This window comes from Coloeus monedula (genome assembly GCF_965178545.1).
Source record: "Coloeus monedula genome assembly, chromosome: 8".
NCBI classification, from domain to species: Eukaryota; Metazoa; Chordata; class Aves; order Passeriformes; family Corvidae; genus Coloeus; species Coloeus monedula.
Window position 1 is genome coordinate 4,645,359 of NC_138788.1, and position 118,922 is coordinate 4,764,280.

General features: G+C 38.9%; 6 protein-coding genes across 16 annotated transcripts; 5 read left to right on the forward strand and 1 right to left on the reverse strand.

Annotated features, from left to right (window-relative positions):
• Positions 1–3,339: 3,339 nt before the first annotated feature.
• On the forward strand, positions 3,340–19,871 carry SLC25A16 (solute carrier family 25 member 16). Of its 2 annotated transcripts, XM_082286169.1 has the most exons (9): positions 3,340–3,445; positions 4,286–4,378; positions 6,533–6,666; positions 8,334–8,397; positions 13,928–14,049; positions 14,578–14,644; positions 15,367–15,529; positions 16,424–16,492; positions 18,060–19,871. In XM_082286169.1, exons 1-9 carry the CDS (start codon positions 3,352–3,354, stop codon positions 18,214–18,216), a joined length of 963 nt encoding a protein of 320 aa, XP_082142295.1. In that variant the 5' UTR covers positions 3,340–3,351; the 3' UTR covers positions 18,217–19,871. The 2 variants fall into 2 exon arrangements, with proteins under 2 accessions (XP_082142295.1, XP_082142296.1); XM_082286170.1 differs by lacking the exons at positions 3,340–3,445; positions 4,286–4,378 and adding an exon at positions 7,906–7,942 and having other exon boundaries at positions 6,578–6,666.
• Positions 19,872–21,409: 1,538 nt separating this feature from the next.
• Positions 21,410–28,938, forward strand: DNA2 (DNA replication helicase/nuclease 2; the record flags this gene model as incomplete). The annotated part of the gene is made up of 7 exons (XM_082285813.1): positions 21,410–21,480; positions 22,037–22,228; positions 23,266–23,449; positions 24,804–24,949; positions 26,432–26,557; positions 27,374–27,593; positions 28,744–28,938. 7 exons carry the CDS (start codon positions 21,410–21,412, stop codon positions 28,891–28,893), a joined length of 1,089 nt encoding a protein of 362 aa, XP_082141939.1. The 3' UTR covers positions 28,894–28,938.
• Positions 28,939–40,860: 11,922 nt separating this feature from the next.
• RUFY2 (RUN and FYVE domain containing 2) lies at positions 40,861–69,190 on the forward strand. 2 transcript variants are annotated; one of them, XM_082286158.1, is made up of 18 exons: positions 40,861–40,973; positions 47,205–47,378; positions 47,868–47,985; positions 49,242–49,343; positions 50,409–50,532; positions 52,126–52,187; positions 52,749–52,814; positions 54,567–54,636; positions 55,838–55,939; positions 56,389–56,505; positions 57,080–57,247; positions 58,418–58,515; positions 62,362–62,481; positions 64,230–64,359; positions 64,936–65,030; positions 66,330–66,378; positions 67,281–67,358; positions 68,189–69,190. In XM_082286158.1, exons 2-18 carry the CDS (start codon positions 47,249–47,251, stop codon positions 68,330–68,332), a joined length of 1,773 nt encoding a protein of 590 aa, XP_082142284.1. In that variant the 5' UTR covers positions 40,861–40,973; positions 47,205–47,248; the 3' UTR covers positions 68,333–69,190. The 2 variants fall into 2 exon arrangements, with proteins under 2 accessions (XP_082142284.1, XP_082142285.1); XM_082286159.1 differs by lacking the exon at positions 40,861–40,973 and having other exon boundaries at positions 47,338–47,447.
• Positions 69,191–72,462: 3,272 nt separating this feature from the next.
• On the reverse strand, positions 72,463–78,538 carry HNRNPH3 (heterogeneous nuclear ribonucleoprotein H3). Of its 6 annotated transcripts, none has more exons than XM_082286165.1 (10): positions 78,358–78,538; positions 77,243–77,379; positions 76,571–76,709; positions 75,838–76,025; positions 75,345–75,431; positions 74,905–75,020; positions 73,524–73,659; positions 73,233–73,313; positions 73,062–73,148; positions 72,463–72,763 (listed from the first exon to the last, which is right to left on the reverse strand). In XM_082286165.1, exons 2-10 carry the CDS (start codon positions 77,358–77,360, stop codon positions 72,687–72,689), a joined length of 1,029 nt encoding a protein of 342 aa, XP_082142291.1. In that variant the 5' UTR covers positions 77,361–77,379; positions 78,358–78,538; the 3' UTR covers positions 72,463–72,686. The 6 variants fall into 6 exon arrangements, with proteins under 6 accessions (XP_082142291.1, XP_082142292.1, XP_082142289.1 ...); XM_082286166.1 differs by having other exon boundaries at positions 75,883–76,025; positions 78,340–78,538; XM_082286163.1 differs by having other exon boundaries at positions 78,340–78,538.
• Positions 78,539–78,996: 458 nt separating this feature from the next.
• Positions 78,997–105,330, forward strand: PBLD (phenazine biosynthesis like protein domain containing). Of its 4 annotated transcripts, XR_014226611.1 has the most exons (10): positions 78,997–79,359; positions 81,626–81,725; positions 84,097–84,195; positions 84,732–84,841; positions 84,986–85,015; positions 85,550–85,638; positions 86,744–86,916; positions 87,781–87,843; positions 103,401–103,509; positions 105,278–105,330. XR_014226611.1 is itself a non-coding variant. In XM_082286171.1 (9 exons), the coding sequence occupies exons 1-9, from the start codon at positions 79,276–79,278 to the stop codon at positions 92,790–92,792; spliced, it is 861 nt and encodes a 286-aa protein (XP_082142297.1). In that variant the 5' UTR covers positions 78,997–79,275; the 3' UTR covers positions 92,793–93,432. The 4 variants fall into 4 exon arrangements, 3 of the variants coding, with proteins under 3 accessions (XP_082142297.1, XP_082142298.1, XP_082142299.1); XM_082286171.1 differs by lacking the exons at positions 103,401–103,509; positions 105,278–105,330 and adding an exon at positions 92,680–93,432; XM_082286173.1 differs by lacking the exons at positions 103,401–103,509; positions 105,278–105,330 and adding an exon at positions 92,680–93,432 and having other exon boundaries at positions 79,011–79,038.
• Positions 105,331–109,125: 3,795 nt separating this feature from the next.
• ATOH7 (atonal bHLH transcription factor 7) lies at positions 109,126–111,197 on the forward strand. The gene has a single exon (XM_082286174.1). The coding sequence runs from the start codon at positions 109,360–109,362 to the stop codon at positions 109,813–109,815; it is 456 nt and encodes a 151-aa protein (XP_082142300.1). The 5' UTR covers positions 109,126–109,359; the 3' UTR covers positions 109,816–111,197.
• Positions 111,198–118,922: the final 7,725 nt, after the last annotated feature.

Sequence of the window (118,922 nt, forward strand, 5' to 3'; positions counted from 1 at the left end):
ACAACATGAGTTTAATGCAGAAACTCTTGAATTCTGTTTGTGGTTTTGACAATGACTTCCTCATTTAGTCTTTCTTGGCCCTGGTTCTGTAGATAGTATCTACCTGCCTGATTGGCACTGAAAACAGGTTAACATCTGTAAGCATGCTGAACAGAGACACTTTAAGCCTTAACGCCGTTTTATGTGATTAAGGCCAGAAGAGACTACGATTTCATTTTCTGATACCCATTATACAGGCCCATTTCATTTACTCTAAATAATTCCTCACAGATGTTCCTGACCTGCAGTCTCACCTGGGGCCTCCACCCACACACCTGATTCATGGGCCCAGGAACTCCATTTAAGCTCAGGCCTGGCCAGTCCGTTGTTCTCTGTCTAAGCTAAGGTGTAGGTGTGCTTACTTTGGGTGTGGCTTCTGGTCTTGTGTGTTGCCTGGACTTGGTTTCTAGATGAACCTTAGGCTTGTCTCTAGCCTTGTTTTGAGCCTTATTTTCTCTTCCTTTCTTGCCTTTCTAGATGCCCCATAGACCTGCTTTGTGCCCTCCCTGTGACTGAGGCTGGAGCCTGTTCCCAGGGTCCTACTGCAGGGCTGTGCCCTGTCAGTGAAGATACTTCCTGTCCTGTGGTCATACCTGGCTCCTTACTTACCTCAGGAAGAAACACTTCTGCCTACTTGCTGACAGAGATAAAGCGAGCTTAAGATAGCACAGTGCCGAGGAACTGAGGTTTGCTAGAGTATTTATAATCTGCAAGCTGTGATTTTTGTGGCAGAAGAGGAATGAGTCTCATGTGTGGAAAGTTACGTACTTCTGATGTCCTCAGATATGGTTTCAGGTAAATGAACAGGCAACTAGACAGATGTTACTTCAGATCACTAATTAGTAAAGACCAGAAGCAAGTCTAAAGACTTAAAAAGCTTATGGTCCAGAGAGATATGATACCTGAGGGTAATTTGTACAACTATCCCAAAATAGGGCTTGGTGTACACCAGCATTTTAAGAACACTGAAAATAATTTTTTTAGTAGCTACTACTAGAAGGAGAGCTTACCTGACTTGAGTCTTGAAAATCTATTTTAATTGATACATATTTAAAATATGTTTACAAAACCAAGCATCTTTAACAACAACAAAAAATCAGAAATAAATGGTAGCAATTGCTAAAACTACCTACCTGCTTCATTTTTTTTTCTTCAAATTTGTAGCTCTGTTCTTGAGTACTGTAATTTTAATGTCTTCCCCTGCTAACTGTTGATTTACTGTGGGAGGATGACATAGTGTCACACATGAGTATAACCCAAATGACATTCAAATTGCTGATGACTTTTAAGAATGGGTCATAAAAGAGATGTCACCAGAGAAACCCTGTAAAAGGTGTAAACACTTCAAGATAAAAAGATGAAGTAACAGCTAGGAGAATGTTACAATTTGAAGGTGCAAATGAACTACTACAGAGGCTAATGAAGAAAACAGAACCTGAGAGCACTTTATACCAGCAAGTATTTAAAAAACCCCAACAAAGCCATTCACGTAAAGCTTGTTGCTGAATTCCTTTGTGTGTTAGTATATCTATACAAGATGTTCTGTTTAGTTTTGTAATGCAAGCTTTTTACTGCTTTCCTAAACAGTATGCATGCATGGGGCACACCTCCCTAAATTATGAGGGTTGACAAAGCATCTACTTGAAATATCCTGTCTGTAGCTAAGAGAAGTAACAGCCCATCTACGTGATTATTGATTTTTCTAGTCTGTGGTGAAACTCTAGAAACTTGATGACTTTCAGCTGTTAGTGCAGTTGCCGTGCTTTTCTGTGTGAAATCAGTAAATTAGATTCCTACAGCTGGAGCTGTTAACACAGTATGGTTGCTGTGGTGGGAGGAGGCTTTTCCTGAGCAGAAACCCAAAAGAATACAAACTGGGTGGAGAAAATGGCATCAGCAGTGATTACAAAACCTGCTTCAGTTAATCACACAACAGTTGCCTTTCCATTAGACTTAAAAATCAGAATAACTTCAACAAAAAATATTAATTTTTCAGGTTTATTACAAAAGGTAAAAAGGCTTGAGAGTTTTCCCCTATAAAGAACTTATTTCATGTTTTCTAGAAGAAATCTATTTTTTTTTAAGTTATTGGAAAAAAAGAATATTGCAACAGCCATTTCCCAAATATATAAATGATGCAATGATCAAACAGAGCAAAATGAAGTTTTCTTGATTCTGAAGCATGCTTAATTTTAAGGAATATAATCTATTAAAGGGAAAAAATAGTAACTTCTCTTGAAGGCAATCTGACACAAGCAAGAAGCAAAAATATTCTGGTGATTTGCTTGGAAAGTGATTCCTTTGATTTGTGCAAGCATAGAGATCTGTTTAACTGGGGTTTTTCATGTTAGAAGACTTACTTTTTTAAAAGGCATATTGGTATATGAAATACTTGAAACCCAGATCAAGATGTACGGGGCAAAAAGTATATGAGGAATAGGTGAGTAACTGCAGAAAACTATGAGTAAAGCTGACAGCATGAGCTTTCTCACTAGACGGAATCAGGTATGCTCTCCCTCCTTGCTCCATGCACCAGCATTCAAGAAGGTGTTTTGTTTTTTTTCAAGAGCTGAAAACAGAAGTTCAAATACCTCCTGGAAAGCCCTATACAGTGTAGGCAACAGAGGTATCACAGAAAACCTAAAAAATTGTCCAAAATGTTGACAGCTGCAGAATGATACTGTGTTTGAGCTTTCTAAATCTAAACCCGCTGATTTTTCTCTATTTTTTTTTTTCAATATCGGTTTCCCTTTTTGATGCATTTTGAAACTTGCATACAAATAATCATACTGAGTGTTTTTTCTGGGTATGAAACTATAATTGTAGACAGAAGAAATATTAATGTTCCAGCACGAAGTTTAAGTAGCTATTTAAACGGTTAAAAAGAAATCGATATATTTTATTGTATAACCTAATTAGAGCTCTTCAGGTTTTGGTTATGTGCACCCATAGGTCTAAATACATGTTCGCGAAGTGAGTGGATGACTGTTTTTAAGGAGCAGCAAGCGATCCCCGGGGGTCCTAATAAACCGGTTCCACGCCTCATCGTGCTCCGGAGCAGGTAAGGGGTGAGAAGCGGCCCCTGCAGCGACTCCGGAGGGGTTAACCCGGGCCTTTCCCGCGGACAGGGCGCGGAGGGGCGGCCCGACCGCTGACGCGATCCGCAGGCGCCGCGGCGTGGCCCGCCAGCCCGGCCGCGGCTCAGCGGGGCCGCCCCGAGCTCCGCCCCTGCGGCGCGGCGGGGGCACCGCGCTGCCCCGTGCGCCGCCCGCTCGCCGCCTGAGGGAGCCGCCGCCGGCACGGCCCTGCCCCATGGCTTCTCCGGCGGCGGCGGGGCCCGGCGCCGCGCTGCCTCCGGCCGCGGCGCACCGAGACTTCTACTGGCTGCGCTCCTTCATCGCCGGAGGTGGGTGCCTCGGGCGGGGGGCGGCGGACTTTCGTGTCGCTGCCCCCGGTAAAACTACTGCCGAGTCTCGTCACCCGGGGAAGCAGGGAGCTCGCTTTTCTTTTTTCCCCTAATAGACTAACGCGGGTGACGCGGTGCACGCCAGTGACTCGCACGTGTGTCAGAACCAGCGAGGAGCCCCGGTCAGCTGCCAGTTAAATGTTCCCAGAGCCCAAACCCTCGTTGGGTACTCGGGAAGGGTGGGTTATCCCTGTCGTCAGACTGTTGCGGCTGCTGTTGAGGAAATGAAGGTGGTGTGTGCGAGGCAGCCTGGCAAACAGAACGCCGCATCAGTAACCTCTTAGAGAAAAAGCCTAATTATTCTTCCTATATTCTTCCCAGTTGTCTCAGCTCTCTGATTTGCTGGGGGTAGGAGAAGGTTGTATTTATTTAAAGCTTTTACATCATGCCGCACTCTCTGTTGGATCTCGCTCTCCGAAGTAGCGCAGGGTACACGGGCAGACACGTAGCCCACCTCCTTGGGGAGATCAGCAAGGGCTGTTTTCACGCAAAAGGGAAGGAGGAAACACGGTGGAAAACTCTTGAGTAACTTTCAGGAAAGTTCCTTTTGCACTGACCTCTGCAGCTGAGACAGACAGTGGCTTGGGTAAACAGGAAAAGTAGCTTAAATGTTTCATTAATGCTTCAAGGGCTTTGTAGCATCTAATAGAAACTGTTTACTTGTCATTGGGGCTTTTTCCAGTTCCTGACTGAGTTAACTACATTAGAAAAGTCCCTTATTTAGCTGCTGACCTAAAGAACTTTTGTATTCTGTCACTTTTCTGTTTCTGTCTTGGAAAGGTGTTGCAGGATGTTGTGCCAAAACAACTACTGCACCACTGGATCGAGTAAAGATTTTGCTGCAAGCTCATAACCACCATTACAAACATCTAGGTAAGATGGCTGCTATGTGTCTAATTTTTGGTTTTAAATGCAACGTGTGTGGTTTGGGTACATTGATTTACACGGTGATGAGGCTGATAAAAAAGGTGCTCATCAGACAGAAGGTTGAATCTGTCTGGTCAGGCTCTGTGCCATGTTTTGTTACTGTTTGAAAAGAAAAACAAAGCCCTGTGTAGCTTGTGGTATCAGTTGATGTATTAGAGACTGAGATGTCAGAGTAATCCTCAATAAGGCATGTAAGAGCTAGGCTTGATCTTCCCCTTACAGAAGCCAGCAGGAGATCGGTAATCACAGCTTCAAAGCTTGGATCATTTCAGTAAAAACTGTACTGCAGTGGGTGCCAGTTCCCAGGCGGCGTGGGGATCCCTGATTTTCCGAGAGTGCCATGGCTGGTGGGAATTGGAGAGAGCAGCAGGTTTATGCCTGGTGTAAGGTGCAGATGATCTGTATTCGGCATCTGTGTTGCATCATGGTGAGAGCAAACTCACGTGTCCAGAGCTGTTCTCTGCGGGCTGTAACAGTGCCCTCTTGTGCGGAGTCTTTGAGCCATTTCTGCCAGATGTTACTGAAATATGTCATAACTTTTGCTCCAAAATTTAAGGCTTGTAATTGTCACGGAAAAAAAATAAAGACTTGCCTAATTTCGCATGTAACTAAACTTGTTTTTAACTTAGACACTAAAGATAATGTTTTTTAAAAGCTGAAAAAAAAACCCCATTAAATCATAAAATTCAGTGGCTGTATATTCACTGTGGCAAAAAGGGAAACACAAGCAATGTGTTCTAGTAATACAAACCCAAGTATACACTGAAGTTTGCAGCCTAAGAATTGAAGGGTGAAATAATTGGTTTGACTGAGATTTTAAATCCTCATTTTCAATTTGCTTTGTACTGTGCCATAGTTGGCTAGTAAAATCTTATGTTCTTCCCTATTTTGGGAGTCAGATATGATGCTGATTATTTGAAATGTGTCTGACTTGAATGTGTGTCCATGTTACATGTAGGCAAAAAAGGAGAATTATGTGGATGAGGTACCTGTAAGTGCAGAGACACGATGGGTCAGTTCATCAAAGTCTTCACTATCTGTTTTTATACCTTTGCATTGTGGAGTTTGTGCCACGTGGATCTCAGAGCATATGTTCTAGGAAATAGGAACAGTAACTCATCATTGCAGGATAGAAATTCTAGTCTTGGCATAAGTAAGTTCAGATGCATGTAATAAGCATGACATCTTAAAAATAAATTCACTGTAAAATATTTAATAATATATTCACATACAATGATATATTAACAAGGTGCACTAATCTATTCATATTCTTAGAACCCCAGAAACTAATAATTACTTGTTTGGTTTAAACTTCAAATGAAAGTTTGTTAGCTACTCTTTTTTTCCTGCCTGAAAGCAAGATAAATGTGTCTTTTTCATGTTCCACTCTTAGTTATTTAGTAGTTGCATGTGAATGAAAACTGACTGTCACAGTTAATTCTTTTATAAAATCAAAGTAGAAAGTGAATTTGACAGCAACTGTGCATAACTAATGTTTATGGTAAAACTATAGGTTTTGCCAAACTTTGTGTGATCTTGCATTATTTCCCACCTATTAAAAGGGAGCAGGATTGCTTCTTGTTGCAACAACTCTGAGACAAAGAGTGCGAGACATTTAAGTTGTAAGTAATGAGAGTCTTCAACATATTTACTTGATTTCCTCAGTGATGGCATTTAATCTGCAATATAGCATGTAGCAATATCAGTTTGTTTTGCCATAGTTTTAGACTTTAAAGTATTTACATATTTATTTATTTAGAATTGACTGAATTGCAGGACAGCCAGTTCCCTCCCTTGTGTTACTGCCATTAGCTGCTGTGGGTGGATAGTGGCATCTGCAGTAAGGTTGCTCACAGTCTGGGCAAATCCTGGGGCCTGAGTGCAGAGGTTCACTGGGTCTGGGAGATGAGAAAGGTGATAAAACTTAACCTTAAGCCTCTCCCTTCCAGCAGTGTTTGGGCAGTGAAAATGGATTTTCCATAGTTACATGAGTAACATAATGCAGCCTTAGCTTTATATGCTTACTTTCTTTACAGTAGCATTTCTTTGGTTTTTTTTCCTTTCCCACAGTTTTAAATACCTCTTTTTGTATTGCTGCAGGAGTATTTTCTACGTTGTGTGCTGTCCCCAAAAAGGAAGGCTACCTTGGGCTGTATAAAGGAAATGGGGCAATGATGATTAGAATCTTCCCGTATGGCGCTATTCAGTTTATGGCATTTGACCAATATAAAAAGGTAGCTGAATTTATTGTTTTCCTTTTCTTTTTTTTTTTCTGCCTGCAATAAATACAGACTTATTGAGTGATTGAAACTAACACTGAAATTTCTGGGTCTTATTAATTAGCTGTACTTCTTTTCTAGCTGTTGCTTAATTTTTTCAGAACCTACTCATTAAAAATATCAGGGCAACAGGGAAGTTTTTGCAATGTTGCTTAAGGAAAAAGAAATTCACATTGATTTCTAAATGTTTGTATTGTTGAGAATAATACCCTTTCTTTCAATGAAAACAAAAGGTAATTTAAAGTCTGCTGCTATTTGTATTGCTATGAGGTAGCCCTTTGTGAATAATGTAGGAAAAAATGTAACATGAAACATCTTTATTGTATTTATGTTGGAATTCCTAGTACTTGATGGATAGAATGAGTTAAACTTGAAAGTCTGTCTGGATATGACTGTTATATTTGACCCGACAAATTATTATGTCAGGCTGTAGATAAAAACGACCTTGAAGATAAAAATGCTCATTTCAGGGTTCTGCAAGATTTGTGGATTCCTTTCTGTTCTCCTGTATTTACCCTTTCATAATAAATCCTTGCAACATCTCATGGAGGTCAGTTGTTAGCATGAACATGTTTTTAAGCATTGCTGTTTGTGGTAAAAAATACCATTTTGCTACTAGAGAGGAGAAATTTCATGTTTGAAAGGTCAGATTTAGTACCCAGCCAAGTAAATGGTACAATATTTACTTAAGACAATGCGATTGAAATTGTCATTCCTTTCCCTAAGAGTAAATTTCAGGAGACTGATGCAAAGAAGTTACTGTAATGGGTTTTGTAGGTTCTCTTTTTTGTGCTGTAATCATGAATGCTGTTGATCTGTGCATGTTTTATGTGGTGTGGAATAAAAGACTGCATACCATGCTTTATAATTGAAATGATTTATGAATCCGCAATTTCAAGACACCAGTTAGCATTATAGCACTTTTCTTTATGTATTAATTGACCAGAAATCGTCACAGTATTTTGCGTGGGTATGTAAAAGAAAAAAAAATTCTTAAAGGAGGAAGGTATTAAATGATGTTTATAGCAGAAAGTGAAAGTCTCAGTTATTTGATAAAAGCCTGGAAACTAATTTCTGACTTCCTTCCAGGCCGTAATTAACTCAGCAAGTTCTTGCTTTGAAATGTTTGTCCTTTCTCTCTTCCTTTTTATTTCTTCTTTTTTTATTTATTTTTTCTTTTTTATTTTAATCCAGTTAAAATCTTTATGGGAGTGTTTCACATGATGTGCATGTAAGAAAAATTGATTCTTCTTACTTTTCAACTTTGTTCAGTGTCCTTTGCTCTCTACATATTCAGTTTGCCTTGTTTAACACACATTAAATGGTAACTAAATAAACAATTAATCTGGTTTCTGAAGTGAGCAGTACAAATACTTTCAACTTACTGTTTTGCTTTGTTAGTAGAATTTTAGTACTTCCATGTTTTTAATAAGAAGTTGGAAACAGCAGCAGTGTTAAAAAATTCTTCTAACAGTAATTAAATGTTCTGGATTGAATTTGTAGCATTATAAATTTCTTGGAAACTGCTGCAGAGTTTGCACTAATGTGCTAATAAACTTCGTGCTGTGTATTTCCCTGTATTTTCTGATATCTGACTACTGTAAATGTTCCATATTGTATAGGTAATAAAGAAACAACTTGGAATTTCTGGGCATGTGCATCGATTAATGGCTGGATCCATGGCAGGTATAGTTTTGTACTTGGATTTTCAGACATGTCTTTTTCTGAGAAGTTAATATTTATTTAGAGGATGATTTGATGTAGTGTTGGGTTGAACTCCTGCAAATTTGTATTAAGCAAATATACTAGTAAATGGTTAATTTAACATGGTTGCCTAATTGAAACCTGTTTGTCTAAGAGTATTCTCTAAAATATATTTGTGTGAGCAGTGAATTCTGTGCTATGTTGTGAAGCACAGGTTTTTTTATAGCCTTTTATTATGACATTTAAAAAGCAAAAAAACCGGTGTAATCAATATGAAGTATAAAGCTGCAGGTTCTGGTAGAATTGGCTCATTAGCCACTCTGCCGTTGCTTCTAGGTTGAATATAAGCCTACAGAAACAGAGAGAACTGCAGCTTCTTAAATTAGTAGTTTCTTTGGATTTGCCAGAAGTGTCTGTACTTTTTCGTGTCCAGCACAGGATTGTCATGATGCTCTTTAGGTCATATTTGTGAATGTTAAAATCTCTCACTTATTAATTAGTGATATAGCAGCAGAAAAGCCCATCAGTAAACTGCCAGTGTATAGTATGATTATATACTTGTTTTCCTCTTACTAGTCATTGAGTCAAAAGTAGCTAAGAAAAAACACGGGAAGGTAAGTAATAGTGGATTGAGTTTTAATTGAAGTGATTCTTCGTGTGCTTTTAATTTGTAAAATAGGCTTAGTACTGTCTAGTCCTTAAATAGTTATGGGTGTTCATACTTAGCTTCTTTTGGAAAAAGAAATCTGGGATTTTTTAATACTACCTTTAGATAAACTAGGAAGATCTCATTAAAATATTCTGGCTTTGTGTGGCACCAGAGGAAAAAGAAAGAGAATGAAATTAAACAATGAGAAGAGTCCTAAAAATTAAGAAAACCTATTTGGTAAGATATGTTCCAGAACTTGGCTGGCTTTCTATCTGGAAGAAGTTAAAAAAAAAACCCCATAGATAGTTTTCTTGGGGTTTTTTTTCTTCCTTTTTTTTCCTTTCCCCTGGCTTTAACTGTGCAATTCACTCCTCCCCCCCAAGATTATTATTATTATTAGCTTTTCCAGGAGCTTTGTCAGAGACTGGGAACCTGACCTGGGAGGCGCTGTGAAAACACTGAATAATCAGCTTAACTCTGTCAGTGTTGGATGTGGTGGAATTCTTTGTGTAAATAAATTAATAGCATCTGGCATTGTTGTAAGCACCTTACTGGTTAAATCTGGTTTGTGTGGTTAGAGTAACAAAAATAAATTAATATACAGTGCTATCTGGCAACTACAATCAAATGAACTGCTTTGTGGTGTGTTTAAGTACAATATACTCAATAGTTTCGTTTTTAGACCCTCAGAACAGGAACTGAGCTTGACTTGGGGGTGAAATGAACATAGCGGTCAAGTGTATATATATAGGGTCACATGTGAGTGTCTTACTCTTTGTTTACTAGGTGGCATTAACTGCTTCTTGGGATATTCTTTAGATAATAAGAGGCAGAGGGTTTATCTTAAGTATATCGAGAAGATATGGGGGGGAGGAGGCACTAAGAAGAGCAGTGTTTGAAATCTGGTACGGAAGTTTTCTAGGTTTGCAAACAAAAAAGACTTGAAAGCAGTTGGTAATATTGCTTTTCCTCCTATGCTGGCTCCAATAAAGGATATTTTTCTGTTTCTTCCACACTTAAACACTAAAGGAGATGATGTGCTGCACACACCCCAGTGTTGGTGCAGAGGGGTCTTCACAGTTTCATGGGAAACAGTATTAAGAAGTTGAGAATAGATAACCTGTATTTCTTTTAACGTTTTTTCCCCCTCTACACCATCTAGCCACGCAGCTGTCTGCTTTCACTTCTCTGTACCCACTGTACTTAAATCTTGCTTATGTTAGTGTTTCCAACACGACTAGTGGTCAACAGACCACTTCAAAGTGGTGGGAAACATGTAAGTATCTTCTGTAAGTGATAAATAGGATCCAAAGCATATCCACAGGGGAAAACAAGGCAGTGAGGATGGGGGTAGTGGAGGGAGGGAAAAGAAAAACCTATTGTAATGCATATATTTAAGGAGACCAAGTTAAAGTTACTGTGGAAACTCTTAACTCTGAATTTCCTGAGTCTTGTGTGATTCAAATTTCAGCTGTGACACCTCATTAACAGAAAAATAGTGTATAGCTTCTTTTAAGGAAAGACAGAGCTGGGCAGAAGAGAAATCATAGAGGTTAGTGGGGTTTAGGAAAGAAAATTATCAAATAACAACAAAAATGAACAACTAACATTAAATGAAACATCACAGGATGATTTTACAAATTAATTTTTAAAAAGTTTTCTAATAGAAAATCCAAATTAAAATGTGTATTTTAATGCGCAGAAATGCATATTTCCTCTCCTGCACTTGATTAACTTCAAAATAACAAAGCCAAAAAAGACTAGATGTTATCTAGAATAAACTCAAGTTACATTAAACTACTACAGAAAGTATGTTTTTGCTTTTAGCTTTTTACTTTTACTAAAAGTGATTGAAAATAGTACTGATTTAGCACTGTCTAGGAGGATATTGGCTGTCTCCATTTTAAATAGTATGTAATTAACAGTTACCTTCTTCAGTCAGCATTTAAAAAGAATCTGGTCTAGTTCTTCAGATGCACTCTGGAGGGAAACATAGAAATACTAGGACTGGTAGGTTAGGCATTCTTAAACCTGTCTGGTAAATATTTTTTGTCATCAGCAGTTTCTCTGTATGTAGTTTCTGAACCTTTGTTTTGTTCAGAAGATGCTACTTGAATAAATTTATCTTTATATTAGCTGAGGAACAAATCTTCTGCAGTTCAAGGCTGTGTCTTGTGCTTATCGCTCTTTGAGCTGTATTCCTCTGAATTTCCTGGCAGTGCTTAGTTTGATCTCTGGAGCTACTGATAAGTACAAAGAGCATGATAGAGAGATCACAAGAACTTGCATACCAGCTGTATGCAATGTAAATGTATTTCACTTGGGTTTTTTTCTTGCTCGAGATAGTTTTTTATTTTTATTTCCAAAGAAAGAAAATTACTAAGAATGGAGGGATAGTAGGGAGACAGATAAATCCCTGTAGAGCTAATCTCAATTGTTAACTCCCAAAGCCTGGGAAGCAAATCAAGGACAGTCTAATCTTCTGCACTGTCACTAAGTCTTTAGTCTGTGTAACCCAGTATCGTGTCCCCAAGAGTGGTCAGAGGTGCTTGAGGACAATATGGGAAGTCTTTCCCTGTCTTCTGACTCAGCATTGGCAGTGAAAAAGTCTGCTGGTTTTGAGGAAGCGTCTCTTTGAAGAGCCGCTTCCCTGTTACGATTATTTCAGATCAGACAGTGGGAACTGCTGTATGTATCTCTTAACTGTTGATATACTTTCAAATCTGTCCTGTTTAACCTACCACAGGAGAGATTTTTGGCTTGGCTATCACTAATGGGAACAGACTTTGCTTTTTCAAGACTGGAACTGAGCCTTAAGATGCTGTGCTCTGACTTCTCGTAATATTGTATTTAGGGAGCAGAGGTGAGATGAGTAATTTTGTAGACTTCACCACAATGGCTTTGTGTCCCACAGCTGACTGCCATTCCTCTTGGAAAGGATAGTGTCTCTCTTGAGCCCCAAAGGAAATCTTGATCCCTTGTATATACATTCCTTATATGAGCAGTAACATGCCTCTCCCAGTTGCTACAAGACAGCATATATTGTGGCTGATGTCCCAAATCCCATTTTTTTTTCAGAATTCATGGCTAGAAGATTTTAAGAAAAAGTAAAAAAAAAAAGTTTCTAATTAAATCCTTACTACATACGGTTTCTATCAGTTTCTTTTTTTTGTGCTGTTTTCAGACTGTGTTCACTAAATAGTGCATTGACCAAGCTCTTTGTTGATCTATTTGCTATCCTTTGTTCAGAGGAAGTTCTTGGGTACATATCAGTGCATGAGTGGAAAGAGAAGTGGGGGTAAAGTCCGTTTTCTGAAGTGGGATAACTTTCTTGTGCATTCTTAAGCTCTGTAAAAGTGCTTCCTCCCCGGCCCCCCCTTAATTTTTTTTAAACTGCTTGAATTAATCTATTTTATGGTATTTCTGGACATGTCAGGGAATCCATTAGGAAAAGGCTTTATACTGAGGGATTGCATTTCATGTAGGTCAGTGGAAACAGTCTTGAAGTTGCTTTAGCGTTTTACAGCTTCCAACTTCTGAATCCTGTGGGTGAGACAACATCAGAAATAAACCGCAGATGTCTGCTTTTTGTTCAGAGGATTGTCAAAAATCTCCAAAAGAGGTGTTTTTGTCTTCTAAAATGAATTACTGGTGGGATACTCTAGAAACCCACAAACTTGGCTTTCAATTGACAGTTGACCACTGTCAGATTTTTGGATAGTTCACTTAGAGTGTTGGTTTTTTTTTTTTTCTCCTCACCATTTAATCCAGAATAAAAAGTGTGCTTATCTTCTGTTGGACCAAATTTTAAAAAGTTACATTTAGATAAATCAGAGCTGTTGCTAGAAAACAGGGCCAATTACAAACATTTTTACGTTCTTTTTTTCCTTTCCCCAGATTTTTTTTTTGTTTGGGGTTGTTTTTTGTTTTGTTTTTTTTTTTTTTTTTAGGGGACTGTGTGGTGTATCATCAGCAAATGCTGTTGTTAGTCAACAGTTTTGACTATTCCCTCCAAAGAATTTGTCAGCCATTCAGTGGTTTATTTCAAAACCTAGCAGTTGGAAAGAATTTGTTTTTCAGGTAACTGTTAGAATTGTTGTTTTCTGTACTGGAGATGTGTTTCCAAAATTGCAAGTTGGTCAGCATTTTAAGCCATTTTGAAGCAACTCATAACTGATGAGTCCTAAGATTTGAAATTTTTTTCCATTTTTTTTGCATCATAAGTCCAGAAAGCTTTTCTGCTCAGTTTTAAAGTAGAAGTGCTGATGTGACAGGAACTATGAAAATGCAGAAATGCAACACAGTTAAGTATTCCTCATCAGTATGAACCTGGCTCTATTTTAAATGTAATTAGAGAATATTTAGTGTGTCACTAGAATAGGTTTAGTATTTTCAGATGCAGTAGATACATGTATCTGTAATCACACCAAATTCTGACAGAACCTTTTTGAAATAAAACATGTAAATTTGGTGGTTTGAATTTTTTTTTAATAGGGTAGGATTCGGTTTCATGGTTGCAATCCAGTAAAGCTGATGTACTTGACTAGCCTGATTCTTAGGAGCTATGAATTTCAATAAGATTGCTCAGGTGAATATAGTCAGGCCCATAAATCTTGGAAAATCTAGGCCTAGGTGTGCTGCTTCAGTGAACACCATGTACAAACAAATCCTTTGTGTGTTGCTGGAGTTAGTGTTCCTGTTTGCTGATTGTAAGTGACTTTAAGCGTTTCTTTAACAAAATACTTTGTATATGCTATTGTATTCACTATCACAAAAGGAAATTCTACTTTTCAAAATAATCCTAGAATCAGATAAGGTGTAGGTGAGTTTTGTTTGCTTGTTTTGTTTTTGTTTTTAATAAAGGTATTACAGCAGTGATTTGTACTTACCCTCTTGATATGGTTAGAGTTCGCCTGGCGTTCCAAGTAAAAGGGGAACACAAGTACATGGGAATTATCCATGCATTCAAGATGATTTACACAAAGGTATTTTTTCTTTTAATCTTCGATTTTGTCAAAGCAAAGTATGCTCTTTGAATAATATTGCACTGCATTGAACATAATGGCTTAGTGCAAAATAACATGACCTCGTTGCGTGCACTTTGAATTTTTAATGTAAGAAGTTATTTGGATGGTGCTTTTTGACTTGGGCTGCTAAGCTGTAGCTAAGGCTCATGTAAGTGGGAGGTCAGAAACAGTGGAGAAGTTGCTTTTCAAGAGAAGTGGTAATGTTACCAAAAAGATTTGTGGAGGAGGGCTATGTATAATGCATAAATGTTTCCAGTTATGATGTTGGATGTAGATTTTTCTCCTTCATTTTCACTTATTTGTCTCCTCTGGAGCCAGGCAGTTGTCCCTTCAATTCTTCAGGCACAAGAACCAGAACATGACATTAGCTCCTTGGTGGTAGATGGTGCTAGTCAGATTGCTGTCATGGGACTCTGTATGAACAGTTGTGTAACTTCAGACACTTGTATTTCTTGCCACAAATGCTGCTGTATTTTTCTTTCAAAGGAAGGTGGTTTTAGTGGGTTCTACAGAGGGCTGATGCCGACTGTGGTGGGAATGGCGCCCTATGCCGGTAAGTTAAAAACAGAACATGGCAATCCTTCAGCATTTATGTGCACTACGAAGTTTGTTTAATGTATTTGCACACCTAGTTAATTAGCTTCTGTTCAAATCATCTTCAGTGGTGCTCCTTAAAAAGTGTCTTCAATAATCAAAGCCTAGCTTTTCTGAAATTTGGAGTTGAGAGTGAGAAAGGTAAACTAGTGGTTGTCTTTGCTTCCCAGTTTTCCCACAAGAAAGTATGGAGGCTGTTTCTCTCAAACAGGCAGATTCATGGGAGCAGGCACGCTGTAAATGAAGCCTCAGAGCCTCCGTATTGGCTCCATCTCCTGGTGATTTCCCGTAAATACTCCCGCATGTAAAGCAGCGGTGAGGTGGAGCACAGGAGCAGAACAGCCCAGCTAAACTACACTCGTTTTCAAAAGCTGAGAGATGTCCCTCAGTTAGAAAGATCTTGGGAGCAAGGAAAGATTCCTGACAGCGATCCAGTAACTAAAAACTCGCAGTCTAGCTTATTTAAAACAGTCTTGTAGCGTTGTGTATAAACACAAATTCGTTTGGACGGAAGTTACAGTAGAAGTTCAAAATATTGTTTATTTTTTTCTGCTTAAGAAAAATCTTCTAAAAGAACTGGAGAATAGTTTCATTTTGTAAATGCAGCTTTTTGTTTATGATGATATATCAACAAATAATTTGCTTATCAATGAAAGTACATAAAATTAAATTTCCTTTTAGGTTTTTCATTTTTTACCTTTGGTACCTTAAAGAGCATTGGACTTGCTCAAGCACCTAACTTGCTTGGACGGCCTTCATTAGATAACCCCGATGTCTTAGTTTTGAAAACACATGTAAATCTGCTGTGTGGTGGCATAGCCGGAGCAATAGCTCAGACGATATCGTAAGTTTGGGTATGGGGTTGGTTTTCCTCTCTACAGCTGTTCATTCTGAAGAAACTTTTATCTGATACAATTTTATGTAAGTGTAGTTATTAGTAAGGTTTTTAAATTAGTTCATCAAATACTGAAATTCAGGTATTTCCTATTGTTTCTTTTACTAAGTATCTATTTAATCTTTAGGGTCCTTTAAGAGATATCCAATGAGTTGTTTAAACAAATTCAGGCAAATCTCCTAAAATCCACTGGAATTTTTTTAGTAGCAATCTTATTTCTTAGCTTGTTTGGAAAGCTAAGAAATTTTGACCCTGAACATAATTTGCGGTATTTTACTATTCCAATTTACTTTCAAATCTATGTAACATGTGAAGCCACAGGATTAAAAAAAAAAAAAAAGGACAAGTCTTAGATATTGTATTTGCCATTTTTATTACTTTGCTTGCTTTTTCCTTTCTCATTCTGTCCTTGCTCTATTTTATTTTGTCCATAAAATAAGTTAATTTAATGGACTTACACGGTATGGATTTTTCACTAAATCACTGCATTGCAAATATAACTGTCTATTAATCCTTAAACTGTTAATTTTATTTTCAATGGAGGGGTCTTCTCCCTTCAGCATTTTACAGATTGTTCTATACTCTCATCTGATCTTCATGTGTCTTCCTTACTAGTGCCAAATGGAATATATTAAGAGCTCTGGTTTGCTGGTTTTGGTTGTGTAAGGAGATTCTCCCTTTTTGGAGAACTTCCAGCTGCGTTAAGAATCTAAGCTGGATTCCTGACTCACTGAAAAGGGATCTTGAAGGTTGCACATGGACTTCTTTGTATTCTTGTTTAAACAATGTTCAGACAGTCATCACACATCTGGTTGAACTGCTGTTTAAATATCTTCTCTGTAGATATCCCCTGGATGTAACTCGTAGGCGAATGCAGTTAGGAGCAGTACTCCCAGACTCTGAAAAGTGCCTGTAAGTATTTCCTTTTCATCCATAGTAACTGTGTTCTTGGATGTCTGAGCAAAGTTCAGCTCTTAATTTTAAATCTTAAAAATAAGAAAACACGCCGCTCCCCCCCCCCCCCCCCCGAACTACTATGTTGTTATTTCTTCATTCTTTTAATAAGGAAGTTTCCACGCAGACAAAAACTGCCATTATCAATTTGGTATTAAAAAAATACCTGAAATTACAATGGCACCCTTGTTAATAATCCTGTGTTTGTATTAGTAAAATGGTTTTTTTTTGTATTTTAGTGCAACTTGTGCTACCTTTAATATCAGCGAAATCTCTTAAGAGACCAAATGCTTCTACTCAAATGAAATTGTTTCAAAGTGTATTTTAATGGTGCAGAATCTGTTCCATAAATTGATTTTGCATAATACAAGTTTATTTGAGCTTTTTTGCACTGACAGTAATCTTCTACACCCCACACATTGTTGAGGTTCCTCCAGTAGAAGTGGAAGCACCGTAGTAACTTAAACCATAATAGTATTAAATCAGCTCTCATCTTGAAAAACTTCCTGAATTTCAAATTGTCTCAATCAAATTCATTTCTGGGACAGTTTTCTCTTGGTTAGTTTCAATCTTGTGGAGTTGTGTATGTCTGAATCCAGTGCAATGAAGTGTGAACCACCTGCATGGAAAGTTGGGTCCTACCAAGAGTAGTCTGAGTGACCAAACACAAACAACCTTGGTTGTTTCACAAGCAACCTCGATGTTGCTTAAATGTGAAGGTTCTGTTTGGTTTTCTTTAGCAGCCTTTTTTTTTTTTTTTTACTTGGCTATTTTCTACTCCTGATAAGTTAAAAATAAAAATGTGTTCATTGTTCTCAGGGTTTTATTTTTTGCATTTGTGAGGACTACTTTTACAGAAACAAGGCTTCCCAATTTAACAATTTTATTGTGGTTGTGTAGAGAGCTGTGCCTTGAAGGAGATAGACATATATATCTTTAGAGGATGGGAGGAAAAAGCAAGTAGGAAGTCTTGAAGCTTTGGAACATACGGAAGATGTTCTCCAAGGGCACTGTCTTTGAGAGCATGGGAGTACCAAGCACCTTAAGTGCTTTCCATTTATGTCTGTTTGCTTAGTTTCAATACAAGTATCTGAGGAAAATTCTCTTTGCATATACAGTGCAATTTCTGCTTTTAATAAGGTCAAATATTATATACTTCAGTTATTATTTGTAAAGAGAGTTGATGCTTCTCAGATCCTTCCTGCCAGTTAGGCGAGAGAATGAATGTCTGGAGCCATTCTGGTGTAAAATATCTTAATATGTCTTGTAGGGCAGGTGTTTTCAGATTGACAGTTGTTTAGCTGGGACTGCACCATCTTCTTCCGATTCCCAGCCCTTGGGCCTAAATTTCTTGTGGAAACTCAGGTTGTCTTTTTAGTCATATATGGCTTTGCTATGTGGAATGCCATGGGTTTTTCTCCATGGATCTCTTAAAATCGAAGTAAAAAGTGTCTTGTATTTAAAGAAAATTATTTTGATATTGAATGTGTGTATCCACTAATGATTAGAGTTCTTATTTTTCCAGTACAATGGTGCAGACACTGAAATACGTGTATCAACAACATGGAATACGGAGAGGACTATACCGTGGCTTATCCTTAAATTACATTCGTTGTATTCCTTCCCAGGCTGTGGCTTTTACCACATATGAACTTATGAAACAATTCTTGCACCTCAACTGATTCTTTCTTTTAGAAGACCTTTCTGTAAAACTACACTATCAATCCTCAAATTATATTGATGAGTAAATTACTTGAAGTTTAAAAAAAAACTTTCTGTTACTGTGGACCTGCTGTTGTCTGACATCTTTATTTGCCAAAATGTGGTTAATTTCCTGGAGTCAAAACCGGGTGACACATCAAGATAACATTAGCTAGCTCTAAACACTTTTTATGCACTTGATCTTCTTGGCTTCATTAGATGAATTTTAGGAATGACAGTTTTGGACATGACACCCATGTTTTATACGGTTCCTAAGCCGTTAGTTATTTAGGTTTATCACCATTCCAGGAGTTAAATGCTGCTGATTATGCTGCTTTTTAAGCTAGTAATTAGGTAGCTCTTGCTCTTTAAAAATTAAATGGAATAAACTGATTTGAACATAAGGCAATGATTTTGGTATTCAGATCCTTGGCAGGTCTGTAGAAGCTAAGCTTGCAGACCACACTTTAAGCAGCCTTTCATTCTTTCTCTGTACAAGTTTTCTGTATGCAAGAACAATGCATAAGTCTTCACATTGGTACACAGGAAAGTCTCCTCAGCCATTTAAGTTAGAACCAGCAAGATGGATTTAGCAGTATTAGAAATCTTGGAATTTTGAAACCAGTTTCTTGACATGCATTCTACTCTAAGAAATGCTGTATTACACAAATAAAAGCAAGGGGGAATTTTACGGGTATGAGTGCTAGAAAAGATGTCCTTGTGGCAGGTAGTAGGGGTCTAATCTTAGAAAGCTTTTCTGTGGAGCTGAATCTTCTTGATTTATTCTTGGTTTATTCAAGGCTGAGTATGTTACATACTTTCCAGTACTAGCTGGTGTAAACAGGTTTTTCTCTACCTTAAACCATGGTGACAAAGAAGACTGCATGCTGCTGCATTTACTTGTTCAGGCGTATGGGCCATATCCAACCTCATGCGGAAAAGAAAATTAAGATTGTATTGGAGTCTGTAGGTGTGTGTATGTACTGTTTCTGAAGTATGGTATGCAATAGACTATTGCATGTTTGCCTCCTCCTACAATTCCTTTTCTGGAAGGAATTATTTTATACATGATTTGCATTGGTACTCTTGATTTTTACTCATGTGATTCAGGAAACTGTAAAGCATTTACTTCATGTAAGTTATTTATTTATTGTAAATATTTTAGCAGTGTCTTCTGAGAATTGGCAATGGTTATGCTAAGTGCTGGATGGTAAGAATGATCCGCTTAATTTTGACAAATTTAACAAACTGGATTTTCAGCTATATATTCAGTATCAACTTCTGTGGCTCAATTTTTCCCCCCAGTTTCATAAAATTATGTATTTCTTTGAAATTTACAGTGTAGCTATGGACAGAGAATGAGATGTATCTGGATATATTTTATTAAAATTTTTGAGATAATGTCTGTGTGATTGGTATATGTTGCAACCAGAAGGAATACGTTTCTGGAATTATCTGTATGTTTGCCGTTATAGGTAAATATGCACAACATTGTTATTCTTACTTAAGAGACAAGAAATATGCTTTTTCATCTGATCTTTAGTTTCACATAAAGGAAAGCTAACCAATATCACAGTGAATTTTTACATTTTAAAGCTCTTGCTGTAGTGATAAATCCACTGTATTAGGAAAACTAAAGTGCCTTTCTTTTCTTTGTGTTGTTTTGCTGTGTGGGCAAAAAAAGCATCTTCTCAGATGCCAGTTTTTTCATGTGGATACTGTTAGGGATGATTAAGAGTTTTACATTTTAATTCTACTGCAAGGGATATATTTGAGGAGTGTCATGATAAGTTAAACAGTTGTTATGCAGAATAAAGTAGAACCCAGCATGTTCATGTTTGAGAGGAAAAGAACTAAAAAGTATCTCCTAAATACTTGAGGTATTGAATGTGAAAAACATTCCTACTTGATGGAACTGTGCTGTATTTTCAGAATTAGTTTTTCTAAATAAAATTTAACACTGCATGAAAGTGTTTTAACATTAATTCCTGAATCTACACAGTTAAACTTGGAAAATGCTGATGTATCTTAAAATTGTAAACATTTTCACAACCACTGATGTCAGAAAAAAAGAGATGTAGTCTGAACACTTCTGTCCAGGTTTTGGCACTAGGACTCTCCCTAGAGATTCCCCAGACTGGTTGAATTTTAGATAACTTCAAAAAGATATTTAAAGCATATTTTGTACTTCATAAACATATTCTGTAGAGATTTTTCTGTGTGTGGGAGATGTATAGGCAACATGGAAGAGACTACATAACACAGGTTTAGCAAGTGCTCAAAGAATTTACGTAATCTCTTAACACCGCATTGTGACTGCATTTAATAGTATCAACATGTAACTGTTAAATGATAATTAAGCTTCTCTTAGAGAACAATGTTGCAATGGAAAGCAACATTAATGTAGTTTACTATCCCAAATAAAACGGAAGTGGCTTAATAATGTCCTCATCTTTTAAAATTCATCAATTTGAACTTGATCCTTCTGGTGGAATGTCTAACGATGGGCCAAAACTATCCTCTTTGCAGCAGAGTGAGACCTTCAGTATCATCTCAGAAAGCCAGGGACAACACATCTTTTATGAGGGGAAAGGTTTGACTCTCGGGCTCGGATTGGCCCATAAGCATATTGGGAGCAGGAGGGGCGTCTAATATTACCTCATACCACCGAACCAGTAGCAGAAGTGGGGTCGGGGGAGGGACGGGACTTGAAAAAGTGGAAATAACCCTGGGGCACGGCTGAGAGCGAGGTGATCGTCCCTCACCGTCCCTCACGGCGCGGGCCCCGCCCCTCCCCGAGAGGTGGCGCGAGGAGCCGCGCGCCGCTTCGCGCCTTCAGCCCGCGCGCGCGGGAGCCGCCCTCCCGCCGCCTGCCATTGGCCGTGGTGGGCGGGGCTTAGGCAGGGCTGGCGGAGCCCGCGGCAGCGCGGCGGGGGCGGCGTGAGGTGCGGGGGTCGGGGAGCCGCGCTCAGCGGGCTGCGCGGGGGCCGAGCGGCTGAGGCGGGACGGGCCGAGCCGAGCCGAGCGCCGCACGGGACCTGCCCATGGCCGAGAGGTAGCGACCGAGGCGGGGAAGCACAGCTGGGCGGAGACGGCCGGGAGCGCGGGGGGTTTGAATTTTAAAACCGCCGCCGGCTCCGGGCGCGGGAAGGCGGGATGGGGTTCTGAGGGCTGATGGGGCGGAACCGGTCTTCCTCAGGCATGGGCGAGAGGTGGGAAGCGCTCGGGACCGCCGGGGATAACCGGTGAGGGGAACCCGCCGCTGCCCAGGGTGTTTGCGCTGGGCACGGCGGCCTGCGGGGCCCCGGCGTGGGCTCTGCCCCCGCCCGCCCTGGAGCTCCTCCTGGCATTGCTCGGTGACAGGAGAGCGGCAGATTTGGCCGCTCTATCTCATATTTTGGCCATTGGAAAACTGAAATTTGAATATCAGTTTTCTAATCAAGTTCAGGTAATAGGTAAAAATTTACTGCTCCGTGTTCGAGGCATTTGTGTGACTGTGGGAGTTCATGCGTGCAGGGAGATACAAGCTTTCTCACAAGCACAGGGTTTTCAGTACAGTTGTAATTAATTTACAAGTGCTTGTGGAAATGTGGACACAAAAATGAAGCGCTAACTGTAATAAATAGTAAGTTACTTAATATTTATAGAGATTTCCTACACTCTACCTATACAGAAATAAAAAACCCCAAAAAATGTATTTATAAAAACTGAAGAGGAGTAAAATTTGGTTTATATTTGAAGTTTTCTCTCTTTTTGTATGTAGGTTGGCTGTTTTCAATAATGTTCTGTCTTTGTAATTAGCTGCTACTTCAGTTTTCAGAAGAAAGTGGCTGACTCACCTGATACAATCCTCAAGAATGGGCTGAACAACAGATATCGTGTGCTGGAAGTCAGCATAATACAGAGAAATGGAAGTGACCCTGAGAAACACTTGACAATTACAGCATCTCCCTCCCTGGAAGATACAGAACTGTGCATTCTTAGGAATGGCTGGTAATCCATACAGACACATAGATGTTTGAAAAGAGAATTAACTACTGGATTATTAAATCAATTTTCTTGGTGTTGTCTTTGAGTTGAGTTTTACTCCCTTAAAAGGGATACAGGATCCTGAAACAATCGTTGTTTAATGTAATACTATCAGTGTGCTAGCATAATGGACATTCCGCTTGAGAGAAGTGATGTCAGGTAACATGTTGAGTGCATATTACTGCCTTGCAGGTTTAATTTGTCTTTGTTCTAACTAAAAGCAAGACATTAAAGTCTAAGTAGGCTGTTTTGTTTAACTGTTTTGCACTACTTAGAAGTGTTCTTCCAAATTATATAACCTCATTGTGCGTACAAATATTCAAAGTCATGTCTGTAAAATGGGAGGGTTTTAGGCAGCCTGTTAAATCACCATAGTTTGAGCTCTACTGCAAAGTTTTTTTCAAGCAAGGATAGGATTCTAAATCAGTCATTTGTGCATTACATAGTATGTAACAGAAGAAAACACTGGAAATTATTTTGAAATACAAGGGGGTATGTGTGCTATTTAGCACTGCTTTTCATTTTTTGTCCAAGATTGAAAGGTGGGAGAAAAGTATGAGAGTCTATTTCTTGAAGGAAAAGATCTTGAACCTTGAAATTTCTGAATCAATACCAATATTTTTAGATTTTGCTGAGTTTCTGAAATAAGTAGAATTGTTAAGTAAGAAGGTAGATCTCACATAATGCAAAAATAGTATGCCAATGTGAAACATGACAACGCTGAAATGGCTGAACACATGAATCTGGAATGACTTGAAGCCAACAGGAATTCCCTACTTACAGGTTGTCCTGATGCATGTACTTAAAAATATCAAAGTTTTGTCAGTAAAAATGCCTTTATTCACTTTCAGGATTTCTCTAGGTGGAGAAATTCTCTCTTAAAAATACCCAACCCAAATCCTCCTGTTTCAAGGAATGTTGAATCTGCTCTGTTAATGTGTTATTTCTTACACATTGTGTCTGTCACTTGCAAATAATTGGTTCAATGTATTCCCTTGCAGGGAGTCTGTCCCGGTTGTTCCAGGGGACATTGTTCATTTAGAAGGGGAGTGCAGCTCTGGCACCTGGGTCATAAATGCCCAGTGTGGATACCTGGTTCTGTACCCAGACCTGCTGCTTTCTGGCACTACGATCTCAAACAGTATTCGTTGTATGAGAAGGGCAGTGCTGAGTGAACGCTTTAGGGTAAGTGTTAACTCCAGACTGTCAGTGAGTTACTATTCCATTGAGAGTGGTGGGTTAGCTCAGTATTAAATCTGACTGTGAGGCTGTATTGCAAAATGTCATTATTAGCAATTCATAATGTTTGCAACACAGAATAATTTGGGATGGAAACTGTCTCTGGCTGAGCTTCTCTGTTTTTTTGAGTTGCACCTGAAATAATGCAGTATTCTTAATACAGCTACCGGGCTAAAGAACTGGTCCTTCTGCTTGGAATTCTGATAATTTTTTTGGTAATCTCTTGCCACATTTTGTGTGGTATGAATCCTTTGTGAGGAATGTGCCTCTTGCCATCCATATGAGAACATAATCACACTTGGCCAAGTTAAGAGCTTCTGAAAAATTTAGTGAATTCAGTTAATAATTGGTGTGGGCTAACTCTGGAATCTGAATCCAGCTGCTGGATGTTGGAATGAGGAGAAGTTTCTTGTGGTAGTATACTTGCTGATATATGAGAAATATGCTGATAAATAGAGAAGCAATAGCTGCCAGTTTCAGCTGATGAAAACTTCCAGACATGATAGGAATATAAATCCAAATGAGTAAGGAAATTTTAAAGGAGTGGTAAACAGCCTGGCTGGGAACCTGTGACTGAAACAAGAAAATTAAGTACAGGACATTAAGACTGTGGAATGGTCTGAATGGTCTTCAACCCTATATTAGAGGAGTAAGGGGAGTAAAGTAAGTGTTTGGGACAATTGTTTGGGTCCTGACTGGGAAAACACCCTCCACCTGTTGTGAGTGCAATCCACAAGTGACTGGCTGTAAGAGACCAATACCACAGTGTTTAGGTTTCCAGTTGTTTCGTGGTGACTCATGTAAAGGTCGTTTACTACCACTTTCAGTTCTTGTGAGTCTACAGAGCCCAGCCCTGCTGATGGGTTTCTGAGCCATTTTGATGATACATGGAATGATTTTCTTGTGAGCTGGTAACAAACAGGAAACAGCTTCACCAAGGAAATGTGTTTGATTGTAAAGGTAAGTATTGGCATTAGGAAATGTCCACAGGCAAAACTTTCTCAAAATCCATTTTAATCTGAGCCTTTGTTTCTCACCTGCCAATCACATAGGGATTGTATCCTAGCATTGTCAGGGTTGGGATAAATGTGAGAGATAAAGCAATAGGATAGACCCATTTCAATTTGGCTGCTTTCACAGTCAGGTTTGACTAGATAGTCATTAGTGAGGTGAAAGCTGTCGTGATCTTGCAATTAAATAAGTGTAATGCATAATATGCAGCAAATAAAATCCAGAAATTTTATAGAGAACTTGACATGAAATGGGCACAAATCTTCATGTATAACAACATCTGTTGCAGGGCTCCGAGTCTGGTTCCCGTCAAATGCTCATTGGTACAATTCTTCATGACATTTTCCAGCAATCAGTAACAAATAACTTGACACAAGAAAAGGTACAAGAACTAGCAAATAAAATCGTTTATGGACAAAAGTATCTCAAAGAAATGTAAGTAGCATTACAGCTGTCTTTTATGTTTGGAAGACAGGGCAGGAACACTTTGAACTAGCAGATTAAGCTGTACTTCAAAAAATGTAGCACTGGTATCAGGAGAGTATTCTGCTAAATGACTTTTCTTAATGGAAATTGGGGATCTTTTAGTAAGATAATTCCCCATTTGACAATGTAAATTTATTTGCCTTCCCTGCTGAGCTACTTCTATAGATCTGAACTAGTCTTTTGGAGTACCTGAGTGTGCCGGGGGGTTTTTTACTTTCAGGCCAAGCAGGTTGCAGTGTTTGCGTCTGTAACATTAGATTTCCAGGCATCTCCCAAAGTCGATTTGAATGGGACAAATAGTTAATTATGATCCTCAGCAATGGACTAGAACCTTGTGACTGACCAAGCATTGAATGTCTGATAATTTCATATCTTTATCGGGTTATTTTAAAGCTCAGTTGTTAGAAGACCTTTAACTTATTTTCTCAGCAAAGCTGATAGAAATGCTAGCCAAATAAATAGTCTTAATATTTCCATCAGAAAATGGTAAGATGAATGGCTGTCAGTTTTAACATTTTGCTGCAGACTTGATTAAAATACAGTTCTACTCATGTAAATTAAAAAACATTTTATCTAGACTGTTATAAATTGTATGTTGGGCAGTGTCAATATCTGTTGGCCTCAGACAACTCAAAAGTTAAAGTTGCAGTGATAAGACTTATTACTCTTAGTTCTGTTTTGAAGGTAATATTTTGAATTGTGACTGCTAAGATTACTTAAAGGTCTTTATGTCACTCTGGGCCTCCAAGAAACGGTTAATTTGCAATCCTTTTTGCATATGTAGGCTACTGTTTGCTGGGATTCAAAAATAAGTTGCATAAGTCTGCTGTCTGTGGTCGTTTGCACTCGTATGTACCTTCTTGTGCAAAATCCCACTTGTATTTCTCTGTTGCTGTAGAATAATGACATCATTTCCAGTAAATGCGAGCCCTGAATTGTCTAATGCCACGTGATGAGATTCTATGTCATGTTCTGTCAAAATGTATGTGAGGAGCAAGGAGCAGATGAGGATATTCAGACAAAAAGCAAATGGTCTTTTAAGTTGGTTTTTTTTTTCAACATTGCATAAATTGTATGAATAGCCATTTTTAAATGCATGAGTCTGGTGCTCCTTTCCTGCAGTCAAACTTTTAGTTTTGTTTCATCTCATCTGCCATGCTGATGTTCTCACTGTGCTGTACCTGTTGTTTCAAAAGTTACATCAGAAATGGATATTCTGGTATAGTATATCTCTTGTAATAGATGTTCAGTTAATAGTTTTATGAATCGAGTTGAACCTCTATGAAGCTGTCATTGTCTACTGTTTATAGATATTTATAAAAACTTGACAGTTACTTTCATTGATCTTGTTGCTACTTGAGGCAAATCTCTTTTGTACCAGCAGCAAATTTAATATTCTGTTTCCTTAATGTGCCTGGCTTTGTTTTTTAGGTATCACTTAAATCTGAAACAAGCAGAAATAATGCAAGAAGTGGAAGAATATTTGCCATCGTTTTTTAAATGGGCAGAAGACTTCATGCACAATCCAGCAAACCAAAATAAAATGCAACTAAAACTGTAAGAAGCCAGAATTAAAAGTTTAAACCATTCTATGTTGTATATCTTATTCAGTTCACTTTTAATTTTTAGAACTTCTTACATCTGTTCAGTGATTTGGAGCTAACTCATGGCCTCACTGACCATAGAGCTGAGCTTGTGCTGCATGTGTAGCTGCCGTTGTGAGTACTGGGCAAGACATGAAGCCCGGGGGTGAACTGACAAATCTTAAAATCCTTGTGAACAGTGTGGTACAGACTAGAGCTTTTAGTGAGTAGAAAAGCAAGGATATTTGAGCTGTTGACTAAACTAGGAGTTACTGTAGTTATGAGCAAGACCACAAATCAGAATGTGAAGCTATTAATCAAATGGAATTTTTGACTAATATAAGAATTTTTCAGTGAAATGGTGATTTTACTCAACTGCTGCTGAGCTCTTCTTGTCTATGGCTTCTTGCTGTTAATTGTAATAACCACAGGGTGTTAAAGTTAAAATGAAATGGCAGGTCTGAGTAAAACCTGTATGCTACTGTCAAGTGTATATCATTAGAGTGTGGTTATTGAGAAAAGACCAAAAACTATTAAAAACAGTTTGAAGTCTTATTTTAACTTTGATATTTGGGTGAATAGGAAAACTACAGTTAGTTTATGATGTGATGCTTCCTCTGTTAATGGGAAGATAGTTTGAGTGAGAGTCGATGCATTTTATTTGTAAAGCTAGTGCCTAAAAGGGCACTTACAGTGCAGAAACATTACATATTTAATTGCAACACACTTTAATGTTTAAATATTAAGAATTAAGGGAAATTATTAACTTCTGGCTTAATTTTCTTCCTAGGTCGAATGGTGGAAAACCAGAAGATGTATCTTCTAAGATAGAGATTGTCGATATCTTGGACATTGAAGAGAATATCTGGTCTCCCAGATTTGGGTTGAAGGGAAAGATTGATGTTACAGCTAGGGTGAAAATCCATTGCCAGTCTGGAGTACAGTCTCGGATAATGCCTTTAGAGCTCAAGTCTGGCAAGGAATCAAACTCCATAGAGCACAGAAGTCAGGTACAAACACCAAATGTCTAATTTCAGTGGCTGTGTATACTTCCCTGTTTGATGGCCTATTTTGTCTTATGTATATGAAACACTTTGTATGTGTTATAATCTAAATTCACGGATAGGTCATCCTGGCATGCCCAAAGGGGCTGGTATAAAATGAAAGTGAAGGGAGTAGTAAAAAGTATCTACATTTACCACTTTCAAACACACTTATGGGTTTTATCCTGAAATATCTGTTCTTTAGTCTCTTCTTACTACATTCAAATATTAGGTTTAGGCAGACTGTTTCAGGAATTGGTGTTGAACAGATTTTCTGATAGCTGGCCTGGTTTAGAGAGGTAGTAGCCTTGTTATAAGGTTTTAAAGATGCCTTTTAATTTAAATCCTTGGTCAAGTTCTTACTACTTGTAGCTTCTAGAAGACTTGTGATAGTAATGGCTGTTTAGCCAAATAAATTGTGGAAGAACTAAATACAGTTTAGAATGTATTTTGGTTTTAGTACTGTGCTGGTTTTGCCTGGGACAGTGATAGTTTTCTTCACGGTAGATAAGCATGGGCTGTGTTTTGGATTTGTGCTGAACACAGGTTGATAACACAGAGATGTTGCTGTTATTGCTGAGCAGGGTTTACACAGAGCCAAGGCCTTTTCTGCTCCCTGTAGGGCCACGCTGGGGAGGAGACTGGGGGTGATGGGAAGCTGGGAGGGGACACAGCTGGGACAGAGGACCCCACTGATCAAAGGGGCATTCCAGACCATGTAGCTGATCATCATGCTCAGTATATCCAGTGGGGGAAAGGAGGAGGAAGGGGGGTGGGGGGGCACGCCAAGGTTTGGAGTGATGGAGTTTTGTCTTCCCAAGTCACCATTCCACGTGATGGGGCCCTGCTCTCCTGGGGGTGGTCGAACACCTGCCTGCCCATGGGAAGCACTGAATTAATTCCTTGTTTTGCTTTGCTTGCAAGTGTGGCTGTTCTTTTCCCTACTAAATTGTCTTTATCTCAACCCTCAATGAGTTTTCCAGCTTTTACCTTTCCAATTCTCTCTCCCTGGTGCGAACAGTGGGGAAGTGAGTGGGCAGCTGTGTGGGGCTTGGTTGCTGCTTGGGGTTAAAACACAACAACTATACTGGAATAAGTTTATATATAATTTTTGCAGGTTATTCTGTACACATTGTTGAATTTAGAGCGGAGAGTAGATCCTGAAGCTGGGTTTCTTCTTTATCTAAAAACTGGTACAATGTATCCTGTTTCTGGAGCTCGCATGGACCGTAGAGGTAAAGTTGTTCCCCTTCCCTGGAAACCATAATTCTCTTAACTATTACTAAAATCTTTCTTTTTAACTATAAAGTTTACTCTTATGAAAATAGCTGTACTTGGGCATCCATGACTTGTTATAATGTTACTAAGCTTATGTTAAAAATTCAGTTGTTTTATTAATACGGCACAAGGACTTTGCTATGTGAATAATCACTTCTTAGCTGACTGTCTTGGTTTGGAAGACAGGTGTCTGCTAAGGAAGGCAGGAGCCTCCCTTGAAATGAAAAATGCAACCCCCTTCCCTCCAAATTATTATAATTTTGAAATTAAGGGGCTTTCAGGCAAAAATATGAGGAATATGAATATATATATATGTATGGATAAACAGGCAAACAGTAATATCTATGGCAGTAACAGCAAACAATCACAAACCCAGTGCCAGCCTTCTCGGCTGTCGGGCCCTTTCCCCTTGGGTGCAGTTCCGCTCGCAGCCGGCAGGGGCGCTGGCGGCTCCCGGTGAGCAGGGCAGGTGCGATGGTTCCCCCGCGGCTGCAGGGGGCGCTCCGGAGCGAGCTCGGGAAACACGCGGCACCGGTGGCCTGGGGTCCCAGGGAGGGATGGAACAAAGGCTTCATGAACCCCTGGGCAGCCAATCCCGCTGTACGGCTGGACCCTCAGGAACAGCAGGCTGGAACAGCAGGGACGAGCACAAATCCCGGGTGGCAGATGCGATGTATCCAAACTGCGAAGCTGCAGTGGGAACCCCCGGAAGTCCAGGCAGGCAGGGCAAGCATGGATACAACGTAGAGAAGGCTTGAAGCAGCGGCGGGGGCAGGGCGGCCACAGCTCGGCTCCCAGCGGCGCAGGGAAGGCGGGCTTGGGATCCTGGGGTTTCTCTGGCAGAAGGAAAAGCAGCCGAAGAAAGCAGCCTCCCTCTCTGTCCAAACGTTGGGACCGACTGTCCACACACCCAGGTGAAACAGAAGAGTAACCAGATGCACCCCACTCCAATGGGTAGGTCTTTTGTTTCTCTGAAGTATCCAGCAATTTGTCCCCCTAGCAACACATATGGGGAAAATTCCTTTAACAGAAAAAAAAAGACGAGGAGAACTCCTAAAACCCCAACACTGACTAAAAAGTTGATAGCTAATTACTTTTGAGGTAGAAATTCTTGCAAACAGAAACATCAGCTTAGTTTATTCTTTTCTTGACAGAATTAATGAAGTTAAGAAATCATGTGGCCTTCTACTTAACGCACAGTACCTATAAATCTTCTGTGGGAAGGCAGAATTCACAGCTTGCTCCTTTGCCTCCTGTGATCGATGACAGTCAAGCATGTAAATATTGTTCCCAAATGCACAACTGCTTTCTATACAGCAGGTAAAAAAAAAAAGTCTGACTAATGTTTTTAAATGAGCTTGAATAATTGTGTCTTTTGATACAATAATTTAATTTTTGTGGTTGACAGCTTTGTATTTATTGAGGACTCTAGCACCCCAAAAGAATCTTCTACAGATCCCTCTACAACTTTTATAATTCAGCTCCTGATCTCACAGAGACTTAATATGTTTGCTCAGGTACACTTTCTGCAAGATAAAATCTGAGATAAATCTCAACAAAATATTTGATGACAATAACAGATCTGTTAAAAAAGCTGTATTCTTGCAAAAGATTGACAAAAGGCAATCTTTTGGGCCTGAATTCTGGCTGGACAACTGCTTTTTCAGGTTGACTCTGCAGAAGATTGTTTCCCTGTGGGGTATTACACAAGTACTGACACATTGATACTACTCTGCTGAAGTCTTCTTGCATCTACTGTTAAAAATAACTCATAAACAAATATTTGATAAAATTTCACATTAAGTTATTGAATTGTTTTAAGATCTGTTACAAGTTTTAGTCTCTATGCTGCACAAAAAACAACCAAAATTGTATATGGAAATGATCAAATGAGGTATGTTAGAACAGGAGAGCCTCTGGGGTGATCTTGTGTAAACAGAATGCCTGATTGTTTTTAAAATTCTAGGGGCAAAACTGTACATTGAGGGAGCTTTGTGGGCATACATGACATGACTGTGAAATCCTACTTCTAATACTCAGTTGTTACAGCAACAGGATTATAGCTGGGTAGCTATTTACTTCTGAATAAGCTTTTCTCTCTCTGGTCATGTTTTGTATACATGATTTGGTATAATGTCTATTGATATAAAGTTTTTAAATAAATTGACTTGAAGTTTGCCTGTGTATTAGTTATTAAATCCCCATTGCTTAGCTAAGTATCAAAATAATATTTGTATGTTACAATAAAAGGGGTAAAAGATCAACTCTGTAAATGTACATGTTACTGTCTTTGAAATGCCTTTATCTGGTGTTTGATTAACTTATCGCCCTTCAAAATCATAGAGATGATGTAAAGTTATTAATATAAGATTATGCAATTATTAATTAATTAATTTTATAAATTAATTAATTATAAATTAATATGTTATAATTATTAAGATGAAATACCAACAACTTAATTATTTATAATAATATAAATATAATTAATTATACTAATATACATAATTAGTTAATTAAATTTATTTTTGTTAATAAATTAATTAATAATTATCAGAAGATTATTATCCTTCTGAACAAAGGAAGGATACAGATTCAACTTCATTTAAGTAATGATGAATTAATCTACCTGGTATGTTACAGTAGATATTTAGATTGTTGTTTTGTACATATGGGCTTGCAGGAGAAAAAGGATACAGGTTGAGCCTTTCCTGTGGTTGGTTCTATTCCTAGAGCTGTAGAGCAGAAGACGGCCAGTGTGGCCTTTCCTCCTGCTATGGTACCTGTCATTGACAGAGAGACCCAGCACCTGAAACCCTCCCACTTAGAGTATTTCAGCCTCTGGTATCTCATGTTAACCTTGGAGCTGCAAAGTGGAGAGCATAGAAAGGGATATAAAAATATATGGATGATATCTTCTTTGGAAAGGTAAGGTGTAATTTCTAAACTCGTGCCAATGATGCTTCCTTCCTTCCTTTTGGTTTTTTTTTTGTATTTTGGTTTTGGTGGTTGGTTGTGGGTGGTGTAGTTTTTGAACTTCTGGGTTTTTTTAATTAATAGTTCTCTTTCAGGGAAGATCTTAATATTAAAATATTTCTTTTTTTGATATCTATCTTAATAGAGAGAAGGCTGGAGATTGTGTTGGAAACATGATCAGAGTTGATGAAGTCTGTGAAATTTCCGAGGGACAGTATCTACATTTTTTCCAGCGTAGAAATGGTGCCATATCTGGAACAAACCTGTTGGTTGGTGATAGAGTGGTTGTGAGTGGAGAGGAAAAGGGTTTACTTGGTTTGGCTACTGGCTATGTTAGAGAAGTCAGTGGAACAAAAGTCTCCTGTTTGTTGGGCAGGTAATAAGATAAAAAGAAAACTATCTGTTTGTAAACACTCTTGTACTGGCTTGAGGAAGGGTACTGCTAGGTGTCCAAAAAGCTGTGACATATCCTGACTCTTCCTACTGACTTTGGGGTACCCTCCAGAAATTCTCTTGTCTTGATTGAAAATGTCACTACTTGGTCAATATATGCCTGTCTATTTAACTAGGTTGTTTGAATAAAAGCACATTTAAACTGTATTTGCTTATGTCTCTAACATGAAACTATATGGACACAGTGATTACTGTGTTAACAGTAACTTTCATTATTCAGTCTATATTGTCTTTAAATTTGGCTTATGTTTTATTATCCCTCATTGGGATCATGCTTTATTTAGATCAGTTAATAGTGTATTTCTATTAGCTATTGCTTCACTCTGGGATCTCTGGAAGATGTAATTTAACATGTAGTAATAAGTCTTTAATCAACATATTGCTGGTAAACTGAATTATTTTATCCATGTTATTATCATCCTTCAGGAATTTGTCAAACCTCCCCAAGAACACCGTATTTAGGTTGGATCACGATGAAGGAGATGTTGGTACAGGAGTCCCTTTTGAAAATCTTTCTAAATTGATGAAAGATTCCCCAGTCAGGTACGAAAAATCAAATTAATTTCATGGTTTCAATATTTTCAGATAAAGTTTCTCAACCAGTTACTCTTATTGTAACTCTGTTTTGTTTTATTTTTATCCACAGTGAAAGGCTCCGCAACTTGATAATTGACTTCCAGAAACCACGTTTTATTCAGCACTTGAGCTCTGTCCTTCCTCCTGAAGCAAAAGAAACTGTTGCAAATATTTTAAAGGGTACAAAGTGACTTTCCCCCAAATGCTCTGCTTAGTATTATATCTCTATAGCCAAAGTACTTATCATGATAAATATAAGAAGTTTTTCCTACTTTGGGGTCCAGTGATAATTTTCAGCTTAAAAATTAAAACCAAGTTCTTACCTTGCATGTCTTCTAACTAGTTGAAGACTAATTTAATCACAGGAAGACTTGATCAGATACTTGTTTACAACTTTTTTTTACTTTTGTTTGTTGCTGCAGCTTGCAGTTGCAAACAGAGTGCCATGTAATTACCTCTGTAACCTTTACAAAAGGAATGAACAGAGGCAGCTCTTGGGATAGAGGAAGCTGACCTTGAGGGAGAGGAAGGAGATGGGCTTTAGTGTAAGCATTCACTTGTATAATCGCTCTTGCTGACTTGGGAGCTCTGTGGTGTGTGATGCTTTGTGCTTTATTTAAAAACAAAACTTATTTAGGTATGAGACAGTATCTTGTATTTGGTGGAAATATTTCCTTGTTCTCTGACAGAGTTGCCTGTCAAAACATAAATTTAACTGAATTCTCTTAGAGCAAACTGAACTTTTTTATAACAACTCAGTTTGAAGTCTTATTTTGCTTGAGTTTGCCTAGTCCAAGCCGGTGAAACGTGCTACTTGTTTGCATCAGACTGGGGCGAACAAGCTCTGCTGTAGTGTTTGTTCTAAACAAGATGCTGCTGTATGTGCAACTCATCACCCCTTGCTGTGAGCTGTGTGTTTGAATGTGAAAGTGGTATGATCAAACACAAGTGCCCAGGCACAATATATGGAGGTGATCAATTAAGATATTAGAAAAAAAAGTCATAAAAGATCTAAAATTAAAAATGTCTTCAGTAACTTATTTCTAGGACTGTAGTGCAGACCCTTTACTACTTATCTTGTGTATTATGTTTAATGTCGTACCTTCATTAGAACCTACAGACTTTGCTCAGTTCTTGTCTTTATTAAGGACTTTAGTGAAGGAGGAAATTATAGTTTTGTTCTAGCTTTAGTAATTATTACAATTATGATGAAGTGTAGTAATTTAATTTTGCTTTTTCTTTTAAAAGGTCTAAATAAGCCTCAGAAACAGGCAATGAAACAAGTGCTACTTTCAAAAGACTACACACTTATTGTGGGTATGCCTGGAACAGGAAAAACCACTACGATATGTGCTCTAGTAAGATCATGTACCTTGGTGCTTAATTTTTTTGGTGAGATTTAGAAGATAGCATTAAACCAACTGTGTAGTGTAGTGTCATGACTTAATCTAACAGTATCTGCATAACTTCAAAGAAGAAAACACATTTCTTTTTCTTAACCTATATTTGATGGAACTAAAACTAGATTTTTGTGGAGTAGGGTTGTCTGTTGCTTGTGTAGGAGTATATGTGGGAGGGAGGAGATTGAAGTGTGATATTTAATCACTTCTGTGATGCTTTAGTGCTAAAATTCTTTGGCTCCAAATACGAGCAAGTCCTCAAATCTGGAGTTATAGCTCAAAAGAGGGACTTTTTGAGAAGTCAGTAACTTGTCCATTGTAAATTTTATCAACCTGTGGGGCTGAATCTATGTGCAGTCTGCTACCATCTCCTCTGGTTGGTGGTTCTCTTTTCCCCAGGAATGTCCTGTAGGAGCATGCTGGATTTATACTGTGGGCTGAGTGAGATTTTCTTAGAACAGCAGTGTTATCCTGCTTCCAGTTGTCATCAGGCTGGAGAGCAGGCAGCTGGTGCTGTCTTCAACCCATTCCACTGAATCTGTACCGGCTAAATTGCCATGGAGAACAGTGTTGTGGGAATGGGCTGCATGGCTTGTTCTTGCAGTGGGGATCTTAAGAGAGCAGTTCCTTGTGAGTGTACATCCAGATATTGGCTCTCACTGTTTGCAGCAGTGTTGTGAGCCTGCTGTTCATGGGAACCTCCAAGACTACTGACAATGGCCAGCTGACACATCTGGCCGACTGACACAGATCATGTGTCAGACATGCTTATTATTGGCTCCCTCTGAAACCCCTCGTGTTTTTCACCTTGTTAAACCTGGGATTGTTGATTCTTTTAGATGAACTAACAACTTCTCCTTTTCTTTCCCTTTGCCACTCATTAGGTGAGAATTCTTTCTGCTTGTGGCTTCAGTGTCCTTCTGACCAGTTTTACACACACAGCTGTAGACAACGTCCTTCTGAAACTGGCCAAATTCAAAGTTGGCTTCTTGCGCTTAGGGCGAGCTCAGAAGGTTCATCCAGATATTCAGAAATATACAGAAGAAGAAATTTGCAGGTCCAAATCAGTTAAGTCTGTAACAGATTTGGAAGAGGTCTATAATAGTCAGGTGAGAGAAATGTTTTTTGCTAGCTCTACAAATTATTAAAGATAATGACATTAGTATTTTTTTGGATGCTGCAGAGAAGGAACCCATCCCAAGGGTGTGTACTGCTGTAAGAAATCTGAGCTGAAAGAGATACTCAACCTCTGCATTGTTTCAATTTCTTTATCGCCAGTAATGACCTACATTAAGTCTGAAAGTTGGGAAGCTTTGTTTATGTCCACACAAAGTAACTCACCATTGTAAGCAATAAGCCCCAAAGACTCCAGTGCTTTTATCTGAGATCTTGTGAATGGGCTGCTGCAGCCTCCTTTAACATTATTCACATATCGCTGCTGTTTTTCCCTTCTCCCTCCCACTTGTGCTCATTGTGCCATCAGTACAATCAGCAGATGGGGAAGAGGAAGTGGAATGCTGTGGAGCGACCGGGCCAAACCCTTATTTTTGATTGAAAGATTAGTGCTGTCTGTGTGAATGTTAATGCAAACCATAATGGGAGCTGGGTCATATGAGTCAGTGGCAGCTTTAAATTAAATTTGCTGAAAGAATAAAGCTTGATGGTAGTTGGACTAAATGCCAGCTTCACAAAAGGTGCCATTTACTTTTTATTGATAAACATTGCAGGGGAATGACTGAAGTCATAAAGGGAATGACTTAGCATTTCTTATTTTAGTCGTTTTGGATTGCAGTGGAAGTGATGGCAAGAACTGTGCTGCTGTTGTTGTTTTATCCTCTGTTCAGTATTGAAAAAAAAAAATCCCCAAACCTCCTGATTTTTCACAGTAGTCATTTCAGCACACTCCGTGAATTGTACATGAATAGAACCTGGCATCACTCTGAACACATGACAGGAACAAGTTATTTGCTACAGTCTGCTCTAAAGCTGGTTTTGTTTGTCACTTGCAATTGGTGCAAGAATATGTCAGGCCAATATACATATAAGTTATGCTGGTCTGATTTCGAGGACTAATAATTTGATTTCTTTGATTTTACAGTTTAGTTTAATGGGAAATATTTTTTCTTTTAACATGGAGAACATAGTGCTAGAGGATATAAAGTGTACCTTATCCTTAAAGCATGTCTCAATTTTCAGCCCGTGGTAGCAACGTCTTGCATGGGAGTAAATCACCCCATCTTTGTTCAGAAGCAATTTGACTTCTGTATTGTTGATGAAGCTTCCCAAATAAGCCAGCTCATCTGCCTGGGCCCACTGTTGTGCTCCAAAAGGTTTGTGCTGGTGGGGGATCATCAGCAGCTGCCTCCACTTGTGCTGAATGCAGAAGCAAGGTAAGATAAAATGCTTCTGGACAATTATTAATAACAAATTCTGGGAAGGCTCTTGCACTGTTCTGATTGACACATTCTGATTTTTGTTTTTGTGTTGTAACAGAGATCTTGGCATGAGTGAAAGCTTATTTAAAAGGCTGGAACAAAACCAAAATGCTGTTGTCCAATTAACTGTGCAATACAGAATGAATAGGTACTTACAACTTTTATTTATTAAATTGTGTTCTTAATGTGGGATTGAAATAGCAAGATTTTTATGCCTTTTTTTTTGTTTTTTATATCTTTAGTAAGATTATGTCATTGAGTAACATGCTGGTATATGAAGGCAAACTGGAATGTGGCTCAGAGAAGGTATCAAATGCCACTGTTAACTTGCCCAACCTAAAGAAATTGAAACTGGACCTTGGGGATGCTTCAAAGACATGGCTGAAGGAAGTCCTTGATCCAGACACCCCTGTGTGTTTTCTGAACACGGAGAAGGTAAAGTTCCTTATGCTCTGTCAACATTGTATTTTGAGGCAAGTTCTCAATACAATCAACATATAAAACTTCATTCAGCTTAGGTAGGGTACAACAGGGAACTTCAGAAAGCGGTTTTTCTAGGACTGGGTAAAGTGTGCAGCACAAAAAAGTTGGTATTGTTGGCATAGCTGAGCAGGGGTGGTACAACTGCTGCTGGAAACATCGCATCTGAGAACAGCTGAAAACCTGAATCTAGATAATACTTCAGAAAATATGGAATGGACTGTAAACTTTGTTTTTCCTGTACAGTGTATCTCAAAGTGTGTAGCCATACTGGATGTCCTTGCAACCAGGGAATGGCCTTATTTCCAGCACCTGAGGGTCAGCCGTGTCAAAGCTGTGTGCCAGTGGCAGGAATAACTGCAATTCTCCATGGAATTTTGCAGACATTCTATGCACTGAAGTGTAAGGGAGGAATAAATTTGTTTAGGTGTGTCCTTTCATGGAGACTCAAAATTTTGCTGCGAAAGTAAAATTCTAGTGTGGATAAAACTTTTGCAAAGAAACTGACTTGCAGGAAAAATGAGGAAGAGTTCAAACCCGTGTGGAAAAAGATTAGTAAATTAGTACCTGTTTGTGGTCTCTAGTACTTGTCACTGTAATTGGTGATTGGATTATGATTTGAGTCTTTCTTCCTCCTTAATAGGTTTTATGTTGATTCCTATTAATACTGTGTTTTGCCAATAATTACATCAACTAATGATCTTTTATGCTGACCCTGGTTAGAATTCACCAGTCTTTCTATGCTCTCCATGACATTGTACAGGATTCATGTTTTTTATAACTGTTCTGATAGAATCTCTTCAATGACCTAAAGAGAAGCAGTATTTACTTTGATGACTTAGAGAAATTTCTAAAAATGTCTAAACTAAACAGAGACATTTTCCAGGAATGCCTTGACAGATGCAGTCCCTTTCCCAGGAAAGCATACAGGTGGTCCCAGGGAAGAGGCTTGTTAATAGGAACCTGGCTGGAACACTGTTCATCTAGTAATCATAGCAGAATTGCTAATGAGAAAACTAGAGTTTCTGTTCCATTTTTTTTCCCCTGGAAAGCCCATCTCGAGTGTAAGACATCTGTCCTCTTCCTAGAGCTAGGAGGAAAGTTTTTATTTCCAGAATAGTCTAGATTTGTTGAGACGTGAGGTTATGATGTCATTTCTCCTTTTGGACTTCCTGCTAGAACTCCATGTATTGTGGTAGTCATGGAGGGGGAAATGGAAAAAAACCCACTAAACATGACAACAAACAAAACCAACATTTATTTTCTTTGACTTCATAGTGGGTTTTTTTCCCCTGTATTTTTTAGTGTTTAACCAAGGAAAGCTTATGAAGAAATAGACTTGGGGGGAGGGATACAAACAGAGAGAAAGAAGAGGAAAAAACACCATGACGCCACCAGGGAGCTTACATTTATTATGCTGGCTTTTTAGAAAAAGAAAAAAATGCCTCTATTGTTTTCTGCTTAACAATGCAACATGTTTGTGACAGCAATCGGAAATCTATTTGTTTCTTTTCTGCCAACCCCTGTGTCAGTCTGCACTTCTCTAACAGCTTGGGGCTGACTGTTGAAAAATGACATCCTTGATTTAGGGCAAGTCTCTTGAGAAATTCTAGGCCTAAGTTGTTTTTGTTGGGGGTTCTGCCGGTGTCCTATGGGAACAGGAGAAATATAAATGTAAGCATGTGTTACCATAAGCATGGCAGAGGTTTTAGTATTTCTTTCCTAAAATGATTTTTGTGTAGCTTTTAGCTACACTAATGCCAGTGTGGTTAGAAATTAACTGTGCAGTAAAACAGTGCTCTTCTGCTTGAAGAGAACTTGAGCACATGGACTTTGGAGGCTTCCCCCTCCATCGGGGACACCTTCATTTTTATTGGTGTTACTTCAACTTCAGAGAAGGCAAGAACCAAGCAAGGAGAAAAAATTACAAAACTGTGACACCACAATGACTAAGAGTTTACATCCTGAGCATGTTGGCTTCATTCATACAGGATGTAGGGAAAGGGAGGTAATAGTTAAGAAATGGTAAATTCAGTGAATACTTTATTTAAAGGTTGGGAGTTCAATTTAATACTACCATTTTGGATAGTTCTTGCTGTAATTTTAAAACATTAAAAAAAATATCCTTTATGCTATGGAATGAGGAAAATTTATTGTAAATGTTGTTGTATGGAAAGCATTAAAGCAAAAGTCCCATGTAAAATATAATTTGGTCTCTTACCTTATCAACTGGAAAATGTCAATTTTTGGGTTTTTTGATATATGATGTATAATGTGTGAACTGTAAAGTCAGAGGATTAAGCTCTGGCAGTTTCTTAAGGTGACTATCCAGTGCTAGAAACTCATTTTGGGGATTGTTCCAATTTGTTTTGCAAATGCAGTATTCTGAAGTTAATTCACAATACAGGCTCTTCTGTTTAGTAAAATTTAGCATTTAACTTAATTTTGTAAATTAATACCATTAGTATAAATCCACATATGACTCAGTGAGTTAGGGACAGAATATAGTACCCCATTACAGACAGCAAAAGTCATTATTTTCTCTTTTTGTCTTTAAAGGTCCCAGCACCAGAACATGCAGAAAAAGGTGGCATAAGTAATGTGACAGAAGCTAAAATAGTGCTTTTCCTCACATCCTTGTTTATTAAGGTATATTTTGCTTTATTACATGGTTTGGAGGGAGAGCTTTATAACTAATTTTTACATTGCTTTAGTAATGGTGACGGTATGTATTGGGTAGTTATTTCGGGGATAATCTTAAGGATAAATTGAAGATTGGCTACGTGTCAGTGTAGTGAGGAGCCCGAGTTGCATTCCCTTCCCTGTCCCTTGCCTGGTTGGATTTGAGATGCAAAAAACAAAAGCTGGATGCCAAATTCAAGAGATGAAGACTTTCTTGGGAGGGAGGGGAGAGGATTTGCCTTTGTTCCTTTTTTTCATCCAGTCAGCTTCAGGAGTAGCACAGACTAGGAGCTCTGAGTAAACCTTGCAGTTTAAAGATGAAGGACAAGTGAGGATTTCAAAGATATCTTGTCTTTGTGCTAAGTTAAGACAAAGCTTGGGAGCTTGCAGTAACCAATGTTTCCTGTCTTCTTTAGTTCATGCTTAGTCACACCTACAGTTCCATTGGTGTAGATACAATATCTGGCAGCACTGTTTAAAAAAAAATTAAATTAAAAAAATCCTTGATGGTCTTCTGATGGTACTGAGTCTCCCAAGCCAACTGCAGTGACAAATTTTTTCTCCTGTTTCTTCTTCATTCAGGCTGGCTGTAAGCCCTCAGACATTGGCATTATATCCCCATACAGACATCAGCTAAAAACAATCACTGATTTGATGGCAAAATGGGAGGAGAACAGAGTGGAAGTCAACACGGTCGACAAATACCAAGGAAGAGACAAAAGTATAATAATTGTGTCTTTTGTTAGGAACAGTATTGATGAAAATGTAAGTTGGTCATATTAACTTCGTTTCAGTCAATTTTAGCAGTTTAGATGCATTTCGAAAATGAGTGGTTTATGTCTATTAAATAGGAAAAATAAAAGCAAGTGACATTTATTTAACAGCTTGGCACCCTCCTGAAGGACTGGCGCCGCCTGAATGTTGCTATCACAAGAGCCAAGCACAAACTGGTCATGGTGGGTTGTGTTCCATCCCTGTGCTGCTATCCTCCCTTGGAGAAGCTCCTCTGCCATTTGCAGTCCCAGGCAATGATATCCTTTTCCTCCACGCTGGTTTGGGAAAGGGGAAAGGTAAGACTGACTTACTGAGATTTGAGGTAAGGATGGGAAGGTCTTTGATTATTTAGTGATGGGCAACACAGCACAAAATGTGCTGATTAAATTTGCCAGATGTATACTTGAGATCAAGCTAGTGGATGGATTTAGAACCTTTTCTGTAGATAGAAAAATGCTGCTAGCAAGGATTTTCTTGCTATTTTCTAAGTCCGTGAGAGACTTTTCACTCTCACAGAAGAGGTAGCAGGGAATGTAAACAACCAAACACCTGCAGCCTTGAAAAGTCTTGTTTATGGTATAGTAGAAAAATATTTTGACGATGGATGTTTTAGGATTTTAGCCAATCACCCCCAAGGGCTGGCTGATCCTTTGTCCAATTAGACTATGAAGAAAAAAGTCTATAAAAGAGTTTTAAAAATAATTAAATAAATCAATCTTGCTGCACAATTCCTGCCTGCTGGATCTTCTCTCCTCCTTCTCCCTATGGCTGCGGGACACGGTGATATACCCTAGGGCCTAGGCCTGCAGTAATACTTCTCTGTCTTTGAAAGCAGAAAATGTCAGTGCTGACTTGCAGGTCAACTTTGACATAATTTTTTGATTTTGAAGACTGAATTTTTAATTTTTAATGCTTTTGCATTTTTTTCCCATGATCATTCTAGTTTCTTGGCATCTTAACGTCAGTGTGATTGCTTTCTTCCACTTAACACATGTTTCATGAATAATCTTGGTGGAAAGGAAAATAGTGTCACTTTCAGATGACTTGGTAATTGTTTCTTTCTCTCTGACATTGTCCTGAGTAAGCTTTAACTATTGCTGTTTCCATCTCCTATTTAAACAGCAAGAGCCTTGTTAGCTGCTTTTTTTGCAAACACCAATGCATATTCAAACAGGTTTTGTGAAAGCAAAATGTTGTTAAAATTCTTCCTTAACTTGCCACATCTTGAATCTTCCAGCCGGAGCTCATGAAAGTATCCACAAGTGTAACATCTTATGAGTGTGAAGATGGAAAGTTTTACAGGCCTTTGTACCTTTTCTTCTGCTGTTCTTTAATGGAAATAACTGATTATTGGGGTATCAGTGCTGATGGGCACTGTTCAGTCTGGAGGCAGCCAAAACAGGAAACATTCAATTATTTTGGAAGTTTCCTTTCAGTAAAATAACAAACATTTATTGAAAAAGCTGATGGTTACAGTGCTACTAAAGCTCCCACCTTACTTGTGACAAACCAGAAATTTGAAGCACTCTGTTCTTTCCACTACTGGATAATTGCTATATTCTCTTTTACCTTGATGAACTGTTATCTGCATAAGTGAGTGGGGAAACACTTGAAGAGGAAGGGAGTGTAAACCATTGTTGTATTGAGTCACAGTTTTCTGGGCTCGGTTTGATTTTAAAAACTTGAAAATGTAGTTTACATACAATTATTCCATCTGTTAGAATTCCTAATTAAGGTGCTGTGTTGTGCTGTTTGGAAAAAAAATAGGAAAAAGTTCCTCTTCTTCAAAGCCTCACATTGTCCTTTGAAGTCTACTGTTTTTAAAAATGCTGAAGTCTTTTATATTTATATACATAATGTAATTAATCTCTCATGTGAAGATCCCTTGATGACATTTCTAATCTCTTGATTTTGCATACATCAGGGAGATATGTGATGCTGATTCACTTAGTTCCCTATTATTAACTAATGTGTTAAGCAGATCAATCTGAAGTGAAATGCTTCATAGTAGAACTCTGTTTTCAGTTTATCTGATCTGTAGTCTTTAAAACAAAAATTTCCCTGAAAACAAAACTAGAGGTGCATCTTGCTGACTAAGACGTTTACATGCTCAGGTTCTGTTTTTTTAAAGATGATGGCATATAAACAACGGAAAACACCTTTAACCTGAGAGATCTGTTCTAATTTCTTTAAGCTACCTCATATTCTAGACTGAAGAGACTGAGGAGTTTCTTTCCAAGGTTGCTGGTGGAAACATCAATTTTTTTGATTCTTCAGAATCATTAGCATTTATTTTCTCTTGGATCAATATCAAGTAGCTGTGTGCATATAGTTGCAGACAAATTTGTTAAATGTGAGCATTTTCACTTTTTAAAACTACTCCCTAACTTTTTGTAATGTTTGAAATAATAAAAGTTTGCTGTTGGTTTTGTTACAGTTGTTTATACTTTGCTAATACTTCGCTTTATAAAGGCAAATATTTTGAACAGTACAACAATAATTTGAATAGTTGACAGGATATCCTCCTTTTTCAGGTGAATATACATGCTTCATCAACTGTGTCTGTGCTCTGGCTCTTTCAAAAGACGAAAAAAATAGGGTAAAATATACTCTCTATTATAGCAGTGACATCAGAATACTTTTTTAGAAGAGATTTTTTGTCCCTGTATTTAGGATCTATGTGTAGAAAACTCTTAAGATTTGGCTAATCTGTTTTCTTACACCAAGTAATGCTTATCCAGGAAATGGTGTGCATGCTAATAAAAGCTTAAGAAATAAATTAGAGGTATTGCCATCCCATCATGAAGTTGCATGAGAAACAAACACAAGAACATTTCCTTATCTACTTCTAAAATGCATCCTTGCTTCTAGTCATGTGGTAAAAATTAGATTGAGCAGCAGTCTACAGATGAAACCATGTTTTGCTCTGGTAGTCTCAAACAAAATTTGAGATGTGATTCTCCAAAACACTTCATGTTTTAATGAATACATAGCAAGTGAGTATCTTCTAGCAGTAAAGGACCACTTTTTCTGTGTGCTGCCTTTAAAGCAGCTTCCTCATGCAGAAGCAGCCATAGATGCTGCTGGAAAACCTGCAGATGCATGCCTAATATGTTATATGCTGCTGGGATTCTCAAAAATGAAAAAAAAAAGGAAGCTGTTTTATGCCTGACTAGTAAAATCAGGGCATGACTATTACAACCGTTGAATGTTTAAATGTATAGATTCCTTTTTCCTTTTAAGAGGTGGGAATGGTGGCTATAAGAAGTGTCCCTGTCACTATGTCCCTGTCACTATGGGCAACATCCCTGTGTTGCCCTTGTCCTTTGGTCCTCCCTTGCAGACCCAGGCAGTGATATCCTTTCTGCTGTTTTGTGTGCAGTCTCTGAAGCTGGGCAAGGTGAAGAACACCTTTTTATTTTACAGGTTGATGGTTAACCTTGCCCAAAAAGGGGAGAGGAAAGAATAATTATTAAGCAGACCGTATTGTAGTGCTCAGGGTGCAGTAAGCATCAACTGAGATCCCATCTGGATGTGACAAATATGCTTGGTGATAAACACCATAGCGTATTTTGGTTCTTTTCTAGTCAGGTTCACATTTTAGGGCTTTTTAAAATTAAACCCCAAAAACTTACTTTTTTTTTTTAATACTGGTTTTGATTCCCAGCACGTTACCTTTGAAGGTACTGAACTCACAGATTTTTCTAGAACATTACTATTTATCCTGATACATGTTATCCAGTGCTAGAGAATTATTATTTGGAATAAATGCTAGGGATATAAGCTTTATGTCACAAGAGAACGGTAGAGAAGCCTCAAGTTTGTGCTGCTTGATTGTGCTTAGCTCATGTCCGAGCCTTCCTGTGCCGAAGGCTGCCCTGGCGCTCTTGCCCATCCCTGCGGCCGATGCCGCCCTCCCGGCGGGCAGCTGGGGCCGGGCGCGGTGCGGCAGTGCCCGAGGCGGAGGGGCTATCGCGATAGGGCCGGGGGCGGGTCCTCCCGCCGCCGGGGGCGCCGCGCCGCGCGGGCGGAGGGGCGGGAGGAGCCGCGGGCCCGCACGGAGCGGCTGCGGCGGCGGCTCCTCCTCTCCAGCCATGGGTGAGCGGGGCTGCGGCGCCGGGAGCGGGGCCGGGATGGGCTGGGGGGTCTCCGGGGAACGCGGGGCTGAGGCTCGGGCCGAGGGGCGCGGGCACGGGGCGGTGTCGGGGCCCCGCGGTGCGTGCGGTGCCTCGGTGTGCGGGCACCGCGCCGGGAGGGCTGCGGCCGGCGGGGAGAGGCTCCCGCTGCGCTCCCGCTGCCGCAGGGACAGCGCCTTCAGCCCGCGGTCGGAGCGGCTGCGCGCCGGGGCTCGGCTGCTCATCCAGCCGGGGAGGAATGTCGCCTCCTAGGCCGAGCCCCTCGTCAGACCCGGTGGTGCTGGCGACAGCAGTGCCACCTGCAAATAGCCCTTTCGGGGGCTGCTGCTTCGGGGAGAAGAGCTCTGCAGAGCTTGTTTTGCTGTCTGTGCAGTACCCCGTAGAGTACTCGAGCAGCAGCTACGATTTAGGATTTCACACACGATGTTAAATTCTAAATCTTGATTTTAAATTTAAAAAAATTTGTTTATCATTTATTTTTTAAGAAGCAGGTGAAAAAAACCATGCAGGTACGCTGCACTTAAAAACAGACCTAAAATGCATTTCACCTCAGGAAGAACAGACAAGAGGGCTGATAATTAAAAGGATAGCAGACATAGAAGTCTGTCTGAGGAGGATCAGCTCCAGAAGTCAAAATGAGGTCACCTGACAAAGGAATTTGTATGATGCCTTTAGGGAAATAGACAGGATATGTAGCAAGGGAGAGCTACCCACCTGAAGTCTGCATTGAGCAAGGCGTTTCCTACACTAACACTTGTATTTAATACTGTCAGTAGCAAAGCTAATAAAAAAGCAGGATGTGTACTTTGCCAGCACAAAGGCTCCTGTTGTTGCAAGCCTCCTCCTGTCCCAGCCAGGGATGCTGTGCTGGTGGCTGCTCCTGGTGGGGTTGATCAGTCCCCAGCAGCTGAGCAGGAAGGAAGAGACAAACCAGTGGGCTGTGGCTGCTGAGTACAGTTTTGCCAGAGCCCTGTCTCTAATTATCTCTGAGTGTTTTCTAATGTCTTGTGAGGTTTTCTGTTGAAGTACTGGGGAACTATAAAAGTAGTTTTTAAGGCTGTCTCAGGTACATAATCTCAGTCTTTTTTTTTTTTTTTTTCCTAGAAAGCAGAGATAGGTTATGTTGTATGATAGTAGGGTAGTTGGGTATTTGGCAGGCAACTAGGGAAACGGAATACTAGAAAGTAATGTCCAGGGTTTCTAGTATCTAATCCCTAAATGCCTAAACTGTGCAGGAAATGACACAAGTAGTTTCATTGCTGTTGAGCTGAGAAAATATCCATTTGTTATGATGATTTGGGCTCTTTGTGCTTTCTGATGTGCAAACAGATAAGGCCCTATACCTGTACTCAGATTTGCAGAGGAACAGGCTCACGTTTTTTCCTCAGATGCTTATATTTTGACATCTGTGTCTCAATGTCTCAAAAAAAAAAGTGGGTTTTTTTTACTTCATTTGTTGGATTTAATTAAACAGTAAATCATCAACTCTTTTGTTTCTTTCCAGGTTACTTTGATCATAGTGAATAAACAGAGGCTTGTTTTGTCTCTGAGAAAATAGTCTGGCCTGAACGCTTGACTTGTTTCATTATAAATGAAAATAAGCTTAAGAATTTCCTGAGCACTCTGTTTTCAGTAGCAGGAGTTCTGAGAAGAGGAACCTTGTCCATTCTGTCAGACTAAGATGATTGTAAAAAGCTGTGGGCTTTTTACTGACTAGATTTAATCCCCAATTGTATTTTTGCAGTGTACACTTGGTAAAGTTTATCAAAAATTTCAAGTTAAAGCAAAACCTTTAATTTTTAAGATTTTCCATGTAGAAAATACTTTGTGGCTAGATGAGAAACTGAATTTTCAGTAGGTAATATTTTCTAGAAAATGCTCCTGGTTTAGTCGCAGAGACTCTGTACAGCCTGAGAAGGAAGGCATGTGTTCGTGTCACTGTGAAATTAAAGCTACAGTGGAAAGTGATAATATATAAAAAGTGTGATGTCTGCTTCTGTAGGTAGGCTGTAATACACCAAATAAATACATAAATTAATAGGAAGGCTGCTTTGATACCATGGGAGGGGCACTGGTTGCAGCCATGCATCAGTTTGGAGTGCAGCAGAGGTGCTGTGTTAAATTGCAGTGACTTGGCTGCTTCTGAGACCTGGTGAGACAACATGGTACCTAAGAACTCTCGGGACTTCATTCACCTATTAAAACACTAGGAATGTGTTTTCCGTGGGATGCTTTTCTATGACATGGTGGTTTATAGCACCTACTGAATTGTTCTGTTGAGTTTATTAGGTTAAGGTAAGTTTTTCTTTGAACAAGGCAGCTATGAAGCACTTTATTTCTTTGTGTCACTCTAACACTTGAACCGTAACATTTTTTTCTCTGTTGTCTTAGCTGTAAAGGACCCTACAGCTGTAGAAAGAGCAAATTTATTGAACATGGCTAAATTGAGTATCAAAGGACTCATTGAATCAGCCTTGAGCTTTGGGCGCACTCTGGATTCTGACTACCCACCTTTGCAGCAGTTCTTTGTTGTCATGGAGCACTGCCTGAAGCATGGCCTGAAAGGTGTGGAAATTGGTCTAGCTGCATATTTCTCATCCCAAACATGCCATTTTTCTTCCTTTCTTTCTTGAAGTAGGTAAAAAAATATGTAGTGTTGCATAAAGAATTGAAAAATATGCAAATTGTCACCTTTTATAATGAATAGTGTAATTATTAATTCTTCACATATATTTCCACATTTACCAACTTGGTTTTTTGTACACCATTTGTTGTAAGCGGTCCAGGGATTACCACAGCTGCATGTGTGTATTTAGCGTATATTTTTAGCTAAACGTCCTTTCTATATTAATTTTATTTCAGCACATCGATTTTATATTCACAGCAAAGTAATTTAGAAGTTGGCTTTGGATACTGGTGAGCTGACCAGTGTCTCAGTTAGGAATTATCTGGAAGTCTGGACTCAGCAGTTAACCTTTTCACACACCAGCTAGTTTGAAGGAAGCTACTCCAGTAATTTCAATTAATTCAGTTACTTGATTTTTCTTTTTGTAGTAAGAAAATCCTTTCTAAGTTACAATAAAACCATCTGGGGTCCTCTGGAACTTGTGGAGAAATTATATCCAGAAGCTGAGGAAATAGCAGCAAGTGTCAGAGATTTGCCTGGCCTTAAGTAAGTAGTATTGGTAAAATGCAGCAGGAAAATAAAGGACCTGACTGAGAATCTGCAGCTGTCTCATGATTTTATTTGGCATTAATCAAGCCTTTGAACAGCTACCACATGATGTTGGGGGAGAGCACAGGTGAATGGAAGGTGTATAACAGCAATGCAAAAAGGAGCAGGTTGTGTATCACTCACTCCTGCAATCTAGAACTGCAGCAAACATTAATGAGTGCAGGTAGCAAAGGCTCTATAAAACCAAAAGGTGACATACCAAAGAGGAAAGAATTAGGCAGCTTTTCAGATTCTTCCCTGCAGTGTCCTACTCAGAAGTAAATTTATTCTCCTCCCATTCCACTGCACTCTGCTTTTGTATTTATCTTTATAATTGACCATACATGAAATTCCAAAAGGGCTTGGTTATGCTGTGATTGGTATATGGCAGCATAAGGATTCTAATTTATAGGTTTAGACCTTATCTAAAGCACATAGGCATGTAAATTTTTTTATTATTATTATTATTATTATTATTATTATTATTATTATTATTATTATTATTTACTCTTGTGGCAGGCCAGAGGAAATAATAACCTTTGCCAAGGTTACTCTCTTCTTATCTTAATACAACTTGTGAAGGTTTTTTTTTTTTCGTTTATGTGCTTACCACTTGTAAGTATGCAAGCACTAGAAGAGGAAGTTGTAAAGGTCTAGGTGTACTTTGCTGGATATAAGTGTTTGCCAGTTACATCTGTTTTCATGGTTTTTTGCATTGTCTTCCTAAGATAGCCCTGAATTTGTACACTAGTAAAGGTAGGATTCAGAAAGTGTTGGGTAGAGCCAGAGAGTAGGATTGGGAAGGGAAGCTGCCATGGTGGCTTGTGATGGGCATTCAATTCATTTTCTTGCACTTCCCCTGAACTCTTTATAAACAAATTGCAGAAAGGAGTCCCAACAGTTGCAAATATTTTACTTCAGCAGAAAACAGGACTTTCAAGATTATCAGGTTCTTGTGCATTCTATACTCCTGTTTTTTCCAGGGTCTGCTCCCAAGCTCAGCTGAGTAGTTTAAAATTTTTCTGTTGTCCCAAAGCTTGGAGTCAAAGCCTAAACATTATGGCTTTTCAGATGGTGATGCTCAACTAATAGTTTAAAATACCCCTTCAGAAACACCAATTGCTCCACCAGTAGACTAATAAGGTGTTAAAGACCGTGATTTAATCAATATGTTATTAATTTGGGACTGTTTGTCTTCATACCCTTTGTTTCAGGACACCGCTGGGCCGTGCCCGGGCCTGGTTACGGTTAGCACTGATGCAGAAGAAAATGGCCGATTATCTTCGCTGTTTAATCATTCAGAGAGATCTCCTCAGGTAAACAATTAATTAGATTTTGTTTGCAATTTGTTTTTAGAGGTTTAGTCTCCTAAAAAATAATCCTGTGTTCCCCCACCGTGCAGAACTAGCGCTGAAAACCTCTGGAGAGGAGGTGAATTCATCCCTACATCCCTACTATGCGTGTGGTTTCCACTGAGCTGCCATTGCACAGAGGGCTCTTGCTTTGAACTTTGCTTTCACAGTTCTAACACTGGCATTGTTCGCTTCTAGTATAACTTTTCCTGTCTGATGGAGTAATTAAAGCACAAACAGCGAAGGATACTTCTCATCTTAATTTCAATTTTATAAGCTATACGTATTTTTAAGATTTACTTTGTATGCCTAGATAATGCTGGTTTGTCAGGATGTCACTGGTGTTCAGCAGCTATGGGCTTTTCCATTGGAAACACAGTTTGTTACATAAAATCTAAAATTTTATTTAAAATGTGCAAGGAGGAGAAAGTCCTGATATTCTTTTGTTTAGTGAAGTATTTATATTTTATAAACCTTTTTAGCATTTCAGCCATTTATGCTTCTCTTTAATCCATGTAATCTCTTCCTTGGCTCCTTGAATTTCAAGCATGTATTCATTAAATTCCAGACATTGTTTCACACAAGGTAATTTTTTACCATTCTTCTTTTGCGCTGCTTGCTTCTTAACAACTTAAGAGTTGTCTGACTCAGTGTGGCCAAACATCCGTTTGTTGCAGTATCTCTTCAAAACTGGCTAATAGCAGGTGTAGGGTAGAGCCTTTTCTGGGGTTTTTGGGTTTTCCTTTTAAAGGCAAAGTAAATCTTATTACCCCCACCCCCCAACAATGTCTCAGCCATCTGGAGCCAAAGGCAGTATCCTTGTTTTTAATAGTCTCTGAGACAAACCATGCACTTTGAATTTTTAAATATTTATGAGGTGAAAGTATGGGCAGGCACAGTTCATCTTTAAGGATGTTGTAGTAAGGCTAGAATAAGAGAAATTTAGATGTGTATGTCACTTATTATTAATTTACTGGATGTATATATAATGAATAAATCAGTAAGATGCAATTTTCTGCTTTAACACAGTGAGTTTTATGAGTATCACGCACTAATGATGGAGGAAGAAGGAGCAGTTATTGTTGGGCTGTTAGTTGGGCTAAATGTGATCGATGCCAACCTGTGTGTGAAGGGAGAAGATCTGGATTCACAAGTAAGTCCATCCAGGTAAAGCAATGTATGTGCAATCTGTGAGATTTTCCTGTGCAGTGAATTTTGTTACTTTGGAGTTGTGACTTGTTAGAAATCTTCATAGAGACTGTTCAGGGTGTGATGATCCAGCTGCTGGATCTGTGGGGCTGTTGCCTTACCCCCTTATCACCAGCTGGGTCAGACGTTTAGATTGAGATAATGGTCAGAGTGCAAGGGTGAAGTTTTGTGCTTTGTCCTCAAATGGGAGCTGTTGTAGCAATGCAGAGCTCTTTCCATCTCACTTGTGTGACCCATCTTTTTCCTCTGTGGGACAAGGATAGTTCCATGATCAGTTTACCCTGCTTGGTTCATTTATTGTTGTTCTGGGACATCACAGGGATGATACAAGGACCTGAAACAAACACTCACTTATGACCTCATAAGAGGGTGACTACTTTGATTCTGCAAAGCAAGACTTGGAATTCTTCCTGCTTTACAACGGGCTTTGACTTTTAACCTTAATCTTTTCCAAGAAAATATTAACAGATTCTGTTTAAAGGCAGATACACCTGTATTTGTAAATAAATGTGGACTGTGTTCAGCCCTGATTTTTTTTTTCAGCTTCTTTGTGGAAAAAAATCATAATAGTTTAAGTGGTTATTACTATATTCAGTATGTATTTGATGAAAAAACAGTTCCTCTGGGAAAGAAAAATCACAGCTAATTGGGTGTGTGTGCTTTTGAATCATGTGGTTAACTTGTCCTCAGTTGTTTGTTCTAGTTACTGTCTAGTATTGGTTTCAGGCACTGATCTTGTGTAAAAGAAAATATAACATCAACAGGCCTGTAATTACAGAAAACTTATCAACTTGCTCTTCCATGTTGAGAATTAAATGTGTATTATGGATCACAAAATCTGTTGCTAGCTATGCCTCTGTTATCCAGGTCATTTGGTGGCCTTGCTGCATGAGAGATAAAACTCGATTTGAGAAGGTAGTAGTGGCTGTGCAGATGAGATTCTGAATGCAATTTGTCCAAATCTGACATTTGTAAAATATCCAGAATTATTCTGCTTGTGAAGAGTAGTATGAAGAAGGCACATTCTCAGAGAAGCCAGAAGCAGCAGGTTTTATTGAGCAGAAAGGGAAACTTCTGGAGCTTGATGGAAGTCATAGCCAGGAGTGTAGTTTTGGCATGTTAAAAAAATACTGCTCAGTCGTGAAATGTGTTTGTGCAGCCATAGTGAATTGATTTAAGGTAACTTTTAGAGATAGAACATTTCACCTTATTTAATAGTGATGGTATTTTGCTTTAATAGGAAAAATATATTTTAAAAAAGTTTTTGGAGGAGAGATTTTTAGAAAAGACATGGAAAGAACAAACAGGATCCTGACAGGAGAGCATTGTATAAACCAAGTAAACACTAAACTTAGTAAAATCTTGTTTAAAGTGTTATAGTTCAGGTTTTTCAGCTTCTGGCTGAAAGTGGACGAATCTTAAAAATGCTGTAACTGAGGTTTTATCAATTACATAAGTACAAGGCTGTAAATACCAACAGCCAAATAACCATACAGTTATTTGTATGATATGAAGCTGTACCTTTGCTTTCCACTAGGTTGGGGTGATTGATTTCTCTGTGTATTTGAAGAGTGATGATGACATTGGGGGTAAAGAAAGGTATGTCCTCACAAAATACCTCCTAATTTTGCATGTTAACAATTTCTTGGCTGGGGCCTGTTCTTTTAGAAATAAGTCTCGTTCCCTTAAGATGAAATCTTCTGATCCTGAGAAAAATGCCCCAGTGTGTTGTTCTGTGTTACTAGTCAGCTGGAAGAATATTTGCAGTCTGAAGGAAACCTCAGCAGCATCACTACTGCCCCCAAGTAGTGGAGGCTCGCCAGGTGGCAGTGAAAAGGAACCTACAGGCATTTAAGCCCTCAGCTTGGGGTTTGGTAGGTGTTTAAAAGAGCCAGAGTTATGGCAGAGTAAATAAACATCCTTATCCTTCTCAGACTGTGTAGGTTATGTTTCATGTAGAGAAATCATTTGCAGTTAAAGCATTGGATTTTTTTGTGTCTCACTGATATATTGCCTTCATGAGTGTGAGATGAAGTTGCTTCCTTTCTTTTTAAGAACACGATTAAGATGGACATTTGCATATGGTAAATATGTGTATTTTCAGTCCATAGTTTAGCACAGCATGTTGTTAAAGTTAATTTTATTTTGTACTTGCTTTAGAAATGTACAGATTGCTGCAATATTGGACCAAAAGAATTATGTTGAGGAACTAAACAGGCAACTGAAGTAAGTATTACTTTGAAGTATGGGTGTCAGGGCAGGCTTACGGGTAAATGCCTTTTGTACCACAGCTTTGTGAGAGAACTTCAGAGAAAGAGCTGCAAATTCTTCATGTTTAGGCTGAAGATTTAGTGAAGTAGGAAAAGACACTCTTCTGGAGACACTCAGGAAGTGTCAGTTTTCATGCTTTTGGACAGTCAAAACCTTTATTCTTCAAAGAAACACAAAACCAGCAGGCCAGAGTGGTGAACGTCCTCATGATTCATAACTTCATGGGAAGGAAAAGCTTGGTCTGGATTCTAACTGTGTTCTATTTAACAGTTTGTCAGAAGTAGTTTTGAGTGTTCTGGTGAATCTGTATATTTTTATTTCTTTGCCTTTCAGAATATTTTAGTTTTTTGCTTTAATGCCTAGGACTGAAATTGAATAAGCTCGTTGCTTGCTAGAAGCTACTTGTATGTGGTAGGTTGTGGTTCCTGTTGAAACAATTTTCAGGAAAGCAGCATTTTCCCCTTACTTTGCTGGATGTAACAAACCTAGTCCACCACTGTGTTTGTTACTGTGAATATAGAAGAACAGTGATTTAAATTCTATGAGGAGTATTGTACAAAACAAAACAGTCTGAGGAGCTAAAAAGCTAAAAAACCCCAACAAACCAAAACCAAACAACAAAGCCACAAAGAACTTCTGTAGAATCTGTAGCACAGGTGATCTGGATCCTTTTTGAAATGTAATCATCTTTTAAAGTTTTTAATGCTGGTAATCTGGACTGTTGGTTGCTATAAGGCTCCTGTTGGAGTAAGGATATTCTGCTCTGAAATGTTGTCACTGAGCAGAAACCTTAACAGCACAGAAAATCTGAGCAAAATGAAAGAAAATGAGGAGAAAGGAACTACCACAAGTAAGAACAGTGGTTATTTGTTTGATGCCATTATCCAGGTGAGCCTCTGTGTGTTCTCGTATGCTGGTTTATGCATAGAATTTCCTGCCAGATCAGTGATTCAGCAACTCTCCTCTGTTTTACTTCAGTTCCGCTGTTCCTTTTTAGACATCCTAAAATGCATTAATCTTCTCTTCCCTGATGTTCTTAATGAACTGGCAACTTCCGAGGACACCACAGAGAAATATGTGAAAAAGTAAATGGTGTTACAGAATAGGTTTTCTGTTTCCCTGTGTGTGAAGTGCAGCCAAAAAAAAGGTGCTTCCTGTAGAAGTAGGCAATCAGGTTATGGAAAAGGCCTGGATGTAATTTGATACTGTAAAAAACAACAGAGTAATAAAAGGCAATAAAGTTCTGATGAGACTCCTAAATAAAGTCAAGAAGCATCAAGAAAGAGCCTGAGGACAAATCTCAAAAAAATGTGGAGAAACAAATGATTTTGTAAAAGGAATGCGTTTTGGAGGAAGAGAATCTGGAGAATGGTTTTGTTATATTGGCGAAAGAACACTGGGATTGTCTTTTAAGGGAACTTGTTTTTCTTTTGGATGCAATATAGTTGTGAGGATAAAGGAAGGGGAGAGCACATGGGAAGTTTTAGCCAACCAGGAGTTTGAGTTAGAGGGATGACATTGAGAGTTGGAAAGAAGTACATAAATGTTCAACAAAGGAGAGTAATTTTCTTAGGAAAACCTCCAATAATGGGAACAGACCTCTTAGCTCTTAACCATTAATCACTGTACCTTGCATTAAAGCTTTTGAGCTTGGTTGAATGGGTTTTGATGTAATCTTGAACACCATTGTTTCTTTTTCTCTTTCAGTAGCACAGTTAGCAGTCTACATGCAAGAGTTGACTCACTGGAGAAGTCAAACACTAAACTGATTGAAGAGGTACTATTTTATTTTAGTAATGTATAGCATATTATTTTCTCTCAAAGACTGTTTTTCTAAATATACTTGCATTATTTTAATCTATGGAAGTTCTGGATAATATGTTCAGATACCTTTATTTTGGCCTAACGAAGAGGGGCAGCCACTGCAGGGCTTTGAAGTCAGCTTGCCAGGTAGCCTCTAGCATCAGTAAATTAATTCTGTAGAATGTTACAGTTTCCAACTTCGGAAAAAATGAGAAGAGAATCCTTTCTTAATGCCAGATGTCAGTCTGATTTGTGCAGATGACTAGTCCAGAATGGATGACACCAGTTGCTACAAAGAGACAAAAGTAGTTCACCAAGCAATTTCTGTTCCAGTTCTCAGCTGTAGCCAAAGGATTGTTTCTTGCTTGTTTACTGTGTGCTTATATACAGGTTTTAGATTTGTCTAGTTCTGGGTTTGTGTTTATAGCCTATATTTCTGGTTACCTTTAATGCTTGACTGGTTTCCAATATTTTTAGCTTTATAAGACAGAGCACCTTTTTAAGGTAATGAAGTGGAAAATTGAAAACTCTAAATTCAGCTGCTGAAGGGATAGCTAGCTCACTCTGTGAATAACGTACCCAGATAGAGTGAAAACATTTTTTCTGAGTGTTAATTCTCAGAGTGTTCTGGTTCCTTTACAAGCCTTCAGCCCAGTTGTCCACCTGTTTTGATTCTTTGGCTTATAATTCTGACATTAAAGTGTATATACTGTAGGGCCCAGTTATAAAGTGTCATCTTTTGTAAATATGTTCGTTTTTCATGTGGAGGAGGCTTTCTTATGTAAGCTGCTCCGTATGATATATTAAGATGCCAAAAAAAGGAAATAAACCAGGATGAACTTGAAGCCAAGTGGAAAGAAAAAGTTGAGGATGAGGAATGAGAGTTGAGGGTCTTTAAGTCATAATGTATCTTTAAGTCATAATGAAGCAATGAAACGAAAGCATGTTCTTCACCAGACATGAAACAGTGAAGTATCCTGAACATGCTGCTGCTGTGTAATGAAAATGACTCATTACTAAAACCAGGAGCTTTATGTTTTCTTTAAAAACAACTAATCCTCTGTTTGGCAGACAGGGAGAATAGAGCAGAGTGTGTCTTGGTCTTGCATTCATCAGAATATTTTTTTCTTTATTTCTACTCAAAAAAGTGAGCTTTTTTGTTTGTTTCTTTTCAGTTAGCAATAGCCAAAAACAATATAATTAAACTTCAGGAAGAAAACCATCAATTAAGGAGTGAAAATACTCTGATTTTAATGAAGACGCAGCATCATCTAGAGGTATGTTAGTTTTACCACTTCTAATATTTTAACATAATGTGGTTAATTTTTGTTCTAAATTTGTACATCTTGTCTTGAAGTAAGCTTAACATGTCCAAATCTGAAATAACTTTCATGAGGGAAAGGACCTATTAAATCTGTGGAGTTTTATAAATGGCATAAGTAAATTAAAATTCTAGGACACTAGATTGTTTTATTATCTTATGTATATTTTGCATATTCAAGTGACACTGAAGGAGGACAGTACTGCAGTATAGATGTTAATATTACTCAATTCTCATTTCAATTCTCAAACCAATGGCCACAGAGCAGAAACAGCTCTATGTTTATCCCATGCTTGGAGAATGTGTTTGTAGGCTTTTCTTTATCTTCCTCACAAGTGTTATAATTTATGCCATTAAACTGCAGAACTTGCAATGAAGAAAGATAGAACCTCTGTATCTTTGTAGGCAACTAAAGTGGATGTTGAAGCAGAGCTTCAGACATACAAACACTCGAGGCAGGGCTTGGATGAGATGTACAATGAAGCACGCAGGCAGCTCCGGGAGGAGGCACAGCTGCGACAGGTGAGGGTTCCCTGGCACTGCGCCTCTGCAGCAGACTGCGCTGCAGAACGCTCAGTGTAGGAATATTTCTACTTTTGTTGAGTTTAGATGCTGCCTTTAATTTACTTCAATAGCCTTTTCTCTAACTGCCTATAATAAAAAGGGAATTTTTACAGAGCATCAATATTTCTATAATAATATTGCTGAAGAACAGTAAAAACCCCACATTTTTCTTTGATAAATTTTTAGGTGAGTTTTTAGCAATACTGTATGCTCTCTATCTATGCTAAATCTTTCTTGTGAAAATACAAATACTTTAGTTCTATTTTTGTAATTAATATATAGGCAACTCTGTGCAACATTGGCAGGGTAATTTATTGAAATATGAGTTGTCTTCTCCCAAAGTTAAAAAGCCCCATTGGTCAGTTAGTGTATGAGTGTAACATGTATGGGTAATTTGCAAAGCTAAAGAGGGGCAGAATTTCTGAAGTGGTAAAATAGGTGGTGCTGCAGCTCTGTTGGAGTTTCAAAACAGAAATAAAATGTTACATAATTATTTAAATACTTTGTGTTGCATTGTGCTTGTGTTTTATAGGATATGGAGAATGAGCTAGTGGTTCAAGTTAGTATGAAACACGAGATAGAGCTTGCCATGAAGTTGCTGGAGAAAGATATCCATGAGAAGCAGGACACCCTCATCGGCCTGCGGCAGCAGCTTGATGAAGTTAAAGCAATTAATGTGGAAATGTACCAAAAGCTGCAGGTAAAGGGACAATCTGCTGTTAAACTGCTGAAAGGATCAAAGGGAGAGAAATGCTTTATTACCATTCTGTTCAGTTGAATGCTGCTGGTCCCTGGTTTGGTTTCCTTGCGCTTCTTAGGTCAGCTTGACATTTTGGAACATTACCCATGCAAACATAACTTCACAAAAAGAAGTTCTTAAGGCAGTCACTTTCTGGGTTTAGGCAAGAAAAAAGTGTGAGGATAAGATCATGGCCTAATAATATCCTATGTGAAACAGAGAGAGTAACAGTGTACTGGAGCAATGACTTTTCTTTGGCCTGCGTTGTATTAAAAAGCCAGAAGAATGTAGGCACATAGTGGAGAGTTGAAGAGAAGCCCTGACCTTCCAAAGTAAGGGAAGGAAGACAAGATTATGTTAAATGGAAAAAGCTAATTACACTTTTGGGTTTATTTTTAATTCTGTTAACAAATTAAAAAAATCTCTAACAATGAAATCCCTTTTTTGGGAGAATATGGATCTCAGAGACCCCAAATGCAGTTAACAAATGACCAAATACCAATGAGTTATTTATGCTGAACATGAATTTGATGTATGGAATAAATTATGAAAACCAGCACAAGAAACCAGACAGATCTGTGGCAGAATGAGGGGAAAAAATTAGGACGCTGCGGAGAGACAATTGAGGTGATGGACAAGGGATTCTACTTTTGCATCTGCAAGTGTGAGGAAACTGGACCGGAGGTAGAGAAATAGAAATAGAGCTGGAGAAAAAAATACGAAGAGAATATTCTCCAGTGTTAGGATCTGTGGGGGTTTGATTTGTCGGAGAACCTTGGTGATTTTCTGGACTGAGCATCTTAGCTCTTTATTGGTAAGGTTCTGAAGGGCTACTTGGTCACTGAATTTAAGTTGATTTCCAAACTGATTAACTAAGGAAGGAAACCAAAGGGGAACATTTTTACTTATTGAATATTAAATAGCATCTACGCTTGTAAAGTATAAAACTACAAATTTTCTAGGCATAAGATTTTACATACTGTCCTCAAGGGTTTTTAGAAGGCAATCTTTAAAAAGAATCAAAACCTGAAGCCATTTCAACATTTTCCCCTTCAGATACCGAAGAAAAAGCCCCCATGAGATAGTGGTGTAATTATACCAATTTCAGTTTTAACCTCTTTTATAACACAGGTTTCTGAAGATGCTATGAAAGAAAAGAATGAAATAATTAGTCGGTTAGAGGATAAGACCAATCAAATTAATGCAACTATGAAACAACTAGAACAAAGGTACAGCCCCATCTTTGTTTCTCTTCATTCATTACTCCAACCCCTTACATCCTACTGCATTCCTACAGCCATTGAAATGTAATTTTCAACTAGAACATTTACACCAGACTTTTCTGAAGCTTCTAATTAGTGCTTTGCTGTTGGATTTTTTTTTTCTGTTTGACAAACACACTCACTTTAAATACAAACTTAATCTTTCAGTTTTCTTCCTCTACCATCTTTCTTCTGGTCCTAGGTTTTTATGCTGATATCAGAAGCTGTTCTTTCAGTTGTTTCAAAATTCTGATTCATTATTGCCTACTTTTTTTTCCCCACCTGAATGAAATGCAATAGAAACTGAAGCATTAATCTTGCTTATACTTAAGCATATGCTTAATATAAACATTAATGCCTTCAAGGATCACTGGTTGTTTGCTGAAGCTGTTGTAATTGTTGTCCATTGCTTTGGAAGTGCCATTATTTTCAATGACTTAATGAGTTTTCATGCTGAAAGGTTGAAAAGTGAAAGACTAAAATTCCAAAATTCAAATTTACATTATGGTTAGACTGCATGTACTACATAATATTAAAATGTGATTCATATGTTTTAATTTAGTGGCCTTATATGCAACATTAACCTTTTTAATTGTAAAATATAACATATCCATAAGCCCTGTCATGTCGGTGTTTGACATGTCTTTTTTTTCATTTAAATCTGATTATGAAAAACATGCTTATGTATTAAAAAAATTAGTGACATGAATATTCTTTTATTGACATCCTTTTTTCCTCTTTTTTCTTTTTCTTTTTATTCTTTTATCCCAATTTTTGTTTTTACTGTTTTGCTGCCTTCATCTGTCTTTGATTTTTGTCCACTGCATTCATGAAGTGACAAAGATCTGTTAACTCAAACTAGGACTATTGCAATGTCATTCGTCAAATGTGCCAGCAATGAGGCTCAGCACCAGTATAAACTTGTCAAGGATATATCATTCTGAAAGCTCCTCCAGATCTCTTGTGTTGAAATTATTGCTGATAAAATAGGACTTCAGAATTTTCCAATTAAAACTTTAAAGTGGTATTAGAAATCCTGCACTGTAACTGATCGTAGCTGGGTTCTGTTTTGTTTTCTGAAAGAACATCATCTCCGATCTCACTTTACCCCTCCTAAAAAAAACAAAAAAGAGAGAAAAAAAAGTAAATTACTACACTATTATTAAGCAAATGTAAGCTAGTTTTCTAATGCTATTGAATCACTTCTTTGTCAAATTTTATTTTAAGAGGTTAGATATCTTTACTTTGACTGTACATTTTTATGACGCTTGTTTCTAATTAGTGATTTTTCTGATTCTTTGGTACTAGAGATTTAAAAAGTAGCCCTTCTGGCTAATACTTCCCTTCTCCCCTGCTTATTCTTTTCACTTTTAGGCTGTATTTATCCCAAAAGCACGCTCTCTGTTGGGTTTTGTGGTTGTAACTAGCACTGTTTCTTAAACAGAGTGACAGGAGTTTGAGGGAAGGAGTTGAGCTCTATCAGAATGATGGATGTAAGAAAAGAGGGTGGTGTCAGCATCTATGTTCTGTGTGTACAGTGAAGGAATGATAGGCTTTGGGCATCAAGCAGTTAAAGCACAGTTCCATCTCCCTGATGTCATGTGGGGTAAAATATTCTCATAGAGTGAAAATGTGTTTGGAGCCTGATTTGTGTGGGACTCCAGACAGAGACAGAGCGCTCCAGCAAAGTCCGTAGCTGTGACTCCTGCCTAGCACAGCTGCCCTGGTGTAGGTGTAGTAGTGAGTAGGATTTACAATTAGGGCCCAGATCCTGAACCTGCCTAACCTGTTTGTCAGCTGAGGATCTTGCCTGGCTGTGTGTACACTGAGATCAGCACCTGTGGTTGTGCCCAAACCCTTTTCCCTCCCTCCACGCATCATTAGGCAGCCTTTACAACTCATATTTCTGCTATGAGCTGCTGCTTGCCTGCACTGCAGAAAGAAGAGTTTAGGCTGCTGACTGCCCTTAATACGCTTCCTGATGTTTGCTCGGAGTTTGTAGTGGAAGTTGACTGGGAAAATAATCTGTGTTTTGCAGCAGAAGGGGATGTGTTTGAAAAAGTGGGGACAGGATGCAATAACACAGAAAGGATTTCTACTGCATGGTTATGTACTAGCTTATTCCTTGGTTTGGAGGCAGAAAAAGCCTTTAACATGAGCTGGCTACTGAAAAATAAAAATAAGTATCTTCCATCTGCAAAGAAAACCCAAATCAGAAACACTGAATAAGAACAACAGGTAGACCATAGCAGAAAGGGGAGCCTTACCCATCTCACTGTCATTATGCAAACAAGTATCTGCCCCAGTATCATCTGAATGGCAAATCCAGCTGCAAACTGGGGCCAGCTCAGCATCTGCCTGAATTTCAGCAGAGCAGCCAGCCCTGGCTCTGGGCTAGGGGATGGTGCTGCAGCTTCTGGGTAGCAAGCTCCCTTTCTGCCTTGCTTGTGGAAACAACTGTGCAGTTGATTTTGTGATTTAGGAAAGTGTTTAACGTGCTTTTGGTGTTGATGTCTTCTGTAGTTTCATTCAGCTTCTGCACAGGGGAGGGACCTGCTTTTCCCAATACTGTCCTTCCCACGTTTTGGCCCTCTGTGCACTACCATTGCAAATGTGACTGAGAGCATTCTTAAAACCCCTGGGATAGTTAAGTGAGATAGCGCACCCTTTATAAGGTAGTTTCACTCCAGCCTTTTTCACTTGTTTACTGGCAGCTTTTGGAAACTCCCTCTGGTGCAACTTCATGAGCAGAAGCACAAATGCAAACATGTTGCTGACACATCTTTTTTTTAGCTGACACTGCAAGTTGGGATTTGTTCTGTTTGGTGAGTGGCTGGGAAGGGAGAAACCAACCATCTCACTGATTTCTCCCACCACTTACCTGAGAGGCCCTTAGAACAGTTTTGCAGAACATGGTGCATCAGATGGGGACATTCAGTGGTATTTTACAGGTGCTTGTGTTCTCCAGACAGGTGCAACCATGATACAGCACAAGTCCCCTTTCAGTACATTTACTTTTGTTACATTACATACACCTTTTTTTGGTTTGAAGAGGTAACCAGAGAGGAGCCACAGTGAACTAATGCATTCCAAGGGAAGTGTCAGCTGAACAAACCTGGAATTCAGAAATAAAAGATTAAATCAAAAAACAATCCCTCATTTCTTGATTAATCATTTTTATTTGTCTATAATATGGAGCTATTTTAACCAGTGTAAGAATGCATTATTTTTAATACAGACTATTTAAATTAATTATGATGTAGTTGAGGTAGTTCTATAAATGTAGTGGGACCTGTCAGGTTGTATTTTGTTGTGTTAGGCTAGTTAAGTTTTTTGCTGTCTGATTGCAGTGCTCTGTATGCAACCTTATGCCTCAATTGTTTTGAGCTGCTTTTGCACAACACATGCTCTGCCCTGTCTTAATGGGTGATTAGTGCAAGCCAAGTACAGGATTTACTTGGGGGAAAAAAAAGCTTCAAAAATAACATATGAACATATGCTAAAGGAAAAAGAAAAGCATCAAGTTAAATGCTTCAATTCTAAAATATGTATCATGCTTTGGCACCTGTTATTCATGAGCATAAAATAAAACAGTGATTACTTACAGTGATTACTCTCTTACTATATGCAAACCCAGGAGCTAGTTCCCTAGGCATTGTATGGACTTCTCGTTTGAGTTTGTGAGTTTCCCCCAAACTTTGTTTTTATTTAGAAATGTTTCTATTTCCCCATTTTTCTTTTATTTGTCTTCTTCACCCTCTACACCCTAGTTCTAGCTTCAGTTTTACCCAAAGTTGATTTGAATTACACCAGATTGCAGCAAGCAGAGAAGGCTCAAATGGAGGCTGAGGCTGAGGATGAGAAACTTAAACAGGAGTATGTGAATAAATCTGAAAGCCTGCAGAACGAATTCTCCCAGAAGGAGAAACAGCTGTGAGTATTTCTTTCCTGTTTGGAAAAATGCACGGCAGTAAACATTCTACATTGCAATATGTCCTCTGTCCTAATACAGGCTGGTTGTTGTTAAATGGTTTTGAACAGAATGTAAATACTAAAGGTCTTTATGTTAGGTACTGGCAAGGCAGATGGAAATATGTCATTCCAAGAAAGCCAAGCTGGCTTTGGATGCCTCTAAAATGACATACAGCTTGAAAGGAAGGGGAAGAACAGCATTATTTCTTGGCTAAAAGTGCCAGCTTAATTCAGTAGGAAATTATCCTAAGTGAGGGAAATATGTAGTGGAGTAGTAGTAAAACACGCTTTAACAAAGCCCACAAGTAACTTAAAATGGCATAACAGTGGTTTGGTTTATCCAGCTTAAGAATAAGGTAGAAGGGGTTTAACGACCTCTGCACAGGAAATAAAAAGTGAAAATCCACTGGAGTCATAAAAGTTAAAAACTAATGTAATTGCCAACCCTCTAGTCTTTCTCCCGTTACATCCTTCAGTACTAATTTAAATCAATATGTAATGTTAAAAGCTCCCTGTAAGGACAGGTGTTTTCCGTCTTTGGGAAGATAAAGTATCAGTTATTTAAGTAAATCTCTGGCACAAAGATTGGGGCTTAAAAATTAGTGATTTCCAATCCAGCTATTAGCACTCCCCTGCCTCTGAGAACTCTGAATGTTAATACACTTGTTCAACTGTCATGACAAATGTTCACTTTACTACCACAGTCACCTCTGCAGATTTGGGCAAAAGAACAGTTCAGACCCCAGCCTTAGAATTCTGCAGTTCTGAAACCTCCAGGTCATGTTCACTTCTTTTCCAGCCAGATGCTGTGGTAGTGTCCCAAAATGTAAGTCTTTCCTTTAAAAGTGGGTTTGGTTTTAAAAGAGGAAAATTAATGTGGATGTAGGTTTCCCATCAAAAGACCTTGCATGAATACTCTGAGATTTTTTTTTCCTCTTCTACTGTTTTGGCACAGTTTAGATCTAGAAGGTTGAGCAGTGTGCTTCCACTCTTTGCATTCTCCATAACATTCTAAACACCAACTCTTCTGTGAAACCAATACTAAAATTCCAGCTAGAACGGGTCTTCCATCAGAGTAGTCCTAATTCCTTTAACTGAAGTTCAGTTAAGTTGATAGAATCTGTATGCCTCTTTATGCTGAACCTCACCTGTGTAGAAAGCTCAATAAAAATATTAATTTAAAGTCCTTCCCCTTTATTTTCAGTTCTGTTCAAAATGCTGTAAACCTTAGTCTAAAATAGAAGATTCACATCCAAGGGTGTAAAATTAAATAACTTTTATGGTATCAGAGATATCTGCAATCATTGCCTGCATCACCAATGACACTGTGGTTGGTTTGGTTTATTTTAGAAACAAGCTGTATAAAGTTAAGGGGCTTTGCCTTATGCATGTTTTAAAAATACTTCAGAATTTTGTGATTAGTTGTCTCTTATTCATTTCAAAGGTCAGCTCTTCAAAATTATGCCATGTTCTTGGTCCTTTAAATAAACTTACTTTGAAAAGCATTTGTGAGTGACAGTGCTTTGTTTATTACACTGGTATCTAAAATATCATTATATTGACACATTATTTCTGTTTTAGAAAACATGTAAGTTAATAGTTTATTATGATAATAGTCTATTGCACGCAGAAATAAACTTGGTCTTGTTTTTAAAAATGATACTGTTGTGCACAGTGATTTTTGTTCTGTTTTGTTTTCTCTGTTCTAGGCTTCAGCTGGAAACAGATTTGAAGATAGAGAAAGAGTGGCGGCAAACCCTAGAGGATGATCTTCAAAAGGAAAAGGAAACTGTATCTCATCTGAGAACAGAGACCCAAGAAATAGTTAATCTTAAGAAAGTAAATTCTGGAGCAAATTTTTACTAGTAATTTAGAAATTGACTGCAAAGTTAATTATGGACTTAGACATGGTATTTTAAAAAAATTCTGCAAATATATAAGAAAAATTACATTAATGTATTCTCACAAATAGAATAAGGAAAAAAGTGGGCTTTTTACTCCCCATTTAGTCCTCAGAGGAGAACTCAGTACTTTGGATAAGGAAAAATGAAATAGTTGTTTTCCCTTCTCATTTGTGTTGAAGGCTCTGCCTTCTCAGTGTAGGCCAGAAAGTGCTTCAGCTTTTCTCTGACTCCATACCCATGGCTCTCTAGTGGTCTTGGGCTCTCCAGTCAGTTGGGTTTATTTTCTTCCTCGAGTAGGCTACAGAAGCAGAAATGCTTCTTTATCTCTTGGAGTCTAAGAGAGTTTAATCCTGAGCAGTTGCTGTTCAGGTTGGATTTGGAACCTTAATAGTGTGAGGGACCTGGCTTTCTCAGCAAGAGCAGCTTCAGTAGGAGCAGCTTTCTAGGCAGTAGGGCAAACACAATTTGAGAATAATTTGGTTTAATTTTATTTTGTTTGTTTTGTTTTAAGGAATTCCTTAAACTTCAGGAAAAGAACAAGCAACTGAAAAGCATATGTGAAGACCAAGAAGCTGCTCTCCAAGAACTGGCATCCAAGCTGAGCGAGTAATTTCATTATTCATGATCATTTATACATATTATTTTTGTCATGTAAACTTGAATTAAGAAAAATAGTGGGACAGTGGTCATGCATATTAGACAGTATATGACAATATTATTATCAGAAGTCAGTATGTCTAGTTAGGTCAGGCCTGTTAATTTTTATTTTTGGCTGGTGGGGTACCTGTAAGTTCCTGGGTAATGACAGTGCTGTGAACAGAAAATCCTGGTTTGAAGGGCATTAGGCTTTGTTCTGCAGTGAGAACAGTTGCCTGGTTTGCCATTTGTGGCAATCCCAGAAGAGCTTCGAGGAGAAGGTAACAGCTCTGGCTCCAGCAGGGCAGTGCTGATCTTCTTGAGCCCCAGCCAGACACCAAGCCCCACACAGCTGCCCACTCACTTCCCCACTGTTTGCACCAGGGAGAGAGAATTGGAAAGGTAAAAGCTGGAAAACTCATTGAGGGTTGAGATAAAGACAATTTAGTAGGGAAAAGAACAGCCACACTTGCAAGCAAAGCAAAACAAGGAATTAATTCAGTGCTTCCCATGGGCAGGCAGGTGTTCGACCACCCCCAGGAGAGCAGGGCCCCATCACGTGGAATGGTGACTTGGGAAGACAAAACTCCATCACTCCAAACCTTGGCGTGCCCCCCCACCCCCCTTCCTCCTCCTTTCCCCCACTGGATATACTGAGCATGATGATCAGCTACATGGTCTGGAATGCCCCTTTGATCAGTGGGGTCCTCTGTCCCAGCTGTGTCCCCTCCCAGCTTCCCATCACCCCCAGTCTCCTCCCCAGCGTGGCCCTACAGGGAGCAGAAAAGGCCTTGGCTCTGTGTAAACCCTGCTCAGCAATAACAGCAACATCTCTGTGTTATCAACCTGTGTTCAGCACAAATCCAAAACACAGACCCTGCAGCCCCTGGGAAGGAAATGAACTCTATCCCAGGCAGAACCAGCATAGTCTGTAGAGGATGGAAGGGGTCACCTGGCCAGCCCCACTCTCCTTATTTTTACATGGTATTGAGGTTTCATTTAATCATCTCTGTCTTCTCAGTAGTTCTCCTGTGATTTATGTGGCCTTTGATGCCCTATAGAATAACTTTGTGTGTGTCTCCCATGACTCAGTTCTCAGTGGGTTGGCACTGGATGGCTGTGGGGAGGCTGCTTCCTCCGTGATGACATCATGTGGTCTTCTTCAGAGGACTTGGCTTAAAATTTTTTAAGTTCTCAAACCAGATTTTTAAGTTGTTAGAGCATAACTGACCATGTAGAAGTTTGAAACAGCATTATCTTATTCTTTAGATCAAAGCTGAAAATAGAAGATATAAAAGAAGCGAACAAGGCATTGCAGGTCAGTAGCATTTTGAGAAAATAAACTTTTTTTTAACTGTTCTTTTTGAAATCTTTCATAAGATTGAGAAGACTTCTCTCCAAGAGCGACTACTCCAGAGAGGCTCATTGTATGATTTCTCCAGTGGGAGAGAACCACAGACTCCATGTAACCCCCTGGAAAAAGCCCTTGTTTGATGCACAGCTATGCATTTTGGCACTTTTCTTGCCATGGCACACACCCTTCTCTAATTTACAGAGTGTATCTGGGACAGAATGTGTAGCCAGCTGAGCTTAAACAGATAGTACTCCTCTGTGATCAGTAAATATTTGATCATCCTAGGAAATAAGTAAACTTGTAGCACCAAAGCTGTTAAAATGTGATGTGTAATGTTGACAGGTTTGGGACTTTCTAAAGACAGCAGGGAGCACTTGAGAGCAGAGATTTTTGTCTGCACGTTTGATAATCTGGTGTCACCTGGTACATTACTGCAGTCTGAGTAAAAGTGTCTGAAATGGTTGAGCAGATTCCTGGGTTTATTAAATGGTTTAAACAGAAGGAAATTGACAGTTCTTGATACTGTCCTGGTTGGTTTTGGTTCCCTGCATCCTGAGGACTGTTCCCATGTGATGAGCAGGGACATAGGCTTCACTCTGAGGCTTGGATGCCTTACTGTTCTTCCAGCTCAGCCATTTCCCAGCTTTACTATGTTCTCTTTGCACCTATGCTCTGTCTTGGCCCCTAAGGTTTTGCAGTGTTTTGGAGCAGTCCTGTGCTGCTTTAGAGTGTCTTTGTGACATTACACTGGTCCCAGGGCACTGAGCATTCAAACAGTGAATGTTCTGCTCTTGGTTTGTCTTGTCCCCTGGAGCTCAAAGTTTGACTTCATCAGATACATAAAATTATGATAATTTTTTCTCCAGGGCCAGGTTTGGTTGAAGGACAAAGAGGCCACTCATTGCAAGCTATGTGAAAAGGAATTTTCACTTTCCAAAAGGAAGGTAAAACTTAAAACAAAATTTCTCCCAACTTGTTCACAAGTATTATGTAATTATTAATTATCTTAGAGGTGTGGCATGAAATGTCAGTGATCAGGTGAATGTAGATTTATTTTTCAGTTGTTTTTCTAGTTCTTTGATAACATACAATGAAGCTGGGCCCTAATTTCAAAAGAAACAGTGTCTTGGTGAAGTTCCACAAAGCAGCTTAGTTAAAAATTATTTAACTACTTTGTGGAATTGTTATCTTAAACTCTTATCAGCTCTGGCACTGTTAGAATTTGACATGTGTAGAAGTCTTTTTATGGCATTTTTTATACAATAGAGTAAGAAAATATGAGTTTATTGTCATTTTAAAGTAAAATGTGACAATAATTTCCATGCTTTATTAATGTGTGCAGGAAGTTTTCTTTACCTTTCTATGTTAAATCTCAATTACCTACCTGACAGAAGCATCCACCATTTTGAATATCATTGTTCATGCTGTATTTTTATGTAGCAGAATATATTCTTAATCCAGGTCTTGAATAAAAACTTCAAAGCATATATATATATATATATTAAAAAAAAAAAAATATATATATATATATAAGGTGGTCCTAGACAGACCATGTATCTGTCTGTGGTGCAATCCTAGACAAACATCTGTGTAGGATTGCATCATAGTTTGGGATGTAGATGAGTTATCTTTTGCAAACCAACTCCATTCTCCAACCCAAGAAGTGAAAGGAACTACGTTTTGGATTGCTTTGTGTGTATTGGTTGTTGGTATCCAATTACCAGGTACATTTCTGTTGTAAATTTTAATTTTTAATCTTCTGCCCATTATTTAGCATCACTGTAGGAACTGTGGGGAGATCTTCTGCAATGCCTGTTCTGACAATGAACTGCCTCTGCCCTCTTCACCAAAGCCTGTCCGAGTCTGTGATTCCTGCCATGCAATACTTATACAGAGGTGTTCTTCTAACGTGCCATAAGATATTTATAAATTCTGGTATTTAGCTCATCCTGTAAACACCCACTAAAGAGTGTACAGCAGTATTTCCAGACTTTCAGGTAAGCAGTGTAGAGTTGCAATTTTGAGGTACTGTGGATGAGTTACTGCTCTGCTTCCTCTTGAAACAAATGCAGAAAATGGGACCCAAATGTAGAAAATGCACATATAAAAAGAAAAAAAATCCAGATGCCAAATGGCTCAGCAGCTCTTCTGTGAGAAAGCAGGGCAGTTTATATGGGAGACTCAGTGTCAATGTGTATTGGATGAGTATTTTAGTTGTTAAGATGATCTGGAGAAAGGTGATACTCTTACAGGCTAATGTGCCACAAGTTCAACCTAATCCTGCCACAGAGTGTGCCTGTAATAGGCTGTTGTGAAGCAAAACCATGCAGTAGCTGGTTTTCAATTGTACTGGAAAAAAGTATGGCAATTAATGCAGTGGTCTGAGAAATTATTGCCAAATACCGTGTATTAGTTTACTTCATCTTCATTACCAGGATTTGATACATCCAAGAGTATTGCACTGGCAGCTCTATTCTGTGCAGTCACAGGTGTAAGGGGAGCTTTTGTCAGGCAGGGAACAAACAGTGCCTCAGGGCACTTGCTGAAGGAAGGTGTGTTTTGCTGAATGATTTTTTCACATGAACTATTAATTTGATATATCTGTGTTTCCATTAAAAGGGAGCTGTTCATCACAGACCTCGTCTGACATTGTCTGTAACCTTGAACAAGTCTCTGCATTATTTTCATGCAAGTCATGCTCTCAAGCTTGTCCGTGTAGTCACTGCATAGCTCTAGAAACCACCTAGAAAGACTGGGATTAAATACTGGGGACCACATCCTTTTTGTGTTGGACAGGAAGGTTCTTCCTTATTTTGTCACTGTCTTTCAGAGTTGGTTCCTAAACTTCATGTTTTTGCAGAGCACTTTAGAGCTCTTGACACTTACGGTAACTTTTGCTGGAACAGAAAATCCTTATTCTTTCCATAGGCAAATAGAAATAATATCCTTTGATAAACTGCCGTCACTTCCACCTCACTGCACTGCACCCTCTTCCCTTTAGCCACTCCTAGGATGGGCTCCAGCCCTCTCCAGAATTATCAGCCCCGTAGTTCCTTCAGCCATGGGCTTGGAGTAGCATTGCTGACAGCAGAAGGGAGGCTTGCAAACAGGTCTTTTAGTTGTCCTTGCACTTTGTTTAGCTTGGCTTTGTCTCTGAGGATAGGAATTTAGTGAATATCCTAAAAGCTAACATAGCTATTCTTTTCAGCTCCTCAGTGTAGTTGCTTATGTAGCTTTTGTAAAGAAAAATGTTTTTAAAATGACGTGATGTAACCTTTTGTAAAATATCACACAAATACTTGTAAATCTGTAAATAACTTTTGGAAAAAAATAAATTTAAGTAATCTGCAACTTAACTAAGAGAATAATGTTACTTTATTTAAATTTGTAATTCAGAGTATTTTATTTTATTATGACTTGTTCAAGTTGCTTAGAAAGCTTTTGCCTATGCTGGGAAATGGGGTACTCTGCTAAAGACACAATCAGGTGCTGCTCACATGCTTCCTGAGTGTTTTCAGGTGGGCTGTATGTGGGGCATGGAGGCAGTAGGGTTTGGTGTAGGACAGAGATGGTAGGATAAAGCTAATCTGTACTGCTTTAATAAGTAACTTGTCAAAAGGTATGCAACTAAACAGAAATAATTTAAAATAGGCAATCTTTTAAAATAAGAATATCGTCCATTTCCATAATGTGCAATAAATTAATTTCTGTTGCTTAACTGCCATCTTTTCCTCCCCTCTGTGCTGCCCTATTTGCATGGGAAAAGTGTATAATTATTCAGATTGCTGTTACTGACTGCAGGTAAGACTTCTGGCTTGAACAAAATGAATGCTGGATGTTCCATGTGGTTTCATTTCCCTTGACATCAAACTACATACCTGGCCTGCTTTTAAGGTTTTTGGACACCACTGCGATTAATGCTGTATCTTTGTCTTTCTGTAAAACCTTGCTCTTGATTCCAAATCCTTCTCACAGTGCACAGGACGAACTGTGGGGGTACCCATGAGAGCCTGGAACTGTTCAGACAGGATCAGACCAGCATTTTATTCCTCTTGGGAAATGTAGCGACTTCTGCTTCCCTGCTCTGGGGGCGTTAGCAAGCACCCGGAGACAACCCGATGTTCCTCCTGCTGCTCCCCGCGCAGGGCTCGAGGGTCTGAGCCCCCGCCCCACACAGCGGGCTCACGGACCGTGTTTGCTGCGCCTGCCCGGGAGTGAAGGGATGGCCCGGCCCTTCCTGGCAGCCCTCACGTGGCCGCTGCACAGGCGCTTCCTGGCAGGAGCGGAGCGCTGCAGCTCCCAGCGCTGCCAGAGCCGAGGCTGTAATTAATACACGGCCATGAAGCTACCCCGGCCTCACGGACTGGGCAACCTCTGCTCACGGCTCTCAGAAACGATTCCTCTGCCCTTTAAATGCTGCTTCAGGGAGCTGAAAAGCTCGAGGCCGAACGCTGCTCTCGTTAAGGGTGAAGGGACAGGGCGGGCAGGCAGGACTCACTGTCCTGCACAGTGCAATTGCGTTGGCTGGGACTGAAGAGCAGTGGTCTCTTTGCAGATTGCCTGGTTGTACAAAAGAGCTCAAAAGCACAACCCCAGCCTGCTCTCCAAAGGCGTCAGGGCTGCTTCTCCCAAGATGGAACCCCAGGTGTTCCCGAGCGAGGAGGCGCTGCAGAGCTGGCAGGATTTTCTCTCTGCTATACCCACGGTAAAAACCAGCTTCCTTCAAGTGCACCTTTCCTCCACCTTCCTGTGAGGTATTTTTTCCTGCAATTGAATTAACTCTGGTCTTACCACTGCCACTTGGGCAACACCTCAGCTTCCCTGGCAACAGACCAACAAACCCCTAGGTCTGAAGAGCGATAATGGTTCAAATGATTAAGAACTCTTTTTCCCTCCCCTTCCTAGCCAGCACTGCTCCAGTGCTTGGAAAGCTTCCTAGGCCAGTTACCCTTTTCAGCTCTTCCAGTCCCTTTGACACCCATTCTCTAGTGAAATAAATTCCATTCTCCTCTCTCCCACAAGAAGACATTTATTACAGATATAACACAGTACTAGCAAAACAGGTGACAGACTTGCAATACCCAAGATCACATTTGACATTTTAAGGGAGGCATTGAGGACAAAGCAGTTAATTGGGGAGATCACACTGGCTCAGAAGAATAAATACCTTTTTCCACTACACATCAGGTATGTTAAGTGTCTTCAAACAGTAAGTTTCTTACATATCTTACATGTCACAAATGCACAAGAAGTTTTATCAATGTGTTTGGGTTGTGTGCTACTGAGCGAGTATTGGGCCTATAGATGCTTTAGAGATCTTGGCTTCTAATGAGCTCCTATGTAGAATGGCTTGGCAAACTTTGAACAAATACAGACAAATCATCTCCGTGCAGTGAAAAAAAAAGCTGAACCGTGTTTAAATACAATAAATTCAAGAAAGAAAAGAAGTAACTTGCTTCCAAATCCCCCACGTTTCCTAAAAGCATGTATGTGAAAAAAAATACTAAGTAAAAAGCTTAAAATTAACTAGTATTTGACCTATGTCATGTTAGCTAAAAGCTGTGCTAGTGTTTCAGTTTGATTTGCAGGTTACATGTGTGAAATGCAGGCTCTAAACACTACAGCAATGTGTGGGAAGAAACGTGGCTGCTTGGTTGGTGGTGTGGAGGCAGAAAACGGGTGCTGCTCATTTACACAGGTGTGCATTTGCTGGGGGGTGCTGACAGCAGGAGGAAGAAGCCAGAACAACGCCTTTGCGCCTCCACAGCTTTATGCCGTGGTGCAATTATTACATACAACTTATCAAAAGGGTTTAGGAAAGTCATTACCAAATAAACTAACCTATTCATCTACCTTTCTCCCCTTAAACAAGTAAATGTTTAAATTTGTTCACTAGACCAAGATTACACAGAACTGAATCAGTGTTCATAGGAGTTACAGTACAACCACCTTTATGGAACCATAGTACAACATTTTAAACCGACTGTAGTCTTGAATATGTAATACATCCTTAGGAGTAACTAGTATAAAAAGTATCAACATCAGTGGTTTGAATATAAAAATTTATTTAAAGTCAGAGTATGCAACAAATAAAACCTACAGAAAACAGATTTTCCCATCACAATCTGTTGCTTACCAAATAATATTGTGAAAACACATTCCTTCAGTCATTATAAAGTTCTTAAAATACAAAAGAAATTAAGTTTTGTAAGAAAGTCTAGTAGACCAGAGACTGTTTCTTCCAAGGTGTTTTGCAGAAGCAAAGCTATCCTTCAATACATCCCACGCCATCCTCCTCCACCCATACTGCCTTGCCCATAGTATCCTCCACTATTTCCACTGCCACGACCTGCAAACAATTGACACAAGGTCACGCATACATACCTTAAAAAAAGAAAAAATGGGATGGGTAATACAGAACAATTGACCGAAGAGGACAACTTACACTAACAATACTCCAGCACTACCGCTCTTAACCAGCATTTGCTGCAGTAGTACAGCGTGTAAAGTCCCCAAAGATTTAGTTACAAAAAACCACTGCTCCTCCTTTTCTCCCAGCCCAAAGCCCACCACCCTTGCCCCCTGTCTGTCAGACAACAGATATTTACAGTTTCCACTCAAACATTTAAAAGAGAACTTGTACTTACTATATCCGCCCAAGCCATCAGGAGTTCCATATCCGCCGCTGTAATTGCTACCCATTCCCATTCTACCAACAGAGCCATAACCTTGATCTGCAAAGCCAGGAGGGCACCATTACAAGCTTGGAACTCAATAGACTTGGCAAAAAATCAGCTAAGTGTGCAACTGATGCATACCCATTCCATCTCTGCCATAGCCTCCCATTCCAGAGCCACCTCCAGCAGTGGAATTCAGGAATAGTTCAATATATCGATGCTCTGTAAGAAGCAAAAAAAGCCTCACTTTGTATTTTATTTCCCAGACCAGAAGCAGAGATACAAAGCAACTCCCCTCCCCCCTACAGGTAGCAGACAGAAGGCCACAAACAAGCAAGTCTGCAATGTGGTAAATGGGGAAAACCTTAGGGTGGATCTGCTGCTCAAAGCCCTGCTAGAGGCTGGCCAAATGGCAGGGAACACGACACTCACGCATGTGATTTTTATCCTTGGACATCGCAGCTACTGCATCCTCATGTGTTACAAATTCCACATCTGCCTCTCCCGTAGCTCTTCCATCTGCTCCAATATCAATGTGAACTCTTATAGGGTTCAATGGTGAGAAAAACTAAGGAAAAAACAAAAACCAAATTGCTTTAATGTAGAATTCAAGGCCGGGTACTTTGTATCCGTTCCCCTGGTTAGTGGTGCATTGCATCAATTCAATGTCATCCTGCCACATAAATTTAACCACTAATTTCTCAAGTATTACTTAGTGATTGTGGACATTCAACATCAGGTCAACCTACGTTTACAATCCATTATTACTACACAGCTTGGAGCGCTGCAGCTACAGAGCCTGAGGAGCTTTCTCTGAAAGCAAAGATACAAACAACTCCTACCCACACACACTGCTCTAAACAACACAGTCAAATGCGACATCATCCTGGACAGGAATATAATCAGTTGGTTTTAATTTCGCTTGGCTTCTTCAGATTTCTCAATGCAAGGATGCATTCATGGAATTCAAGAAAAGCTGCCTGTCAATCAGACTGCTCTTCCTCACTGCTCCAGATCAAAGCCTGACTTTTAGCCCTTGTAATAGTCTTTCCCCTAAATGAAACAATCAAACTGACACAAGAAAATACACCTCCATTTAAGTAAACCAACCCACCCACAAAAGAAAACAAACACAAGCTTAAGAATGGAGTTCTGCACATATAATATATACGTGGAACTGGCAATATAGCCTCTCTCCAAGGACATGCTATGTTAAACCAGGCCTCGTCTCCCAAAAAAACTTCTTCCCCTACAAACAACGCATCTGCACTGACACAAGAACACATTCGCAAAACCCTGCGGATGTGCTTTTATCTATCACCCTGATCTCTTACGAGTAAGGGGAGGGGTACAGTCCTCTCCAAGCCAACACAGCTTTCTACAGCCTTCCCACCCTGTCCCTCCTGAAATAAAGTCTCAGGTCAACAAACAAATATGCAAAACTAAGCAATCTAAGTTTCACATCTTCTGTCATTTTCACAAAATCAGATAAGCTTAAACAAATTCTGAAGGCCTTAAAATGAGGATACTGATTGCAGCAACTGTTGTCTCTGCAATACACCTTTTATGGAAACGAAAAGAGCAAAGAGTGCAAGGATTAACGTTAAATATAGCTTTGCTGACTTCTCTGGTAATCCCACCTCGGACAGTAGCTTTATAAAAGCTCATTCACTTTGTGCAACTCACGTGAAGGGCCATGGCTTTAGTCAGCAAATGTAGCAGTGACTTGAGAACTCTCCCCGAGTTTGGACTAGGACAGATAGGGACATGCACACTGCTGGCATGAGGAAGCCCTTTTCCCCGTGGTACTTACGTTAGCAATATCGTTTTCCGTGGCTCGGAAAGGCAGCCCTCTCATGTGAACAAAATGACCGCCACCATGGAACCCCGACCCTGCATCTCCAGCTCCATAGCCATGTCCTCCCATGCCTATTGGAAAACCCAAACCAAAAAAACCCACACACCTCTAAGATCATGAAAAGCCAAAAGTCATCACTACTCTTTTTCTGAAAGCACTGAATTATACCACTGAATGCACGGTGTTTACACTTCCCACGTATCAACCCAAACCTTAACCAGAAGCCCTCCTAAGCAATCTATTTACCTTTTCTTACGATTCCCCAATCCCCTCCCCTTTTTAAACAACCTTCTTTACAAAACAGAATGAAGCTATTATTTCTGTCTTGGAAATACTGTGTCTTGCAACTCAAGTAACAGGAAAACCTTTTTAGACAAACTATTAATTTCTTTTACCTCTCCCATCCCTCATTCTGTCGTCATAGCCGTCGTTTCCATAGCCATAGTTATTATAGCCACCATAATCATCAAAGCCACCATATCCTGTGCAATGGAGAGAAGGAAAGGAACGATTACATTACTGCTCAGAATTCACAGAGAAATGCACACACAACACTCAATTTTGCAGTCTTTGGGCACCCAGCACTTTGAAACAGCCTCTGCAGACTGTCAAACCTGGATTTCTGAACACGGTGCAAAAATACATTTTTTATATAACAGAGACTAAAACATGCAAATGGAGAGATCAGATTCTGCTGAAAATAGCTCCCTTATTATTTACGTTCATCTTAAATACTAAGCCACATGTTTTGATATATACATACAAGTTTTTTCAGATAAATACATCAAACCTAATGGGCATTACAGCTACTGCCATTTCTTATTTCTTGACAAGTATGTCAGAAACATGAAACTGCCAACAGAACCTGTGTTCATTAGATGAACATACCACCGTCATATCCACCACCTCCTCGACGCATTCTGTCATACATACTTCCACGCCCAGCTCCATAATAACCCCCTCTTCCTCCTAATGGTCTATCATATGGTCCAGGTCGCTGTTGTCCCATCATTCTTCTTGGCATGTCAGAGAATCCTCTGATTTCGCTCTTACTACTTTTGAAGATTTCAATATATCTAATAAAAGAGGATTTTCAAGGTACCAGTAAGAACACAGGCAGAAGCAGTCTGAATTTTACAAAAGGCCATACTACGTTTTCTAGAACTAAATGTACAAGCCAATAGTAGTGACTAGAGATACCATACAACTTAAGTTTCTCCTCAAAACTGTAAGAATCTTAAGTGTATTAAAAAAAACCCACTTTACAGTGGCAGAAATTACTATGTGAAAATTCTAGCTGTACAAATTAAGCTTAAAACATGTCTTTCCAGTATGAGAAACATACTGTTGAAAAACAATGTCTGGCTATAGCAGCATTTATCACAAATTACCCTACATAAGAACGATTGAAACAATTTTCTGAGTTTAGCAAACTACCCAGTGCAATACTGTCTCCCCCACCCCCCAAATCTACTGTATTTCCCAAGTTAACTTAGGATCAGTTACAAAAATTCTTAAAAACAGCCAATTCCCCAATGGTCCCCAACCCCCCAAAAGCATTACTGACCCACAACCCCCAAAAAATAAAGATTTAACACCATCCCAAACTCTCCATCCCCACCTGTGCCCTATTCTTTCCTTGTGTTTCCCCAGAGCATTTTCTGCTATCTCCTTTGAAGCAAACTGCACGAAGGCCTCCCCTGTGCTTCTCCCCTGGTAGTCCAGCGTCAATGTTATCCCATTTGGCACGATTTCCAACCCTTTAACCCAAGGACAAATAACCCCGTCAAGGGGAACAGTGTTAAAGGCTGAAACATTCCCATCTGTAGCAAATACTTAAAGCATATCTAAACAACAACAACGAAAAAGAAAACCACCTTGTTTCCCCCATCACCCAACAATTTAAGCCCATGATCTTTCATTAAACATTTATGGATTTAGCCATACTTCTTTTCTGTTTAGACTATGCAAAAATACAACCACCTAAGTTACACGAAGAAAATATAGCTACCAATCAAGCAATTTAACTGATCCAAATGCTAACATTCAGGTTACCCCAATATGCACAGTATGTTTCCCACCTCGACTAGATTAGATATATTCTGTGTTCTACTACATCTGTGGTTATCTGTGGTTCATTTACAGAACATAATTCTTACTTAAGACAAACTAATTTAGCGCAATCCCTCCCCATCCACCCCATTAACAGGTATTAAACATGTACAAAACATTACATAAAAGATACAAGAAAACTCTAAAGAAACCCACTACACTCCGACTATACTGGAGGTACCTTGGAAAAACTGAACAATCTCTTCTTTGCTGCAACCAAATGGCAGGCCTCGGAGTCGTACCACTGTTCCGTCATTGGTTGTATCATTGGGCCCATTGTGTTTTCCACTCCAGTCCATCTTTTATTTAATTTAAATCCTAAAAAACCCCAACGAAATAGAAATTAAAAAAACCCACTGAGATTCCACCCATGCTTAAGTTCCTCCCTTAAAAAGAAACCTGGTGGGTTTTGTTTATTTGGATAACTAGCATAATGGATCATGAGCTTTATTTCTGTTCCCGATTTCAAACTTTGCGTCTAAACATATCCCAATGGTATCTAAAGCACCCACCACGGGGATTTAAGCCCTGCCACTGGGGAGCACCGCGTGGACGGCGGGCAGCACGTGGGCAGGCACGGCACGTAAAGCTCGGCATTTACTAAGAGTACATTTCACATCCGCTCCGTAAAGCTTTCTGGGTTTTTTTTGTTTTTTTTTTTCTTGGAGCGTAACAGTTGAGAAAGGGGCTGGAACCACAAGGCCTTCCTTTGTCTGCCCTCAGCCGGGGGCGGCGGGGGAGTGTGCGTGAGACGAGGGCGTGTTAAGGGGGGGGCACCGCCACCGTCCCACAAAGGGAGCCGCCATCGCCGCCTCGTCAGGCACGGAGCCATCGCGATCCCGCCTCCCACCGTCCTCCCGACACCGCAGCCCTGACCCCTCGCCTGCTCCCCGCCGCCATTTACCGCGCCTCCCCGGGGCGCCCGCCCCCCGCCTGCCCCGATACCACCGCGCCCCCCGTCGCGTCCCGCTGCCCACCTCTTGCCTCGGAGGTGCTGCGCCGCCCAGCCCGTGCACCCTCACCGCCCCAAGACCCCCGCCCACGGCTTTCCTGGGGCCGCCGCCGCCGCCGTCCTCGGCTCCGCCGCTCAAAATGGCGGCCGCGATCGGGAACGAGGCTCCGCACCGCCTCCCCCCTCCCCCGCCCGCGGGCGCGCGCCGGGCCCGACCCGGCGCCGAGCGGGCCCAGAGCTCCCCCCGTCACCACCCCGCGCCCGCGGAACCCTCCCCGGGCGGGCCCCCCCGCCGTTCGCTCGGCCCGCTCGCCCTCTCCGCTCACCGCGAGCCTCTCGCGCACCCCTGGCCTTGCCCCGGCACCCGCTCGCGCTGGGCAGGACGCGCCTCTTCGCTCACTCCCGGCCGTCCGGCGGGCCCCACACCTGCGCAGCGCCCACGGGCAGCGGAGCGTCCGGGCCGCGCGACTATCGCGATACTGGCAGCGCGCGCCGCTTCACACCCGCCTAGGCAGCTCCCGCGCACGCGCGATTCACGGGGGGAAAGCGGGGGGATGGTGAAAGGGAGCGACGGCGCATGCGGGGTAGGGGAGGGGGCGTTCCCGCCCTTTCCTTTCACCGCCTCCTCTGCCGAGGGGCCGCCCGAGCGCGTGCGCGCTCTTCCCTCGGTCACGCGGCCGGCGCCGCTCGTTTTGGCGCCAAGCGGGAGCGCGCGCGGCCCAAGGTGGGGGTGTGGCGCGCGCGTGCCCCGCCATCGCCTCCGGCCGCCATCGCCTCAGGCCCGCGGTGGCGGTGGTCGGTCGTGCTCTGGAGCTTGTGTCCTGCTCAGCGTGTCCCTCTCCCTCGGCGCAGCTTTGGGAGGGAGTGAGAATGAGGAAGGTTGCCCGCTGTGGGCGTACGCAATGGCTGCCCACGTCTCCTCAGCAAACGTGCCGAGCCGGGCGGGACCCCGCCTCCTTCAGTGCGGGGCAGACTGGGCCGGGCGCTGTGGTGAAGGGGCGCGTTGAAAAGTTCGGTGGCTAGTGGTGAGGGCGGCTAAAATGTTTGTTTTAATTAAAAAAAAAAAAAAAAATCAGTGCAGAGCGCCGGGGGCCTAGGAAGGAGTCTCAATCCGTGTCGGCACTAGGAAGTGACGGGATGGGCCGCTGACTCCTCCTGCCCTCGGGGAAACATTAACTTGGAGTTCTGCTGTTCATTGGGGTAAAGCAGGTTAGAGAGTACCTTGCAGAACATAGCCTGCGGCTAGACAGGTGCACAGGACAATGCAAATCCCAATTTTTACGGTTGATGCATTTACAAACCGGCCATTTTCTGGAAATCCTGCGGCAGTTTGTCTGCTTGAAAATGTAAGTTTAAAAAGCCTCAACTGTTTTCTGAGGTACTGCAATGACATTTGCTATTCTGTACTTGGACTGAGTGCTCAGCATTGCATTAGTCTTTGCTTTCTTTACTCGGGAATTCTGCTTTCAAGACTTGTTTGCTGTGGCTCCAGAATCCAGAGAAATTAGCATAGGGGTGCTCTTCTTTTTTTTCATAAAAACGATATCATACAAGACAACATTTGAATTTTTTATGGGCTTTTAAAAATATTTTATTAAGGAATAGGCTGGATTTCTTTTGAAGTAAGTAAAAAAGTGGCTTAATTTCTTCAAGAATGATTCAAAATAAAGATTCTGAAGAATTAAGAAGGATTCAGAGTGAAATCTGAAAAGTAATGCTGTAAAACAGAAGGATTAAACTGTGAGGTTTGGTTTTGGTGTGGGTTTTCTCCCTTTTTTTTCTTTCATTTTTCCTCTTTCTCTGGAAAGAAAAAACAGATACTGACCTGGGTATGAGTCTTTTACCATTAGTGTGTTGGGTTCAGCTTTAGCCAAATTTAAACAACCAGTTTATATTGCTTCAGTGTTGTGTGGTAGTTTTCTTGCAGTTGACAGTAGTTATCCTCCTCATCTGGGTGTTGTGAACAGTTGATACTAACTGGTTCTGATTTCTACCAAAAATAATTATTAAGATGGATTAGAAATTTATAAAAGCCTTGTATTGTTTGTATTGTAACTCCTGATAAGAATTGTAAATATGAAAATATATGTAAAGTAGCCAATGGCAATGGCTTGTAATGATAATATGAATCCTTTCTAGATGTTCCTAAGTCTGTCTAAATCTCATTGCCTACTTACCAGGTCAGCTAAAGGTGTGACTGGGAATGTCTCTCTTTGGTGGTATTTTTGGCCCCATAAAATCTACATACTCTCAAAATGATCTCTGCTTTAAAATTATGAGTTTCTAATTGCATTTTTTATATTAATTTTACTTTATTCCGTTAAGATATCTTGAGGCCTACTTACTTGCATGATGACTTTGGAATGCAGACATTTAAAAGTTTTTTCTACAATTCCTGGAAGTAGAGGCTTTAGTGTCACAGCTAAAGCTGAGATCCTAATTCAGCGTTTTATTCTAAGCTTCAAGAAAGTGTGATGCAGCCGTGCAAAACAACTGTTCTCTGCTCCCTCCAGAGTCTCAGCAGGTGCTTTACAGAAAAAATCGGGAGAAATGCAAGAATGGCAAAACCAGCCCTTTCTGTGTTTCAGAGGTGCCACAGGATGGCAGTGTTTCAATAAAGTTTCGTGTTATTAAAAAGAGTTATTTTTAACAACATTTTTACTGGTCTTTGTTCTGGTTTAGGACCTTTACAGTAACTGACAGAACTCTTACTGGGATAAAGGGAATGTAACTGTACTGTAAAATGTTAGAATGTTGTTTAACCGCATAGAATTCAGTCTGCAAGTGCAGCTGTAGTGTACTGATCAGTTACTGGTTTGTATCTGTAGTATGGGATTATTGACTGAAAAGGATTAGTTATTAAGGGAAGTAAATAAAGTTAAAAGGGAAAATTTTTATCTCTTAGAGAGAGACCGGGTCCCTTTAGTACTTTGTTTCACTTGAGTTTCAGTATTTTAAAGATCAGATTCTCAAACCTGGCCAGTCAGCATAACTGTGGGGAAAGAGCAGTGGAACATGGGCCAAGGAGAATGTTACACAATCCCTGGGGCTTGGGTGTCTTGGGATCAGTGTTCACTGGCTTAAATCACAGGCACTTAGTGAGCTTCAGCAGTTTTTAAATTTTTTTTCTAGTTTATCTGTTCTCAGCTCCTACGGAGGGAGCATATTGTTCCTGTTTTTTGAAGAGTCGTGTCGTGGGCACAGCAGTAAGGGCTGAGCAGCCGGCTTGGCCTTTGCCAGCACTACAGGCCTCTTGCTGGCAAGGATTTTTCAGAGTTGTAAAAAGAAAGTTGTAGTTCTTTTTAGGTTATGTAATAACAACTTCTCTGTGTGACTTTAACAACAACCAAAAGAGATTTGTGTTCCTGGAAAGACTGAGTTTAGTTTTTAGGTGATTTTGTTTTTTACATAGTCTAAGAATTTGTAAACTAATAGGGCAGATATTAGAAATTGCTGTGTACCACAATTATTATCCCATTTTTATGCTGAAAGTTTTTTTTACTCTCAGAAAGTATTTTGAATTAAAACTGAATCTATGTTTTATTATAATAGAAAATTAAATGACTGCATTTTTTAGCCTGCTCTTGATTGGATTTGTTATTAAATCCCTAGGACTTGGATGAAGATTTGCACCAAAAAATTGCAACAGAAATGAACCTTTCAGAAACAGCTTTCATCAGAAAACTGAAACCTGAAGATGACTTTACCAAAAGTTAGTGGTTCTGTTTACTCTCCAAAGTATCTAACAAAGGAATAGGAGGACAGTGTGGGTACATTTATAAGGAATGGTGCTAATTTTTAAGACAGCAAACCGAAGTCTTGAAGTTGCGATGTATCTTAAGATTATAATAAGGCTATTGCAGGTGGATTCTTGAAAGTATTTGTGCTCAAATTTATTTTACAATATAAACATTCATAATTCAGACCATTTGTTTTAGTGCCTTTTATTAAATAAGCAAGTTGTCTATAGACAGTCTCCTAAAAATGCTGTGCAGACATCTTTCAATTAGTATTTCCCTTATTACTAATAATAACCTGAAATAATTCCTTATACAATCAGAAGAATAGAGATGGAGCATGCTCATTCCATATGCACAGGACTGCAAAGTGAGTAGAATCTGGCTTGGCTGTTCAGAGAATCATTGCTGGGGTATCTATAATGTTATTTGAGTTTGTCTTGAAGTCTCATAAGATGTCTGTGCAGCCAATACTGGAAAATGCAGATTTCCAACAAAGCTGGGATTTCTGAAGTGGTCCAAATCTTACACTTTAGGCTGCTCCTTTGATTGGTTTAAATGGAGGGAGTTTTGGTGTTTGTTGGTAGGGCATGTGGATATGTTGGGAGAGGAACTGGAGAGACTCTGGGCAAGACAGAAAACATCAGACAGATTCAGAATTTGTTCAGACTCACTCTGTGGATTCATTTTCAGCTGAATCAGTTTGCTGAATCTGCTCACTTGGCAGTTGTGTGGTGGAATGAGCCAAGGGGCTGGGACTCCACTAGTCTGGACCTAGACTGCAGATCAAGGAGTTATGTTTATCATCTTTGTTGTTTGATAGATTGTTCAGGGAGCGGTACAGTCACTGTAATTAAAAATATTAAGGATAGTAGTAACTATAATTGCTTGCTGCTGTTGTTAATAAATTGGAATTTGTTTTAGGGTTAGACTAATCGCTTGGAGCAAGAAGGGATAATACTTTCCATTTTTCATGTTAGCGCTTTGCCAGTATGTTTAACACACTTATTTTCAAGTCATCCTTATCTGACAGCATACAAAATGCCAACTTCTTTATCATTAAAGTGGTTTTGATCTAATGGACTAGCTTGTGGCCTCAGACCCACACAGCTGCCCAAGAGGTGCACAAGTTCTTTCAAAAAAATTTAGTCACTCAGCTACACCTGAGACTGGCTGTGTTGAGGGGTGGTGGGAGTGAACCAGGAACATCAGAATGCCATTTATCATCTGCTTCTGGAACATTAATTGGTGTCGTGAGGGCTCCTGGACACAGTGTATGTTTTTGCAGGCATTTGTGATCAGTATGTTTAATTTAATATTAATTAAAGAAAAAAACAAACCAATCAACTCCGTTATTTTAGGGACACGTGAATTTATGAGATTACTCAATGTCCTCTCAGTCTGAGTCCAGCTGTATGTCTGAGCATCCAGGCAGGTGTTCTGGGTCACAGAGCTGTCTGTCTCCACTCAGGCATGGGCATGGATCCTTCATGTGCTCCTGCTCCCAGCTGCAGCTTCCACTTGGAGCAGTGCATTAACAAGCGGAGCAGGCTCACAGCTGGGGGCTGGGCCCTCCCTCACTCACAGCACTTCACTGCTGTGGCTGTTAGTTTCCACCACAAGGTTTTATTGGGTTCCTATTTGTTTTCATTAGAGGGGACTGACTTTAATGCATTAATTTTCTGCAGTGGCAGTTACAAGACTGGATTTAAAAAAAAGAGATTAAAAAAAGATTAAAAAAAAATTGTTTCTTTTCCACTTTTAGTTGCATTTGTGTGGTAATTATTCACTTGAAATGCATGTGCAAAAGTTACAGGAAATCAAGTATTGTTCATGTGTGTTCCAAATTTTTTAAACAGCAAATAGAAATATGATTTCTTGTGAAATGAAGGGTGAGTAGACATTAGAGACTTCTATCAGACTTGAGTAGTGGTTTAAGCAAAATAATTCATAACTGAGCTAGCTCCAATACAGGTTCCATTATACCAACAAGAGCATTTATAACCTCTAAATGGTAACCCAGCCTCCAGGTGTATAGAGATCATGACTATGCCTTTTCAGGATTTCATAATACACAAGGGCATAGAGGCTTTATCTTCTAAATAAGACCTATTTAGGAAAAAGAAAAATCTCTGCAGCATGCAAAGGTTGTTGACCTGATTCAAAAGGGATAGCTATTCTGCAAAATCAGTGCAAAATGGGTACCTAAAAGTGTGTTTAGGACCAAAACTGATTGTAACATGCATTTTGATTAACTGAAACATCATCACTCTATCTATGTTGAGACAAAACGAAGAAATAGACTTCTTCCACTTCACAGCACTAAATAGACTCTATTTTTTCAAGGTTCCTGCTTTGGGCTCAGATGGTTCACCCCAGCCAATGAAGTTCCTCTTTGTGGTCATGCAACTCTTGCATCAGCTGCTGTGTTATTTCACGTACAAAGTATGTTTACAGACTATGCATTACTGTAACTTTTTGGAACATTTACTTCTAATTAACATCTCCGTTTTCTACAAAAAGGCAATTGAGCATTCAGAACATTTATGGAACACAAATGGAGATACCCTGGGTATTGCCTTTTACAACTGCTCTGTCGTTACAAGGCTGTAGTCTGATGCCTACCTTCTGATTTCAATGCCCTACTATTACTCTTGTTTAAGAAAAGTGCCAAATATGCAAATGTCACCTGGGAGAGGTAGAGTAGGATTTGATGAATAGGGAATATTGCTCTTTCTGTTAAAAGGACATTCTCATTCATTCTAGGCATGTGCAGGAAGGATTCCGTGACCATTGCTGTGTTTATTAGCCTCAGCAGATTTATTGAGTTAGTTGGGAATTTTGCCCAGAATACAGACTTACTCTAGATATATTTGAGCTGCATAACTAACTTTTTCTGAGTGTACTGAGCTACTCCTAGGGCTATAATAATTTAGATTAAAATTCTTATGTTTGATAATGTTGCAATGTCTTCTCTCCAGAAAATACAAATTCAGTTCTCACATTTGTGACACTGAGTGGGGAATTAAAGGCCAGACAAGTGAAAGATCATATTGTCCTGGACTTGCCGCTTTACGCAGCCTACCCCCAGGTCAGTCAAAATTTTATTCATGATAGGTTTTCAAGGAAAGTATGTGTTTGTATGTGTATGTAGGTATATGTGTCTGTCTATAGTTGCATAGATAGATACATATATATCCCATTTTTTACAGTGCGTTTTTTTTTTTTTCTTCAGGAACTTAAGGAAGTAGAAGAATTAATAAAGGTAAAAAAAGAATCTATCAGTTGTCTTAGAAAAACATTCATAATAGCTTTGCTTATTTTTATATATTAAAATGGCTAAAAAATGGTGACAAGGCACTGCCTGATGTACTCCTGAATTTGAAACACCAAACTTCAAAGCTCTGAGTAATGACTCAGTAGGTCAGGGAATGTAATTCTCCAAAATGCTGCAGCTGAACCTGTGTCTCCCATTACCATTGACCGAAGTGTCAATATTTATTTCAATGGCATTTTCAGCCTTTTGTGTGCATTAGGGGGCAGTCTGTGTTCTTGCACTCCTCTAGATCCTGGATTTTGTTTCCAAATAGACATATATGGAGCTTGTAACTGAGCCATATCCATTAATGCACTTGGTGCATTTGCTTGTCTTGCTTGCAGGAACTTGAGGGTTGCATGGAAGACTTTGCATAAGCCCTCTTCTAGCAGGGAATGTGCTTCACAGAAATGCTAAGGAAATAATATTTTATATTCAAGTGATGATGGTTTTTTTCTCTGTCTTCTTTACATTTTCCACCAGGCAGCCGTTGGTGACATGATTGTTCAAGATCTCCGTTACTCTCCTGACACAAAGAAACTCTTAGTCCGCCTCAGTGATACTTACGAAAGGTGTCTTGCTTTTTCAGTTTTCTCAATCAAGAGTGCAGAAATTGAGTTGGCTTGTTTAATCTCTATTCCTTACACATTAGGCTCTTCTATCTAGTTTTAAATCAGGTGGAGATTAAAACCCTCTGTTTTAAATTTCTGTGTAAAGTGGTTATTTTATTTTTTAATATGAACTTATTGAAGCTGCAAGCTGAGTAAGATCATTCTGAAATCTGTCTTCAAGAGAAGGAGATGTAGGAAACAATTTAAATGATGGTGTATTTTTCCCATCCATCTGAGTCCAAAAATGATCCAGTAACCTAGCAGGAAGTTAGGAGTCCTGCTTCAGTTCAGGGCACATTGACAGAATGCCAGGGATTCTTACTTCCATTGGACTGTAATCTGCTTACACATGCTTAAGAGCCCCATAAGTAGCTTTAGAGAGGAAATTTCAATTCAAATTAGTCCAAAGCATTTGTTAATCTCAGCTGAATTTCATTGTTAATTCAAGTATGATTTAGGTATTTACTGCTGAAACACAACTTCTTTAATCAGGCCGAATTACTATAATTGTGAACTTGAAGTTTGGCCTAATTCATTGTTAAAGTCTGAGGTAATGGGGAGAAATATTCTCAGCTGAGTACTTAACTATTTTCATTCTTTCAGACTATTTTGTACGGAAGTATCAGACAGTTGTAGACTGCTTTAGAATGCCATGAAGACCTGAATGATGTTAGTTATTTGCTTGCTCTGAAAGGAGGTGGAGCACTTGGTACATTCTGTAGTGAGGCGATAATTCTTTCAATGATTAAAATGTTGAAACAAAGTGTGATTTTTCTTTTTTTTTTTTTTGGTGGCTAATATTTCAGGATGCTCTGTTTCAGAAATAAATAGGAAATGCATGGCTTGAGCATTTTTCCAGAGTTCACTCAGAGTGTATTAGATTCAGGGTAATTTTCTGTCAAATACCATTGGGAGGACAATGCTAGGAATCTTGTCTCCCCTAGTATTTTAGGGCTGGTTTTGAATTATAGAGAAGATGATTCTATAGCTTTATTTTTCTTTTCAATACTTACATTCATGTAAAATGAAGAATATGGGCTATTAAAATTTAATAATTATATTCAAGGTCTGTGTTGGAAGAATTGAAAGTGAGTGCACAACACTTTTTGTCAGCTGAAAAGACCGGAAAAGTGAAAGGACTCATACTCACTGTTAAGGGAAATTCTAGTGGAAAAGGCCATGATTTTTACTCCAGATATTTTGCACCTTGGTATGGAGTTCTGGAAGACCCTGTTACAGGTATGTGTTTGTATGATAAGCAACTCATACTTTTGTTTCAGTTCAGTTCAAAGGTTCTTACTAAAATCCATTAATCTGTTTTTGTACTCTGGAGTCTCTTATAAATTACTGGTTTATATAGATAGAAGGACTGCTCGTCAAAATCTTTCATGACTGAGGCCAACTCATTCAGAAAAAATCAAATCAGTTTCTTGCTGTCATTAGGCCACATATTCTTGTGTCTTTCTCAGATATTTTTCCCTCAAGTATTCCAGTTAGAGAAAAGTGAAAGACGAGGTCAGTATTGGATGAGTATTGCAGTGGAAATTTATATCCACTTTTGTTGGTGGTTTTTTTTTTTTTTGTTTTGTTTTGTTTTGTTTTGTGGTGGTGGTTTGGATTTTTGTTTGTTGGGGGTTTTTCCTACATATTTCAGCTGAGATCTTGTCTAGTTTCATGACACTTACTGTTTCTGTTCTCAGGCCTTTGAGAACTCAGCTAGCTGTGCACTTAGGGCAGCAAGATGTGTTGCTGTCTGTTGTGTGATGCACTCGGTGTGGTGATGATTGCCTAAGGATGGTGTTCTTTGCTTAGGTACCATTTCATTACAGGTTAATTATTAGTCAGCTGAGAGTTGTGGCTAATGATGATGCCTTATCTAAGCAAGATTTCCATTGAAGCTAGATGATGTGGAAGTAATACTGCTTTGCCATAAATAATTGAAATTCTAAAGCCTTAAGTTCTGTCTGCTGTGCAAACTCCTAGGTTTTTATACTCTAAACACACGTGGCCCTTGATTGATGATATTTACATTTTGACTATGCTTACTCTGTAAAGTAGTGATTATAATTTAATTCTCTACTTTGTTTTCCAATTTCTTTTAAGGATCTGCACATGCTGTTTTAAGCAGCTACTGGTCAGAGCAGCTGGGGAAGAAGGAAATGCTTGGTAAGATAAACTGTTTTATTGCAAAGCTGTCAATTTATGTAAATCTACTCACTAGTAAAGGAAAGGTTGTATTACTACTGCAATCCAAACTGTAGCAATAACTCCCTATCCATTTCCTCAAGATGAATAGAATATTATGTAATATTTTGTGTGTGAGATAATCTTTGAGAAATTGCTTTCTTTCCTGTCCACCACCATGACACACCATGCCCTGGGGGGTTTGAAGTGTTGATGTCTGGATCATAACTCTCTGCAGTTAGTTTTTGATCTTGGCTTTTGGACTTTAGTTCTCATGGCCTTTCATCATAACTGAAGCGTGGTGAACCTCAGTTGATGGTTTTTATGTGTTGATTCAATCAATGAGATATGCTTATTAGATCACATCTTTGTTATTAAGCAAGAAACTTAAGAACCTGGTGGAAAAAAATCAAGAGAAACCATTAATATATGACAATGCTAGATGAAGAGGTATTAGGTGACTCCTGGCTTCTCATGTTTCTAGTGCTTTGCCAGAGAACAGAAGAACAAGGGAAACAATACAAAATACCCTCGTCCCCTACCTGGTTCCCCAAGAGGGGACCCAGGGCAATTCTGCACACAAGCCTTTGGTCACATTTAGAACAGAGGTTGGATACTTGATCTAATAACGTTCTTTGTCCATAAAAGTAAACACTTTTCTGAACAAACAGCTACCCTGAATATAAGCCTTCCTGTATTTGGTCAAATGAATCTCAAAATGGATTTTCTTGAGGATGGAAGGTCTGTAAAGGATCCATCATGAACAAGACCTTTTCCATCATGGTCTGAAGGAAAGGTTTAACATTCTGTCCCAAAGATCTTGCATTTGCATTTACACCACACAATAATCTGTGATAGCTTAAATAATCTTGGGAGGTGTGTGGGGGGGAAATCTCAACGTATTTTCTGAAGATGAAAAGTGCCTTTGGTTATGTGTCCTTACGGACTGGCTGTTTCTCAGAAGATTTCGACATTTTGGATGTTAGTGTGGAATTTAAACTCTCCATGCCATCTATAGACACTACTTCTTTAAGTACTCAGACTGGAATTCTGTCTGCACTTAAAATTGGCACTTTATACCTGTTTTGCATTTTCATGTATTTTGTGTGTACTGTCCTGTTACCACTTTAGAGAAACTAGCTCAAGCAGCCAAGGCAATTAATGCTGTAATCAGTTTCTTTAATGTGTCTAGCACAAAAAAAGTCCTATCTGTCCATAAGATAGGTTTGTGTTGTTTTTTTTAAAATTCATATTCCATGCATATATGTCCTCAAACTTCTTCTATGGTAGAAATCATACAAAACTGTTTTAAATAGGACAGGTTAATTTGATATATGTTTATGAGAAATAACTTTTCCTTACATGTGTCTATCTGAGGGGTATCAGGTAGTACTTGGCAAATTCTATTACTAATGAGATTATTTGGAAAAGATAGCTGGCATTCACGGACATTCCATATCACCAAATATTAATAAATAAGAGCATCTTTGGACTTTTTAGAAACCTCTGGGGTAGCTTCTGTAATATCCGATACTTTTTATTGCAAGAGTAAAGGAAGAATTTCTTCCATAAAGTGAAGGAACTGTTAGTTCCCAAACAGATTACATACAAAATAATATAAAAATGAGGAACATTAAATCTATTGTCAGATCTCTCTGGCTATTGAGACCTTTAGGAAGAGGTCAGCTGCAGCTCCACTGAAGCATCAGACTTAATTTCCTGTGTTTGGGTTCTCTTCCTACTTTTTTTTAGACTGACTTGTCAAAAAACAACCACGCCCACTAACTACAAAGAGGATTTTCCAGTACTTTTACATGGTGAAATACTTTATGATCTTTCTTGAAGCTGGGTACGTGTCCTTGAGTTTAAGCTGCTGGTTAAATCAGGGCTTTGTATAAGTCCTTGCCTTTCTTTCATTTGAGGAGTCTCTGCAATGTATGAAAATTATAATCTCTCATATGAGATGTATAGACTTTCACAGTTGCTAATGGATGCAGGGTATAACAACTGTGTACCAGCCCTTCACATTGTTTTCATATTTCTAAGGTAACATTTATAAATGTGCATAAAGAATTCCATATAACCAAACAAATTAGGGAGGACTTCTCAAATTATTGTGATGAGAAAGGGTTTATCGAGGACAGTTTTTAATCTCAGGTTAAGCTAGGGGAATCTTGCTATACCTGTTTACTTCACACAAGTGTATTAATTTGTGGGGAAATTTTTGTCTTGTTACTGCTTTTAACTTTTTTGATTTCTTCCAGTATAGAACAGGTTTATAGCATTTAAGAGTTGTTTTTTGGGGGGGCAGAAACTAAACAAAAATTACCACCACCATTACCAATGACAACAAAACACATAAAAAGACAGAAGCTGTTGCTTCGTTAAGGTACAATAAATCTACCTGTATTTAAGTTTTTGCTAATTTGAATTCTTATGAAGTCAAGAGTTTTAATTGTGGCTTTCATCTTTTCCGAGTAATCTCAACATATAGATTGACAACATCAGATTTGTGCACAAGTGTAATATTTCTTCAAAGGAGAGGTGTTTCCCTCTATCAATCACCAGATTTATCCACCTTCTTTCTTAGAATAAAAAAACGTTTTGGAGATCTTAATTTCACCTACGTAAGGAACAAGTGCTTCTTTCAGCATTCCTCTATAGGGTTTAGGAACTAAAAAAAAAATACTACTTTTTTAAAAAAATGAATATTGTTACAAGAGTGTCACTTCTTCCTAAGTCGATGTCATTGATGACATTATGAAGAAATTCCATTAGTCCTTAAATTCTGTAAGCAGTGGTTGTTGAGCTACATCTAGGCTGGTAAGGAGCTCCAACACAGCAGGATAATGTTAGTACACGGCCACCAGCTGATGTGTGAATGCAGGGGTGTGTGACACTGTGATATCAGCATACTCAATCTCACAGGCCTTGTGGCTGCTTCTAAACTTTCCTCTGTGTCAGGTTAATCAGAGAGGAGTCCAGGGCTCTAAGTTCAGCTGTTAGATGTTGTTTCTACAATTGTACATATTTGTTTTCGTAGAAAATATGTATAAAATCTGCGTATAGTATGAGGTATTCCTAGCAAATACAGACATGGAATAGGCTTGCAACAAGTTTGTGATCTAAAAGGTGAGTGCACATCAGAGATGCCCAAATGCCTCCAGAGGCATTGCTTTTGAATGAAATCCTCTAGTTATTGAAATGTTCCATGCAGCCCTGTTTATGCTTAGACATAGTGTGAAATATCAGTGCTTTTGTGTGAGAGAAGGAAGAAATATAGTAATATTTTTATATAAGCTTGGCTAAAAATTTCTTTTGTGGGTTATTTTTTGCTTTTCTTCTGCTTTGGAAGTTTCTTTAAACTTTTCTTATTTTCTTTAAAAATAAGATAAAATGGACCGATATCAAAACAATCTCAGTAATCCTGACATGAAAGAGCCAGTTCTGTTTGAACATTTAAAGAAGAAAAAACCAAACCAACCTTTGAAGAGCTGGAATAATTAATCTCTTTTATTTAAATCTGCTAGCAGGTTGGAGTGGAATAGCTTAGGTGTGTCTTCACACCTGGAAATAATACTTGATCAATTTTAGCAGGCCTGGATCTTCAACAGTCTAAAATATTCAGTTAAAGCATTACTCCATTCATAGATGGTGTTCTGACAAGTTAAAAACAACCCATGGTTCTATAAATGGAAGAGAACAGAAAGTATCAATCTCAATCTCTAAATAGCTCCTGTTTCCACTCTTTTAGAGTGCTTGCTTTGTCTGAGGATCTAATCTCCTGATCAAAGGAGAGTTGTCTTAGTAGCAGTGGCTGAGAAATAGTTTTAAAGCATACCGAATATATGCCATCAGAGAGCTTGTGCTCTGTTGGGATCTGAATGCAACCTCTACCCAATTTATAAATTGTGGGTTTGAGAGGAAAAATGTGCCCTTTAGCTTTGCACAGTTTCTGGAGCAGTTGGAAGTTCATTGAGTAAGGAGAGTGAGCATTATTGCCTCTTCATCCATTTAGAGCCTTTCACAAAAGCAACACTGCTCGAAACTCAAACCTTTTCTAAATGCCATCTGAACCAGACCATTTTCTGGTCAAGCCGTGCAACTAAAATGAGGCTGCTGAAACAAGTTAGAGACTCCACATGCTAAGTGAACATTATCATCCCACCTGTGTAGGACTCAACAGTTCAGGCAAAAGCTTAGTTCTCTAATTAATTACAAGCAGAAGGTTGTTTCTACTTCAAGTTTATCCAGTTGTATTAAATTATATCTTCAGGATTCTATAAATCATTATCTGCTGCTGCCTCTGTAAGAATTTGGCATCAGTTTGTGACAGATGAAGCAGGATCTGTGTTTCTTTGTAGACTTTTCCCACTGCCTTTGTGAGCTTATTCACCCTTTAGCCAGGCACGTTCTTTGAGTGTAGCATCAACTTTGGGTGTTCAGTGCTAGTAAACTGGTATTTATTTGCATGCAGATAACACTTGGTGTTCTTCCTTCTTCCCTCCACAAACTGTATCCCGTGAAGGGTGAATTCAAGACTTCTTAGATACACAGAAGAAACTTAATTTGCTACAACAAAGCAAACTACACTTCACTGCTTGTATTAAGTAGCAGTTTTGTCAGACTCAGTAGGCAAGTTCAAGCTGGAAATATACCCTGAGCTGACCTTCATCCATAAAGGCAATTCATCCAGGGTGTCCCTGGTGCTGCTTGCTTTCTGGAGCCAGAAGCCTCCTTTCCCTGAGTTTTCATGGATTTTTAAATAATTTGTGATGCACACGACTTTTTTAACTTTGGGCTCTTGTTTCTGTTTAGCTTTTCAATGTTCCCGCCGTGGAGGAGAGTTGAAGATTTCCGTGCGCAATGACGGAAGAGTTGACATTGCAGGGCAAACTGCTGTTGTATTAAAAGGAAACCTGATTTTCTGAAGGAATTGACACCAATCTCCCTCTCCTCTCACTAATCACTAATCTCCATGATACTCTGATTATGATGGTTTTGTCTCAGCTCTAGGCAGTGAATCACTACTGTTCTCAAAAGTCTTAGATTACTCATTGTCCATTTTTAAAATTACTTGAAAGTACTCACTTCTGATCTTCAAGGTCCTTGGTATTCTTCACTTCCATCTTGCCACTTCCTATGTACACTGACCTATGAAAATGTTTGAGTGCAGCTATCTCATTTTTCTGCTTTTAAATCATTCTTCTCTTGATTTCCAAATTCCATGTTAAAAGCCCTTACTGCTTCCTGGATTAAACTGTAAACACCTGTTTGATAAAATAATCAAACATTTCCCATGTTGATAATTTTTCATGACATCTGAATTAATTTTTTAAAAAAGTGGTATTTTCTCTGCTATATATTGAAATGATAGCCATGTTCATCAACTTATTTGAATTAAAATATGAAAAAATATAAATGGTTTAGAAACGTACCTTGTGGTTCTCTTTTATGAACAGTATTTTTCAAAGTTGAATGGTATTGCCTTTGATCATAGCACTAATGCTTAGTCGATACTTTTAATTAAAGGTTTAGAAGAAAGATTTAACAGATTGACGTTGTGATGCACATAAAAGCTGATTAAGATCTGAAAGGAAACTTTATTGGTTACAGCAATGTCGATTACTTTTCCAAACCTGAAAATTTTCTCCTAAACTAAACGTTTCTTGTATAATCTTCATGAAGTATGCTGCTTTAGATTTTGTTACCATGATGTTGTCTTTCACTGGATTAATTAGGAATATGGAGCTTTCAGTTACTCTAGCTAAAACTGTTTTCCCTTTCAAGTCACTTCTCTCCTAAGCTTTGCTTTAGTTCTTTGCAATATTTTGGGTGAAGTGTTTTGAATTCAAAAGACAGTCTCATACTATGGGAACAGTTGGATGTCATCCCTTTATAAATCATGAGGAACTTAGCTGTGCCAAGTTCCCTTTCTTCCATTTACTTTGAATTTTATCAGAACTTGTTACTTACATCTTACTTAAGTCCAAGTAGCTGGACAAGTAGTAAGAGTGTGAGAATCTTAGAATTAACTTAAACAGAACTTTCTATCTCCAGCAGCTACAAAGAACATACCAAAAAAGTGATTTAAATGCACTACTCAGCTCAGGGGCTAGGTGGCAAGCAAAAGCAGTCCAAATGGAAATGCACGTTCTTCTCCTGTATTCAGTCTTGCTGAAGTTTGTGGAGTTGAAATATGATTTATAAATGTGGATGTATTATCAGGTGCAAATCACAGCTGTGGAGGCAGCTCAGCAGCCCGGCTGCTACGGCAGCTTTAGCCTTGGCCTCCTCTAGCCACAGCTCGGATTGTTCCCTTTCTGGCAGGGGACCTGGATCTTCTGGAGCAGCAGTGCTGCAGCCTTGTGGTGCTGCATTTAATTCTTCTTGTTGCCTTAGGCAAAGACTGAATCTGGCCCATAATCGGAGATGCTTGTGGAAAAAAAGCCTTCCTTAGGAATATAAATGAACTAAAGAACCAGTTATTGTTCACCCATCCACATTTAACAAATAGACAGTACAATTATTTCTTTTACTCAAGAGGACTAATAATGAACAAGGTCCATACATTTTAAAAAGGCTTGTTACATAAATTTCCTGACCAAACAAATATCTTTGCTGCTTAAAGCTTTTTTTTTTTTAATAGTTTACTACTACTTTGTTTCTTTTCAGGGTAGAAAAATCACCAGAGCTCAGGTGGGAGGCTATGCAGTAATGTGTTTGTAATCAACATATTAGTTAATCAACCATGATTTATTAATGATGAATTAATTATACCTGATTGTGCAGTTCTGCTGCCTAAATGGAGCTTTAAAGGAGTTATTTTATTAATCATCATTGTCTAATTGCAGACACTTACAGAAAGATTGCTAATTAAACATGCAACCATATGCAAAACAAGTAAGGCTGCTGAGAGTGGCAAGAAAAAGAGCACTTATTTTCTGAGAAGCAACTTTATTCTCATGAAATGTTGTGTAGCTGACCTGGTGATCCTGATTATTCACTAAGATTTATTTTAATATATTGCACATTTTCAGTTAACAGTAAAGAAAATTAGTTGTTGTGACAAATTCTGTTTTTCCCAGTACGAAAAATAGGTTGTGCAAACTTAAAGATTATTTAGAATTTGTGTGGCCTCGTTTCACATCTTTTGTAAAGGATTTGTTTAGTGTTTCTGGTGCAGAGGATTTGCAGAACTGTTTTGTGCTGCTCTCTTAATTAGGACTGGTGGCATAGAGATGTGTTGAACCAAGAGCAAATTACGTGAAGGGAAATACAATTCCAAAAATTCCTGTGCACTTGAGTGTTATTTATTGTGAGACTGTCCAACAGAAGTTTCAGGCCACTGTAAGGCTGGAGTAAATCCACGGCTACATTCAACAGCCCAGACATGAACATTTAAATGCACATTTGCTTATTTTGCTTCTTTGGCAAAGTGTGTCTCTGCAGAGGCACTGCTCATGTAGGGGCCAGGAGGAAAGCACATAGCCATGAGGAGGGAGGCAAAACAAGAAACATTAGTGAGCAACAGAAAACATACAAGTTTATTGCTGTGGAAATGAATGTCGAGCTAAAAGGGTTGTAAAGAAAATGGGAAGCCATTTTTTTATTCAATAAGCCGTTTACCAGATTTGCTTAAAGGATTCATGAAAAGGCTTTGCATTTCTTTTGTATTATTTAGATGAGAATAGACAGAAAACATACATTTAAAGTTGTTATTAAATTTGGAAAATTTTGCAGGAGGAAATTAAAGACTTCATGAATGTGCACACAGCAAGAGGTCATAGAAAGGAGCCATGTGTTCCATAAGGGATGGGATGGGAAATTAACAACAGATGAGGCAGTTATTTGTGGGAAAGGAAAGATTTCTTCGTCTCAGTATTCATCAGAATGACAGGGAAGCACACCAGGAACAGAGGGAACCTTCCCAGAAGTAAAAAAATCCCCTAAATTAAAATAAAGAGCGATGCTTGGTCAGGTAAAAATTAATTTAGTTCAATTAAAAACTGAAAAAATCTGCCAATTAAGCACATTTGATTTTCACATCTATTTTTTTCCCCCAGAGGAGTAAATCTGTCTTGAAATTAATTAAGAGACTTAAACAAAACACAGAACAAGGGATTTTTATCAATTGCTGAGTCATTGTCCTTTTATTTCCTGACATTTACTGTCAACCATAAATAAAAATTTCCAAAGAACAGGAAAGTGAAAGAACAAAATCTGGTATATGACAGATAGTCAATAGTGTATATAGTTTTTTTTCCTAGGAAGTTTGTTTTAGACTAAGACATTTAGATTTAATGTCTAAAACAGAATATTTAAAAATAAACATTTCTAACTCGATTGGTTTCTTTAGTGAGAGGTGCACTTTTACTTGGGTTTTGCCTCACTGATTGGCAAAGAAGGATGTTCCTTGGGTTTTAATGCTGCGATTCATATAAACCCAAGTTTTACTCACTTTGCAGTGTTCTGTGACTTTTTTTGGTGATACATGCAAACCAAGAAACTACTTTTCTGTATGTCATTTTTGTCCTGTTAAGAGTTGCAGAGTAGATAAGATACACCAGGCAAATCCAAGGAAAATTCTCCAGAACAATTCTCTAGAATTGTGAAGAGGCAGAAGTTTTAAGGAAATGAAGGAGGTTTGTGCCAAGCAAGAGGTGTAATGCCTGTGTAGAAACTGCAGAATGTGAGCACTGTTCAAACCCTGAAGGGCAGAATGTCCCTGTTTGCCACCAGTTGATGTCAATGGTGCAAAGACAGTTTGGATGATGTGGGAGTCGGGTTGAAAGATGTTAGGCCAGAGAAGAGATAATGTAGATCATAGTAGAGCTGGAGCAGGGTGTGAGGTGCAACAAACCCAGGAACCTGAGTTTGAATTCAAATATATTCTCTACTGACCTTTTGCCATGCTTTGGATCCAAACCAAAGGGGATTGACCAGAGTGCCCATCCTACCAAGCTCAACTCAGGTGGGAAATTCCATCTGGAGGTCTTGAAATTTTTTTTCTGTTTCAGAAAGCTTCCTTTCTCCATAATTATTTATGGCTGTAAACAGAAAGAAATTGTAATCTTAACAACTATGATAATTTCAGTCACCCATATTTGGGAAGAAGTGGCTCATTCCTGAACAATATAATTCTGTTTTAAAAACAGACTTTTGGGCTTTATTATGTTTATGTGTAGCAGCTTTCTGAAGATGTCTAATTGACTTCCATGTTTAACATCACAGCCTCTTAACTGTATTTTTAAGGATGATGGGCATTAAAACTTCTGGAAACCTTTCAGTAGTTAGCTAATAGCAAAAATGAACAAAGTACCCTCTTAATAAAAAACTGCAGGCACTTTTTCAATAGAGTTACAATTTCAGCAGAAAAAAAATGTAGATTAAAAGGAAACACCTGCTCCTGTAAATTACTATGCTGCAGGTACCAACCCAGGAGACTCTGCAGATGGTTCTGTATTTGCAAACCTGACCTCACCACCCCTTCATCAATCTCTCACTGATTGATTCTCTCCAAAGCAGAACACACCATATCCCAAGGTACTAGACGACACCTTTGAATTAAATTAGTTCCAGACAGAATACCAGTTAATTGGTATTTCTATTGAATTTTGGAAGTTCTTAACAAAGGTTTCGGTTGTCTTATCAAGCACTAGCACCGACTGAAGAATAATACAGTCAGTTCCAGGAAGCGCTCCAAAGGGAATTATACTTTAGGAGGTGTAATCTTTGCTACATTTCCTGCTGAAGGGGAGTGTGGATTAAGTTGTGCTGTGCCCTTGTATTTTGAGATGGACAAAAAGAAAGTGGGATCTTGATCCTTAGAACAGTACTATATGAATTTATCGCTTCTGTTAGCCTTTCCTGCCAGCCAAGGAAAAGTAGGAGATATCGTAAGTTCTGGGTGTTTGTTTCCCCTCCTCAGTTGTTTTCAGATGTTATTCTTTTGGTGAGACCTGAGACTGATTATGCCAGTCTTTTCTTACTAGGAGAAATTTTCTTGCATGCTTCTTCCAACTGGACCTATGCAAAGGCCTTGTGCAATGTATTGAGACCTTATTGCTTTGGGAGAGAAAACATTAACACCATTTCTGGAAAACAGCCTTGCTGAAAAAAGTGGAGACAAGCTTGTGTTCCCTGTCTACATGGCACACATGTTCCTGTTTTGTCACCCATATTCCTCAAAAGTTTTCCTAGTGTTTCACTTTAAAAGCATCCCTAATTCTTCAAACTGATAGCAGCTTTATTTGAGACATTTTTCACTGAGTCTGAATTACACAAATATAATTATTACTGTGCTCAGACATTTTTTATAAATTAGAAGGGAAAAAAGTAGTATGTATCTTTTTGCTTCTCAATTATATGTGAATAAGGCCAGCTGCAACAGAAATAGAGCTGCCTTCCTGCATTTTTTGCTGGAGTTGAAGTCCATGAGTAGTTGATGACATAAACGATGATGTATGCAATTAAATGAGGATGATTGTGTAATTTATTTTGTATGGAAACAAGGAAACTTGTATAAGGGAAGTGGCTGAAAATACTTCTGTAAAAAATTATTACAACTTCTAATTTGAAATTTCCACTGTGATAATAATTGTCTGGGAAAACTTTCCCATCCTCAAGTTCGTGTAATTCAAAAGAAAACTACAGTGAAATCCTATAGAATGCTGACATTCAAGACTCTTGAAATCCTGAAATAATTAGGAATTAAAAGAAGCAATTAGCTTCATGGGAGTAAAAAACAAACAACAAGCTTTTTGATTTCAAATGTTCAGTCCTTTTGCTTTATACATGGGGTGAAGTGAGATTTTTGCTGTTCTAGCCATGGCTTATCACTTTGTTCTGTTGTACCTGATGGGAAACATTGTCCTTTGTGCATTCTAAGCCCAGTACTATCTATTAGCAGGCATGACATTAAGTGTTTCTTTATTCACAACTGCCTTTCCTGGTAGCTTTTAGAATACACCCATCACATCCAATTTGTGAGAGCTCGCAAATGTGACACTTGGGAGAGCTGAAAATCCGAAACATCAAATGTTACCATGTGCCTAACTAGAACATCTTAATCTTTTAGAATTGCCTTTCTTTTGATGGGGAAACCTCTGTGGCGTCCTGCTGTTCATCCAGACAAAAGAGCAGATGTGGAATATGAGTGTGTGCATGGGCTCTCAGCTGTCTGGGCAGGGCACAGACCAAGAGAGCTACAAGAGTTCCTCCTTAATTTGGAAAGCAGTAATTGCAACATCAGCCCTTAGTATAAACTTCTACTTGAACTGATTGAGGATTACTTAATTTGCATAACAGTTAAATTGTAAAGTAAAAATCTAATGGTAAAGTACAATAAAAATGAAGTGAGATCTATATATATTTTGTATATTTTATATGTGTGTGTATATATATATGTAAATATATCTACCAATTGGTTTTAAGGTTTACTTTTCTTTTACTCATATACTTGATCCTTGCCATTTTTCAGTAAGTTTCAAATTTCAGCAAATAAAGATAACCTTATTGTAAAGGGTTTTTTTTAAAAAGCAAGTAAAATTGGACTTATGGAAAATACAGAGATTGAACACACGCCCTCGCAGATGAGGTGAATGCTCTGCTTTCGTTAACAAGTCACTTTCTAGTTCACAGCATTATGTACTGGGGTCCTGGACAATCAAACCTTACTGCTATTTTTACCTTTGGATACTGGATTAGTCCCATTAGCTGCAGTAGGATTACAGAAACACATGAAGTTAAGCATGTATGGGAAATTAGTATACAGAACATCAAATCAGAATTCACATTTTCTTTCGTAATGGGATTTTTGTAAGACTTTTCTTCACTTAACCTTCTAAAACATTGTCATGGGATATTTATGTGGTAATTCTTACGTATTTCTAAAAGAAAAGAAACTGAGTCTGCAGTAGTGTATTTTAAAACATAGTATGCCCTTATGGACATACAATATTTAAAATGCCATGAGAGTGGATTTTTGATTTACACAACTGAATACATTAAATCTGAATTGTATATATCAACAGCATTTGATCCATTATTTAAATAATTTAGGTGATTAAATATATATTATTCTGCATTTAAATAATTTAACTGATTATATATATATTCTATATGTTTTATATATATATTTTAATAGAAGTGCCTAGAAGAAGGCACTTAGCTGAGAAAATTGAATTGAAAAAATTTTACTAGATATGTTATTAACTGAGAGAATTTTTCTCTTTCATAATTGTGAAGCAACACTTGACAGTTCATATCCTTGAAAATGTTACTGAAAGTACCGTCACTTCTTATTTGTACCTTTATTTTCTTGGTGGTTATATTTACTTCCTGTATTTCTTTAGTGCAAAAGTGAAAGTTAAGAATGCTTCCAAATAAATATCTGGGCTTCATGGCTCTTACCCCAGAAATGCTCTTGTGAAACACTCTGAAAACTGATAGGAAGTACATTTATGTAACAGTTTTGCAAATATATAAAGTGAAGGATAATCGACCAAAGTCTCATTTGTGTAACAGCTTTGACCCATTAGGGGCTTTTAATTCATGCATCACTGACTTCAGGGTTGCTGTTGTCAAGCTACTTACAGATCCTAGTTAAATCAGGCATTTCGTATTTTTGCCCTCATTCGCTTTTGTTTACCAGCAGGAGACAAAATATTTAATTAGTTTTGGGGCATTTATAATCTCCTCTGGGCCAGCTCCAGCCACAAAGCTGGACGCCACTCCTGAGTTAATTCCAGCCAGGCTGGCCCTTCCTCTACAACATATGGGTAACCTCCAAGCCTTTAGCAAAAGTTGAAACCGAACTATTAGAGGGGTGGGACCTCCCTGCTGGGAAAATACCGCACCACAAAGCGAAAAGGGGCCAGCGTCACCAGTGGAGGTCAAGGCAACACTTAGACCAAACAGCATCTGGCAAACTGTGCCAAGTAGAAATCAATGAGAAGCAGGGCACTGGGTAGTAATTTTATGCCTGTTTACACAAGAAAATAACTCCTTCTGAAGTGAAAAATGATTTTATAAAAAGCTTACAGCATCCTATGGCATCACTCTCATCATTGTTCCTTCATGTATTCTTATTACAGTTGATAAACTGGCACCATCTATACACAATTTTGTTTTGGGTAAACAACATTAATTATGTTTTTGGGAGATGAGGAGTTTTGAGAGTCTTCTTCCTAATTGGCTAGGAATCAGCTGTATAACTAATTCATTTCCAAGGTGCATTACATTCTCTTCTTCACATTGCAACAATGAGTCAGAGGGCACGAGAAGAAATAAAACAAAAGACAGTTCCTAATCTTATGGACCAAGTGTTCCTGCCACTGTAAACTGTTGCAGCTCAGTCCACTTGAAACCTTCCCATGTTTTATTATTATCACTTTCTGTTGCTGCCTGCCTCTCTGCTTATATCTCACCTTGTGACCCTTGTTTTTCCCCATTGCCTTTCATTGCTTTTCTCTTTTTCCTAAAATTCCAGGTGCTGGTGTCTAATACTGTAAGCAGACTGCCATTCAATTCAGTGGGTTTACTTAGGGCGGAATATCAAATATACTCAGGTCTTTAGAGGCTCATGGCATTAGACACCATGTTTTATCCCACACAGAGCTTCTTCCTTATGTACTTTTCTGCTTCTCAAAATAGGGACCATTCCCTATGGCTTTTGTTTTTTGTCTACTCATCAAGAAGTATTTCTCTTTTCAACAATTTCAACACTCACTTTCATCCTTAAACTAGCTTGTATTGTTCTGCACATTAATTATTTCTGTACTTTGAGTGAAGCAGTATGCAGGTTGCAAAGTCTTTACGGTACAGAAACTTTACACAAGCTGTAGTGTCCCATAAGTGGACTGCAGCACTCACTTTCACATCTCCTTGTTCTTGTGGCTACAGGTGCAGGGAAGATACCAGCTTCAGTCCCAGGTCTTTATGCCTCTTGGTAGAGAATAGACAATAGACAGTGACTTTTCACTGTAGGAAAGAATGGAGAAAATCAATGTTTTTGGTGGAAGGAATAAAAATCTGAATGTTCAGAGTGGCTGTTATTGGTCATGTCCTGCGGACATTTGGCACATGAGAGAGAAAACCTTACTGGAAATGAGATGGATTAGCTGTTCATGTCTGGGGAGAGAAACAGTGCTTTTACTCAGGGAGTGCATTTATTTCGCAGTTACAAATTATGCAGAAAAGTTTTCATATAATAGGTAACATGCTGCAATTTTTTTGTCTACTTTTGAAGTACATCAAACTACTTGTTTGACCAAAATCTGCATGTCTAACCAGTGTTTTTGTTTGTTTGACTGTAAATAAGATTTTTTTTCTGATGAAGTATTTGGGAAGCTCAGTGGGAGCACATTCTTACACTCCTCTCCTTTGATACCGTGACACACCTTTTATATCTCCCTTTGTCTGCTTCCCTTTGTCCCTCAAGGGTAAACAGAAAGCTCCACTCCTGTAACAGCTGTCTCTTCCCTAGGCTGTGATAAAGTCAGTTCATTGCCAATACTAAAGTCTGTAGGTACTGTATGAACAGATTTAGTTCTCCTGTGTTTCAGGAAGACAACCGCCAGATATTAAGAGAAAAAGGTTTATCAGAAAATAAAAAGGGGTTGTGTTTTCACACCTTGGTATTTGATGATCTTAAACTGCTGGCTAGGGAGAGCCTTCTAGGGAAAGTGCTTTTTTGTTGTTCCATGATGAATTTCCAGACTATCTCTCAGCATAGTTACCCATTCAGTTTCTATTCTTAGGGCTTTTTGTAGGCTTTCTTCTCAATTCCAAAGAAAAAAAAAATTAAAGGCTAACTCATGAATGGTCTTGGTATTTTTTTAAATGTAGAGCAACTGAAATTGAGGGGTTTTTTTTAACAGTGATTGCAATAATGTTAATGTGTTTCTTGTGCTTCTGATGTCATAGCAAACAGGTAATTTAAGAGTTACTTACTACAGGGTAAGAAAGACTATTTTTTCACAAAGTTGGCATGGGAAACGGACTCAATCTATGACTGCTGTGTTGCCTCCCTTGCTGGTGTTTGGGAGGAAGGAGCTCCTAGAGACAGGAAAGCCATAACACCACCTGATCCAGCGAAAGGTTGATCTTTCAGCAGGTAAAATGTAATAACAAATCATATCCTCTACTTGAGGTTGTCTGACCATGTCCATTGATTAAGGAAGAACACAGCTGATGTCCTTTTAGAGGTTTTGGTTCATCCATTCTTTGCAGCAAGCTTGGGATTTTTGGTTTTGTTTCATTTGTAGCACTGGTGGTGCTTCAGTGTCATGTGTCTCATTAAATTTAGCTACATTTAGAAACTTTTAAAAACAATTGTATGCATCCTAGTTAACATTTTCAGGTTCAAAAATTGTTGGGCATTGGCTGTTGCCATCTCTGCAGAATCCATTTGGAACAAACATCTCTGGTTTGAGGCTAAATGGACCAGCCAATTGTATTTGGAGGGCAGTGGGCACAGGGGTGAAACATGGGAGTTGACATCCGTGTAACCACAAAGATTCCCTTGTATTTTACAGAGGTGACTGTGATGCACAGGTGTGAGGAACGGGCAGGTTGATAACTGGATGAGAGACACCTGAAAAAGTTCGAGAAAGGGGAGGGGCCACAAGAGAGGGAAGGACTAAGGTAAGGTCCTCAGGACTAAGGTAAACAACCGCTGGAAAATTGCTCTCTCTAGAACCTGGAGCTGAACCCAAGAGTCCTGAGTTTATATTTCCTTCTGCTGTGAGGAAGCATGGTTAAATCAGCTGATTAAGTATGTCCCAACCATCTACTTGATCTTTCTAATCCTGAGGTACCTGATATCTGAAAAGGTAATAAATTGTCACTTGTGCTGCTAATTACCCTGTCAGAGGCTTTATAGAACAGGTTAGGAAAACATCTATCGGAGATCAAAAACCAGTAATTCCTGTCTGGAATCAGGAGGATAAACTAGATTCCTTCGCTCATCTGTTCCATGGTGCATAGCATGCATAGTGCTTTTAATAAGTCTCAAGCTATATAATAATGGAAGGTCTTTTCTGGAAGATTCTTGTCTCTCTGAAACTGGGTATATAGGAAAATAAAAGGTACTTAAAGAAACTGAATTACATCTTAAATAAATGGTATCTGCTCTTGCCTGTGTCAGAATGCCTATGTAATACTTAACAAGTATTTTAAATTGTTCTTTGAATTTTTATTGCCCAATGCTACTGGAGATAGTGCTGATCAGGTTAATTCACATCTGAAAGATAAACAGAGAGTCAGTATTTTACCCGGACTAGTCAGTTCTGCTGTGGAACAAACCTCCGACAGCTGTAGTGCTGTAGCAGCCAAGCTTCCTTGCACAGTTCTGGTGGAGCAGTGACCAGTGAACATTGTGCCAGGTCACCACGTGTGCCCTGGTGTGTTGTGTCTGTAGCTCCCCATGTGAAAAACATCAGGACAGCTTTTGCAAATTGCTGAGCATGTGCAGGTGGAGTTGACCTTGATAGATAACTGTATTTTTAAGCACATGAGATGTAGGTGATACTTGGAAAATTCACTGGCTTTGTAAATGAGCTTGTTTTGCTGCTTTAGTGGCGCAGTGAGTTGCAATATCATTCTAAGTGGAAACTTCTTTCATGATCTGTCGTGTGTGTATACAAAGGTACATAATGTAACCAAATTTAGTGTATAGTGTCAATGAGAAACAGCTCAGTGTTTGAGACATGTTCCTCTAGTAATGTGGTAAAAGGACTCCTTTCTCCTTTTTGGTTTTTTAAGAGGTTTCTGACCTCCTGTTGCAAAAGCATGCTTTCAAACAAAGTTATGTTGAAAGGGTGTTCTGTGCAGGATCACTGGGGAGAGCTCTGCTTTTTGAGCCTCACCTGAGGGAGGTGAGAAGGATAATGTGGAACAGAAGAGAAATGGGTGAATTGAGAAGTGGTAACTGGAGGGCAGTATGGTAGGTAGAGCCTTAAGTGTAGTTCGGGCAGTTACGTGAGCTTCTAGAAGGAAGAGCTCACCTCAGAGAGACTGAAGAGGAAAGTGAAATGTTCTAAGCACTTTGTAGGGAAGGGTGTCCAGTACCAGGGTGGGAAGGCCCAGGTGAAATGACTGCAAACTCCTCTTGCAGCTGTAGATTGTTGTTCCACTTCCAGTATTAGTTACTGTCTAAGTGTCCCTTCAGGATACAGCATTCTCTTGTGAATTGTTGGTATTGGATAGTCCTATAGCTGTGACAGGGAAAACAATGCAAATGAACAAGGCAGGAAAGGAAGTGATTCTGCACACCATGGAATTCTAGCCTGTCTTGTGAGCTGAGTCAAATGTTACAAGAAATTGGGCCCTTAAGGATGGACATATTTTCATAGTTACCCACCTGCTCTTAATTAGGCAGCATACAGCATGCCAGTCTTTCTGCTTTGTGCAGGGTAAACTACAGTGGTGAGGAGTCTTGAGGCTTTTAGAAAGGATCTACCTGAGATGAAAGAGTTCTGGCTAGAAGGGAGAGGTAAGATTCTTGTTTTGATACATTGCTTGTATATGTTTTTTTTTAAATACAGGTAGAGAAAGTAGGGAGGAATTAGACTTCAACCAGAAGTACTGCCTTCATTTAATTTTAAATTTAATATCTGGCTCCAGTCAATTCCCAGTAAAAGTAATTTGATTGTGTTTTCCATAGTAGTACAGGTGAAAGACATTCATCTCTTGGTGGGTGCTATGCTAATTGCATATGAGTTTTTAACTTGGATACCTAGCAGACAATTTAGAATGGGTTTATGTATGTAGTCATAAATTCTGAAACTAGCTAATTTCTTTGATGGATTGAAACTCTGCTTTATTTTCCTAATATCAGTGGTGAGTTGAAGTTGCTAAAATAATCTGGTTTATGACTGAAATAGCATTATCTATCTCTTGTTTTTCTCTGAGGAAAACATAATATTTTGATTAATTATACTGTTTTAGAATTAAAATATGACTCCAGAATAATGCTGCCAGGATCACTGAGTAGCATTAAATTGGTGCCTGCATAGTTAGAGATTCAAAGATTGAAATTTGAGCAACTGGGTAGACACAGAACTTCTTTCTGGTGATTCTGGTGTTTTTCTGGCTTGAGATTATTTTATGACAAATAAAAAAAAAGAGTAAAAGGGAAATTTTTGAGAAATGGTTGATGTACAAAATGCATGAAACTAAATAAGTTGGGATTTAGAAAAGCTTTTAGCACCACAGTAGTTTATCACATCAGGATATATTAATAGCTTTTAAAAAACATATAATAAAAATATTGATAATAATTTGAAAAAAATTTCAAACAGTAATATCTATGACAAATTGTTAAAAGTAAAGGGAGGAGGGAATAAAATTATGTAAGCACTAACTGAGACAAGCTGAAATATAGAGGAAATCAAACCAAGAGAAAGAAACCTGTGAACATTCCAACTGATACCTTTTCTCTTATTCATTGAGCAATAAAGCAGATTATTTTTTAGTTTGAGGTAACATTGTCATAAGGCTATGCAAGGAGGCTGTGCAAATGAACTAAATTGGTGTGGATAAGACCTTCATACTTTTTGTATTTCTCTTTCATAAAGCAGAAACTTTATGAAATTTTAAGTGATGAAAAGCAGGTATCTTGATCAGCCAGAGAGCATTTTTAAGCTTTGCCTATGAGCTATAAAATCCTGTTAGCAGTTTGTTATTAGTCTAAATGGATCTTGGCTCTTGTCCTGTGATTTGATAGTAAATCATTTAAGCTGAAGTTACAGTGTGTTCAGTAGGAGAGATAAATCACAGCTTCTCTCTTGAGATTGTAGCAGTATGTTAGTCAAAGCATGATAATGGTGGTGAATCAATTAGGAAGGGAAAATTAACAGCTGTGCATTAGTGAAGTAAAATACAAAATTTCTGAAGCACTGTTTTTTTCAGTATATTTGAAGTCTTTATTGTAATTTATACTGGCAGGATATATTAAGTTAAAGAAAACTGCTGACGTGTGAAAAAATACAATATTCTATTTTAAAGGGGAGCTTTTAGTATTTATGGTATGAAGTTAGCAGCACCCTTAAGATGAAGAGTGATTAATTACCTGAATTGAGTAATAGCTATTTCATGAGAACACACAATATTTATTAACTTACAGAACACCTTAATTCTCTGGTGTTCTTTTACATGAAAAATCATTTGAGATTCATTGTAAGAGACGAAGGGTTTAACTAACAAACTTCGTTGGGATAGAAGGCTGCAGTAGCACTAAAACATGCTTTAGCAATAGCATGAAGGTCAGATGTGGATTTTCTTTTCTGCTGCACATGCGGTACTTCCCATGGAGCATCTTCAGAAACAGAAATCTCACAAATTCTAATTGCTGATCCTTTTGAGAAAGACATATGTTTCTGTGGGTTTTTGTAGGGAGCCGTTCTCACACAGATAATCAGAAATTGTCAGTCAGAAAGTGGCGTTTTAGCATGTGGTAGTAGCTCTTTATGTTTGGGAGAATAGGTCAGTGCACACAGATAGCAAAGTTGAACATTTCTAATGAAACGTGATGAAGTTGTACTTCTTTAAAAATTGAAGAAGTGGCATACATTTTGATAATGGAATAATGGAGACTCCCTACCCCAACTATCATCTCTGTTCATGATCATTAGGATGCGGAATATTAAGAGCAGAGCAACTGGGCGTAACAGCCGACGTTCAACATCTGTCATGCTGGAGTCCATTAGTGTTCAATTGCATCCTATTGTTTTTGGATTATTCAACCTCATTTCATTGTCATTGCTTTTGCTAAGGATTAATCAGCTGTTTACAGCTACACCAAGTTTTGGAGTCATAATGAAAACAATTGAGCTATAGTTCTAAATATACAGTGTTCAGTCTCTAATGAAAAAAGTTACTAATTTATGAATGCTGGTAACAATTTAATTAAGTTTGAAATCAATACAGATAATAAATCATTGTGTGGCAGGTTTTTTTTTTCCTTTTGTGTACATCATAAAAAGATCATATGGTATTTCCTTGTAAGTTTATGTAATTATGATTTTAATAATACAAGTACAGTGAAAAATGTTTTGATTATGGGGCGTGGGTGTGTATATATGGTGGCTCCTCTGTTGTTTCAGTTGGTAGCAGAGTTGATCCCTTGCTACCAGCAAGCAGATTTTTTTTTCATATCCTCTTTTATTCTTGTCACTTATATAGAGATATTACTAAAAAGACACTTTTAATTCACATAAAATATACATATATACTTTAATCTGGTGTATTAAAAAGGGCAGCTTTCAGGTGATTTGTATACTTACATGTTTTTGTGTATAACTATCACAACCTATCTATTTTTGCAATTATTAGATAAATCTATAGCTACATTTTAACTGTTTAAATATATTTAAATTATTTTAATGACGTTGAGTTTGCTGACAGACAAATATATAATCCCCTTTTTTCTCAAGATACTACTCTGGTTGAAATGTTGTGTACTTTATACAGTATTTAAATTGTGAGTGCTGAAGGATTTCTAATAATTTGAGTTTACTTATTTTGGTACCATATGTGCAAAACAGTGGCTTGGCCACATATCTTTTAGCTCTTTCTCCTTTTTCATTAATACAGTTATTTCTTCTATCCTCAATACTGAGCCAGAATTTTCACTTGTTTTAATGTATATTACTACAATGCACAGGGATTTTTTTTTTTCCCGAGTTGCAACAGATTATCCATTGAAAGGATCTTTTGCTTAACTGCCCAGAGTCTTGTGGGGCCAGCCAGACACTGCTCCAGATGGCAAGTTGTTAGGGCTGGACAGAATGGCTTTGGAAGACTTCTCACCAGATGAAGGCTGTAATGTTGGGATTTTACTGTTTGGTTTTTTTTTCCCCCTGTAGTTCCCAGGGTGGGAAGGTGCTGGGATGGAAGCAGCGTGCCGCCCGCCCACCTGCTACCACCTGTTTAGCTTTTGCAGTTTCTATAAAGCCTCATCTTGTCTGCTCGACACAATCATTGCTGGCCAGCAGGAGCCAAGGAAAAAGAGATCTCTCCTAGGAAGTTACATCTTGAGATCGCAACCCTTCGCCATTGCAAAATTCTCTCCTAAACTGAATCAGAACTTCTCTCATTTGAAATAGCCATTTGGAGTTGTGCCTTTAATCCAGTAAGATCCTTCTTGGATTAAGCGGACCATTTTCTTCAGTAACATACATTTTGAGAATGGAGATTTTATTGTTTTGTCTCTCTTTGAGATTAAAGAAATTAAAAGAATGAAAGCATAAGACATAAAAAAATTCTTTGTTCTTTCTTTAAACAATAAGAAACAATTTTCAGACATTTCCAGAAGAACTTTTATTATATTATATTTTTTTTTTTGAAGCTAAGAAAAATACTCCGTAGTTGATACTGGCAAACAGATTCAAGAGGTGCGAAGGCTAGTCACATGCGTGCTTTCCTTACCCCTTTTTAGGTACTGAATTTTTGCTAGGTAATCTTTGTGTGTGTGAAAGTGAAGCTGCATCAAATATGAAAACCTGTAAATCCAGTCACCTGGACTCAGGTGTGGAGTCAGACACGCAGTGCCGAAGTGGAGCAGGCTGTGTTGTGAAGTGCAGTTCGGAAAGGATGGAGAACGCTGCCAAGAGAAGACTGGCTGCCAATGCCCGCGAGAGGAGACGGATGCAAGGACTGAACACAGCCTTCGATCGCTTGAGAAAGGTCGTTCCACAGTGGGGTCAAGATAAGAAGCTGTCCAAGTACGAGACTCTTCAGATGGCTCTGAGCTACATCATGGCTCTCACCAGGATCCTTGCTGAAGCTGAAAGGTACAGTACTGAGCGAGAGTGGATTAGCCTGCACTGTGAGCACTTCCATGCCGACAGCTACCACCACTACACGGCACAGAAACCGGCCGCGGACAGCGATCCTTATGCACAGAGGGTGTTCAGCTACCACCCTGAACACTTCCAAATGGCTAATTAGAACTTGTTGCCAGCTAAGAATATGCAGCAGGCCAGATGTGTAATTTAATAATTAGCAAGAGTTAATCTGCTTGACTAAGGTAATATTGGCATTATAATAGCTCATTCTTGTTTGCATCTTATAGTAATTTGACAAAATAAATTTGCTCTGAGAACATAAAATCAAAAGGCATTTAAAATGATTGAATTTAGTTAATGCTGGTGGAAATCGTACTTTTAATTTTACATATTTCTGACAATTGTTTCCTAGTTTATCAAATGTAATTGATGCTTTAATTAAATAAGGTTTTGGTCGTTTTTTTACGGTGATGAATCATGACAGTATTTCTACAGATCATGGGACAAGTTGACCCATGCTGTAACTGAATGGAATAGCACCAGAAATGAACTTCATTCCATGTTTTTATGTCAGCTTTAAAGTTGTTCTTTAGGTTTTTTTCGCATAAATGGTTCACCTGGAAAAACTTTTATAATGTGTTGGAGTTCTGGTCCTCAGAGAACTAACTTTCTTAAACTTTGTAAGTTTGACATATGGGTTCCGAAGTTGTGTAGGTTTGCTTTAATCCAATTTATGGTGTCTCTTGTATGCTCGAAAAAGAGCTAGTTTCAAGTAATGGAAAGAATGTTTTATTTTCAATGGTTGTAAAAACACGTATGATTAAATACCATAAATGTGAATGCTTGCGTGAAAATAATCTAAGCTTCTAGATTTTTGTAGGCTTTAAATGATGGGATTTTATTTTCTAATCTTGTGTTATCTGGAAACAATAACAGATTTTGTAAATCATAAATAAAGTGTTTTCTATGCTATGTCCTCACCAAATATCTGAAATTCCTGCCTTAGGAATTACTTACTAGTGGGTTTTCTACTCCAAATGTTACATTACTTCTATCACAATCCTGGCCGTTTTATGTGCTGAAGAACCAACCAGCAAATGATATTTGCTTCCCAGTTACACTAAGGAGTGTATTTTACGTATGAGTTTGGGAAAAAAATGATGGAGCATTCTTGCAGAGCAGTTGAGTTCATTTCATCCCTGGTGATGTGCTGAATGGCCTTTTGTTTACTTGCTGCTTTCTCTTGTGGGGGATAGAGGGGTCTGGGGAGAAAAGGCAGAAGAGGAAAGGAGGTCGGGAAGATGAAAAAACACGTAGGAGAGGATGGCTGGGAAGCAGATGTGTTTGTAGCTGGGTGTAGAGTGTGCAATGGCTCAGCTGTCGGTGCCTGGCGTGGTGGCAGCAGACTGTGGAGCTGAAGGGTGCTTCTGCTAGTGCTGCTGAGGGGAGATTCCAGAGACAAGCCCTCCCTAGTGTTAGCTGAGAGAGGGAAGGAGAAAGGGAGCTGCTGTCCCGCAACAGCTGGTGGTGGATTTCCAGCAGGGAAGGCTTGTGAGTTCCCTGCTGGCTGCTGCCATGTCTTGTATTTTAGGATTCTTTCAAATGACAAATGAGTAGCTTTGATAGGAGTTATTTTCGACAATTAAGCAGCTTTCAGAGAAGAACAAAGGCATTAATAGGAACAAAGCCCTGCTTGCAGGGGAGAGGGACTGTGCTGCAGGAGCAGTTATGTACAAAGACCTGACCTCCCTGTGTGTCTGTCCCTCACTGATGTTTCGCCCTTGGTCACTGTTGCAGGCTCCTATGTTTCCTGGCGTGGGAATTAAGGATGGTTCTTGGCATGGAGGCTGGGTTTCAGGCTGGCTTAAACACAGGTGGAAGAGGCACTGTGTATTCTGAGCAACTCCTTTAAACACTGGCCGTCAGGAATGGGTTTTTAAATGCATATTTAGCCTCTTTAAAGGTAATGAATAGTGTTAATTATTAAAATGTGGGCCTTTGCTTCATGTGAATTACATTAGATCTTTATCAGCAAGCAGAAAGTGGATTCAACCTCAGAGATAGGAAGTCATGTTAACAGAGACAGTAAAATTAATTGTTGTCCATCATATAGTCAAGTTAATACTGTTTGAATATTACTTACCATCAAGTGACAAGTTTGTGTATGTATTAACAATGAATACAATTCTTAAAAAGTGGTGTGCTATCTTACCCTGTTTTATTAACTGCAAACTTCAGGCAGACACTGTCTCACCTGCACTGCTAGCACAGCAGTGGGTTTTTCATACTGAAACAGGAATAAGATGCAAATAAATCATGTGATTAGGTGACATGGAAAACTTGGATTAGTGAAAGATTGCCTAAAGCTGAGCTGGGAAGGGGAATACAGTACAAAAGGATAAATGCCAGAGTAGGGTGCAAGAGCACGACTGATGCTTCTGCGCTACTGGCATGTGATTTGTTTTTGTGGGACATGACATTGCAGTAATTCAGGTAAAAGTACTTAACAGTCATTTCTCTTCCAATTTTGTTTCTTCTGTGCAGCATTGTACCTTACTTTCTACTGCATATGATGATAGAGTTAAAAACCAATGGATTAACATGCAGGGAATGATTAAATGGTAGTAAACTCTCATAAAGAGGAACAAAGCAACACAAACCATAAAATACCTGTGCTCATGTTACCAAAAATTACTAAGAATTGAAACTGAAGCCCTACAAAGCACTGCAGTGCCGTACATAGAGAGTGAACACTCGTAAATCAGGTCATGGTATCAACCTCTGCTGTTGAACAATATGTTAAGGTTATAATCCCCTGTAATCCCCATTCTCTTAGATTTCATTGTGCTAATGCTTATTTATATCTTTATTTATAATTAGTAATATTGCTGCTGGGAAATTTGTGATTCTATCTAATGCTGTACTGGTTTTCTTTCTTGGGAGGGTGCAGTGTAGATCTGGAAGATGGGATTTTCAGTTTACTGTAGTACTGAAAGGCAGCAGATTAAATTCTGTGTAGTGCATAGCTGTCTGTCTATTGATTATCTACCAAAGCCTTTTGTGGAGTCAGTTGGGGTGATGGGAAAGTTTAATCATTAAAAATTCTTTCTGAATGCAGTTTGAAAAGCAGATAATATCCATGCTGGTTAGGAATTTTCAAACTCAACAACTATTCAGTAAGTCATTGGTTTCTTTTCACAGCAATCCTTTACAAATACTTCAGTGACATTTGTGAAATGTAAACTTGACTGTTGACTTGGATTTGATTTTTGCTCCCAAATATTTGTTCCCCACTGACTGTTTGATGCTGGTCAGGTAATGGCGCTGAGCCACTTTCTGTACTGGACTTTGCTGGTGTGGGCATTTCATACCCCCTCCCCTTAAATGATTATGGCTTCTATTGGGCCTCCCAATAAGCAAAAGCTTGGATGCTTGGTGTGTTCTTTGAGGCTGAGTTTTGTTGGCTCATAAATCTTTGTCCCACTGAACAGCAGTGCAAACCTGAAATACTTTTGTTTGTAGTATCAGTACTACATCTGATACATCTGTCCAATTATCACTGTAATTCTAGAACCACATTATTGTGAGAGCATTGGGGATGACAGATGCTTGCTTCATTAAATGTGTGTTGCATACTGTACAGATACGTGTTTCACTATTGAAACTCAGTGTGGGATTCTAATGAACTATTTGTGGGAAATTAACCTCTGTTTCTCTGAAAGGTCTTTCTGCAGGGTTTTCTCTTTGTAGCTATAGATACGCTGCTTCTATGATTCTTTTAATCGTATCACCTTGTTTTAACATGCCCAGAGTTATTTTTGAGCTTGCAACTAGAGTGGCATTTTTAACTACAGTGATTTTTTCAGTGGCTAAAAGCAGAATTAGGGTACCATGTTCCCAAAACGTATGTTAGTAATAAAAAGTCAGTGCTTTTTTCCTCATCGTCAGCATGTCTTTCAACCTCCATTAATTCAATTTTTTTAGGCTTTTGTCTTCCATCTCACCATTTATAAGGTATTTAGTGCACAGTCCATCTTGTACTATACGTACATACAGGGCAAGACTCAGTTCTTGACTGGAGTTCTGAAATGGCGCTACAGTACCCATTATTTAAAATAAAAATGTGACTGACCTCAGCTATACATTTGCAAAGTCAATGACATTGCACCTTCCTCCTGTGGGGAAGCTTGAGTATCATTAGGTATTTCAATCTTTAGCTCGCTCCTACTTGCTAAGTAAAACTTTCCTTGTGAAATCTTTGTGCAAGTCCCTCTTGTGATGGGATTCACTAGGCACAAATTTTTTAAAAAATACTGCTTCCAGGCCAAAGCAATTGATTTGCCAAAGGAAGCTTTTTCTTTAACATAAGTACCCTTACTTTTGGGATTCCAGCTATTTGAGCTAAGCAATATAGATGCGTTTCTTGGTAGTGTAGGAGCCAAACTTATTTAGATTTTTAAAATAAGAATTCACAGAAGTGCTGTTTTCTTGATCTAAATATGTTCAACTCTTCTATTTCTACAAAATATCCAGGGGCAAAAACTCAAGTGCACTGAGGATAAAGACATGTTTATTCATGGAAGAAGCAGTCCAGTGTTTCCTCTACACAGATATCTTACAACAAACATTGATTTCACTTGGTACTTGTGGGCTTCTTAAACAATGCTCTATATTTTAAACTTTAATTACATTTCAAGAAAACCTGGCTTTCAAAACCCCTAACCAACCCCATGTATAATATTTAAATGTATCTTCTATCAGAGTACATTTTAATATTGTCTACTAGTTTTTTTCTGATTTGTAATTCAGTTTTCATTTGTACAGAAATTAGCATGAAAAATATATCTTATATAAAATTTGCTTCAAATGTCTGCATATGTAACTCCAAGGAATGAGAAGTTCATTTTTGACTGGCTTCCTGTAGCCTGGGGTGCATAGTAATATTTTTTCTAACATTTCAGATTGTCTTCAGTATTTTTAGATTTCTTTACAAAACCATGTTGCCCATTACTAACAGACTGTGTGATCATAAAGGATGGTCACTTTCTGAACAGAATTCCCACTGATATAAATTGAGAACTCCACTGAAACTCACAGCACATATGGCCCAAGATTTCTTTTGATTATGCAGTAAATGGTTCCTTATAGTGGACTTGATGTATAAAGGCATTAATAGAAGTAAGTTATGTTGCTTGGAGCAATTTATAAAATATAAAGAAGCCATGTTAGTTCATTGAGCTGTAGCTGAGCTAAAATGGTTTTAAGAACATTTCCTTTGATCTGACAGGCACAGAAGTACATGGAAATCAGGCAGGAATGGGGAAACATGATTACATGGGAAAGCAAAATCTGTACTAGCAAATGTGATGGGACTCATCCTTTCTTTGGTTCTGTTCTCTTCTGTATCTGAACTATGAGATCCAGCTTCCTTCAAGTGTTGGGTTTGCATCATTTAAACCCTATTCCAAAATGTCCTAATGGGCCCTTATACAAAGATGATGCTCACTCATTCACATTGAAGAAAGAAAGAAAGAGTGAACTTCGTGTGTTTTGTGTGTTTGATTGGCCCTCATTCAGACTTTAGCTGCCCAAGTGCTGGATACGCAACCAGGGGTTGAAAAGATCAATGCTCTGTCCCAGGCACCCTGTGCCTGAGTGCACGGAGAGTTGCATCAGTGTTGGTCTGGATGCAGCAAATGGGGGTTTCAGGGCAGTGTGGGGGCCAGGTGACCAGTGAAATGCAAAAATTTTTGAGGCACAATGGAGTTCAGCTATGGCAGTCTGTAAGTAGGAGTATATTTTAAAACCAGTGTGAACTGATAGCAAGAATTGCTTAAAAAAGCAATGAGTTTTATTTCACAACTACCTGCTAGAAGCATGGCTAGTATATAACTTGACAATATTTAATATTTTCTTCTAAATAATGTAAAGTCTGATTTCATTAATCAGCTGTCACAGCAAAGTTCTGAGAAAACTTCTGGAATTGTTGCACATTTTCACAATTATGTGAACATGTGAAGGACACAGTCTTGTATGCACCTATGAAGCATTTATTTACGTTCAGGTGAGATGAAGGGAAATACATTACTGAACAGGCAGGTGTTTGTTTTTTTCCTTTCATGTGCGCTTAAAATATACTATAAAACCGACATGAGCATTTTTCTTCCCAGTGAGAATGACTTTGGAAAAAAGAAATCAACTTTAATCAAGAAAAAATATTAACTAGAATTTTAAGGCTCAAAGTGAACATTTTTGTGTTGTAAATAATAAGGCAATTATCAATGAATCGCTTCTCCTGTATTAACAGTATAAATATTTCATTATGTTTTGTAAGGACATTGTTCAGAAACTAATGCTTTTAAACCTGGAAGCATTGAGAACACAGTTCTTAAATGAATTCTTATTCCAGATTTGTTGGTTGAAGTACAATTACTGGCAGTTGTTTATATATGGAGGTGAAGATTGCAGACTTGGGTTTTCCCATTTGAAGTGTGTGCTCTCATCTCCTCGTGTTAGCAGAGGTAAGGCGTTCAGAAAGGTTGCTCCACCTTCCATGTGGAAGCAAGGAACTCAGTCCAGTGGTTTTAAGGCAAGAGGTCCAATGATACCGATGCAGACCTATATGGGATGCTGCTGCTGCCTGTGAGTCTGGGTTTGCATCAATCTGGACCAAAAGTTTAAAGCAAAAATAATACTTTTTGAAATCTAGAATTGCAACACAAAAGTTGTCTTTTCTGCTCTGATTTGCAACATTCTATGCCTCTGATTGGTTTTATACGAAACCAGGACTAGGAGGAAATGGGAAACTAAACCTACAGGATTCTGAATCAGTAAACAGCTGAGAGGTTACAAACCCGAGCGTTTCTGTATCACACTTATACAGCATTATGCTCCACATTCTGGTGGTTTCATGGACTTTTGGAGTTAATAACTAACAGTGACTTCAGTGGACAGTCTAACATTAAGTTTTGTTGCTGCAGTAGCCTGCCCTGAATAAGAGAATGAAAAGCTGTGTTAGTGTAAGGTGGAACTGGTTATTCAGTAAACACCAGCAATGGGCAGCCAGGTTGTTCAGGAGGGAGCAGGGTGGCTCTAGCACATCCTGACACCATGTGGCAACACAGTACTGTCCTACTGTCCTTCTCTTCCACAGGCCTTTTTCCCTTGTCTGTTCCACCACTTAACAACACAAACGTAATTTTGGTGTTTTTTTCTTGCAAGTTCTTCCTTGTGATGGGCACATCAGTACTACTTATTAAACAGCATTGACATCCACTCACACAAGCTGCCTTTACAGGCTCCCTTCATGAGTTCAGTACGCGCAGAGGAGAAATGTCCTGTAGCCTTTAAGGAACAAAATGTAACAACTACAGACCATTTGGGATCAGATTCTGAGTTTGTTTTTATCAGTTTTTATCAATTACTGGAAGTAATTGAAATTGCTAACTTCCGCGGTTTTTAGGGAAATGTGACAGGTTTTGATCTTTTTGCTGGTAAGTACTGTCCAGGAGAGAATATTATAGTTCAGCTAACAGATTTTGGTGATGTACTTTCTGTAGCCTAACTGTCACTGAGATTTCTGTGGCTCCTTCCTGAATGACTAAGGTTTAATCCTTCTTATGACAGATCTTTGGGAAAAGTCTTTCAGCTTTCTTGTCCTCCCACTTCCAAAGAACTGAATGTACATTTTAAGAAACATTGTACCATTTAATCCTCAGCCCATCAACTCAGGTTATAATGATGTGAGTTTGAAGACACTCCACTGACATTACAGAGAAAAGGTGAAGAGATACGGTTTGCACTGTGCACTTTTTTTACTTGCATTGAGCTTTTGGGTGTGATGTCTGATGTTGTAAGATGTGAAAACCATTACTGCTGTCAGTAATATTGATCAGTATGATTCCAGCACTGGTAACCAGATAGTTGCCAGAACTAAGTACTAGTATTCCTTTCTTCTACACTGTGTGAAGAACCCTTGTAGCTTGACTTGCCTAATAGGTTAGATTCCAGCAAAAAGGAAAAGTTTGTGCTTGCTTGAATTCTTAGTTTCTACTCAGCTGACAGGTAACTTAATCCAGGTAGGATATTTAGACAGGCAGTGGAAAATAAAACAATTTAGAAGCACAGAGTGATTTAGGTCTGAAGAAAGCTCAGGGGGCCATCTTGTCCAACCTCTCACTCTCATCCAGGCAAAGGGGCCACAGGGGACTTCCAAGCAGGCAGTCTCTTGAATAAGCTTGTGCTTAGGGATGAAGCCTGATGGCCAGTATACAACATGGAATACTTCAGAACAAAACCTTCTCTCCACAAAATAATGGGAAGACCAGGGCTGTAGATGTGAGTAGAGTTTGATCTTTTGTGTCTTAATTTCCTACCTTCCCATTTCGCAACAACACTGAATTAAGCAGGCAGAATCCAGTAACTTTTCTTGGATTATTTTTCCAAGAGTAGTAACTAATATGGGAAACTTTAAATTTTGGGTTTAGTTTTGGAATCCTAGGCCATCCTAAAAACCACGTGAAGATAAGAGGAGCGGTAGATTCTCTGTCCTAGACAACCAGACCCACAGTATGTCTTAAGTTGTGCATCTCATTACTGAAGTCCCTTAACTCAATGCATCACTTCTGATAGCCATGAGTTTTATTTTGTTTTCCAGGAAAGAGGTACAACATGGGCAACATCTGCTTTCCCATGGAAATACCTGCACCTTGTTTTACATCTTAGGATAAGACTGTGTTTTAGCTGTGTGGTCGGTCCAGTCTGGGGTGAGTTGCCTGAGATTTCTAACAAAAGCATGAGAGTTATAATGATGGTTTTGTTTTATGGTGTTCACTCAGGTGGGAAATAAAACAACACAAGAAATTCACTTCCTCTAAACCCTTAGGGAATCAACAGTTAGGGACAATAGAAGCTGTATTTGTGGGAAGCCCAGTGAAAGGAACTCTTTTTCAGTCTCTGGCTATATCTAATATTCTTTTGCTCTTAAGATAACTCCCCATTGTTTTCTTTGCATATGTAATTTTTTTAAAGTTAAAATTTTAAATTTGAAAAAACCCCAAATATAGCCTAAAATGAAAGTACCTGTTAATTTTTTTTTCATCTCTGTGACTTTGATCATGACTTTGTTGCATTCTGCAGCCATACTGAAAGCAGTAAGTAAGAAGTGCTTGAAAACAATGTCCAGAGAAAAGGGTTAGCAGTAATTGAAAGATGCAAAAAAACCACTGTGAACATTTGCAGATTCATAGCTGGGGGCTATTAATGTAACTG

Coding starts and splice junctions, on each gene's coding strand:
- PBLD (XM_082286171.1), top strand. CDS start 79,276: ATGCAAATCCCAATTTTTACGGTTGATGCATTTACAAACCGGCCATTT. Junction 85,016..85,549: donor AAGTAGAAGAATTAATAAAG/GTAAAAAAAGAA, acceptor ATTTTCCACCAG/GCAGCCGTTGGTGACATGAT. Junction 87,844..92,679: donor GGGGAAGAAGGAAATGCTTG/GTAAGATAAACT, acceptor GTTTCTGTTTAG/CTTTTCAATGTTCCCGCCGT.
- RUFY2 (XM_082286158.1), top strand. CDS start 47,249: ATGGCTAAATTGAGTATCAAAGGACTCATTGAATCAGCCTTGAGCTTT. Junction 50,533..52,125: donor GAGAAGATCTGGATTCACAA/GTAAGTCCATCC, acceptor GCTTTCCACTAG/GTTGGGGTGATTGATTTCTC. Junction 57,248..58,417: donor AAATGTACCAAAAGCTGCAG/GTAAAGGGACAA, acceptor TTTATAACACAG/GTTTCTGAAGATGCTATGAA.
- SLC25A16 (XM_082286169.1), top strand. CDS start 3,352: ATGGCTTCTCCGGCGGCGGCGGGGCCCGGCGCCGCGCTGCCTCCGGCC. Junction 3,446..4,285: donor GCGCTCCTTCATCGCCGGAG/GTGGGTGCCTCG, acceptor TGTCTTGGAAAG/GTGTTGCAGGATGTTGTGCC. Junction 14,645..15,366: donor GGGAATGGCGCCCTATGCCG/GTAAGTTAAAAA, acceptor ATTTCCTTTTAG/GTTTTTCATTTTTTACCTTT.
- HNRNPH3 (XM_082286165.1), bottom strand. CDS start 77,360: ATGGACTGGAGTGGAAAACACAATGGGCCCAATGATACAACCAATGAC. Junction 73,660..74,904: donor CGGAAAACGATATTGCTAAC/GTAAGTACCACG, acceptor TTTTTTCCTTAG/TTTTTCTCACCATTGAACCC. Junction 73,314..73,523: donor CAAGGATAAAAATCACATGC/GTGAGTGTCGTG, acceptor TGCTTCTTACAG/AGCATCGATATATTGAACTA.
- ATOH7 (XM_082286174.1), top strand. CDS start 109,360: ATGAAAACCTGTAAATCCAGTCACCTGGACTCAGGTGTGGAGTCAGAC.